Source organism: Scyliorhinus canicula, chromosome 4 (genome assembly GCF_902713615.1).
Source record: "Scyliorhinus canicula chromosome 4, sScyCan1.1, whole genome shotgun sequence".
Lineage (NCBI taxonomy): Eukaryota > Metazoa > Chordata > Chondrichthyes > Carcharhiniformes > Scyliorhinidae > Scyliorhinus > Scyliorhinus canicula.
Window position 1 is genome coordinate 194,550,763 of NC_052149.1, and position 144,179 is coordinate 194,694,941.

General features: G+C 45.4%; 2 protein-coding genes across 2 annotated transcripts in view; one reads left to right on the forward strand and one right to left on the reverse strand.

Annotated features, from left to right (window-relative positions):
• Positions 1-32,807, forward strand: part of LOC119965276 (short transient receptor potential channel 7-like) — a 236,265-nt gene extending 203,458 nt beyond the window's left edge. The window contains exons 6-12 of the mRNA XM_038795795.1: positions 2,723-2,956; positions 7,851-8,115; positions 11,867-12,062; positions 18,217-18,432; positions 18,758-18,841; positions 29,949-30,024; positions 31,537-32,807. Coding sequence (XP_038651723.1) covers positions 2,723-2,956; positions 7,851-8,115; positions 11,867-12,062; positions 18,217-18,432; positions 18,758-18,841; positions 29,949-30,024; positions 31,537-31,673 — 1,208 coding nt within the window. The 3' untranslated portion in view covers positions 31,674-32,807. The remainder of the gene's footprint in view (positions 1-2,722; positions 2,957-7,850; positions 8,116-11,866; positions 12,063-18,216; positions 18,433-18,757; positions 18,842-29,948; positions 30,025-31,536) is intronic.
• A 31,705-nt stretch (positions 32,808-64,512) lies between these two features.
• On the reverse strand, positions 64,513-120,485 carry smad5 (SMAD family member 5). The gene is made up of 7 exons (XM_038795796.1): positions 120,435-120,485; positions 94,744-95,372; positions 80,744-80,995; positions 75,383-75,511; positions 71,427-71,648; positions 69,076-69,332; positions 64,513-67,062 (listed from the first exon to the last, which is right to left on the reverse strand). The coding sequence occupies exons 2-7, from the start codon at positions 95,141-95,143 to the stop codon at positions 66,919-66,921; spliced, it is 1,404 nt and encodes a 467-aa protein (XP_038651724.1). The 5' UTR covers positions 95,144-95,372; positions 120,435-120,485; the 3' UTR covers positions 64,513-66,918.
• Positions 120,486-144,179: the final 23,694 nt, after the last annotated feature.

The window sequence follows — 144,179 nt, forward strand, 5'->3', positions numbered from 1 at the left end:
GACCCAGTGTCGAGATCGAACCCGGGTCCTCGGTGCCATGAGGTTGCAGCACTAACCATTACACCACCGCGCCGCCCCTGGTCAGACCCCCAAAGGTGTCACTTTTTAAAAAATAAATTTAGAGTACCCAATTCATTTTTTTTCCAATTAAGGAGCAATTTAGCATGTTCAATCCACCTACCTTGCACATCTTTGGGTTGTGGGGGCAAAACCCACGCAAACATGGGGAGATTGTGCAAACTCCACACGGACAGTGACCCAGAGCCAGGATCGAACCTGGGACCTCGGCGCCGTGAGACTGCAGTGCTACCACTGCGCCACCGTGCTGCCAAGATGTCACTTTTGTCATAAAAACAAAACTTCCATCAAATCTAAAATATTAAATGATCCTCCTAAAGTAGAGATTAGAATGGAAATTTCACAGCACATCCTCAAGCCGGAGGTCCAAGGCCACCTGCGATTAAAGGCCGAATTTTCGTCAAGGAGACGGTGTCAGGAATCGGGAGATTACATTACTCCTCCATCCTGGAGGGGCCTAACTGCCTCATTTCCATGTCAGGGAGGTGGGCATGGGCTGAATACAGACCAGCTGTCTCCAGATAAAGGCATAAGGCAGCAATGGAGGCAGCCAGATGGTGAAGCTGGCAAGTTAAAAGGCACACTTCCATTTATAGACATCGACCCTCTTCTATCCCTCACTCCTTGCCCCCCATCACCACCATCAAGCACTTTCATATCTCCTATACCTCTCATATCCCCCATGGCCCTTCCATATTCACTCACCCAGTATGCACTAGGTACTCACCCAGTGATCTATATAATAACACTGAAAGGTTTTGGAGACACTTTGGGGGTACAAAATGTCTGTTCAACACTCTCTTTTCAAAGCATTGCCCCTCTTACGTACTCAGAAAGCTGTCAATCAATCACAGACAGTGAAAGTCCAATTAAGGAAACCTTCTGAGAGCCTAGCCATCCATCTGACTGTTGAAATAGTTGCACCACAGAAAGAACATCTCTCAGTTGACAGCTGTTGCTCCCTGATCTATTCTGTCAATCGCACAATTTATTTACACAATAGAGAGGTTTCTTGTGCTTGTAGTTTTAGCTTGATACTTCAAAGTATCTGATGAATGACACTTTTATTGGGTTATAGTGAAAGCAGTTTTTTTAGTAAAGTGAATGACTGGGCAACACGGTAACGCAGCGGTTAGCACTGCTGCCTACAGCGCTGAGGACTCGGTTTCAATCCCAGCCCCGGGTCACTATCTGGGTGGAGTTTGCACATTCTCCACGTGTCTGCGTAGGTTTCACCCCCGCAACACAAAGATTTGCAGGTTAGATGGATTGGCCACGCTAAATTGCCCCTTAATTGGTAAAAAAAAAAATAATTGGGTACTCTAAATTTAGTTTATTTTTTTTATTTAAAAAATGAATTATATTTTAAATGCATAAACATACCCTATTCCAACTGTAGGGTTCATTGGTTTTATGCAGAGTGTGTACTGGGTGAATGGCAATTGAAGTGACATGGGGGTCATGGGGGAAGCGGGTGGCTGTGGGGAGACTGCTGGCATGTGGACCGGGGGTGTAATATGAGTGAGATCCTTCGAACTAGTCTTTCAAAAGGTTCCTTCATTCCAGATCATGACCCATCACACCTCTTAAGGTGCCTTGAACCACATGTCTTTTAAAAGCTCTGTTGACTCTATGAAAATTGCAGAGGGCTAGGAAATGCCTATCCCTGCAATAGAGCCAGCCAGGTCGGCAGTGCCGAGTGCAGACTCACAACCTGCACCAGCCCGCACCCTTAGCTGGTGAAATTGGGGGCAACAGGAATGGGATCAGGAATCCCAGAATTGGAAGTCCTGTTGGATGATTGTAACAATTTTCAAGGACCCATTGCTATACATGCTACTCAAGATCAGGCCACCGACTGGTCTCTGTTCTCATGGCACCTTTGGCCTTGAGTGCCTTCTTCATTTTTGTTTTCTTTTATAAATTTAGAGTTTTTTTCCAATTAAGGGGCAATTTAGTGTGGCCAACTCACCTACCCTGCACATCTTTGGGTTTTGTGGGTGAGACCCACGCAAACACAGGGAGAATGTGCAAATTCCACATGGACAGTGGCCCGGGGCAGGGATCGAACCCGGGTCCTCGGCGCCGTGAAGCAGCAGTGCTAACCACTGCCCAACTGTGCCACCCCGCGCACCTTCTTCATGACAGATTCCTTTTTCTTCCATTCTTGCACCAGTTTTTCATTAATACAGAATCCTCTCATTGCAGCAGGTCAGTTTTCACCGAGTTAGCAAATGTTGCAACTATTTGTTTGAAACCAGCTTCATACTTCATTTGTTTTGTTGGAAGAGTTATTTCTCTCTGCCTTTCACCACATAGTCTGCTCTGTATGAACGTGTTTAAACTCCCACTCACCTTCGCAACACCACCCCTATCATCTGCTTGATCCCTTGTGCCAAGTTAGCAGGTACCAGTAATTAACACATGCATTTGTGGGGTGAAAAATGAGGCCTACTACCAATGTGAACATAGCATGTCGTGACTGAAAATGGGAGTCGTCTTACATGCTGAGTAAATGCAAAGGCTCAATTTTGCTGTTGGGAAAATGGAGTCGTGTTATATGCCTGGTGGACTTGCGTGTTGCAACCTACGGTACTTAGCTTTTGTCGGGGTCTCCTAATAAAGAGAAATTTCTTGCTCTCAGGTATGATATGGACAGAATGCAAAGAAATGTGGGCAGAAGGACCCAAAGAATATGTCATGCATCTGTGGAACATTCTAGATTTCGGGATGTTGTCGATCTTTGTTGCCTCATTCACTGCAAGGTTTATGGCATTTCTAAAGGCTTCGGAAGCACAGCTGTATGTTGATATGTATGTAAAGGCCAACGATCTCTCCAAGGCATCACTGCCTCCAGAGGTTGAATACTTCACTTATGGTAAGTTGAATTACTGGCTTATTTTACTTGCTGCAGTCCATTGGCATGGAGTCTAATAAAATGCTCCACCCCAGACTCTTTGATGTTCCTGAAAACTGCAAATTTTATAAGGTATATGATTCCTATGATTTCAATTATAATTCATTTCCATATGAAACAGCCAATGTCACTTATCTGCCAACTCCAACTATCCACAGACCATAAGTGCTTATAGGGTGCCCCCATGTGGTACAATCCTTGTGATGACATTAAATTTAGCCTCTGTTCCGTGAACATTAAAGATTTCATAACACTTGCTCATTGAAGAACAGGTAATTCATCCGGTGTCCTGACCAACATTCCCTGTAAACCATTGCCATTGCAAACACACTGTCTAACCGTCCCACAAGAGCAACGAACAGCAGGTGTGAGCAATCTGAAATAAAACCTGAAAATCTTGTAAATACTCAGCACCTTGAAGAGAGAAACAAGAGTTAACGTTTCTCATTGTGTGAGAAAGGGCCATTGACCTGAAATGCTAACTCTGTCTAATCGGTTGTTCATTTGTTGGGCTTCAGTGTGCACAAATTGACTGCTGCATTTACCCACTGGACTAACAGCAGATTGAAAATAAACAACACATGCACTCGGTGAACCCTGTAGAAATAGCAATGGATGAAATAGGAAAAAAAATAGGAGTGTCTCAGCAAGCTTTATGCTTGTTTCAACAAATACAAAGCGGCAATCAACCATGTCAATAGAATGCATAGCTATCTCGGATGTGTCTGAGAAAGTCATGGTCATACTATACTGTCCAATTGTCAGACTACAGTCGGAATACTGTGTCTCATTCTGCCGGACGAGAAACAAGAGGGCACTCAGGCATTGGAGGCATTGCACAGAAAAGTCATGACGCTGATCCCAAATGTCAGGGTTTGAATTATGAGGAAAGATTTACTAGACTCAGGTTCCTCAAGCTTGAAGGAGGCATCCAAGAGGTTATTTTGGGCCTGATCTTCAAAGTAGGTCAGGTACCTTACACCCAGATTAATTCTAGGTCCCAGCCCCGCACCTCAACAATGTCACTCTTGAAGCACTATTTTGACATTCAAATGCTGTAATTGGGCAGATGGCGATCTCAGCGCCAAGCCAATGGCGCTGAGCACCTCCAGGAAGCAGGAGCTGCCTGCCCGATACCACCAGCAAAGGCAAGCAGCAAGCATATTGGCATGTTGAGGGCTAGCGCTGCCTTGCAAAACACAGCAGGCAGTTCATCAGAAGACCATGAGTAGGAACACAGAGGAAAGTGTCCATGTAAACGAAGGAAAGGTACAGCGCTGGACCCGGCAGCACTAGTTGGCCCATTAAGGTATTAAGGGCGGAATCAATGGAAAATTTTCAAAGTTCATTTTTTGGTAGGTTTTGCTGAGAGTTTCCCAGTTCCCCACGACTATCCAATGACATTGAGTCACATTTTTGGGCCTTGGGGAGTTTCTCACCGGTTTAGCCCACACGTAGAATTTATTCCGCACTGGGGAGCTGAACTGCAAGATTGGGCCACCATTTTAAAAGGGTGTCCCGATCTCTAAGTGAGCTTGTGGACCCCCCCCCACACACACCCACCCATGGGCAATGTCACTCCCCACACACATGAGCACTACGCCACACCCCCAAGTGAGGACGCCCCACTTCGGGGTCCCTTGGGCCCCTCCCTCATCAGACCCCGAAGAGCCATGAAAGCCCCCTCTTCCAGGACTTCGACCCCCCCCCCCCCAACCTTCCAGAGGCCCCTACGTACCTGCCCTGTGCAGCCCCACCTTCAAACCCCCCCTTCACCCTCTTTTCATGGGCATGACCCCCTAGGGCCCTGACCTTGGCAGTGCCATCCTAATAACTGGGCAGTACTCCTGCCAGCTTGACAGTGCCACCCAGCACCATGGCAGTGCCAAGGTGCCAGTTGAACTGTGACAAGGTGCTGCGTTACAGGGGAAGGTGTAGGGGGGCATTCTGCACTATCCCTGACCACCCACAGGTCTCCATAGGCCTGGGGTCTGGCCTGGGAGACCCCCTGCATGCCGTTGTGCCTGGTCCACATTCTTCTGGACTAGTACTGATTGGCGCCCGGTTGCAGCCTCCTTGGGGAGATCAGTGAATCAAGGGAGGCTGGTAGATCCCAGGTAGGTAGGCCCTACTTCGAGTGCCATTTGGTCTTGCCACTTTTGGGCAGAGTTTCAATTCCAACGCCTCGCGGGACTTGGGTGTATCCCGTGAGGCATGGAGGCTGGCAGGAGGCCTCTCCTGGGATTTACCAGCCACATTGTGCCCTCCCTCGAGCGCAACCCAGCCACAGGATTGCGCCCTTAAGTTAAATGAACTTTCCCATGTCCCCACAATGAGCCCGACATCTGGGCACAGATGTGCACCAAACCTTCTCGGTTCACTGAAATAAAGATTAGCAATCATATTCTGCACCAGACAGACCCTTTAACAAGCTCCTTAAGTTGCTAAGAAGCCTGTATTTAGCGACAAGCAGATTTCCCATTCCCAAACCCCATGAGCCCTTCGAAAATCCCAAAATGTCCTAGAGGTGTCGGGATCCTCAACCTCAGGGACCGCAATTTTGAAATAGCATCTGCACCAGGTCCCAAACCTGCAGCATTTAAAAATCCAGGGTTTTATATCAGTATGCAAAATAGTAAATGGTATATCGGGAATATTACTTTCAATAAAATAATGGGAATAGGACAAGGGAGCACAGATTCAAACTATTAAAAGGTAACCTGAGTGTTATATTCCAGGAATCCAATTGGTGAATGAGAGAATTGGAGCCAATATTTACACACTTTTATAAGTTTTATTTATCATATTACATATTATAAGCATGTACCTAAAAACAACCACAGTTCAGTTTTAATGTTATTCCATCATGTTAGAATGTTTGAGAATCCCTGGGATGGCCTATTTCAACACAAGGTGGGCAATTTTCCGTCCCTGTTTTGTACAGACGCATTCTTGCGAGAGGGACATAACAGGATTTGCAACAGGGAGATCTCAGATTAAGATCGTTTCCACCCGCCGCCAGCAACGTAACCAAGTTCAAGCCCAGTGAGGGGGTGCACCTGATGACCATCAATTTAAATTCATTTTTATATTCAATATTGGCTGAACAATGAATTTTCCAGCAAAGCCATGCCACACGCCGGCATGTTGTAATGCTGACGGGAATCACTACTGTTCTCCAAAAACAGAGACCAGACATGATTACCACACCAGGAGCTTGGAGACCAGTGTAGCCCCCTGGGTGGTCAGGGACAAGGCAGGGCACAGCCACTGGCAGTGCCAACCTGTGGCACTGCTGGGCTGGCACTACCGGGACAGGGACCTGAAGGGAACAGGGGGCATGTGGACAACCCCATAGCAAGAGTTTGCTTCACATGGGGGGGGGGGGGGGGGGGGGGGGATACGAGGGCACTGATGCCCCAAAGACCAGGGGCGGGATTCTCCCAACGGGAGACTAAGTGCCAACGGCGGAGTGAAAACCGGAGTGTTTCACTCCGGCATCGGAGGCCACTCCTCACCCCCTATTCTCCCACCCCCGAGGGGCTCGGAGTGGTGCCGTGTCATTTACGCGCGCCAGGCCTTGGCGCTGTGTAAAAGTGGCGCCGCGTAAATGACATCACCGCGCATGCGCAGGTTGGCCGGCGCCAACCCGCGCATGCGCGGTTGCCGTCCTCCCCTTGGGCGGCCCGCAATAAATGTCTGAGTGATCTTGCGGGGCGGCGGAGGAAAGGAGAGCGTCCTTTAGAGACGCCAGCCCGCCGATCGGTGGGCACCGATCGCGGGCCAGACCCCTTTTGAGCGCCCCCCCCGGTGCTCGACCCACCCCCCCCCCCCCGTGCTCGACCTCCCCCCCCCCCCCCCCACAGGCCGCTCCAGCAGCATTCCCAAGCCGTTCACGCTGGCAGCGACCATGTATGGTCGCCACCAGCGTGAACCCGTCGTGTTGGGCAGGCCGCTCGGCCCATCCTGGTCGGTGAACCGCCGCTCGCCCGTTACAAATGGCGAGCGGCGATTCTCCAAGCGGCCAGCCAGTTTGGGGGAGGGGGTGGGAATCGCTTGCGGGTGCCGGGGCGTCGTGGCAGGACTCGCGATTCTCCCACCCGGCGTGGGGGGGGGGGGGGGGGGGGGGGAGAATTGCACCCCAGAGATTAGGAGTGAGTGGGGTGGGAGGCTGAAGACCCGATGACGATGATGAGGGGCGTTTGGGGGCAATGCCAGCGATGATTGTCGCAGAGGGGTCTTTAACCAGGATTTGTGATCAGGGCGCCCGTGGAGTCGGGCTTGCTGGCGTCTTTGGGCCCCACCCCTCACAATGACGGCGCACACACGGCCCCCTTTCTAAAGAATGGCAAAGTGCGGGAAGATCGCAACAGAAAATCTGTCTGTTTTTCTGTGGAGAAACACACCCTGTTTTCAGTCAGAACCTGGCCCGTTGCCATTCGATCGAAGCCACTGAGCCATTATTGCTGCTCTTGCTCGCGTGACATTTCATAAAATACTATTCCCGAAATGTTCTCAAATGTATTTGAATTATGGTCAATAGCATAACAGTACATTCCATAGCTCAAAAAATAAAAAACTAGCCCCATATAAGATAACTTTGATTTTGCAGCGTGTGGGATATATTTCATAAACCAAGAAAATCTCTTTCATGACTAAATATACAGATGCTAATATTAATTCAACGTAAATTTACTAAAAAGAAATGGATTCTGCAAAAGTTTTACCACATTAATAATGAAAATAGAAGACGCTGATATCAATGGCATAACTTTATCTAATCTGCACATTTGTTGATTTGTCAGCTCCGGGATTTATTTCTCAGATGTGTGTTTTCTCCCTCACTTTCTCCCAGCTAGGAACAAGTGGCTTCCATCTGATCCACAAATCATATCAGAAGGGCTTTATGCAATCGCAATTGTGTTAAGTTTCTCCCGAATTGCTTACATTCTACCAGCAAATGAAAGCTTTGGCCCTCTGCAGATCTCCCTTGGAAGGACGGTGAAAGACATTTTCAAGTTCATGGTCATATTCATTATGGTATTTGTTGCGTTCATGTTTGGAATGTTCAACCTTTATTCCTACTATCTGGGAGCAAAGTATAATCCAGCCTTTACAACGTAAGTAAATGCATAGTTCCCACTTCATAATATAGATATTAATATTTTATACAGTAGAACAGATTTTATGCAATGATTTAATAAACACTGGCATTTTAGCTATTTCCTATGCAAATTTATTCCATTAAAAAAAGTGGCAATATTTCAATAATAGAAATGAAATTCTAGTTTACCTCTTTTGGTTTTTTTAAATTCTGGGATTGTTGCTTATTACTTAATGGTATTCGTTAAACCACATATTTGTGTATGACCTATATAGCAACAACTATTTTGTGGGCACCAGCATGTGTAAAGAAAAAAAAAAATCTATCCACTGTTAACTAGGGAAGATTGTGTCCCTCTTCTCTCATTCTAAGAAGAATTACTATGTTAGTAAAATACTAACAATACCTTGAATAAAAATGTTTATTAAAGTCTCGCTGGACATATTATCAATCAATTTACTGTTGCAAAGAAACATTCAATGACTGCAATATCTATTAGGATAGGAAAATAAGGAACAAGAAAAAGCCATTCAGCTCCTTAAACACATTCACTATTGACTATGAACACCTAATTCCGACATCTCCTGAGAAAGCATTCCACAAAGCATTCCAATTTTTTTTTTTTTATTTAAATTTAGATTACCCAATTATTTTTTCCAATTAAGGGGCAATTTAGCGTGGCCAATCCACCTACTCTGCACATTTTTGGGTTGTGGGGGCGAAACCCACGCAGACACGGGGAGAATGTGCAAACTTCACACAGACAGTGACCCAGAGCCGGGATCGAACCTGGGACCTCAGCGCCGTGAGGCGGTTGTGCTAACCACTAGGCCACCGTCCTGCCCCAAAGCATTCCAATTTAGTTCAATGTAACAAAAACATTTGCTTAACAATATCTTGCCCCATGCCCCACAAGCTACATTAAGGAAAGCTCTGGAATACTGATCTAACCTGGCATCATCATTATTATTCTTTATTAGGTCTTTTCCATGATTATAGTAGCTGAGCGACACCAGGATCAATACAAGACTTAACCATCTCCATTTATAAACAATTTTTTAACCCTCAGTCACTCTTATAACTAGATATTCATTGATCTATTTTTTTTTTTGCTGGGAGTCTATTCCATATAATCATTACTGTTACAAATTTCTTTCAATTTGAAATTATTCTTGAGCTCTCTTAATTTGATACACTCACATTCCCTAATGTTATGCTCACAGTCAATGTTACATAATCTACATTTAGCATCTTATAATTCCGAACAACATTTACAAAATTTGACTTATTGCCCTTAATCTTTGTTTACTCATTGAAAATAAATTAATTTATGTGTAACTTTCTTCAGTACTTAGTGACAATGTCCTGAAATCATATTTTCACTCTTTGTTGAAATATCTTCCATTGATCATTGTTATAATATTCCAGATGTCGATTTGTCAATATTCTATACTAAATCAGATTATTAATAATTAAGCCTTGAAGAATTATTGGGCTACCTTATCAAACATCACATTGTTGAAAATGAGATGTGTGCTTGAACAAAAATACAAATTGTGTTTCCACTCTTTCCGAGTTTCAGAACGGTTAAAAGATCTGTCTGACATTAAAGATATTGGGCAGAATTCTCCGCTCCCCACGCCGGGTGGGAGAATCGCAGGAGGGCCGGGCGACTCACACCACCCCGCCCTGGCATCCCCCGCGATTCTCCCATCCCCCCCGCTCACAGAATCGCCGCTCGCCTTTTTTCACGCCGACTGCCGATTCTCCGGCCCGGAAGGGCCGAACGGCCTGACGTTCCCGACCGGTTCACGACGGCGGCAACCACACCTGGTCGCTGCCGTCGTGAACATGGCGTCAAATGCTCGTTTGTGGCTTGTGGGGGGCGGAGAGGGGAGTGAGCACCACTGCCGTGCTCGGAAGGGGATTGGCCCGCGATCAGTGCCCACCGATCGTCAGGCCGGCGTCTCCAAGAGACGCACTCTTCCCCCTCCGCCGCCCCGCAAGATCAAGCCGCCGTGTCTTGCGGGGCAGCGGAGGGGAAGACGGCAACCGCGCATGCGCGGGATGGAGCCGGCAGCTGTCGTGACGTCAGCCACTCATACTTGGGTTGGAGCCGGCCAACCTGCGCATGCGCGGCTGACGTCACTTAGGCGCCGCCGTCGCGTCATTCTCGACGCGCCGCCTTGACGCAAGCATCAAGGCCCGGCGGCTGAGATTTACGGAGCGCTGCTCGTAGCCCCCTGGGGGGGGGGGGGTGAATAGGGTGCAAGGAGCGGCCTCCGAGGCCATCGTGAAACTCGGCCGAGTTCACGACGGCCTTCCCGATGCCGCGCAGGAGCGGAGAATTCCGCCCATTGTTAAGCAAATGTTTTTGTTACATTGAACTAAATTGGACCATTCAACCCGTCATCATCTCGAAAGCATGCAAAATATCTCATTCGGATTTCTGTGCTCATCCAAACACTGAATTGAATTACCTGCTGTGTGTGTTCTGGTTCCATTGACAGCACGTGCTATGGTGTATATCATTTGATGAATAGAAACTTTTAAGGTATATATAAATGCTCAAACACTAAAAGGAATATAAACAGTTCCTCAATGATTTTTTTAAAAACATAACTTTCTAACAAATATTAAATTAATTTTATTAATTTTAACAGTGCAAAATTCCAATAGTTCATTTCTTTGCTACAAGTTAGTGTACTTCTTCCCTAACGAAGAAAAATAATACCTATATAAGATTGATTAAATGCAGATGTTTGGAGGCAGAAAAGCTTCCGGTTTGGGGGTGGAGGGATGCATGCTTTAGTGGATCAATGAGTTTAAAAAGCAGTCCAAGGGTTGGAAACAATCACAACAATTATGATGGCTAATGTCTAAAACGAAATTATCATGTTTAGTTTCCTCCTTTCTGAAACACTGCACATGCCACGAGGAATAACCATTAGATTGGAAAGCTTCTGAGTGTTCATATATGGATTGTAAACACACTGGGACTGAAAACCCACAACCCTTCTGTAACTTCAGTAGGTCTGTGTTTATGAATGGTCTTCTAAGGTTCACGGCCTCTCTCCAAACATACATAGGAGGGCATGGGGATCCTACCTTCGTCGTTCCTGTTCCCCCCAAAATGGTGTTGAGATGGTTGGCCAGTGGACTGAGTGAAACCAGGCATTCTGGCCTGCCAAATGATCGACATGGGGCCCACCCGAGAATCCAGGATGACTCACTCCTCTGGGACCCGTGGTCTCCTTCAGCTGGTTTATGAACATGTACCCATAGTTTATATGGACATCCACCCATGGTGTCAAGAGCAAATTAAAATCCCAACCTTCAACATTTTGCGGAGACAGCACCAGAAGCCGTGGGTGGCAATATCCACGTACTGGAGTGTCAACCCTGTAGATTTTCAGCTTCATTTAACACATAAGCTTAAAGTAATTAAAATGCCCATGTAACAGTCTAATGATGTTACTGACTGCTCTATTTCAATAACTGCACAAGTTTGCACACATTGCCAGTTGGTTAAAACAATACATTTATACTTTATTGCTTAACGGTTCACTTACCAAAATAGCTGTGCTCTGATGTCTACAAAATGCTTCCGTTCAAATTTGTGGTCAGATTCTTTTGTAAAAAAAAATGTAATGTAGCAATCATGCTTTCAAAGACAGAATATATATTGCCCTGAAAGCTATGCAGTCTTTAAAATGATTTAAATTAATATTGAATCATCTGTTCAATGTTCTCTTCCATCCTTTTAGTGTTGAAGAGAGTTTCAAAACCTTATTCTGGTCGATATTTGGCTTGTCAGAAGTGATATCTGTTGTTCTCAAGTATGATCACAAGTTCATTGAGAACATAGGGTACATTTTGTATGGAGTTTACAATGTTACGATGGTGGTGGTGCTGCTTAATATGCTAATAGCCATGATCAACAGCTCATATCAAGAAATCGAGGTACGGTTTTAGAGCCTTTTCTTCAGAAAATAAAACTTCAAAGTTACGGGATGTTTAAAAATGTAATTCAGATATCAGTGTGCATGTGCTCAAATTCAGTAACAAGTGTACAGTGCAGCAAATGGATGGCCCTACTTCATCTAAAGTGTAACTGAAACAAATAGTTGTTTGAATATTGCTGAAAAACAGTATTGTTGAAGCTTTTTGTCTTGTACTCATCAGGACAATGTACAAGATTCCCAAAAGTAACGGGAACAACAATTTATACTTCATGAGAAGAGAGTGCTGATTGGTTGGCTGCCCCTCTTCCGTGGCTATGTTCACTGCCAGGTGTCTCTGGAAATGGAGCTCGCAGTGTCTACCGGCACCATTGAGACCTTCCTCGTGGGCACTATGCAGGATAGGTGCTTTGTAAACCCCTTGAATCACATTTTGTTCTGAGGTTTTAAGTTTCCTCCGAGATTTTGTTTACTTTAATGCAGTATTCTGTTTAATTTGATGCCGGAGCGGCACGGTGGCACAGCGGTTAGCACTGCTGCCCGACAGCTCCAGGGACCCAGGTTCAATTCCGGACTCGGGTGACTGACTGTGTTGAGTTTGCACTTCCTCCTCGTGTCTGCGTGTGTTTCCTCCGGGTGCTTTGATTTCCTCCCACAGTCCAAAGATGTGCAGGTTAGGTGGATTGGCCATGCTAAATTGCCCCTTAGTGTCCAAAAGGTTAGGTGGGGTTACTGGGTTACGGGGATAGGGTGGAGATATGGGCTTAAGTAGGGTGCTCTCTCCAAGGTCTGGTGCAGACTCGATGGGCTGAATGGCCTCCTTCTGCACTGCAAATTCTATGATTCTATGATCCCTTTAATGAGCTACATTTTAACGCATCCTTCAAATTGTTCTCCACTTGTTGATTTATTGAAAATGGGACTAGGAGCGACACAGTGGCACAGTGGTTAGCACCACTGCCTATGGTGCTGAGGACCTGGGTTAGATCCAGGCCCAGGTGACTGTCCTTGTGGAGTTTGCATATTCTCGCCATGTCTGCGTGAGGTTCGCCCCCACAACCCGAAGATGTGCAGGTCAGGTGGATTGGATACACTAAATTGCTCCTTAATTGGAAAAAAAATAATTGGGTACTCTAAATTTATATTAATAAAAAGAAAATGGGATTAGAATAGATAGATGCTTGAAGGCCAGTGCAGATACGATGGGCCAAAGGGCCTCTTTTTGTGCCAAAATCTTCGCCAACATGGCCTAAATTTTGGGCTTGTTAGGCGAGTGCAATCGATAGGGGCAGAAACTGATGTGAAACCCAACCCAGCCCGCAATTGGCTTCCAACAGACGCTGGATAGCCAATTAATGTGCCCCAAGAGAGGCTCAGCATTGCCAATGGACATGGGGCAAGAAGAGGACTGAGTGTAGATGTGGTTGGGGAGTTTAAAAGGAGCTCCTTGAAGACAGATAAACGCTGAGGATTAGCTTCAGAGAGGAGTTGATATTTTCAAACGGGCAGGTAGCAGTGTTGATATCCTGTGCAAGAAAATGTGCCTTCAAACCTTCTGGACCTGGAGCCCATGCCAGGTGGGATGGAAATGTATGGAACCAATCTGTCCCGTTTTTGGGATGAGTGCCTGTGAGTTCTCCTGGACGATGCAAAAGGAGGCCTCCATACTTAACTATCAAGGCATGGACAAAGGTGTCATGATGTAGCCTGAAGTTCTGGATGCAGTGCAGCAAGAGGTTCAGTGACCTCCTGCACTCTGCCAAGATGTATATTGAGTCCCCATATAACCGTGGAGAGATGTGTTTGTGTGTGACTGCACTCTTGGAGGTCTAAGGTGTGAAGCCCCGAGCTTAATGTTCACATCTTCAAGACTGCACGTGAGTGGACGGGATGGCTGTCATGTACATACACAATGTGAGGAGCACCTAAACCCACATCCTTTGGGGTGGAGGATGGTATGTTCTGGCAGAGGGGGGACTAATGAAAGCACTATTATTGTTGCAGGAAAAAATAAGTCAAATGCGTCAAATGCACAGGAGTGAGGACAAATGGGTGGTAGTATCCCAAATCTGTGGATACTAAGTCAGACTGAGGAACATATCCTTGAGATGACTTGTGAACTTGAAGCCAGGTCCATTGGTCCATAGTGCCCAGTCTACCTCATATTATCCTGGAAGAGCAAGATTTCTCAGATCTTTGAGCCACAAATGAAGCTAGATGTTTCACGCTGCGACTATGCAGTAGCAACACCAGTGGTATTCATCACTAACAGGATGCTACCATCAAGTCAAAAAGATGTTCTGTCTATCACACTAATGAGTAATGTGGTATTTGAATTTCAGTGCCAGTGTGATGCGAGGTATGTAGGCCGTACATCCCAAAGACTGGAGGACCATATCAAACAGCATGTCCCAGCGGTTCACAATGAACACATTTCAGACTGTACCCAACCAGCCCCTGGTACAAAACTGAAAACAGTGTCCAGCATTACATGTGACTCTGCGATTGGACAACATTTGTTAAATAATCCTCAGTGTGCTATGAATTATGCTGACAACCAATTTAAGAGAATCAGTCAGGTTCATAGTGCGGCACATTTGCGTGTACTAGACGGTACATATATTATTACACAGGGCCCTATTCTTTGCAGACAGAAAGAACATGTACACACATTGCACCTGTTTTGGCTAAACAAAATAAGTGACCACCAATTAATGACTCATTCCTCAGGGCAATGTCTTGACCAATCAGGTTCAAACTACCTGGTTTCAATTTCAAACATGCTTGGCGGTTAACTATCAGTCACCTGGTGTATTCTCCATAGTAATGCCTCTACCACAGATTACTTGCTAACTAACCAGCACTTTCTTCTCATACAGGATAAATTGTTTTCCCTTATATCAGGATCTTGCAAAATGTCCTGATGAGCACAAGATGAAAAGCTTTGACATGTCTCCTTTTTTCAGCAATACTCAAGTTCTGTACTACCAAACAAATATTTATAGGATTAAATGTGACTCAACTATTTCAGACACAGAATGGTAGAATACACACACAGATCTCCCATAATCCATATTGAACAAATACCAGTATAAAAGATTAACATCTCCTAATATTTCTTCCTCTGATGATTAACCAGCAATGCAGATTGGAATCAATCGATGTGTGAATGTTGGGGGAATTGTGGATCAGTCTTGTCAATGCTAGTTTAATAGTGGAATAACCTGCAAGACTCATTGTTGAGCTCATATATGAAGAATAGAACTTGAATGAAGCAACTTCATTGCAGTGCTAATGTAAGCCTACTTGTGTCACTAATAAGGATGGTCAGTAGTCATGGAAGTGTGGTCCACTCTATCAAGGGAGGAGGAGTGAAAATGGATAAAGAAAATGTGACAAATGGAGAAGTGTTAAGCTCGGCAAACCTGTGTTACAATTCCCATTGAGAACTTTTTAAAAATTTCAACTTCAAAATTCAAATAGCTAAAAAAGAAATGTCGCAACAGGATTTCCCATTTTAAAACCTTTTCTCTAGAAAATGACGAGGAAAAAATGGCTAAACCCTATTTTCATTTTCTTGGCAACGTAACCTTTAGAACAGTACAGCACAGAACAGGCCCTTCGGCCCTCGATGTTGTGCCGAGCAATGATCACCCTACTCAAACCAACGTGTCCACCCTATACCAGTAACCCCACCCCATTAACCTTATTTTTTAGGACACTAAGGGCAATTTAGCATGGCCAATCCACCTAACCCGCACATCTTTGGACTGTGGGAGGAAACCGGAGTACCCGGAGGAAACCCACGCACACACGGGGAGGACGTGCAGACTCCGCACAGACAGTGACCTTGCCGGGAACTGAACCAGGGACCCTGGAGCTGTGAAGCATTTATGCTAACCACCATGCTACCGTGCTGCCCTTTAAACTACAGAAAAGAACATTCCCCATTTATATTTATCACCCATTGCACTCTCCATGGCATTACAGTCTTTATCGCAAACAGTCCACAGTCACTACCAGCTTTCCAATGGGTTCATGTTGCCTTGAGTAGTAACTGCAGTCTCCAGGCACTGCAATCAATTTTTGAAGAGTTTCTTAAATCCACTACCAGCAGTAAAGCTGTGTCCCAATAATCCGTACTCTCTAGCCATGCCTGGACCAATCTCCCAGAAACTTTTGAGATGCATCCTGCATCTGCTTATGGTAAGTTTGCAAGACTAAGCGGTCTTTTCTCGCTGCTGGCCACACAAAATTGCTGTCTGTCTTTGATAGTCACTGATTTGTAAGGAAACCTGTGACCTGATCTCAAAAATAGCTACCTCTGCACACTGCCCCATGGCTATGTGAAATGCATGGCATCTATGTCCAAAGATGTGCGGGTTAGGTGGATTGGCCATGCTAAATTGCCCGTGGTGTAAGGTTAATGGGGGGATTGTTGGGTTACGGGTATACGTGTTACGTGGGTTAAGTAGGGTGAGCATTGCTCGGCACAACATCGAGGGCTGAAGGGCCTGTTCTGTGCTGTACTGTTCTATGTTCTATGTTCTATGTCGAAATGTTGATTAACTATTCTTGGCCCAACTCTCTTTTATCTTAGAATTAAATTGACAGTTTACAGCATAACTGTTTACAGCCCGCTTATTTTCAACACCTTTCTGGGACTTTGGGAGACTCAGAGTCTACCCATTGTGAACTCAGTGACTGCCTCCATTTTCTCCAACCGTGAACACTTCACATCATCACCGCAGCAGCACAAATGCTCCTTGTGACCTTTAACTGCTGCAGGCCCGTCGTCAAGCATACATCTGAACAGTTCATGACCCCCCCCCATCCATTTTACCCTAAATTAAAAACAGGGTCCCAGAACATATAAACCTCATAATTGTAAAACCTGGCTATTTCTGATAGATATCTCCCCCCACCTACTTCCTCCCAACAACTCCTATCAATATCCTGTTCCTTTTCAGAAATACAATGCAAGAGAAATTTAATTGAACAGATAGCTCAGATTAATTAATATGTACATTTTGTCACAACTGTTAGACATGAACATTGAAAACTATTTACTCATCATACTGAGAGGCACCAGGGTTTTCACTCACAAGTTTGGCAGCCTTGATGGTGATGATACCTTTCCTGCCTTCATAGCCTTGACTTTTTCGAAACTGGTTGAGTACTTGGATTCAATGATGATAATCTATAAATGAAACTCCCTGCGTATAATGTACTCTTTGCTTTAGGATTACTATATTTACTTGGCATCCAAATTCAGTCTGCATTATCCACTGTTTCACTGCTTTAAAATAGTCACCAGTTACCCCAGCTAATTAACTGAAGGAATTCAAAAGAGCAGCTCACAAGTCACTGAGTCTGCAGTTCACAGGAGGTCCTATCGATCGATTTCAATGGATTAGTAATTGCTAGAATCTGTGCTTTTCAAACTTTGGAACACAAGATATCCAGGTGGAACATACTGAGGGGAACCACAAATAGTTCTAAAAAATTAAAATTCTGCACTCTAGTGATTCTATGCATTGCAAATCATCCTTTTCAATACTGTGAACCAGATCTTCAACGCTCCATTATTATAAATATTCATGGTACCCACAAGCTGGTTAATGTACTTGAAAATCTCACTTGAAGAACGGGAGAACTAGCCAAATTACAATAAAAATAGGGTGCACAAGCAAAGATTCAACCATTTTTCAGATGATAGGTGGAGAAATAAATTAGGTCATGACATCAAAACAACTTTCATACAGTGACTTGTGTCCTTTCATTATCCTATACCACTAGTAACACAGGTACAGTTTTTTAAAATTAGCTTCACATACCATGGTTCCCTCTATGACACATTATATTTGCTTAGGTTCCTAATAGGCTCTTCATAATTTGAAGTAGAATTATACATAGAATTATATGTGGTATATTGAAAGAAAAGTAAAGTAGGCTTCATAGCTTTAAGCAAGGTACTGCAATGGTACTAAATGAAAGAAGTGTGAAAAACAAAATGAATAGACACATCTGATTATCATCAAAACTGGAGCATGAGCTTATACCCAGTGATAGTAAAGTTGAGAAATAATTCACTGCATCATCTACGGTTGAACTGTCGAATATTTATGAACCTGCTATTTTTTTTATTCGATCAGGAGGATGCAGATGTTGAGTGGAAATTTGCTCGAGCTAAGCTCTGGTTGTCTTATTTCGATGAAGGAAGAACCTTACCTGCTCCGTTTAACCTGGTGCCAAGTCCAAAATCAGTTTACTACTTTATATTAAAAATAAAAACCTGCCTTATAAGTTTGTGCAAGTCCAAGGTGCAAAAATCTGAGGGTGACCTTGAAATGGGCATGCTGAATTCTAAGGTAATAGCTGCAATTCTTTTGTGCAGTTGAAAATATTTTTACATGAAAGAAAATTCTGTGCTTTTTAAATTGTCTCCTTTTCACAAGTTGAAATTATTGCTAATCAACCGATTTACAAAGTATTTTAATTCCAAGCCTATTTCCGGTTTTCTGTTCTAAGTAAATCATGGAGAACTTGTATTTTTTGGTGTCCTTATCATGCGATTAAGGACATCTCAAAGTTCTTGACCTCCAACTAATTGTTTTTTTTTGGAATGTAGACACTTTGGTTATATAAGCAAAATAACGCAATGACAAAACAAATTTACGTTCAATTCCATTCCAGCCAGGTCACCATTTTAAATCTAATGCTAGAGGTTCAGAAGGTTGTGGTCTGAAAAAGCCTATTAGCAATCCGACAAGATATCAGGTTAGTAACTGTTGTACTGTACTGTAGATTTACTCAGTTACATTGCTCACACTTCCCTATAGAGGGAGGTATTATACTGGATTTCACATTTCGTCCCATTGGTTACAAGAATGAAAACCAATTATTTTGAATTAATTAAAACCATCTAATGCACAAGCCCTTTCTATTAATGAAATAATAAAACACAATGACCTTGCGTGAATTGGCCATAACCTTTTCTTAAACATAAAAACTTGCATTTATTTAATGCGTTATTCCACCACACATTGTCTTGAAGTGCTTCAGCTACATATAATAGTGAAGTGGCAGGATTGTATAGGAAAATACAGCTACAAAGTGAGAGTCCAAAAAACAGAAATTACATGAGTGACTAGTTAATCTGGTTTTGTTGGCATTGAAGAATATTAGCTCAGACACTTGGGAGAACAAACCTCTTTAAATGGTGCCATTGGGTCTTTACCAATTATGTGAATCACAACTGGCAGACAGAGGCCTTAGTTTAATGCCTCATCCAAAGGGCGCTAGCTCTGATAGTGTATCACTTTTTCAGTACTGCACTGAATTGTCTGCTTAATTTTGCATGTTTAACTGTTTGAGTGTGGCTTCAATTCTCCACCATCTGACTGGTGAGAGAGCTTCCAACTGCGTTGTGTAATGCAACATCATTTGACTGTCCCACACAGACAGACCATAAGACCATAAAACATAGGAGCAGAGTTAGACCACTTGGCCCATCGAGTCTGCTCAGCCATTCAATCATGCCTGACATTTTTCTCATCCCCATTCTCCTGCCATCTCCCCAGAACCCCTGATCCCCTTATTAAGCAAGAACCTATCTACCTCTGTTTTAAAGGCACTCAGTGATTTGGTCTCCACAGCATTCTGCGGCAAAGAGTTTCATAAATTCACCACCCTCTGGCTGAAGAAGTTCCTCCTCATCTCTGTTTTAAAGGATCGTCCTTTTAGTCTGAGATTGTGCCCTCTGGTTCTAGTTTTTCCTACTAGTGAAAACATCCTCTTCACGTCCACTCTATCTGGGCCTCTCAGAGACCTTTAAGTTTCAATAAAATCCCCCCTCATCCTTCTGAACTCCAACAAGTACAGACCCAGAGTCCTCAACTTTTCCTCATACAACAAGCTCTTCATTCCGGGGATCATTCTTGTGAACCTCCTCTGGACCCTTTCCAAGGCCAGCACATTCTTCCTTCGATACGAGGCCAAAAACTGGTCACAATTCTCCAAATGGAGTCTGACCAGAGCCTTATACAGCCTCAGAAGTACATCCCTGGTCTTGTATTCTAGCCCTCTCGACATGAATGCTAACATCGCATTTGCCTTCTGATGTACTCTCATTCATGACGAGAGTAGAATGTAATCGAGACTTTATTATACAGAGATGTGTGGCCTCCTGCAGCAGCTGACGAAATGGCTGCTGTACGGAGAGCACACACATTTATACTCCGCCTACTGGGTGGGGCCAGCAGGCAGGGATCTACCCCCGTACCTGTAGTACCGGGGCCTTACCGTAAAACCCATATATACAATATTATACATTCACCCCCTGTTAAAAATGAGTCCAGTGGGGATGGCGGAAAACTATATACATACAGATTGCTTTTTAAAATTACAGAGAAGCTTACAAATTTAGACGAACGGGCACCTTGATCTGTCGGCGAGAACGCCGCAATGCTGGTGGTGACTCAGGCGTCAGCTTGGTCTTTGATGACTCCGGGAGCGTGTCGAAATCCTCTTCATCCACGGATGGGAGCAAGGGGAGGACGGATTGTCCTGGAGCAGGGGCTGCAGTGGGATGCGCCGGGGGAAGGGAGTGTGGCGCCAGGGCAGAGGGGGGTGTGTGTGTGGAACCAGCTGCTGCCAGGTCCCTGAGGGAGACTGAGTCTTGGCGGCCATCGGGGTACGCTACGTAAGCGTACTGTGGGTTGGCATGGAGCAGCTGTACCCTCTCACCCAACGGGTCCGCCTTGTGGAGTCATACGTGTTTACGGAGGAGAACGGGCCCTGGAGCTGCCAGCCACGTTGGGAGTGAAACCCCAGAGGTGGATTTCCTGGGGAAGGCAAAGAGACATTCATAGGGGGTTTCATTAGTCGCGATGCACAGGAGCGACCGAATGGAGTGAAGGGTGTCGGGGAGGACCTCCTGCCAGCGGGAGGCCATGAGATTTCTGGACCATAGGGCCAGCTGGACAGCCTTCCAGACCGTCCCATTCTCCCGCTCCACCTGCCCGTTTCCCCGGGGGTTGTAGCTGGTCGTCCTGCTCGAGGCAATGCCCCTGTTGAGCAGGTACTGGCGCAGCTCATCGCTCATGAATGAGGATCCCCGGTCGCTGTGGACTTAGGCGGAGAAACCGAACAGAGCGAAGATGGTGTTGAGGGCTTTGATGACGGTGGCAGACGTCATATCAGGGTATGGGACAGCAAAGTGGAATTGGCAATATTCGTCGACCACATTGAGAAAGTACGTGTTTTGGTCGGTGGAGGGGAGGGACCCTTTGAAGTCCACGCTGAGGCATTCAAAGGGGAGGGAGGCCTTCACCAGGCGCGCACGGTCTGGCCCGTAGAAGTGTGGTTTACACTCCGCGCAGACCTGGCAGTCTCTGGTGATCGTCCTGACTTCCTCGATGGAGTAGGGCAGATTGCGGGCCTTAATGAAGTGGTAAAAACGGGTGACTCCTGGGTGACAGAAATCGTCGTGCAAGGTCCGGAGTCGGTTCACTTGTGCGCGGCACATGTACGTCGGGACAGAGCATCGGGGGGTTCGTTGAGCTTACCAGGGCGATACAATATCTCGTAATTGTAGGTGGAGAGCTCGATCCTCCACCTCAAGGTTTTATCATTTTTGATCTTGCCCCGCTGTGTTGTTAAACATGAAGGCAACCGACCGTTGGTCAGTGAGGAGAGTGAATCTCCTGCCGGACAGGTAATGCCTCCAATGCCGCACAGCTTCAATGATCGCTTGGGCCTCCTTTTCAATGGAGGAGTGCCAAATTTCGGAGGCATGGAGAGTGCGGGAAAAGAATGCCACGGGCCTGCCTGCCTGGTTGAGGATGGCAGCCAGAGTGACGTCTGATGCATCGCTGTCGACTTGGATGGGGAGCGTCTCGTCGACCGCGTGCATCGCGGCCATGGCGATGTCGACCTTGAATACGGTTGAAGGCCTGATGAGCCTCGGCTGTCAGTGGGAACGCGGTGGATTGAATGAGTGGGCGGGCCTTGTCCGCATAGTTTGGGACCCATTGGGCGAATTGCGAAAAGAACTCTAGGCGTTGTTTGAGGGCCTTGGGGCAGTGGGGGAGGGAGAGTTCCATGAGGGGGCTCATGCGATCGGGGTCGGGCCCTAGAACTCTGTTCTGAACCACATAGCCGAGGATGGCTAATCGGCTAATCGGTCCGTGCTGAACACGCACTTCTTCTTGTTGTAAATTAGGTTGAGGAGAGTGGCGGTGTGGAGAAATTTGGAAAGGTTAGCGTCATGGTCCTGGTGGTCGTGGCCGCAGATGGTGACGTTGTCCAGGTACGGGAAAGTGGTCCGCAGCCCGTACCGGTCAACCATTTGGTCCATTTCCCGTTGGAAGACCGAGGCCCCGTTGGTGACGCCGAAGGGGACCCTAAGGAAATGGTAAAGGCGGCCGTCAGCTTCAAACGCAGTGTATGGGCGGTCCGCCTCACGGATGGGGAGCTGGTGGTAGGCAAATTTCAGGTCCACTGTCGAGAAGACCTGGTACTGTGCAATCTGATTGACCATATCAGATATGCGTGGGAGGGGGTACGCGTTGAGCTGCGTGTACCGGTTGATGGTCTGACTGGAGTTAACGACCATCCTGTTTTTCTCCCCGGTTTTTACCACTACCACTTGGGCTCTCCAGGGGCTGTTGCTGGCCTCGCTAATACCTTCCCGCAGCAGCCGCTGGACCTCAGACCTTACATAGATTACACAGAACATACAGTGCAGTAGGTGGCCATTCGGCCCATCGAGTCTGCACCGACCCACTTAAGCCCTCACTTCCACCCTACTCCCGTAACCCAATAACCCTTCTAAACATTTTTGGATACTAAGGGCAATTTAGCATGGCCAAATCACCTAACCTGCACATCTTTGGACTGTGGGAGGAAACCGGAGCACCCGGAGGAAACGCACGCAGACACGGGGAGAATGTGCAGACTCCACAAAGACAGTGACCCAGCGGGGAATCAAACCTAGGACCCTGGCGCTGTGAAGCCACAATGCTATCCACTGTGCTACCGTGCTGCCCTGATGAAGGTCCTGTCCTGGGCGCTGTACCATCTGCTCCTGGTGGCGACGGGTTTGCAATCCGGGGTTAGGTTTGCAAAAAGGGAAGGCGGGTCAACCTAAAGGGTCGCGAGGCTGCAAACAGTAAGGGCTGGTAAGGGCATGCCAAATTTCAGTGTTAGGCTATGGAGGTTGCACTGGAAGCCCAGGCCGAGTAGCAAGGCAGCGCAGAGGTTGGGGAGGATGTAGAGCCGGAAGCCGCTGAACTCTATGCCCTGGATGGTGAGGGTGGCGATGCAGTACCCCCGGATCGCCACGTGGTGGAATCCAGAGGCCTGGGAGATTCTTTGGTTAGCGGTGCCGGGGGTGTTTTGTCTGTCCGCAGAAGTAGCATTTGGGTCCCCCGGGGTTGGTTGGCTGCCACGTGGCACAGGCGTGGGGTTGGCTGGGGGCTGTCGCTGATGGGGTCCACGATGGGGTGGCTGCCGGCAGGGACCACGATGCACGGGGGGGTGGGCCGTGCGGTCGGGGGCATAAACCTGTACGTTGCGTGAGGCGACCGTAAGCGAGAGCGCTAGTTTCTTGGTCGCCGCGAGGTCAAGCGTGGCCCCTTCTCAGAGGCGCTGGCGAATGTAGTCAGACCCTATGCCCATAACGAATGCGTCTCTCATCAGCAGGTTCGAATGTTCAGTGGCCGAAACGGCCTGGCAGTCACAGTCTCTCACTAGGGCGAGCAAGGCACGCCAGAAATCTTCCACAGACTCACCGGGAAGTTGTGCCGCGTGGACAGGAGGTGCCTGGCGTAGATCTTGTTGGTCCGCTGAGCGTAATTCTCCTTCAGTAGCGCAATGGCTTCTGCGTAGGTCGGCGCATCCTGGACGAGGGGAAAAACGTTGGAGCTCAGCCACGTGTACAGAATCTGGAGCTTCTGGGATTGGGTCTGGCCCAGACCCAATGTACGCTTCAAAGCAGGCTAGCCAATGTTCGAAGTCTTTTTTGGCGTTGTCTGCTTGAGGATGCAGCTGCAGGCGATCCGGCTTGATGCGGAGGTCCATCTCTGAAAAATCTGTGCAATAAATTGATGCACTATGAATTACGATGAGATGAGAGAAGAATGTAATCGAGGCTTTATTACAGAGATGTGTGGCCTCCTACAGCAGCTGACGAAATGGCTGCTGTATGGAGAGCACACACATTTATACTCCGCCTACTAGGCGGAGCCAGCAGGCAGGGATCTGCCCCCGTACCTGCAGTACAGGGGCCTTACCGTAAAACCCATATATACAATATACATCAGTGGTGACTACCACACCTTCCTAACTGCCGACTGAACCTGCACATTAACCTTAAGAGAATCTTGAACAAGGACCCCAAGTCCCTTTGTGCTTCTGATTTCCTAAGCATGTCCCCATTTAGAAAATAGTCTATGCCTACATTCCTCCTTCCAAAGTGCATAACCTCACACTTTTCCACATTGTATTCCATTTGCCACTTCTTTGCCCACTCTCCTAGCCTGTCCAAATCCTTCTGCAGCCCCCCTGCTTCCTCAATACTACCCTCTACATATCTTTGTATCATATGCAAACTTAGCAACAGTGCCTTCAGTTCCTTCCTCCAAATCATTAATGTATATTGTGAAAGGTTGTGGTCCCAGCACCGACCCCTGAGATACCACTAGTCATCGGCTGCCATCCTGAAAAATACCTCTTTATCCCCACCCTCTGCCTTCTGCCAGTCAGCCAATTCTCTATCCATATCAGGATCCTACCCTCAACATCATGGGCTCTTAACATATTCAACATTCCTATGTGGCACCTTGCCAAAAGCCTTCTGGAAATCTAAATATGCCACGCCAACTGGTTCTCCTTTGTCTAACTTCCTTGTTACCTCCTCAAAGTACTCGAACAGATTTGTCAGACGTGACCTCCCCTTGACGAAGCCGTGCTGACTCAGTCCTCTTTTATCATACACTTCCAAGTACTCCACAATTTCACCTTTTTTTTAGAAAATATTTTCTTGAAGCATTTGTAATTTTCACAATTTAACATGTTGACATTTCTAAAACAACTGATCGACGCACAAAATACCCCCTAAAAGAAAAACAAACAATAAACCAAGTCCCCCACTTCTCCCACCCTGTCCCCAGTTACCCGTATACTAAGCTCCCTGTCCTTATTTAACATTACCATACCTCCTGTTTTCCTCCCCCCTACCTTTTCCCTTTCACCCCTTACTGCTGACGTTCAATTTTTGTTAAAGAAATCGATGAACGGCTGCCAACTCTGGGTGAATCCCTGTATTGATCCTCTCAGAGCGAACTTGATTTTCTCCAGACTGAAAAATCCTACCATATCGCTGACCCACACTCCTGATTTTGGGGGCTCCGTGTCCCTCCATCTCAGCAAGATCCGACTCCGGGCCACCAGGGAGGAGAAGGCCAGGATATCGGCCTTCCTCCCCCACTTTGCTCCCGGATCCTCCGACACCCCAAATATTGCCAATTCTGGACTCGGAGTTACCCTACCTTCCAGGACTTCGGACATAACATCCGCAAATCCCTGCCAGAATACCCTCAGTTTCGGACATACCCAAAACATATTAACATGATTGGCCGGGATACCCCCACACCGTCCACTTCTGTCCTCCACCTCCTCGAAGAATGTATTCATCCGGGCCACCGTTATGTGGGCCCTGTGGACTATCTTGAACTGAATCAAGCTGAGTCTAGCACAGGACGAGGATGCATTTACCCTTTTCAAACCTTTTTCCCACAGTTCAATTTCCAGCTCCCCTCCTAGTTCCTCTTCCCACTATCTCTTCACCTCTCTGATATGGGCCCCTTCCCACTCTAACAATTCCCTGTATATCTCCAAAACCTTCCCACTTCTAACCCCTGTTTTTGACAGCACTTTATCCTGTAATCCCCTCAGGGGGAGGCGAGGAAAGCTTGGGACCTGCCTCCGTACAAAGTCCCGCACTTGAAGGTACTGAAACCTGTTCCCACCCGGCAAATCAAACTCCTCCTCTAATGTCCCCAAGGTTGGAAAGCCCTCCTGGATGAATAGATCCCCAAACCTCTCAATCCCTGCCTGCTGCCATACCTTAAAGCCCCCATCCAGCCCCCCCCCAGGACAAACCGGTGATTGTCACAGATCGGTGACCACGCTGACGCCCCCTCCAATCCCATTTGCTGCCTCCATTGCCCCCGCACCCTTAGGGCTGCCACCAACACCGGACATGTAGAGTACCGAGCCAGCGAGAACAGCAGGGGTGCCATCAGCAAAGCCTCCAAACTCGTACCTTTGCAGGATGCTGCCTCCATCTGCTCCCAGACCGACCCCTCCCCCACTACCCACTTCCTGACCATCGATATGTTGGCCCAGTAATAGTTAATAAAACTCGGGAGAGCCAAGCCCCCTTCTCCACGGGTCCGTTCCAGGAGTGCCCTCCTTACCCTCAGGGTTTTACCCGCTCATATAAACCTCGATATCGCCACATTCATACTTCTGAAAAAAACCTTTGGGACAAAAATCGGGAGCCATTGAAAAAATAAAAGCAGTCTCGGAAGCACCGCCATCTTCACTGTCTGAACTCTCCCTGCCTGTGTCAGTGAGAGCATGTCCCTTCTACGGAAATCCCTTCTCATTTGATCCACTGCTTTGCCCAAATTTAACTTGTGAAGCTGTCCCCAATCCTTGGCCACTTGAATCCACAGATACCTAAACCTCCTCCCAACCACTTTAAATGGTTGCAATTTCACCTTTAACAATGGGCTCTAAAACCTTGCCAATGACCAAAGTCAGGCTAACCAGCCTATAATTTCCTGGTCTCTGCCTCCCTCCCTTCATAAACATTGGAGTTACATCAACTACTTTCCAATCCTCTGGGACCTTTCCTGCCTCCAGTGGTTCCTGAACGATCACCAGTAATGCCTCCATAATCTCCTCAGCTATCTCCTTCAGAATCCTGGGTTGTAGTCCATCCTGTCCAGGTGATTTATCCACCTTCAGACCTTTCAGTTTCCCCAGCACCTTCTTGTTAGTGATGGCCCCTGCACTCATCTGTGCCCCTCATTCTCCTGGAGCTCTGGCATCCCACTGGTGTCTTCTACCATGAAGACTGATGCAAAGTAACTATTCATTTCCTCTGCCATTTTTTTGTTTCCTCTTATTACTTCTCCAACCTCAATTTGCAGTGGTCCAATGTCTATTTTTGCCACTCTCTTACTTTTTATGTATTGAAAAAATCTCTTCCTATCTTCTTTTATATTACTAGCTGTCATTGACTTCCCTCGTCAGCCGTGGATGCCTTGTCCTCCCCTTAGCATGTTTTCTCCTCCTTGGGATGAATTTCTGTTGTGCCTCCCAAATAACCCCCAAAAACTCCTGCCATTGCTGTTCCACCATATGTTCTGGGCATGCCCAGCGCTGAGGGAATTTTGGAAGGGGGTAGCGAGCACGGAGTCGAGGGTGGTAGGATCCAGGGTCAAGCCAGGATGGGGGCTCGCAATATTCGGCGTTGCAGGGGACGAAAGAGGTCGGTGTTCTGGCCTTTGCGTCCCTAGTAGCCCGGCGGAGGATTCTTCTTCAGTGGAAGGATGCGGGGCCCCCAAGCGTGGAGGCCTGGATCAATGATATAGCGGGGTTTGTCAAATTGGAAAGGATGAAATTTTCCCTAAGGGGATCAGTTTGGGGGGGGGGGGGGGGGGGGGGTCTCGGTGGTTAGGGTTGAAGGGACGCGTACATATGTTCTTTGTTTACAATGGGCGTTAATCTATTTTTTCTGTTTTGTATTTGTGGGGGGGAGGGGGGGTTTGTTCTCTTTGGTTTTTCTCAGTTGTTAATATATAATTTGTTGTTATTAATATTTTGTAAAAATTTGAATAAAAATTATTTCAAAAAAAAAGAAAGTCCTCATCATTAACCTGCACTTCGACCCTCTCCTTTAACTTTGATTTTCTAATTCTCCATACAACTGAACCCTCTCCTTACTATTTAGATTAAAGCCCTATCTACAGCCCTAGTTATATGATTCAGATGAAGACCGTCCCATTGGAACAGGTCACTTCTTCCCCAGTACTGGTGCCAAGATCCCATGAATTCAAACCCATTTCTCCCACACCAATCTTTGAGCCACACATTTACCTCTTTAATCTTATTAACCCTGTGCCAATTAGCTTGTGGCTCAAGTAGTAATCCAGAGATTATTTCCTTTTTGGTTCTGCTTTTTAATTTGACTCCTAGCTGTTCGTACTGCCTTAGCAGAATCTCTGTTCCTGTTCTACCTATGTTGTTGGTACCTATGTGGACCATGAGAACTGGATCTTTACCCTCCGATTACAAGTTCCTCTGCAGCCCAGATGAGATATCCCGAACCCGAGCACCAGGCAGGCAACACAACCTTCGGGATTCTCGATCCTGGTCGCAGAGGGCAGTGTCAATGCCCCTAACTATACTATCCCCAATTCCGATGACATTTCTTTTTTCTCTCCTCACTTGAACGACTCCCTGTACCACGGTGTCATGGTCAGTTTGCTCATCCTCCCTGCAGTCCCCGTTCTCATCCACACCTCCAATTCTGCAGAGTCCCTCCATAAATCTGGCCAAAGACTTGTGGAACTTCCACAGAATTTCAGGGCCAAAACGCATGCCTGAAAAGATGACCAGTTTCTCAATCTGGTTGTTTGGGTTGTTGCCAAGAAGTTGAAAAATAAATCTCAGAATCACAATTCAGTGAGGTTTCAGGATTGTTGCCCTTTCTTAACATGAGACAGACATAAATATTTCACCATGTATCTGCTGCAGCATCTGTGATAATAATACGGTGACTAATTATATGACTGAGTGCACCCATGGATGGGAAGGCCGGAGGCCTCTTTCTTGCCCAAAATCAGTCATCACTTCAGAGCCCTTTCTTTCATTTTAAAAAGTAGTTTTGAACTTTTGTGCTCATCAAGCTATCAGTGCCAGGAAAAGCAAATTTCTTTCCCCATTTTGACTGTCCATACAAGAAAAATGCACTCAACAAACCAGGTGCAACATGGCCCGAACCAAAGTAAGCTTTTAGCCCCTCTCCAAAAATTCAGCAGACCATTCCTTGTTACAGCGAGAAAGCTTTCCATTTTTCACACCATTGTTTGACCCAACGTGAAATTGTCAATCTTGACCCAGTAATGGTCAGTTTCATGTGGCAGGCCTAAGTCCAGGAGATACCTCATTTGGCATAGAAAGAGAAAATACTGGTCTGGCAGCATTAGTGGGAAGAATCGGTTAATACTTCAGGTTGTGACCTTTCGTCAGAACTAAGCGAAAGTCACACCCTGAAACATTAACTTGGCTTCTCGCTCCATAGATGCTGCCAATTCTGCTGAATATTTCAAGTACTTTCTGTTTTGATTTCAGGTTTCCAGCATCCAGCAGCATTTTGCTTCTCGTTTGGCATACAATTCTTTAGATCCCCTTGTAGGAGACATCTTCATCCTTGTGTCTGGTTAAATCCAAGTTGGGTTGCTAAGGCAAAAAACTTGCTCTTGCCTACTGCATCATTCAACTTTAAAAAACATTATTTTAATCTCCATTATATGTAGGGTCTTACTGTTTAATAAAGATATTAATAAAACACCTCAGCTGAGATATTTCACGAGTGTCAGGGCAAGCATATAATTCAACTTTGAATTGTAGATAAAGCAGGTAGATCAGTGTCGTCAAAAGTTATAATCAAGGATTTATCAATAATAATTTGATAAGAATATGTCAAAATGTCAAGCATTCAGAGGTCTGTAGCTGTACATTCCTAGAAAGTTAGAAGTGACATTGTAGTATGCTGCACATCAAAAATAATTTCTTTAACATCTTGCAGAGAATTATGAAACGATTGATAAAGCGATATGTGCTCAAAGCACAAGTTGATAGAGGAAATGATGAAGTCAATGAAGGCAAGTAGTTATAAATGCTTCACAGTAAAAGCAGAACTGAGCGCTTGCTTTTTTATCATTCATTTACGGGATGTGGGTGTCATTGGTTGGGCCAGCATTTATTGTCCATCCCTAACTGCCCTCCATTTCAGAGGGCATTTGAGGGTCAAATGCTGTGATCTAAAGTCACATGTAAGCAAGACCAGGTAAAGACTTTCTTCCCTAAAGGACATTAGTGAACCAGATGGGTTTTTGTTAAATGGTTCATGGTCATCATTAGACTTTAATTCCAGATATTCATCAAATTCGAATTTCAGTATCTGCTGTGGTGGGCTAAATCGCTGGCTTTTAAAGCAGACCAAGCAGGCCAGCAGCACGGTTCGATTCCCGTACCAGCCTTCCCGGGCAGGCGCCGGAATGTGGCGACTAGGGGCTTTTCACAGTAACTTCATTGAAGCCTACTCGTGGCAATAAGCGATTTTCATTTCATTTCATTTCATTTCATTTGAAACCGGGACCCTGAATCTTGATTTAGGTCTCTGGATTACTAGTCTATTGACAGTACCACTACGCCACTGCCTCTCCTTTACCTCCCTTCCACCTTCCACTAATAACGCAACATCAAATAATAGGGACAATGTATAGTAGATGTACACAGCCATGCAGTTGAGCATGCAAATGCTTGTTTATTCTGGGAAAGATGTACGAGTACCAATCACACTTATCATCTGCAGGAAAGTAGGCAATACATGCAAGAGTGATATACAAGAGTGAAGCCAACAAGGAATGACTGTATAGAACCTGAAAGTCATTAAAATGGAAAAAGGTTTCTTCATTGTTTTTGGTTGAGGTGGTTTTAAATAATTTTATAAAGAGCGTGTGTTGTTTGGGGTAAATCCAAATGCATTATTGGGAGCTGCTGGAGGGGAGCATTGCCCATTGGTATGCAAACCAGACATCCAAGTACACAGTCATAAAACAATCTCCCTTTATCTTGCACTTCAAAGTTAAAACAATAGATTGCATCTCTTGGTTTGATTTGATTTGATTTATGATTGTCACATGTATTAGTATACAGTTAAAGTATTGTTTCTTGCATGCTGTACAAAAAATGCATACCGTACATAGGGAAGGGAGGCGAGACTGCAGAATATAATGTTACAGTTATAGCAAGGTCAAGAGAAAAGATCACCTTAATACGAGGTAGGTCCAATCAAAAGTCTGATGGCAGTAGGGAAGAAGCTGTTCTTCAGTCGGTTGGTACGTGACCTCAAACTTGGTATCTTTTTCCTGACGGAAGAAGGTGGAAGAGAGTATGTCCGGGGTGCGTGGGGTCCTTAATTATGCTGGCTGACTTTCTGAGGCAGCGGGAATTATAGTTAGAGTCAATGGATGGGATGATAGAAATTTCAGATAGCAGAATTGCATTGTATCCTTTTTCAAGGAGGTGCATTTTCTATACTTCGGTGCACATGCTGATACAACTGATTTTTTTTCAGAAACCGCTTTCCTAACATTTTATTTGTATTTCAGGGGAACTTAAGGAAATCAAGCAGGACATTTCCAGTCTTCGTTATGAACTCCTGGAAGAAAAGTCACAAGCAACAGGAGAGCTAGCACAACTCATTCAGCAACTCAGCGACAAATTTGGCAAAAACTTGAAAAAATAATTGAAATAAGTAAAACAGAAGTGTCAATCTCTGCAAATCTTAAAGAAATGGGATGTTTGAGGAAAGGCAAGAAATGGATTATTTTCTGCAATGAGATCTCACATGGGCAGTTTATTTCTTTGTTCATAAATGAGATGATCATGAAAGATCAACGAGGGAGAGAATGAAAATGGACGGAGGTTCAACATGGGAGGAGAAGATAGTGTGAAGACTGAAGCAAGTAGAATGTGCAACACTGGTATCACACAATCAGGATCTGGTGCATGCATCCAATGCAAAGTCTGAAATAGCTATTAACACCCACGCATTGGAGGTCTGTCTCAACAACTGCTACTGGTCTCATGCTCATTACCCTAAAACGTGAGACTATTAGCATGGGTTGGCAACAAAGCCTGATCCACTGTATTTTATTTAAAACTGTAAAAGAAATGTGCTCCTAACATGCTAGAGTTAACTGGAAACTGGTAGCAAGCCAACAAATGTCACTGATGCCTAGGATTTCCATCCATTCCATTTTGGACTGTAATGCTGAAAACAATTCAAAGAGATACAAAAGTCCGCATTTTTTTAAAACTACTTCCATCTGTGAATTGTGACAGGAAGCAGAAGTTACTAAAACTTTAAATAAACTCTCATCAGCAAAGCAAACATTAGAACTCAAACCATGGTGCCAGCTTTGCCCTGTTTCCAACCCACCCCTTGTTCAACTTTGGATTTGGCAAAACTTGACCGATAATGCACCCATTGTTCCCTCTGTTTAAACGCGGATTTACCAAATTCATGGCTAGATCAATAATGTTGAAATAGCTCCACAATCACACAGGGCTTCCTTTTTTTTCATTTGATGCTGTTCAAAGCTCATGATAACAATTTATAAATTCTATAAGGGTGTCATTATCAGAAATAATAAATGGAACCCAAGAGTTGTTTGAAGAGAAAGAGCATTAAAGTCTAGGTTGATTTTTTTCAACTTTATAGCTGTTTCAATTGTAGTCATAAATGCAAAAGTTGTACAAGTAGCTAGCAGAGTTTAACAAAAACATTGTTTGAGTACACCAATAGTTAACTGGTTGATGTCAAAAGTCTCTTGTACACTGTATTATTTTTAACCCAAATAAAAGTAGCCTTTGGAGTGATTTTACCACTGTTACTGAACATATCAATATGTACAATTCCGCAAATAAAAACATCTTGTACTTATATTTAAAAACACTTGCATCTATATAGCACCTTTCACAACTTTAAGTCATTGTAAAGCCCTTTTTGGGTATGAAGGCAATCAAGAGATATGGGATAGTGCAGAAAGGTGAAGTGGAGGGAAATGAGCCATGAGCTTCTTCAACAACAGAGTGAATTCAAAGAGCCAAATGGCCCACTCCTGCTCATATTTCTTATGTTCTGAACCAAAATATGAGTTTGTAGAAATAACAGTGGGCTCAGTGCTTGCAGAACTATTTACATCAGGAGGAAAACTCTCCACTGGTTGGAGTCATACCTGGCACAAAGGAAGATGGTTGTGGTTGTTGGAGGTCAATCATCTCAGTTCCAGGACATCACTGCAGGAGTTACTCAGGGTAGTGTCCTCGGTCCAACAATCTTCAGCTGCTTCAATAATGACCTCCCTTCCATCATACGTTTAGAATTGGCAATGTTTGCTGATGATTTCATAATGTTCAGCACCATTCCGAGCTCCACGGCTGATGAGGCAGTTCATCCAAAATTCAGCAAGATCTGGACAATATTCAGGTTTGGGCTGACAAGTGACAATTAACATTCATGTCACACAAGTGCCAGGCAATGACCATCTCCAACAAGAAAAAATCTACGCGTCTCCTTTTGATATTAAATTGCATTTCCATCGCTGAATCCCCCAACATCAACATTCTGAGGTTACCATTGACCAGAAACTGAACTGACCAGTTGTGGCTCCAAGAACAGAACATAGGCTAGCAATCCTACAGTGAGTAACTCACCTCCTGACTCAGCAAAGCCTCTACACCATCTACAAGGAATACTCTCCACTTGCCTGGATAAGTACAGTTCCAACAACACAAGCAGTTTGACACCATCCAGGACAAAGCAGCATGCTTGATTAGCACCCCATCCCCTTTTTAAAAATAAATTAAGAGTACCCAATTATTGCTTTTTCCAATTAATATGCAAATTTAGCGTCGACAATCCCCCTAACCTGCACATCTTTGTGTTGTGAGGCGAAACCCATGCAGATACGGGGAGAACGTGCAAACTCCACACAGAGAGTGACCCAGGGCCGGCATCAAACATGGGTCCTCAGCATCATAGGCAGAATTCTTAATCACTGCACCACCGTGCCGCCCATAGCACCGGATCCACAAGCATCCACTGCCTCCACCATTAATCCACAGTGGCAGCAGTGTGTCTCGCTAGGTGCACTACAGGAATTAGGCAACATGGTGGCACAGTGGCAAGTACTGCCACCTCACAGCGTCAGCAACCCAGGCATGATTCCGGCCTTGGGTGACTGTGAGAAGTTTACATGTTCTCCCCGTGTCTGCATGGGTTTCCTCCAGGTGCTCCAGTTTCCTCACACAAAGATATGCAGGTTAGGTGGATTAGCCATGAAAAATGTACAGGGTTAAGGGGAATTGGCAAGGGAGTGGGCCTAGGCAGAGGGCTCTTTGGGAGGGTCGGTGCAGACTCAATGGGCCGAATGGCCTCCTTCTGAACTGCAGGGATTTAATGAATTCAGCACAACTCCTCAGACAGCACCTTCCAGACATATGACTACTACCATCTAGAAGGACATAGGCAACAGATACATGGGAACATCACCACCTGCAAGTTCCCCTCCAAGCCACTCACCATTCTAACTTGGAATTACATTGCCGTTCCTACACTGTCACTGGGTCAAAATCCTGGAACTTCCTGCCGAACAGCATTGTGGGTGTACCTACACCACATGACTACAACAGTTCAAGAGTGCAGCTTACCACCACCTTCTCAAGAACAATTAGGGAGGGGCGATAAACGCTGGCCTAGCCTGCGACGCCAACACTCTTAAATGAATAAACAAAAAAACATAAACTAACCTTTTTAGTTCACGTTATCGCGAGTTTGCTGTGAGGTTATTAATACGGAATTGAATCGCACCAAACCCAAGGGGTGGGGAAACATGGCACCATATTCGGTTGGGTGGTGATAGGCAAAATCAGTGCAGTTAAAATTCAATCCCCTCCTTTCCATAACAATAAAGTTGTCTTTACCCAATTATGGAAATTACAGTTCGGAGCTGGCACTATCTCCTGTAAGCCCAGCTGTCCCCACATTCTTTTAGTTCTTTCCTTATGAAATATCCATCTCATTCCCTTCGCAATTATTTTCTAGTCTGCACCCCTGTAGCCACATGTGGTGGTCTAATATCTTACAGTTCAGGAACTCTCCATCTCAGTTCCACCAGTGAGAAACTTCAGTCTCATTAATCAGTCAATGTTTACTCACGGTAAAGTCCCAGGGTTTCCCTCTCCTATTGCAGTTCCTTCTCACTCGGCGTTACTCCCACTCATTACTTCACTACTGCTCCCAGTTCTTCAGAAATGGTGCCTGGTTTCCACCCCAGTCTACTTCACTCCTTCCACTCAGGCCTCAATCCCCCAACCTCCACTCTCTAATCTGCTTCTCCCCCAAACACACATTCCCCAACTCCCTCTCTCCTCTGAACATCCATTCCCCAGTCGCACTCTGCCCCTCCCCACCAGGCAACCATTCCCCATCTCCCTCTCTCCCCTGAACATCCATTCCCCAGTCCCACTCTGCCCCTCCCCACCAGGCAATCATTCCCCATCTCCCTCTCTCCTCTGAACATCCACTCTCCTATCTCCTTCGCCCCCGAGCACGCATTCCCCACTGTTCCTCCATCACCTGAACATCAATTCCTCAGTCCCCCTCTGCCCTTCCCCACCATGCACCCATTCCCCATCACCATTTCTCCCCCGAGCACCCATTCCTCAGTCCCCCTCTTTGTCCTCCAAGCACCTGTACATCAATTCCCATTGTAGAATCTCCCATCTCCCTGTACTCATTCCTAATTTCAAGTCTCCCTCAATCCTACCTTTGATCTCAAATCCCTTGCTGCATTTATCCTCTCCTCAAGCCCCATCACCTGCTCCACCAAACCTCAACCCCAGTATCTGATCAACCAGCCTACCAACCTCAGTCATCCATTCAACTGACACACACAGCCTGTGGTCACCTACTACAGACTCCCTCCCCAGCCCCGGATCACCCACTCCACCGACCACTCTCTAAGATCCTGGTGACCAATTCTATCGAACGCTCACTCGGTTCCTCACTACTAATTCCACCACCTACGTTACTGATACCAGTCACCCACCTGACCAAATTCCAGACCTCAGTTCCTTCACCACCTGTTGCAGACCTAGTCCAGCAGCTATGCCCTTTAGGACTCGGCCAGCTCGGTCAGTAGTGGAGCTACCGTGCCATTCTTGGTGATGGAGATTGAAGTGCCCTACCAAGAGTACATTTTGTGCCCTTGCCACTCTCCAAGTGCTGTTCAACATGGAGAAGTACTGATTCATCAGCTGAGGGTGGATGGTATGTGGTAATCGGCAGAAGGTAACCTTGTCCATGTTTGACCTGAAATCATGAGACTTTATGGAGTCAGGCCAACTCCCTCCCAACTGCATCACTGTGCCGCCAACTCTGCTGGTGGTGAGAGTGGTGTCTGGGACATTATCTGTCAGGTAAGATTCCATGAGTATGACTATGTCAAGCTATTGCTTGACTACTCTTGTGAGACAGCTCACACAAGCCTCCAAATGTTAGTAAGAAGAACTTTGTAGGGTCGACAGGGCTGGGTTTGCTGTTGTTGTTTCCGGTGCCTGGGTTGGTGCCGCATGGTCCGTTGTTTTTTTCCTTTCTTTGACTTTGTAGCGGTTTGACACAACTGAGTGGCTTGCTATGTCAGTGTTTTTCAAACTTTTTCTCCCGCGACCCACTTTTCACAGCCGGTGGGCCTTCGAGACCCACATTGGCCAACGTTGGCCAACGTTGGCAACCCACGTCGGCTGACCTTAACGACATACCATTATTGCTTACTTTTAGTGTGGCAGTTGAGCCTGCTTGGTCCCCACCATCTCACTTGCTTCTTCATTCAATGTTACATTTCTGCCCCTTGTTTGCATGGGTTTCACCCCCACAACCCCCACAAAGGGCAGCACGGTAGCATGGTGGTTAGCATAAATGCTCCAGGGTCCCAGGTTCGGTTCCCGGCTGGGTCACTGTCTGTGCGGAGTCTGCACGTCCTCCCCGTGTGTGCGTGAGTTTCCTCCGGGTGCTCCGGTTTCCTCCCACAGTCCAAAGATGTGCGGGTTAGGTGGATTGGCCATGCTAAATTGCCCGTAGCGTCCTAAAAAGTAAGGTTAAGGGGGTGGGGTTGTTGGGTTACGGGTATAGGGTGGATATTTGGGTTTGAGTAGGGTGATCATTGCTCGGCACAACATCGAGGGCCGAAGGGCCTGTTCTGTGCTGTACTGTTCTATGTTCTATAACCCAAAGATGTGCAGGGTAGTTGGATTGGCCACGCTAAATTGCCCCTTAATTGGAAAAAATGAATTGGGTACGCCAAATTTATTTTTTAACATGTTACATTTTGCGAAGGACTTCTATTGATGATCTTAGTTTTCGCTGCATCCTTCAAACAAAATCACGAGGTTTGTCCTGGAACTCACCACGCTTAGTTTTCAAATGCCTTTGAAGATTTTTGGGTTTTAAACTTTCATTTGCCAGTACTTCCCTGCGTATAACACATAGGTTTTGCATCCCGATTTGCATTGGCATAATTAAAGCCATACCTCAAGAAATCATCTTCTGGTTCGATTCCCGGCTGGGTCACAGTCTGTGTGGAGTCTGCACGTCCTCCCCCTGTGTGCGTGGGTTTCCTCCGGGTGCTCCGGTTTCCTCCCACAGTCCAAAGATGTGCGGGTTAGGTGGATTGGCCATGCTAAATTGCCCGTAGTGTCCTAAAAAGTAAGGTTAAAAGGTTAAGGGGGGGTTGTTGGGTTACCGGTATAGGGTGGATACGTGGGTTTGAGTAGGGTGATCGTTGCTCGGCACAACATCGAGGGCCGAAGGGCCTGTTCTGTGCTGTACTGTTCTATGTTCTATGTACTGCTTCCGATTTCAGTTTCTTCTTAATTGTTTGTTCACCAGAGGCTCTGGAGCTCGGGATACAGCTCACACCAGCACTAATTTGTCCTGCCGTGGACTCTCCTGTGAAGTTCTCTCCAGCAGATTCAGTTGTGAGATCCTGGCCTGTTTGTGTCTCTGGTCCTCTCTTCCTTATAACAAAATAATCCATCTTCAGTTCTTCACACAATCCATTGCTTGCTGGCAGCTCCAAATGGAGGAATCTCTTCTCTATGATTTCACACCCAAATCACGGATGTACAGGGTGCCTGGTGTCAGTGTATGTGATGGGTGCGTGACCTTCTCTCTGCCTCTGGCAGAAAGACTCCAGTATTCATATTTAAAGGCCGGCCTTTTTTTACTTTGAAACTTTATTTTCAAGCTTACATTTACACACAAACTTTGTTTCAAATATATTCCCATGTCTTAGAAATGTAAACAAGAAGATGAAAAAAGTACAATCTTGTTCTAACTTTAGAAACTATGGCTTTGATAATATGAAGTAATGTCTCAAACACATACAATGTCACAATATTTCTACCCGGTTCCACTGCATTGTTTTATCCAAACATCCAAGTAATCTCTTCCTCCATTCTCAGCAAAAGTACTTATTCCTGGTTTTCCAGAGAGTGGGAACACAAAGTGATGGCTGTGTAGGTTTCTTCCAGTGTTGACATGTGTCAGCCGCATTGACTGGCCTCATTTCATCGGTATTCCTTGCCGACAAACCTGGCCTGGCAGTGACCAGTACACAGCCCAGCCTCGTGCTGCCCGCCCACTCAAACGCCGCAACCAATCTGGGACTGCTGGTGGCTGGCATTCTTAAAAGCCGGTCGCGGAAACTGGGGACTTCTTCTCAAGATTGGGAACGCCTCTGCGACCCTCCCTAAACCCATCGGCAACCCACCCACAGGTCGCGACCCTGAGTTTAAAAATTCAGAGGGCATTTAAGAGTCGACCACATTGCTATGAATTTGGAGTTACATGTAGGCCAGACCAAGTAAGGATGGCAGATTTCCTTCCCTCAGCTAATGATATTAGTGAACCAGTTGGGTTTTTTACAACAATCCACAATGGTTTCAAGATCATCTTATAGGCTGGTTAGCCTGACTTTGGTCATTGGCAAGGTTTTAGAGCCCATTGTTAAAGGTGAAATTGCGACCTTTTAAAGTGGTTGGGAGGAGTTTTAGGTATCTGTGGATTCAAGTGGCCAAGGATTCCAGATATTTATTGGATTCAATTTCCACACTGTGGTGGGTTTCGAACCTGGGTAACCAGAATATTACCCTGTGTCTCTGGACCACCAGTCTAGTGACAATAGCACTACACCATTGCCTCCTCTAAGTCTACCACCACGGACAATGTTTATAAATTTAAAGAACTGAATTCAATGAGATGAGAAAATATTGATTAGAAGAAGATACTTAACACTTGCTTAGAAAACAAGTGGAACATCTTGAAGAGTACAATGATCTGCATAGTGATAAGTAGGAAAATCACCCTGTGAAGTACGTTGGGGTGATATACGACATTAAGGCACCATATAAATGCAGGTTGTTGTTATTAGTATACCCAGGATTAGCACTTTCTCTTTTTTAAATTTAAAGTGCCCAATTATTATTATTTTTTTCCAATTAAGGGGCAATTTAGCATGGCCAATCCACCTAACCTGCACATCTTTGGACTGTGGGAGGAAACCGGACTGTGGGTTGTGGGGGTGAAACATACGTAGACATGGGGAGAATGTGCGGACTCCACATGACAGTGACCCAGGGCTGGGATTCGAACCCCCGTGCTCAGCGCGCAGTCCCACTGCTAACCACACGCCTCCCCCAGCATGTCCTGTCTAAACCAGGCATTGTTAGGGGCTGGTTTAGCTCACTGGGCTAAATCGCTGGCTTTTAAAGCAGACCAAGCAGGCCAGCAGCACGGTTCGATTCCTGTACCAGCCTCCCCGGACAGGCGCCGGAATGTGGTGACTAGGGGCTTTTCACAGTAACTTCATTGAAGCCTGCTTGTGACAATAAGCGATTTTCATTTTTTTCATTTCATTGTCAAACTCAGGGGCGTGACCCGCGGGTGGATCGCGGGCGGATGTGGGGAGGGTCGCGGAGCCATCTGTCGCGGCGCTCCCGATCGCACAAATCCGCGCGCAACAGCCGCAGCAGCCGACTTTTAATAATGCCGGCTGCGAGCTGCCTTCAAAATGGGCAGGAACAGATTTTTAAAATTGCGGCCACATGCGCACCGATGATCGGGCAGTGCGGCCGCATTTTTTTTATATGGTCGCAGCTTTTTTTTTTCCCAAATTCAGGTGGCCAAAGGGCCAAAGGGACCATTGGAGCCAAAGGGACCCAAAACCATTTACTCAATTTTTGTCAGCAACAAACAAGGTAAGAGAAAATGGTGGGTCACGCAGGTCAGCCGGCGTGGGTCGTAAAGGTCGGCCGGTGTGGGTCGCGAAGGTCGGCCGGGTTGGGTCCTGAAGGTTGGCCAGTTCGTAAAAATGGGTCCCCGGAAAAAAGTTTGAAGAATACTGGTCTAAACAATTGTGAGCCTAAATTAATTAACAAATTGAAAGTGAACTGAAGATGAAAGTAACCAACCTCAAAACAGCAAGAGTGAAGGGGCTTACTGGGCTAAGTACAAGAATATGCAAAAATAAGTTTAAAGGAGGTCAGAGAAAGAAGGATAAATCTAAATAAAACATAGATGTGGAGGTAAAACACAGCAGTAAATAACTTTCAATATACAAGTCAACTGTCAAAAAAGCTGTGAGAACATTAAAAAGTTAATGAGTGCAAGGTAATAAAGAACGATTGTCAATAAGGGAGGGCATGAAGGATATATCCTCTCTGCAAAGAGAACCAAATCTAAATTAAGGGATTTGACATAAATGAGATGGAAGTCACACAGAAACTGAAAGGGCTTAAAACAAATAAATCCCAAGGAATATGTGGCATTTATTCCAGAATGTTGAGCGATTTGGGAGAGAAGATTAGTGAGGGGTGAATAATCACTGCGAGGAAGTTAACAGATACTGGAGAGTTAAATATAATTTGAAAAAACAACTAATAAAGTTTGCATATTCAAAAATGATCAGTGGTAATGGCAGACCTATTTGAATTATTTAAATTCTATGTAAACCGATGCAATCAACTATCAGGCACTAACTTGAAGACATTCTAAGCCGTGCATTTGGTAACTTGCAAATAGCAATCTAATTCACCTGGCAAATCAAATGGAAATGAAGAGTTTTATTTGGGCGACTGAGCAGGTGCTGTGATGCTATATATTGTGACAAATACAATATTCTCTGCCACTCAAACTCCTAAAGAACATTGCTATGGTTTTCCAGTCTTCTCGGAAAGATACTCATGGATATTTCAAGACTATCAAAGCCAATTACAACCACAGTTCTCAAATCATGCGAGTCCCTCAAGACCATTCCACAAATCGATCAAAACTAGTAGGCATCGCATCTGTAGGTCCATTAGCAACTAAAAATCCTGCATGTAATTTGCTGAAGCACCTCTAGTCAGAAAGCTGAATAAATATTTTCAGTTAATGGGCTTTATCAATAAACATATTAGAAATATTATTTTGTGCAGATTAAAAGGCAGTTTAATTCATTAACTTGATAAACAGCAGTTGGGCGAACAGTTCTATTGTAATAAATAATTATTCAATAAAAAATTTAATGTTAACCTGCGTGTGATAAAAACGTAGTTTTAAAAATACATTATTTTATACGTGCAAGCTGAAAACCAGGCCGCCAAATTCTACAATCATTTAAAGTCAGAATTGGTGTATTCCCCATGTATGAGGCCAGAGAATTTGAGCACGAGTCAGAGTTACAGATGCGATGGACCGAATGGCCTCATTCTGCACTGTAAGTTCTATGAAAATTCTATACGTGAATCATAGAATCCCTACAGTGCAGAAGGCCAGCGAGTCTGCACCGACCCTCTGGAGGGGCATTCCACCCATGTCCCCCCTGGCAAATCAAATGGAAATGAAGAGTTTTATTTGGGCAACTGAGCAGGTGCTGTGATGCTATATATTGTGACAAATACCAATATTCTCTGCCACTCAAACCCCCAAAAAATATTGCTATGGTATTCCAGTCCTCTAACCCCATGGCCTAATCTGGACGGCACATCTGTTCTAAAATGCAGTGCAAATTCCAGCCAGAATAGTCTGCCAGCAGAAGGTGTACCTGCCCCAAAGCGACTCACTCAGACAAGGAAAGGATTTTCTTCCCAACTTTCTGTCATGGAATCTTTGACTATGGGGCTTCCCAGGTATGTCATTATGATCTAGACAGAACTGGAGCAGGAAGAAAAGGATAAAGTTAACCAAAGGTGAAGATTGACAGGGGGTTATCTGTCCCCCCAGTCGATAGACCACAGCAATAACCTCACTAACGATTTAGGAAGGAGAAGGCAGCTATGTTCGATTCCATAAGGAGGCATAGAAGGAGCTGTAAACGGACCTTCAAACACAATCACCAATACGCAAACAATACACATACTTCAGAACACTGAACTTCATGTCATAAAGAGGTTTACTGAGAAATTAACATTTACAATAGGTACTTTGCATCACAGAATCTACCTAAGTGCCTTTCAGTGTTTTCCTTGCGCCCATGCTGGTGATGTGCTGAGATGCAACTGAAGGCCAGGGGATAACAGTAGCGTTTGGCTGCACTGTGGTACACAAGCTGTTTGGGACAGAGATGGTCCTCATCTCAGGATTTATGAACTCCAGAAGGAATCTTCAACAGGCTATATCCCCACGGAATGGCTGAGCAGGCTGGTTCTATATCCAGATATTTACAAGATCAGGGGTTATGGGGAGAAGGCAGGAGAATAGGGATGAGACACATATCAGCCATGATTGAATGGTGGAGCAGACTCAATGGGCCAAATGGCCTAATTCTGTTCCCATACTGATATACTGTATAAGAGGGGGTGGAGTGGGTGGAGCAAAGTGGAAAGTCAGTGATAGATGGGAGCGAGTAGAGATCGCAACAAAGATGGGCAGGGCACAAGGCAGAAGAAGTTTTAATGGCAGTCTGAAGGATTATAGAAGGTGCTGATAGTGGGGGCGTAATGATAAAATGGCAGAATATAATAATAGGAGCTCAGTGAATGACTGGGTCAGGGCAAGTGACAGATGACCCAAAGGGGGAGGGGATTGGTGGTTTGCATTGGGACAAAAACATTTTGGATTTTTAAAAAATGGGGTCAAGGTGGAGGAGAAAGGACACAGTCCAATGTTGAGACCGGGGCTGTACCATGCTTCATTGGAAGATGAGGTGCTGCTCTGGCAGTTTACATTGGGTTTCAGTGGAACAGTTCAGCAGGCCAAGGACGGACATGCCGGCATGAGAGCAAAATGCTGATTTGAAATGGCAAGTGCAGGAAGTTGGGGGTCAGACCCAGTTGAGTACCCTGTCAACCCATTCCCCACATGTCTGCCCTCACCCCTTCCCCTCCTACCCGGGGCCATGACAAGGTCCCCCTTGTCCTCATTTTTTACCCCAACAACCTCCACATTCAAAGGATCATCGTCCACCATTTCTGCCAACTCCAGCATGATGCCACCACGAAACACATCTTCCACACCCCTCACCCCCGCAACTCATCAGCATTCCACTTGGTCTATTCCCTTCATGATACTCTGACCCACTCCTCCATCACCCCCAGCTTCTCACCCCCTTCCCACCGCACCATCCCTTGCGCTCACAGAAGGTGTAATATCTACCCTTTACCTCCTGTAGCCATCTAAAATGGCCACCTGCAAAGGACCATGGGAATTGTGGTCAACTTGGATATAGACAAGTATACAGCCTCTGTGTATTGTGCAAAGAAGCCAGACCTGACCGAAACTTGCACCCATTAAGACTCAATCACCATTTTCCCCAGGACAATAGAGTTTGAATCAAGGAGCTACGACAGTAGCAGACTAACCGGCACCACTTCCCCTTATTTGGAAATACTTACGTGCCTATGACAATGGTAGCTAGGACCCACCCAGCCACCGAGGTATCCGCCCCCTAATTGGCCAGGATCAATGAGGGTGATCAAAACCCTATCGATCCATTGGATCTGGAGTTAGGAACACCCCAAAGGGCACGAAAGCCCAGGGGAATAAGAATAACTTATAATAATAAGAGGATTGCTGTTATCGTGCTGGGCGCAGTGGCTGCTGAGTGAATGCTTGCTGAGAAGGGGAGTCAATTTTTAAAAAACTTACTGTTGGGGGTTTCCAGCTGAATCCGGTCAGAGTGAGGACAGAGTGACTGCTGGGTAAGTAGTAAAGATTTAAATTGTTTGCGCAGGCCTATAACAGCTGATTGCTGTTATCGTGCGGGGCGCAGTGGTTGCTGGTTAAGTGTTTATTTTTACCTGATTTTTAAGTTGGGCGGTTCCTAAACCCGAGACACTACACTTGTAGTGTCCCTCACCCTTCCACCTCCTCTAACCTAAGGGGTGAGCACAGTAAGAAGTCTTACAACACCAGGTTAAAGTCCAACAGGTTTGTTTCAAACACGAGCTTTCGGAGCACGGCTCCTTCTTCAGGTGAATGGAAAGGCTTGTTCCAGAAATGTTTATATAGACACAGTCAGAGATGCCCCGGAATGCGAGCACCTGCAGGCAATCAAATCATCAAAGATGCAGAGAGAGAGGTAACTCCAGGTTGAAGAGGTGTGAATTGTCCCAAGCCAGTTCAGTCGGTAGGCCTCTGCAAGTCCAGGCTTGTTGGTGGGGGCCGAATGTAATGCGACATGAATCCCAGATCCCGGTTGAGTCCGCATTCATGCGTGCGGAACTTAGCTATAAGTTTTTGCTCAGCAATTTTGCGTTGTCGCGTCTCCTGAAGGCCTCCTTGTAGAATGCTGACCCGGAGATCAGAGGCTGAATGTCCTTGACTGCTGAAGTGTTCCCCAACTGGAAGGGAACAGTCCTGCCTGTTGATAGTCGCACGATGCCCGTTTATTCGTTGTCGCAGTGTCTGCATGGTCTCGCCAATGTACCACGCTTCGGGACATCCTTTCCTGCAGCGTATGAGGTAGACTACATTGGTCGAGTCGCACGAGTATGCGTCGCGTACCTGGTGGGTGGTGTTTCCACGTGTAATGGTGGTGTCCATGTCGATGATCTGGCATGTCTTGCAGAGATTACCCTGGCAGGGTTTTGTGGTGTTGTGGTTGCTGTTCTGAAGGCTGGGTAATTTGCTGCAAACAATGGTTTGTTTGAGGTTGCGCGGTTGTTTGAAGGCCAGTAGTGGGGGTGTGGGGATGACCTTGGCAAGATGTCCATCCTCGCTGATGATGTGTTGGAGGCTGCGAAGAAGATGTCGTAGTTTCTCCGCCCCAGGAAAGTACTGGACGACGAAGGGTACTCTGTCAGTGGTGTCCCGTGTTTGTCTTCTGAGGAGGTCGGTGCGGTTTTTTGCTGTGGCGCGGTGGAACTGTCGATCAATGAGTCGAGCGCCATATCCCGTTCGTACGAGGGCATCTTTCAGCATCTGTAGGTGTCTGTTGCGCTCCTCCTTGTCTGAGCAGATCCTGTGTATACGGAGGGCTTGTCCATAGGGGATGGCTTCTTTAATGTGTTTCGGGTGAAAGCTGGAGAAGTGGAGCATCGTGAGATTATCTGTGGGCTTGCGGTAAAGCGAGGTGCTGAGGTGACCGTCCTTGATGGAGACGAGTGTGTCCAAGAATGGAATTGAATTTGGAGAATAGTCCATGGTGAGTTTGATGGTGGGATGGAACTTATTGATGTCATCGTGTAGTCGTTTCAGTGATGTCTCGCCGTGGGTCCAAAGGAAAAAAATGTCATCGATGTATCTGGTGTATAGCATCGGTTGAAAGTCCTGTGTGGTGAGGAAGTCCTGTTCAAACTTGTGCATGAAGATGTTGGCATATTGAGGTGCAAATTTGGTCCCCATGGCTGTTCCGTGCGTCTGGATGAAGAATTTGTTGTCGAAGGTGAAGACGTTGTGGTCTAGAATGAAACGGATGAGTTGCAGAATTGCGTCTGGAGATTGGCAGTTGTCGGTGTTGAGGACTGAGGCTGTTGCAGCAATGCCGTCGTCATGGGGGATGCTGGTGTAGAGTGCCGAGACATCCATTGTGACGAGGAATGTTCCTGGTTCAACTGGTCCATGGGTGCTGAGTTTCTGTAGGAAGTCCGTCGTGTCGCGACAGAAGCTGGGTGTACCTTGTACGATGGGTTTCAAGATGCCCTCGATGTGGCCAGAGAGGTTCTCACACAGGGTCCCATTGCCTGAAACGATAGGACGGCCTGGTGTGTTGGCCTTGTGTATTTTCGGGAGGCAGTAGAGATCTCCAATGCGGGGATTACGTGGGATGAGAGCACGTAGGGTGTTCTGAAGGTCTGGATCTAAGGTCTTGATCAGTCTGCTGAGTTGGCGGATGTGTTCCTTGGTTGGATCTGCGGGTAACTGCCTGTAGTGTTCCTGGTTGTCGAGTTGTCGGTATACTTCTTTGCAGTAGTCTGTTCTGTTCAGTATGACGGTGGCCCCTCCTTTGTCTGCTGGTTTGATGACGATGTTGCGGTTGGTCTTGAGAGTGCGGATGGCGTTGCGTTGTGCTTGGGTGACGTTTGAGGCTGCCTTGTGATTGCGAGTGATGAATCTGGCATTGACACGACTTCTGACGGCTTGAGCATACATGTCGAGTCTAGGGCAGCGGCCTTCCGGAGGGGTCCAATTTGACTCTTTCCTTTTTGGTTGCTGCACTGCAGATCTCGCGGTCTGCTGTTCCGGTTCATTGGTCGTGTCCCTGGGTTCGCTGTCGGCCTCTTGGGGTCTGTGGAAGAATTCCCGGAGCCTCATTCGCCTAAGGGGTTGAGTGAATATCAGGTAAGCTCTTTCTTTCTTTTTCTTGTTTTTATCTGCAAGTTATCTAGGGGGGGTGGCAGGGAAGGCAGTGCAATGATCCTCCTGCAGAATGTTTGAGGTGAGGGACGCGTCAGTGTCCCTGCTGATTTCACCTGTGCGAAGTGCATCCATCTCCAGCTCCTCAGAAACCGCATTAGGGAACTGGAGCTGGAGTTGGATAAACTTCGGATCATTCGGGAGGCAGAGGTGGTCATAGATAGTAGCTTCAGGGATGTAGTTACTCCGAAGAATCAAGATAGATGGGTGACGGTGAGAGGGGCTGGGAGGAAGCAGTCAGTGTAGGGATCCTCTCTGGTTGTTTCCCTCAGTAACAAGTATACCGTTTTGGATACTGTTGAGAGGGACGACCTACCAGGGATAAGCCACGGTGAACGGATCTCCAACACTGAGTCCGTCCCTGTGTCTCAGAAGGGAAGGAGGGAGAACAGGAGAGCAATAGTTATGGGGACTTGATAGTTAGAGGGACAGATAGACGGTTCTGTTGCAATAAAAGAGACTTACGGATGGTATGTTGCCTCCCAGGTGTCAGGGTCCGTGACGTCTCGGACCGTGTTTTCAGAATCCTTAAGGGGGAGAGGGAACGTTCACAAGTCGTGGTGCACATCGGTACCAACAACATGGGTATGAGAAGGGACAGGGATTTAAAACAGGAATTTAGGGAGCTAGGGTGGAAGCTGAGAGCCAGGACAAACCATGTTGTCATCTCTGGTTTGTTGCCGGTGCCATGGGCTAACGAGGTGAGGAACAGGGAGAGAGTGCAGATAAACACGTGGCTGCAGGGATGGTGTAGGATGGAGGGTTTCAGTTACATGGATAATTGGAGCACATTCTGGGGAAGGTGGGACCTGTACAGACAGGATGGTTTGCACCTGAACCAGAGGGGCACCAATATCCTGGGAGGGAAATTTGCTACGGCTCTTCGGGGGGTTTTAAACTCATTTCTCACGGGATGGGAAAACGAGCTGTAGTCCAGAAGCCAGTGTTGAGAGTAGTGAGGTACAGAGGAGGGTATCAAGGTCACAGGAGTGTACCGGCACTCAGGAAGGTGGGTTGAAGTGTGTCTACTTCAATGCAAAGAGCATCCGGAATAAGGTAGGTGAACTTGAAAATTGGGTTGGTACCTGGGACTACGATGTTGTGGGCATTACAAATTCATGGTTAAAACAGGGACAGGAATGGTTGTTGGAAGTTCCGGGGTATAGATGTTTCAATAAGAGTAGGGAAGGTGGTAAAAGAGGTGGGGGGAGTAGCATTGTTAATCAAGGATAGTTTAACGGCTGCAGAAAGGCAGTTGGAGGGGGATCTGCCTACTGAGGTAATATGGGCTGAAGTTAGAAATAGGAAAGGAGCGGTCACATTGTTAGGAGGTTTCTATAGGCCCCCAAATAGTAATAGAGATGTGGAAAAAGAAATTGCAAAACAGATTATGGATAGGTGTGGAGATCTCAGGTAGTTGTCATGGGTGACTTTAACTTTCCAAATACTGATTGGAACTTCTATAGGTCAAACAGTTCGGATGGGGCAGTTTTTGTACAGTGTGTGCAGGAGGGTTTCCTGACACAATATATGGATAGGCCGACAAGAGGTGGGGCCACATTGGACTTGGTACTGGGTAATGAACCGGGCCAAGTGATCGATTTGTTTGTAGGAGAGCACTTTGGAGATAGTGACCACAATTCAGTGTCTTTCACTATTGCAATGGAGAGGGATAGGGCCATATGGCAGGCCAAGGTTTATAATTGGGGGAGGGGTAATTATGATGCAATTAGGCAATAAATAGGGAGCAGAAGATGGGAACAGAAACTGTCAGGGAAAGGCATAAATGAAAAGTGGAGCTTGTTCAAGGAACAAATACTGCGTGTCCTTGATAGGTATGTCCCTGTCAGGCAGGGAGGAAATGGCCGTGTGAAGGAACCATGGTTCACAAAAGAGGTTGAATGTCTTGTCAAGAGGAAAAGGGAAGTGTATGTAAGGATGAGAAAACAAGGTTCAGTTGGGTCGCTTGAGGGTTACAAGATAGCAAGGAATGAGCTAAAAAAAAAGGGCTTAGGAGAGCTAGGAAAGGGCATGAGAAGTCCTTGGTGGGTCAGATCAGGGAAAACCCCAAGGCTCTTTACTGTTATGTGAGAAATAAAAGAATAGCCAGAGTGAGGTTAGGGCCGGTCAAGGACAGTAGTGGGAACTTGTGCATGGAGTCAGAAGAGATAGGAGAGACTTTTCTTCAGTGTTCACCAAGGAGAGGGGCCATGTTTTTGAGGATGAGAGTGTGATACAGGCAGGTAGGCTGGAGGAGGTAGATGTTCTGAAGAAGGATGCATCAGCAATTTTGAAAAACCTTAGGGTCGACAAGTCCCCTGGGCCAGATGGGATATATCCTAGGATTCTTTGGGAGGCAAAGGATGAGATTGCAGAGCCTTTGGCTTTGATCTTTGGGTCCTCACTGTCCACAGGGATAGTGCCAGAGGACTGGAGAGTAGTGAATGTTGTTCCTCTATTCAAGAAAGGGAATAGGAATGACCCTGGTAATTATAGGCCAGTTAGTCTTACTTCGGTGGTCGGTAAGTTAATGGAAAAGGTCCTGAAGGGTAGGATTTATGACCATTTGGAAAGATGCAGCTTAATCCGCGATAGTCAACACGGATTCGTGAAGGGTAAGTCTTGCCTTACAAATTTGATTCAATTCTTTGAGGAGGTAACTACGTGTGTAGATGAAGATCGAGCAGTTGATGTCGTATACTTGGATTTTAGTAAGGCGTTTTATAAGGTTCCCCATGGTAGGCTCATGAAGAAAGTAAGGAGGTGTGGGATAGAGGGAAATTTGGCCTATTTGATAAGTTACTGACTATCACATAGAAGACAGAGGGTGGTGGTGGATGGAAATTTTTCAGACTGGAGACCAGTTACCAGCGGTGTACCACAGGGATCAGTGCTGGGTCCTCTGTTATATGTGATTTTTATCAATGACTTGGAGGAGGGGGCTGAAGAGTGGGTCAGTAAATTTGATGATGACACCAAGATTGGTGAAGTAGTGGATGAGGTGGAGGGCTGTTGTAGGCTGCAAAGAGACATTGATAGGATGCAGAGCTGGGCCGAAAAATGGCAGATGGATTTTAACCCTGATAATTGCGAGGTGATTCATTTTGGTAGGAAAAATTTGAATGCAGATTACAGGGTCAACGGCAGGGTTCTGAGGAATGTTGAGGAACAGAGAGATCTTGGGGTTCATGTCCACAGATCTCTGAAGGTTGCCACTCAAGTGGATAGAGCCGTGAAGAAGGCCTATAATGTGCTAGCGTTTATTAACTAGGGGGCTTGAGTTTAAGAGTCCTGGGATTATGCTGCAACTATACATGACCCTGGTGAGAACACATTTGGAGTATTATGTGCAGTTCTGGTCACCTCACTATAGGGAGGATGTGGAAGCATTGGAAAGGGTGCAAAGGAGATTTACCAGGATGCTGCCTGGTTTGGAGGATAGGTCTTATGAGGAAAGGTTGAGGGAGCTAGGGCTTTTCTCTTTGGAGCGGAGGAGGATGAGAGGCGACTTAATAGAGGTTTATAAGATGATGAGGGGGATCGATAGAGTGGACGTTCAGAGACTATTTCCTCGGGTTGATGTAGCTGTTACAAGGGGACCTAACTATAACGTTCAGGGTGGGAGATACGAGGTAGGTTCTTTACTCAGAGAGTGGTTAGGGTGTGGAATGGACTGCCTGCTGTGATAGTGGAGTCAGACACATTAAGAACTTTCAAGCGGTTATTGAATAGACTGACAGCGAGTGGGATAGCTTGATCTTGGTTTCGGACAAGGCTCAGCACAACATCGAGGGCCGAACGGCCTGTTCTGTGCTGTACTGTTCTATGCTGTACTGTTCTATGTTCTAACTGCAAACCGAAGGATCAGCCTCTTTGGGACCGGCATGTATGCGACCAATTGCAGCACATCAACTGGCCAAGTTCAAGTACCCACGATCGTTACCTGAAGGACGAGCCCAGCTGTGACGAACCTGAAGACCGCCAACCGACCCACGTGGACACAGATAAGGACCTTATCTCTCAAACAGAGCCGGTCACCCCGAAGTTAAGTAAAGGTCATCTTAGTTATTAGGTCTAGTTTAGTGCGCTGCCGCGTGCATCATTGCATATAGAAATAAGTCTTGTGTTATTAATAAACTGTCTTTGAACTAATACACTAGTTGTGTGGTCATTCGGTCAATATAAGAAACAGCTTGTGGTTCACATAGAACTAAAGAAGTCAATACTCCTCACCGTTCAAAGCCCAAAACACTCCTTTCAGGTAAAGCAACATTCCTCTTGCACTCTTTCTGTGTTTTTATTATATTAATTATAGTGTTGGACATAGTATAAACCAAGAAATTAAAGCACGTAGCAAGGGTAATGCAAAAGTCTTGGGAGACTTTAACTTTCATATAAGCTCGGCAACCTTTACTGGCAAAGTCAATTTGGAGGATGACACCCTAGAAAGTATATTGTAGAAAACTGTGCCAAGGAATGAACAAGGGAACAGGTTATTTTAGATCTGGTATTTTATAATGACACAGTTAATTAGTAATCTTATATTAATGATTATCTGGCAAAGAATGATCATAATGTGATGAATTTTATATTAGGTTTACAAGCGACATGTTTAATTTTGAAATTATGGGCCTTAAATTTAAAGAAAGCCAACTATGGAGCAAAAGGGGAAGAAAGCTGAAGTAGATTGGAACATTAGATTGTGATAAGATGGTATATAAGTAATGGCAACCGTTTAAAGAAATAATTTATAGGCAGAATGGTGGTGCAGTGGGTTAGCCCTGCTGCTTCACGGCACAGAGGTCCCAGGTTCGATCCCGGCTCTGTCTGGAGTTTGCATATTTTCCCCGTGTCTGCGTGGGTTTCGCCCACACAACCCAAAGATGTGCAGGGTAAATGGATCGGCCACGCTAAATTGCCCCTTAATTGGAAAAAATTATTTGCGTACTCTAAATTTATATTTAAAAAAAAGAAAGAATTTATAATTCTCAATTAACATACATTTCCTTCAAGCATTAAAGTTCCACTGAAACAGCGATACGGCAATGGCTAACAAGAGAAGTTCAAGGGCTGGAATCTCTGCCACCCACCACCAACAGATAAGTTCCCAATGTGGCGGAGAATCCAGCATTGGGGGGGAAAATGAGATTGGCACCAATCCGTTTCCGATGCTCTGGCCCACACGAGCGTCGGGATAGAGTTCCGCACCACGCACCAGCAGGGTGCAAATGTATTATTAAGGCTCCTGTCAGGAATCGCCCAGAAGAGAGGCCCCTGTCTGAAAGCTAGAGAGCAGTCCAGACAGAGGCAGTGAAAAACAAATCACTGCTTTAAACCTCACCTGGGCAATACACCTGCTGGTTCAGGCCATGGAAGTTGCACCTGTCAATTCCTGAACAGAGAAAACTAGTCAGATGGGTTTAAATCCCTTCAGATCTTTGACCTGCAAGCCATTTATTTATTTCTCTCTGACTAACTTGGAACGGGAGGCATGGTGGTGCAGTGCTTGTTTTGTTATGCTCTTGACTTAGCATAAGCTGCTTCCTTGATGTGCACCCTGACAAAAGAAGGTTCAGACGTGGAGATAGCTTCAACACGAATTCTCCTACTTACTCTACTGTTAATCCTTCTATAGCTACTCAGACTGACAAACCAGTCTGCTACAATCCACGTGGTGGGTGTGATGTTCAATCAACCCTGTGTCTGTACTCACTGAGTGTCTCCACTGGAAAGAGGAAGATCATGTGTGCTGTGCTGTGTCCTTTTTATATGGGTTGGTGTAATGCCCTCCTGTGGTAGTGTCAGCTCTGTGTATCCTGAATGCCCATTGGTCGTGTCCTATTTTACTGACCTATTGGTTGAATGTCTGTGTGTCATGTCTCTGGTACGCCCTCTAGTGTCTAGCTAGGCTACGTGTACTTACATTAACCCCTTGTGTATTTACAGTGATGTATATCACCACAGTGGTTAGCACTGTTGCCTCACGGAGCCGAGGTCCCAGGTTTGATCTCGGCCTTGGGTCACTGTCTGTGTGGAGTTTGCACATTCTCCCTGTGTCTGTGTGGGTCTCATCCTCACAACCCAAAGATGTACAGGGGAGGTGGATTAGTCACGCTAAATTGCCCCTTAATTGGGGAAAAAATTGAATAAAAATTTAACAAAATAAAAACTAAAAAGATGAATAACTTAGAACATAACTGGAATATCATGTAAAATTACAAAATTTGACAATGATAACAGACTTGGAGGTGGGACAGACAGTGATGATACCAATCAAGTACAACAGGATGGAGAGGCTCACATAATAGGCAGACAAGTGGCAGATTACATTTCTGTGCTAGTAGGTGTATTTTGGCAGGATGGATAGGAATTATAGGGCGCGATCCAATGGCCACATTGAGCCAGAAAAACACTCGCCGCGGCACATCGTAGCCGATAAAAGCCGGGAGACCCCACTCCAGGGATACACCTGGCTCACAATGCCTTCAAAGATCCAAAGTGATCTTGCAAAACATTGCGCTGTAATTCCCGCCCATTGTGGACGGATCACCTTTTGGCAAATCTGCCTATTAGAGCGAGACAGTAAGTCTGACTAGAATGTGCAGATTCCCGAGGTACCTGAGGCTTTGGGATTCATCCCCTTCACAGAGACCTCGGGTGAGCACCGATTCCCACAAATGGTGGGAATGGCACCTGTTGGGGTCCCCCAGGGAATTGGAGGCCCCAGCTGCATGCCCTTTGGGCAGGATGGTGCCCTGGCACTGCTGGTGCCACCTGGACATCCCTTAATGCGTTTGGCTGGTGTTGGGTGGGCAGGTGGGGGGGGGGGGGGGGGGGTGGTATGAGGTCAGGGACTGCTTCAGGGGACTTGGCAATGAGGACGCCATTTAAAACTAGCGTCCCAATCTCTCGCTACACTGGGGAGTTTAGGTGGATCCCCACTGTGCAAAATGGGGGCTATGTGCAGCCTCAGCCGTGCATTCCCTGGTCAGGCCCCTTATTCAACACGAGTCGCACTGTTTCTCAGCACTGTCAGGCTGAACTTGCTCGCTGTGGGACTGTTCCCATTTGAGTGAATCACGCCCATAGAATTTCTAAAGTGCAGGAGGCCATTCGGCCCATCAAGTCTGCATCAACCCTTTGACAAACCACGCTACCTAGGCCCAATCTCCCGCCCTCTTCCTGCAAACCCACCCCAAGGGGCAATTTAGCATGACCAATCCACCTAACCGGCACATCTTTGGACTGTGGGAGGAAACCGGAGCACCCAATGGAAACCCACAAGACACTGGGAGAAGATGCAAGCTCTAGTCACCAGAGATTGGAATTGAGCCCGGGTCCCTGGCATTGTGAGGCTGCAGTGCAAACCACTGTGCCACTTTGCCACCCTGAGGAAATAAACATTAAATTGCACAGTTCTAAAAAACATGCAGGGTCAAAGGGATCCAGGGATCCTGGTACATAGATCTATGAAGGTGACAGGACATAGAGAGGTTAGCAAAGCACTATGAGATATTGGGTTTCACACAAAGAGATATTGAATAGAAAACCAAGGAGGTTATGCTAAAACTGCATATGGCTCTGGTTAGGCTCCAACTAGAATACTGGTCTAGTGCTGGCCACCACACTTTAGGAAGGATGCAGGATTCCGCAGGGAAGGAACAGGTCACTTTCAGGGTGGCGGGATGTAATTAGTGAAATGTTGCAAGGATCAGTGCTTGGACTTCAGCTAATTATAACTATCAATGACTAAGGAAAGGAGACCAAATGTATTGCATCCATGGTTTCTGATGATACAAAGTTAGGTGGGAAATCAAGCCCTCGGGAAGACACAGAGGCTGCAAAGGGATATATAGACTTATGTTAATTGATAAGGGTGGCAAATGGGAATACAATGTGAAGCGTGAAGTGATCCACTTTGGTTGGAAGAATTGAAAAGCAATTTATTTTCCTTCAAAAAAATCAGAAACTATGTAAATTTAGGTTGGCAGCGGGATTCATGAACTCTTGTACATGAAACACAAAAAAGTTAACATGCACGTTCATTGCAAGAGGCATGAAGGATAAAAGGAAGGAAACCTTGCTGCAATTGTATAGGGTTTTGGTCTCCTTACCTTGCCTTGGAAGGAGTGCAACAAAGGTCCATCAATTTCTGAAATGAGACGGCTGTCTTATGAAGAGAGGCTGAATAGGTTTATTCTTTAGAGTTTAGGAACCTGAGAGGTGGTCTCATTGAAACGCACGATTGATGCTGAGAAACTGTTCCCCATGGATGGAGAGTCTACACCTAGCAGTCATAATCTTAGGAGACGGGTTTAGTTATTTAGGACTAAGATGAGGAGAAATTTCTTCACTCATTGTGGATCTTTGAAATCATCTGCCTGCCTGGGAGGGCTGTGGATGAGCATAATTTAAAAAATAAATTCAGAGAAGCCAATTTTTTTTCCCCCAATGAAAGGGAAATTTAGCGTGGCCAATCCACCAACCCTCCACATCTTTTACATTGGGGTGAGACCCACATAGACACGGGGAGAATGTGCAAACTCCACAGGGACAATGACCTGGAGCCCGGATTGAACTCGGGTCCTCGGTGCCGTGAAGCAGCAGTGCTAACCACTGCGCCACCATGCTGTCTGTGGATGAGCATAGTCAAGAGTGAGATAGATAGTTTGCCATCTCCTTCTACAGAATGCAGACCACATGTTTGGCAGATTTGGCCCGATTCCAAACAACTAGTTCCTGCTGCTCAATTATCTCTACAGTATTAGGCGTGTATTTCGGTCATACCGTTGGAGATCTGGGGTGCTTCTTTTTAGAGTCTCACAACACCAGGTTAAAGTCCAACAGTTTTATTTGAAATCACAAGGAGCAGGACTCCGAAAGCTTGTGATTTCAAATAAACCTGTTGGACTTTAACCTTTTTTTAAAAAAATAATTTTTATTGAAAAATTTTGAATTTATACAACAATAACGCACCATAGTAAAATACCAAAAATAACAATAATATTAACAATTATAAACATTCGCCCCACCTCCATGAACAACACAGCATTTTAATAACAACGCAAATTAACACAATATAAAGTTACAGAATAGACACTACAATAAGGAATCCCCCCCGCCGGTTGCTGCTGCTATTGACCAAGTTACCTATCTTTGAGCCAGGAAGTCCAGAAAAGGCTGCCATCGTTTATAGAACCCTTGTATTGATCCTCTCAGGGCAAATTTGACCCTTTCCAATTTTATAAATCCCGCCATGTCACTGATCCAGGTCTCCACTCTTGGGGGCCTTGCATCCTTCCACTGTAGCAGAATCCTTCGTCGGGCTACTAGGGACGCAAAGGCCATAGCACCGGCCTCTTTCGCCTCCTGCACTCCTGGCTCTACCGCAACTCCAAAAATCGCGAGTCCCCACCCTGGTTTGACCCTGGATCCAACCACCCTCGACACCGTCCCCGCCACCCCCTTCCAGAATTCTTCCAGTGCTGGGCATGCCCAGAACATATGGGCGTGGTTCGCTGGACTCCCCGAACATCTGGTGCACCTGTCCTCACCCCCAAAGAACCTACTCATCCTAGTCCCGGACATGTGGGCCCGGTGCAGCACCTTAAATTGGATGAGACTAAGCCTCGCACATGAGGAGGAAGAATTGACTCTCTCCAAGGCATCCGCCCAAGTCCCGTCCTCTATCTGCTCCCCAAGTTCCTCCTCCCATTTAGCCTTCAGCTCCTCCACTGACGACTCCTCCACCTCCTGCATTACATAATAGATGTCAGACACCTTCCCCTCACCGACCCACACCCCCGAAAGCACTCTGTCCATCGTCCCCCACGACGGCAGCAGAGGGAATCCCTCTACCTGTCGCCTAGCAAACGCCTTTACCTGCAAGTATCTGAACACGTTCCCTTGGGGAAGGCCAAATTTATCTTCCAGTTCCCCAAGGCCCGCAAACCTCCCGCCAATAAACAGGTCCCTCAATTTGCTGATGCCCGCCCTTTGCCATCCCCTGAATCCCCCATCCGTGTTCCCCGGGATGAACCGATGGTTGCCACCCAGTGGAGCCTCCATCGAGCCCCCTGTTTCCCCCCGATGCCGTCTCCACTGTCCCCAGATTCTTAGGGTCGCCGCCACCACCGGGCTCGTGGTAAACCTTAGGGGAAAGCGGAAACGGTGCCGTTACCATGGCACCCAGGCTCATACCTCTACATGACGCCATCTCCATTCTTTTCCACGCCGCCCCTCCCCCCTCCATCACCCATTTACGCACCATTGACACATTGGCTGCCCAATAGTACCCCAGAAGGTTGGGCAGCGCCAGCCCGCCTCTATCCCTCCCTCGCTCCAGGAACACCCTCTTCACTCTCGGAGTCCCATGTGCCCACACAAAGCTCAAAATACTGCTAGTCACTCTCCTAAAGAAGGCCCTGGGGATAAAGATGGGCAGGCACTGAAAGAGGAACAAGAACCTCGGAAGCACCGTCATTTTGAAGGACTGTACCCTCCCCGCCAACGATAATGGCAGCATGTCCCACCTCTTGAACTCCTCCTCCATCTGATCTACAAGTCTGGTGAAGTTATGCTTGTGAAGAGTCCCCCAGTCCCTGACCACCTGCATCCCCAGGTACCTAAAGCTCTCCCCTGCCCGCCTAAGCGGGAGCCTACCAATTCCTTCCTCCTGGTCTCCAGGGTGCACCACAAACGCCTCGCTCTTGCCTAAATTTAATTTATAACCTGAAAAGGTCCCAAACTCAACTAGCAACTCCATCACTCCCGGCATCCCTCCCACCGGGTCCGCCACATACAGTAACAGGTCATCGGCATACGACACCCTATGTTCGTCTCCACCTCGCACCAAGCCTCTCCACCTCTCTGAATCCCTCAACGCCATCGCCAGCGGCTCGATTGCCAGTGCAAACAACAAGGGGGACGGGGGGCAACCCTGCCTGGTCCCTCGGTAAAGCCGGAAGTACTCCGACCTCCTCCTATTCGTGGCCACGCACGCCATTGGGGCCTCATATAGCAGCCTTACCCATCTAATGAACCCTTCACCAAATCCAAACCTCCCCAACACCTCCCATAGGTACCCCCACTCCACTCTATCGAAGGCCTTCTCCGCATCCAGTGCCACCACTATCTCTGCCTCCCCCTCAATCGCCGGCATCATGATGACATTCAACAATCTCCGCACATTCGTGTTCAGCTGCCTTCCCTTCACAAAACCTGTCTGGTCCTCGTGCACAACCCCTGGCACACAGTCCTCTATCCTGGTGGCCAGGAATTTTGCCAGGACCTTAGCATCCACATTGAGGAGAGTTATGGACCTGTATGAACCACACTGCTGGGGGTCCTTGTCCCTCTTTAAAATTAACGAGATCAGCGCCCGCGACATCCCACGCTTCATTGAGTGTCCGCACCAGCAAGGGGCCCATTAGGTCCACAAACTTTTTATAAAATTCCACCGGGAACCCATCCGGCCCCGGTGCCTTCCCTGACTGCATCTGCCCGATCCCCTTAACTAGCTCCTCCAGCTCAATCGGCGCACCCAACCCCTCCACCTTCTCCTCCTGCACCTTCGGGAAAGAAAGCCCGTCAAGGAACCTCTCCATTCCCCTCCTCTCCCCCGTTGGCTCCGACCGGTACAGTTCCCCATACAAGTCCTTGAAGACCTCATTCACCTCTACCCCCTTCCGCACCACATTCCCACTCTTGTCTCTCACTCCAGCAATTTCCTTAGCCGCATCCCGCTTGCGGAGCTGATGAGCCAGCATCCTACTCGCCTTTTCACCATGTTCGTACACTGCCCCTTGTGCCTTCCTCCACTGTGCCTCCGCCTTTCTAGTGGTCAGCAAATTAAATTCAGCCTGCAGGCTGCGCCGCTCCCCCAACAGTCCCTCCTCTGGTGCCTCTGCATACCTCCTGTCCACCTCCAGCATCTTTCCCACCAGTCTATCCCTCTCACTCCTCTCTCTCCTCTCCCTGTGTGCCCGGATGGATATCAGCTCCCCACGAATCACTGCCTTCAGGGCTTCCCAGGCCATCCCCACCTGAACCTCCCCCGTATCATTCACCTCGAGGTACTGTTGGACTTTAACCTGATGTTGTGAGACTTCTTACTGTGCCCACCCCAGTCATCTCCACATCTGAGCTTTTTTTTAAGTCTTTTCTGCTTTCTTTGTCTCTCCACAGATGATGTCAGACCTGCTGAGATTGTCAAGTATTTTGTGCTTTTGTTTTCAGATTCCAGCATCCGCAGTATCCCCTGCTTTTATCCCCTACCTTTCTTGTCTAGTAATCGCACCTCTTCACATTTTATTCTACCATGGCTCTCATTGGGTATCATTATTAAATATCTCTTCAGGACACTTCCAGCTTGGTTAGCAACGTTTGCACCAAACCCTCAGATAATGTGTTTATGGATGCGCTTACAAGAATATTGCACTATTCTATTGTATACTTTTTATACTTCCAATGTGTAGATCATAGGCCATTCAGCCCATCGAGTCTGCACCGGCCCTTGGACAGAGCACCCTCCTTAACCCCCACCTCCACCCTATCCCCGTAACCCAACCTAATCTTTTGGACACTATGGGGAAATTTAGCCTAGTCAATCCACCTAGCCTGCATATCTTTGGACTGTGGGAGGAAACCAAAGGAAACTCAGGCAGACACGGAGAGAAAGTGCAAACTCCACACAGTCACTAGAGGCCGGAATTGAACCCAGGTCCCTTGAGCTGTGAGGCAGCAATGCTAACCACAATGCCACATTCAAGAGGCAAAAAGCAGATTGGATGACCACTTTACAGAGCACCTTTGCTCAGTCCGGAAGCAGGATCATTCGCTTCTGATTGCTACCATTTTAATTCTCCTCCTTGTTCTCACGCAGATATCTCCATCCTGGCCTGCTGCAGTATCCCACTGAAGCTCAAGAAACAGCACCTCATCTTTCAAATAGGCACTTTGCAGCCTTTGGACTCATTCAGTTCAACAATTATAGATCATAAATTCTGCTTCATTCCCCCTCCGTATGTGTCAGTCCATTGTTTTTCATGTTCATTATTTGACAATTCACGCCCACTCTGGACAAATCTTTTGTTTCTTTAAATCAGCTATTATCACTCCCTTTACCTTTTGCAGCATGAAATCTTTTCTCAAACTCTCTTGCCATCCACCCTATTACAGATCGTCTCTTTTGTTCTTCCTGCCGCCTCATCTCTTTCACTTGCACAAAACCTATTACATTTCTATCTCCCTTCAGTTCTGAAGGTCCTTGACCTGAAATGGTTTGTTTCTCTCTCTGCAGATGCTGCCAGACATGCTGAGTATTAAGCATTTTCTGTTGTACTTAGTTTTGTTTATCATGATTTTGTTTCATCTGTTGTCTTGACATCTGCATAATTTTCAGGGATTGCTGACCTGACCAGGTCTTCAGAGAGCTAATTGTAGTATTTCAAACCATTCCACCGACTAAGATTGTTTAGCTGTTATTTTAGTGTTGGTTAAACATAGAATCCCTACAGTAAAAAAAGAAGCCATTTGGCCCATGGAGTCTGCACTGGCCCTCTGAAAGAGCAGCCTATCGAGGCTCACGTGGCCCCACTCCATCCCCGTAATCCCACCTAACCTTTTTAGAGGTGGCGATGCCGGTGTTGGACTGGGGTGGTCACAGTAAGAAGTCTGAAAACACCAGGTTAAAGTCCAACAACTTTGTTTGGAGTCGCTAGCTTTCGGAGCGCAACTCCTTCATCAGCTTCTGATTGAACCTTTTAGACACAAAGAGGCAATTTAGCATGGCCAATCCATGAACTTGCACATCTTTGAACTGTGGGAGAAAATCGGAGCACCCGGAGGAAACCCATGCAGAAGGCGGTGCAAATTCCACAGTCGCCCAAGGTCGGAATTGAGATAGGATACTTTCTATGGTGCATCTGTAAAAGTTGGTAAGAGTCAGTGTGGACATGCCAAATTTCCTTAGTTTCCTGAAGAAGTAAAGGCGCTGTTGTGCTTTCTTGGTGGTAGCGTCAACGTGGGTGGACCACGACAGATTTTTGGTGATGTGCACACCTCGGAATTTGAAGCTGTAAACCATCTCCACCCCGTTGAAGCAGACAGGGATGTGTACAGTGCTTTGCTTCCTGAAGTCAATGACCAGCTCTTTAGTTTTGCTGGCATTAAGGGATAGATTGTTGTCACTACACCACTCCACTAGGTTCTCTCTCCTGCATTCTAACGCGGCGTTTTTCGAGATCCAACCCACTATGGTCTTGTCGTCAGCAAACTTGTAAATGGAGATGGAACCAAATTTTGCCACGCAGTCGTGTGTGTAGGGAGTATAATAGGGGGCTAAGTACACAGCCTTGCGGTGCCCAGGTATTGAGGACGATCATGGAGGTGTTGTTGTTTATTCTTACTGATTGTGGTCTGTGGGTCAAAAAGTTGAGGATCCTGTTGCAGAATGAGGAGCCAAGTCCTAGGCTTTGGAGCTTTGATATGAGCTTGGCTGGGATTATGGTGTTGAAGGTGGAGCTGCAGTCAATAAATAGGAGTCTGATGTAGGAGTCCTTGTTGTCAAGATGCTCTAGGGATGAATGGAGGGCCAGGGAGATGGTGTCAGCTATGGACCGATTGCGGCGGTATGCTAATTTCAGTGGATCAAGGTGTTCTGGAAGTATGGAGTTGATGTACTTCATGACCAATCTCTCCAAGCACGTCATCACGATTGATGTCAGGGCTACTGGACAGTAGTCATTGAGGCACATTGCCTGGTTCTTCTTTGGCACTGGTATGAAGGTGGTCTTATTGAAGCTTAATTATTTTATTAAAATGATTTCAAGTAAAATATCCTGCATATCACCACAAAATCAGGAAATAATAAAACCTCTGGTGAACTGGTTCCTGAAAACAGCAGAGCAATTAACAATTTAAACTGATATCTTGAATGGGTATTCTTTTTGAGCTGCAGATGGATTCCATGAACATTTTTGGAATCAGCATTCCCAAATCACTTTTCCAAATTAATAAATTCTTGTATCAAATATCTTCTTTCCTTGCATTGGCTCCCACACTACTGAACTGAAGTGTCAGCTAATGGTCTTCCTAACATCCCGATCGTAGCAACAGTGGATGTTCTTGTTGTTAGCAATTCTAGTTAACCTAGCCTTTAATAGGGCGGCATGGTGGTGCAGTGGTTAGCACTGCTGCCTCACTATGCCGAGGACCCGGGTTCGATCCCGACCCCAGGTCACTGTCCGTGTGCACCGTTTTGGTCCCCTTATTTGAGGAACGATATAGTGGCATTGGAGGCAGTTCAGAGGAGGTTCACGAGATTGATTCCAGAGATGAGGGGTTTGTTGTATGAGGAGAGATTAAACAGTTTAGGCCTATGCTCTCTGGAATACAAAAGAATCTGGGGAGATCAAATTGAGGTTATACAAGATGCTAAAAGGTATGGATAAAGTAGACGTGGAGCGGATGCTTCCTCTTGTGGGGCATTCTAAAACGAGAGGTCATAATCTTAGAATAAGAGATAGCAAAAAACTACAAGGGTTGTGAGTCTGTGGAATTCACTATCCCAGAGTGCAGTGAGACTGTGAGTAAATTTAAGGAGTTAGACATATTTTTAATTGGTAATGGGTTGAAGGATTATGGAGAATGGGCAGGAAGGTGGAGTTGAGGCCAGGATGGGATCAGCCATAACCACACTGAGGGTGTTTAGGCTTGGGAGACTAAATTGCCTATTCCTGCCTCAAGGTCAGGTATTCTAGGGAGGAGGTGCTCTGGCTGATTTCGCAATCTTGCACTTGGTCTGTAGCATTCTAGGTAGCAGATAAGGAACATATCAGCCATGATAGAATGGCGGATCAGACTTGATGGGCCGTTTGGCCTAATTCTGCTCCTATATCTTATGAACTTACGATGGATACAAAGCAGAGCTCAAATTTTCAGAATATCTTGAATAGAGAAATAGCATACCCCGAAATAAGGACTTGGTTTGCTTGGATTATTAACTGTTACTACTCATCCCACTCAAATAAATAGAAACAATAAACAAAACAATTGATTGAATGGCTGTATGGAAGTCAAACTCGCTTTGTAAACTATTATTGGAAATCAGAAATCATTTATAATTATACTGCAGTAACCTCAATTCCAATTGGAGATTTAAGCTCACGACTTAACTACTTTGCGCATATTGACTTTGTAAACTAGACAATGTACATTGGTTACTTACAGATCACATACTGGCTGATAAGACTTTGTCCCCATCTCTCCCTTAATTGTCCCTCCTTTTTAAAAAAAATTATGGATTTGGAGAAGTTTTTCTCACATGGGTTAGATAGGATTACATAGGATACATGGCACAGATACAGGCCATTTGGCTCAACTCGCCTATGTTGCTGTTTATTCTCCACTCGAGCCTCTTCCCATCTTTCCTCATCTAAACCCAACACTGTAAACCTCAATGCCTTTCTCCCTAAATTAGACGCTTATCTAACTTTGCCTTAAATGCATCTACATTATTCGTTTCTCACCGTCTCTGGGATAGTGAGTTACAAATTTTCTTTAAAATTTAAAGTGCCCAATTCTTTTTTCCCAATTAAGGGGCAATTTAGCATGGCCAATCCACCTATCCTGCACATCTTTGGGTTGTGGGGGTGAGATCCACGCAGAAAATGTGCAAACACCATGGACAGTGACCGGGGGCCGGGATCGAGCCCAGTTCCTTGCTGCTGTGAGGCAGCAGAGCTAACCACTGTGCCACCCGAGTTCTACATTCTTACCACACTGAATAAAGTTTCTTCTGAGTTCTCTTCTACTTCAAGATTATATAACCTGTAATTACAATAAATGTACTGACGTTTTGCAGAGTAATTATTTACCTATTTAGTTCCCAACTGTGCAACTGTAACCAAATGATCTCAACCAATGGCTTATTTTTCCACCCTAATCTCTCCCAAGAATCCACAGTCTTCCTTGTCCACATATTGCCCCTTGGTATCACCAAGCGCTACTACTCCACTAGCCCGCTCATCTATGCTGTCATACTATTTGATTGCTGCAGTTTTGGATGAGCTACAATTTCTTTCGTCCATAATCTTTAGCCCCACAAGTTTTATTAACTACCTCAACTATCACCTCAGTCTGAACCTATGTTTACCGTCAAAACATGACTGCATTTTCTTTTCATTTTAATAGTGTTATCATATGATGTATATTATTCCCTAATCAAGCAGCATGATAGATTTGTCAGAGGACACAACAATTCAGTTATCTGAACATATTGTCCTGCAGTTAAAAAAATTCTGTTGTAAAATACTGAAGGAAAGACCAAGAGGGAAGTAAAGGAGGATGCATCTGAAGAATAATTGCACAGGGATTTGGAGAGATGGACAAGTTAGAGTTGTTTAGACAAGGAAGGCTGAGCAAAAACCCACAATAAGCAGACAGCAAATACACTGGTATTCTACATTGAGGTTTAACTATTACTATTTTCATTGTTTACTTTGCATTTCAACTGTTCTCTATCCATTTTCCTGTCTATTTTCATTTGTGATGTGAGCTGGACTATGTATGTAATAGTGCCATAAAATTGCAAATTCCTATAGCAATAAATTAATTTACTTAAAATATGTAGTTTGGCTAGGTTCTGAAATAAACTCCACCACTTCACAGAAAATAATAAAGATCACATTAATAGATATTGTCTTTATTTGAGAAATTTGGCAGTACACAGAAATATCCATGCTCTGTGGACTCAAACACATTTAAACGTTCCCACCGTGCGTGTGCGTAAAATAAAAGTAAGCAATGACAGATTCACAAATATAAAAATGCAGATGTTCTTGAACAGCAAAGCAATTAGCACTGCCAAACAAGTTCAGACATCAAAAATGAAAAGTTAGTAAAGAATGGCAAAATCCCATTTCAATTAGGAAATGGTCAATTTCACTTATTCCCCTACCTTCTAACAAATTGCAACTTATTAAGCGAGGGAGTGGGGGAAAACAAAAGGTGCATTTAAAGACTTTCAGCATTTACTTTGCAGCTATTAATGACCAATTCCTCCTCCCCCCCCCCCCCCCCCCCCATATTTCCATCTTTAAACAAAAAAAGCTAATTTTACAAGAACAGCTGGTTTGTGACGCGGCACATCCCCAACAGGATGGGTGCAATTCACGTACCAGCTGAGGTTATTCAGGAAGGCCCTGCCTTCTCAACATTGCCTCTCACCTGAGGTGTGGTGGCCCTCAGATTAAATCACCACCAGTCAGCTCTCAAAGTCTTCTAGGACAATGATGACTATGTTGGCTATGGCAACATTTACATTTTTATCTTAGTATTGTTATATCCTATTCAGCATTTGCTTAACAAATGTGGATAATGAAAAGAAATGGAGAACTCCTTAAGAATTACATGGACAATTCCCAATAGATTTTGCAAAGTTACCAAGTCCCTACTAAACTAAACCAATTTTGTCAAAGTGTTGATGGTTTAGAAAGTATTTTGCAATTCCTAGAAACAACCTAAACATTCACAGCAAATAAAAATACAACTGCTACTATTTGCATATAAATACACTGAATGCATAACCCCATTATGCAGGATTCACCAGTTTCTTATGCAGTTGGGAATTTACACTGCTATTAGTGCTGATAATTCAAGCACCACAAAAAGAAAAAGAAAACCTAGCAAAACATGATTCATACTGACTAAAAAGAGGTACTCTTGGTTCCACAAAGACTCAAGCACCCAACAAAAACAATCTTTATGCTGGAGTTCCTGCCTACAGCATTCAACTATATGAGAAATAGTACTTGTGAAAGGAATGCCATAGCTTGCAACAAGATAATTTCCATTTCTTTTTCTGCTGCTTTTTAGTGAAATATCTCTTCCAAATGTCAAAATGATGAGTATTTATAATTCAGTCTTACTCCAGATTATCTTGACACATTAATATATACATACCAGATTGCAATCCCACTTTCCTAAACTACAGTTCATGTAAATATCAGATACTCAAGCATTACAAAGAGAAGCAAATAATTTTGTCTTATTTGGTACAGAATGAACTCCAAATTAGGTTGTTGCTCATTAAGCTACTAATCTACACTTAAGTCAATTTTCTCTTATATTATCTATTATTAAAATAGACAGGTAAAGAAACATATTAAAAAACTTAAAAGCTTTTAATGCAAGCAAGTTTGAAAGCTGGCTGCATCTGCACCACAGCAGAACTGCATTTATAGATAGTCATAATGCAATGAACACAACTGCATGATAAATTGTATTCTTAGGTCCACGAGGACCTTTCTTGCTCGAAGGATAAGTAGCACACAGAGATTATCATTAGCCATTATGAAGCCTGTTGACCAATGACCTCTACTTATACAACTTGAAGAAACTCAAAAGGAATATATAATACAAAACTTAAGACTTGTTCCAATACTTGATGCAATTTACATCTATAAGATGACAAATAGCAATGCTTTTCTACAAACTCAAGACAGCATAATGTTTCATAAACAATGCTCAGAACAGATTCAGAATACTGCATATCTGAGAAAGTGGCCACGTTCACCATGATAAAAGTGAGAAATCGTGTTCTGAACTAATACACTTTCTGATCAGAAACCCCACTAATGGTTAGGTTTCCCTGGAATAGTAATGTCCATGACAGGAACAGTTTTTTAAAAAAGATTTTGCAAGGTGCTAGCATAACTGAAAAAAGAACATCTCATTAGCATCACCATGCTCCAATTTCAGATTCTAGTTTTACTGCCTGCAATTAGCCGCCTAAAACTGTTCATAACAGCTCATTCAACAGAGTTGAACTTCACACCAAAGCAAAATTTTGGAAGCATTCAAATCATATCACAAAGATTCTAAAGACATCAATCAATGGTTTTGTAATGTTAAGCAGATGACAAAAAAACTATAAATATCACTCAATATATAATTAGTGAGTATGGTAAAGCAACCAAAATTTTTTTTTTTTTTGTTAATTGTTCTTCGTCCAGTAGATCTTTCACAGTGTCCAGTTTAAATAAAGTTCCCCCCTCTGGTGTTTTCCACCCCTGTAGATCATATTTCACTGTTAAGATACAGAGGAAATAGGATTATGAGGAGAGCCCATCTGGGTAAGAACTTTGTCCAGCCACTGAAGTGGACCGTGAAGATGAATTTCTATCCAACATGGTGTGCTGGTTACATCTTGTCGGTGGTATTCTGCACCCCAACCCTGTGAAAATAAGGAACAAAACAGTAAGTTATAATTTAGATTGACAAGAGGAGCCATTGGTGCAAAGCTAATTATGAAGACTAAACTCTGTAAAGTGCTCCATTAATGTGTTACTCTTCAAACCATATTCTTCAATTTGAACAAGTCACAGAACAGGAAGGAAGAAATGTCTTGCATTAAGCCTCAAGGAACAGACCTGTATCTTTCAAACTGAGTTTTCGTGGATACGGTGAAGAATGGAACCTCACCTGTTTGTATGTCCTGTAAGTAGCACATGGTCCAGGGTCAGATGCAAAGCAAAGCTGCCTCTATCACAAAAGCAAACCCACTATACCAATTCTGGACTGTATGTAGTCTCAAGGCATCAGGTCAAACATATGCAAGGAAAGCTCCTGTTGATTAGCATGCATGTGCCCCTCAGCTGATGAATCAGTATGGTGTTGCACATCACTAGGAGGAATCACTTTTAAAAATTAATTTATGGGTTGTGGACATGGCTGACTAGGCCAGCATTTACTGCCCAGTCCAAATTACCCTGCAGAAAGTGGGTAAGCTGCCTTCTTGAACTGTTGCAGTCCACGTGGCATACATACACACATAGTGCTGTTAGGTAGGGAGTTCCAGGGACACTGAAGGAACCAATATATTTCCAAGTCAGGATGGTGACTGAGGGTAATTTCCAGTTGGTGGTGTTCCCATTTTTCTGCTGCCCTTGTCCTTCTAGATGGTAGTGGTCACAGGTTTGGAAGGTGCTGCTTAAGGAGCCTTGGAGAGATCCTATAGTCCATCTTGCAGATGGTATGTCACTGTGCGTCGGTGGTGGACGCAGCGACTTTGTTGATGGGATGCCAATCAAGTGGCTGCTTTGTCCTGGATGCTGCAAAGCTTCCTTAGTGTTGTTGAAGCTGCACTCATCCACGCAACTGGAGAGCATTCCATCACATTCCTGACTTATGCCTTGTAGATGATGGACAGACTTTGGGGAGTCAGGTGGTGAAGTCCTCACCACAGGATTTGTAGCCTCTTGACTGCTCAAAGTATTTATATAGCTAGCCCAATTCAGTATTTCAGCAGCCCTGACAATATTCCGGCAACAGTCCTGAAGACTTGTGCTCCAGAACCTGCCGTGCCCCAAGCCCACAGTTCTAGTACAGCCACAACACTGACATCCACTTGCCAATATAGAAAATTACCCAGGTATGCACCGTACACAAAAAGCAGGACAAATCCAACCCAGCCAATTACCACCCTATTAGTCTATTCTTGTCCATCAGTAAAGTGATGAAAGGGGTCATCAACAGCTTTATCAAGTGGTACTTGCTTAGCAATAACCTGTCAATGATGCACAGTTTGGGTTCTGCCAGGTTCACTCAGCTCCTGACATCATTACATCTTTGGTTCATACGAACATACGCATACAAACATATCAATTAGGAGCACGAGTCAGTCATTGAGCCCCTCGATCCTGCTCTGCCATTTATAAGATCATGGCTGATTGGATTGCAAATAGATGATAAGTGTCATAACCTCCTATCGGTAACTCCTTTTTTCTTTTAATGGAGTTGAAAAGCAAATGAATAACACAAATAATGTTTACTGACCGGCAATGGTCATTAATATATCCCTTGTGAGAATCCATGATTCGACAGACCACATGAATTGTTGAGCTGTTGTTCCTAATCTAGCTCATACAAGGTACAGAAGAGCAAAGTGATCTTAGCAGTCCTCCTATTTTTCTCCCTCTGACGGTGTCTCCCTTCAGGGTGACAATGACTGACAATTGATTTCAGGACTGCAAACTGTAGGGACATACATCTAAAAACTTTTTAGCAATGTGCTTTTGCATCACTTCCCCAAACTCAGTAGATGCAATGTACATTGTCAAAGAGAACATTTCTCAGCAGAATTAGACGATACGATTTTCACAATTTTTTAAAAAAGAAGACACCATATATGCAAGTTAATTTACAACTTTCTGAATTAATGGATTAGCCTTTTGGCCTCTTTCCTCACCTTAACAAAGCTCATGCGAATGGTACACATCTTGGTGAGTTCATAAACTGCTTCAAAGCCATGGTTTACAGATTGAGCTAGGAGCTGAGCAAACTCTTGGTTGTTAAATATCTTTAAACTGCAACCACTAGGTATCTTACAGACGGTGGTTGGATGAAAGCCATGGTGATAATTGCAATTTCTACTCTGGACAAAAATGCTGCTGTCACTAAGACATTCAGCATAGACTTCACCTCCCACATAGTATAGGTGGACACCTGCAAACATACAAGAAATATTTAAGTTATCATTACAATAATTATGATATGTATCACATTAAAAAGCCCAGCCTTTACATATAAACTGGAATTTCCATCATCCCTTACTAGGACCAAGCCGAAGACGCAGAGTGGGAGCAAGAGAGGGTAGGGGAGCAAGTGAGAGTGTGGAGAAACCCACTAAGAAGGTGGAAAAGAGGGTGGGAGACACTCTTCAACAAGGTGCTAGTTGGACAGAAATTTTAAATGCGAAAACTCAACGAGGAAGGACAAACTTTTGTCGGCAATTCAATATTTTCACCATTCATAGCCTTTTCAGACAGTTATAGTAAAGCAATGTAACTGAAATTAATAATGGAATCTCTTAACGCATATGCTGATCTGATAAAGTATTGAAGTGTGCTTAATACGACCACAGAATAGAACCTACAGTGCAAAAGGCCATTCGGCCCATGGAGTCTGCACCAACCCACGGAAAGAGCACCTCACCTAGGCACATTCCCCCGGCCTATCCCCATAACCCTACCTTTCGACACATCTTTGGACATATGGACTGTGGGAAGAAACCAGAGCACCCAGAGGAAGCCCAAGCAGACACGAGGACTCTACAAGGCCAGAATTGAACCCAGGTCCCTGGCATTGAGAGGTGGCAGTGCTAACCGCTGTGCCACCATGCCACCCATGAGAGCTTATAATTCTGGGGAGTTGCAATACAGACAGCATTGAAGGAAATATGTGACATGTTTCTCAAGCTGTTGCCTCAAAGTGGGGCTAGCTCCAATTTTTATGACGGATGTTGCTTTGCAAGTGAGCAACGTATGTCAACACATTCTCCAACTTAATTTTCTTAAATATTTTTGGACCTAAAAGAACCAAGCATTTTTGGGCCACAAATTATCTCTGATGATCTTTGATCAGTCACCCCCTTTCTCCCTCTGGGCAAACACTCTCAGGGAATCCCTGTCAATGCTTGCTTATGCAACGACTATTGTGATCAAGCAAGCACGTTATCATAAACCTTCCCCAGGCTTGACAGATGGCAGAGTACAGTTTTAAACCCCACAATTTACTATCATTCCTCGTTTCTCAGACAATTCTGCAATTATTCCTTGCAAAAAATCTCTTCATTAAGCTAACTAGCTATACGAATTCAGGTTACAAGCAGCTGTGATATATTCCAGCATCGAAAGGGAAAATGCTGGAAAATATCAGCAAGTCTGGCAGCATCTGTAGGGAGAGAAAAGATGACAAAGAGTCATCGGACTCGAAACGTTAGCTCTTTTCTCTCCCTACAGATGCTGCCAGACTTGCTGAGATTTTCCAGCATTTTCCCTTTCGTTTCAGATTCCAGCAGCCGCAGTAATTTGCTTTTATATATTCCAGCATGCTGGTATCAGTGATGGAGAGAGTCAGAGAATCTAAGAATTTACAGTGCAGAAGGAGGCCATTCGGCCCATCGAGTCTGCACCGGCTCTTGGAAAGAGCACCCTACCCAAGCCCACACCTCCACCCTATCCCCATAACCGAGTAACCCCACCCAACACTACGGGCAATTTTGGACACTAAAGGGCAATTTATCATGGCCAATCCACCTAACCTGCACATCTTTGGACTGGGAGGAAACCGGAGCACCCGGAGGAAACCCAAGCACACACGGGGAGAAAGTACAGACTCCGCACAGACAGTGACCCAAGCCGGGAATTGAACCTGGGACCCTGGAGCTGTGAAGCAATTGTGCTAACCACGATGCTACCGTGTTGCCCAGAATGCAGCGCTGAGCCTTAAATTTTTGCACTATAATTTAAGCGCCACACAATGCACGAGTACAAATTAATACAATTTCACATTTATTTCCAAGTGCCTGGTGATGATTTCAGCAGCATCATCATTGATCCTGGGCACTGTCTATTCGGACAGTCCAAAGGACATTGTGTTTGAACTGTGTACGTTTACAGCATGCATAGAGTTGGCAGGAAACGCAGCCCATGAACAAGAACTCAGGAGAACTATAAGTAATTCTGGTTAATGACAACACAGGTTGATTCTGTAATAGTATGGCATTGCTCGTTCTGTTACTTTGAAAATTAAACATACCTTTACCAATGTGCCGCCTGGTGTTCTCAATGGTGGAATTGCGGTTTACATTGGAAAGAAGGCCAAGACAGAAACGGTTTTTGTTGTTAGATGGATCAGTAAAGCCATCCACTAAAACACTGGTAGAGGAAGCATGGAAGGCTTCTCCAACTCTATTATTTAACTCGTAGTACACAATGGAACACCAGTGCTTAGGCTCCTCATAAGCAACAGGTTGAACATCTGAAATAAAGTTAGAGCGGATTAATTCAATTTAGTATATTTTGTATTGCAAGATATTTTCTCCTCTCCCATTTCTCAAAGAATAACTGCATGTGACCTTACATTTGAATTACAGTGGAAAGAGAAAAGGAATTTAAAAAAACTATAACTACAAAATATTTAGGTATCATTTTTGAAGCATCTTTGTAGAATATATTCAAAAAATATTATTTTGCTCAACAAAAACAAGAAATGATTGCATTAAAGTTCAACTGCTCAAGTTAAACAATTGGCCTTGTAGAAAAATTCTGCAACTGATAACTTGTAGTCTACAGAAGATTGCACGCCTATATTGTTAATTACTTTCATGACTTGTATGGTATACATCTGTAGTCTTCACCAGGTATTCCGGTAGCACCAATCTAACGACATCTACTCTTTTAAAAAAAAAAAAAATCTGAACTGCTTCCAATGCAATTATATCCTTAAGGAAAGAACAAAGAGCAATTCAACATAGGAACCGGTCTTTGGCCTTCCAAGTCTGTACTGGTCATGATACCATCCTTGGCCAAAACCCTCAGCACTTCCTAGTGCCCTATCCCTCTGTACCCATTCTATCCATGTATTCGTCGAGATGCCTTTTGAACATCGTTAATTTATCTGTTTCCACAACCTCCTCTGGCAACACGTTCCAGGCACTCACCACCCTCCGTGTAAAATAATCTGCCTCGCACATGTCCTCTAAACTTTGCCCGAAGGAACTTAAACATATGGCCCCTAGCGACTGATCCCTCCTTCCTGGGAAAGAGTGCGTGCCCATTCACTCTATTCATGCCTCTCATAATCTTGTAGACCTCTTATCAAGTTGCCTCTCAACCTCTGTCGTTCTAATGAAAACAGTGGTCAACTGTATTTGGTACTCCAGATGCAGATTCACTAAGGCCTTGTGTAGCTGCAGCAAGACTTCCCTACTTTACTATTTAATTTCCCTTGCAATAAAGGCCAACATTCCATTTGTTTCCCCAATCATTTTCTGACCTGCATGCTAGTTTGTTGTGATTCGTGTATCAGGATACCCAGATCCCTCTGTATCACAGATTTCAGCAGTCTTCCATTTAAAATATGTTCTGCTACTCTGTTCTCCCTGCCAAAGTGAACAAGTTCATGTTTTCCCATATTATACTCCATCTGCCAACTTTCTGCCTATTCATATAACCTTTTGCAGCTTCCTTATGTCCTCTTTACAACTTGCTTTTCTACCTATCTTTCTGTCAACAGCAAATTTGGCTACCTTACGCTCAGTGCCTTCATCCAAGTTATTAACATGGATTGTAAATAATTGAGGCCCCAGTACTAAGCCCTGTAGCACTCAACACTCAAGATGCTTGACAACATCCAGGACAAAGCAGCCCGCTTGCTTGGCATCACTTCCACAAATATTTTGGAAGATTACAACCAATGTATCCACAGTGTGTGCAGCTATTTCAAGACCCTAGGGTGCAAGTCATCAGGGCCGGGGAACTTGCCAGCAGTTAGTCCAATAGTGTTCCCCGCGTGCCTTTGCCCCTGTGACCAAATTGTTTTAAGTTCTTCCCCAATGATTTTCAATTATTCTTGAGTCATTCTTCAACAAAACTTGTTCAAGCTTCTGCCATTTATTTATTTCCCATTACTAATTCCCTGGATTCGCACTCGAAGGAACCAAAGCTCCCATTAGCTACTCATGTCTTTTTTAGAAACTCTTGCTTTCTATTTTTGTATTTCAGCTAGCTTTCTCTCGTTGTAATGTCTTCCTCATTTATTAAGCATTTCTTTGCTGATTTCTCAAATTTGCCTAATCTTCTGACCTATGTATTGTATGGGTTTAGGCCCTATGCAAATGAAGGTACCTCCACAAACAGTGGAGCAATTAAAATCAGGGATGTTCAAGAGGTCAGTATTAGATGAGCAGATACTTGTAGGTTGTAGGGGTCGCGATCACAGACAGAGAAGGGAGAGGCTACATAGGAACCTGAAAATCAAGGTATTGCTTGAGCAGGAACTAGGTTGGAGAACACAGGCGTGATTGAGCGTGAACAGAATTTGGTGTAAATAAGGACAGAAAGCAGAGTTTTGCATCATCCCAAGTTTACAGAGAGTAAAATGTGAAAGGTTAAAGTGCATGGAAATAGTCATGTTTAAATGTAACAAAGGCATGGATGAAGGCTTCAGTAGATATGTTGACGCATGCTGAAGTCGGGCGATGTTACAAAGGTGGCATGTAGAAGTGGATGGTAGCTCACCTCGGGGTTAAATATGGCACCAATGTTACAAACAGTCTTGTTCAGACTCATAGTTAAAAGGGAATGGGGCTGGAATTGGCAATTATGAAACTGAGTTTATAGCTGGGACCATAGAGTTTTGAAAGGTTCTGTATTCAAGTGGTAAGCTTTTATTTATAACATACATTATGTGGTGTTCACTTTCACACAAGCATATAGCATTTCTAAGGGATTCCGACAGGGTAGATACTGTCAGGATGTTCCCCCTACCTGGGAAGTCTAGAACTGGGGGCCACAGGATAAGGGGGTAGCCATTAGAATGGAGATGAGGAAAAATTACTCCACTCAAGAGTCGCAAATCTTTGAAATTCTCTGTCTCAAAGGCAGGGGATGCATAATTATTCAATATATTGAAAACAGAGGAAACTAGATTTTTTGATTACAATGGGAACTAAGGAATGTAGGGATAGTGTGGGAAGGTGGAAGGCAAGAGATTAGCCATGACCTTATTGAATGATGGAGCAAGTTTGAAGGGCCGTATGGTCTACTTCTGCACCGTCTTATGCTCTTACTATGTTCAAAGATTGGAGTGGGAACAGAGGAAAGTAGTCAGATCAGAATAATTTTTTTTGCATCACAGAATTGTGGTACAGGAAAATAGTGTTTGAATTTACTGTCTTGTAACCCTGGACATTCCTCCTTTTCAGATAACAGTCTAATTCCTTTTTGAATGCTTCTATTGAACCTGCCTCCACCACAATCTCAGGTAGTGTATTCTAAACCCCGCCTTCTCAGCCTTGCCCCTCGCCTGAGATGCGGTGATCCTCAGGTCAAATCATCACCAGTCAACTTTCCCCCTCAAAGAGAAAAGCAACCAATGGTCATCTGGGACTAAGGCAACTTTACCGTACCACCCATTTACTATTTGCATGCTTATAGAGGATTGCCTTTTCTATAGGCTCACAGTCCTTTTTCATAATCCCTCTTTGCTTCTTCACTTCTCCTCTGTATTTTTAATATTGGATCTCAGTTGTAATTTCTACCTGACATCTGTCATAAGCACACTTTTCCTTATTTTAATTTTTGTCTCCATTGTCACCCAGGGAGGTCTGGATTTGTTTGCCCTCCCTTTCAAGGGACTGTACATTGACTGTGCCTAAATCACCTTTTCTTTGAAAGTAGCCCATTGATCAGTTACCATTTTCCTGCCAACCTTTGACTCCAGTTTATTCAGCCCATATCTGTTGTCTGGGACATCCGCTTTCTCCAGCATTGTAAAGCCCTCCTTCATCAATACTACCACCCCACCCCTTTTCTTCCTTCCTATCTTTCCTGAACATCTTGTATCCAGGGATATTTAACACTAGTCCTGTCTTTCTTTCAGTCAGGTCACTGTTAATGCCACAATAACATATTTCTAAAATACATCAGAAATAGACCGATAACTCAGCAGCACTAATTGAAGTTGATTGTATATTAGTTCTGGGATCTTACCTCTCGCGGAGATAATAGGCAGATTGAGTATGCTGGAGGTCATCATGACATTCCCAGTATCCATAGGTTGTGCACTCTCCTGATTTATCTGCTCTTCTGGTGGCATGTAAGCAGGTGGAGGAGTATCAGCTGCATGGAAGAGAGCATTTATAACTTCATCACATACCAGGACTCAAAATAAGCTCAAGATCCACCAAGTCAGCACCAGCTCATAACATTTACTCTCATATTAAAACACATGTCTTGTGCATGTCTGTCACACCCCAAACAACACCACCACGAGTGCAAAGTAATCCTCAAAAAAAAAAGCTCTGCAATTCATCCTATTCATTTCTGCAATTCATTTTTGTGGGTTGGAGTTGGAATTAAAGGAGCCAAACATCACACAATTCCATGGCCAAAAATGATCCACTCAGTTTATTGGCCACTAGCCAACCAATCAAACCGAGTCCCACCTATCTCTTGGATGCCCAAAAGTCAGAGTTCTGCTGTTCGAAAACTAGCACAGTGTACTCTTTTGGATCTTTTGAGTTCCTCACAGCCTCTGCTCGACTTAAAGATATATGTCCATTAAGCATCCAAGGATCAAAAATGATAACAGCAAAATAAAAGAAATGGGAAATAAGGGAATGAACGGAAAGGACACAGACAAAACTCTCTAAGAAACAAAGGAATTCCAGTTTGGGAGTCCTGTGAAAGTCACAAATGACAACCAATGTGATTTAAGATGCATATAAAAGTAACATTAACTAAGCAACAAAAACAAAAAGAGGCTGAAGAATACCAATTATCATCCAGAAATGCCCAGTGGATGACTCTTTGCAGTGGGTAGCATGATCAATCAGCGGATAGCACTGTTCACAGCACCGGGTTTGATTCCCGGCTTGGGTCACTGTCTGTGCGGAGTCTGCACATTCTCCCCGTGTCTGGGTGGGTTTCCTCCGGGTGCTCCGTTGTTCTCCCACAGTCCAAAGATGTGCAGGTTAGGTGGATTGGCCATGCTAAATTGCCCCACAGTGTCCGAAGGTTAGGTGGGGTTACTGGGTTACAGGGATAGGGTGGAGGTGTCGGCTTAAGTAGGGTGCTCTTTCAAGGGTCGGTGTGGACTCAATGGGCCGAATGGCCTCCTTCTCCACTGTAAATTCTATGATTGTCTATCTCCGGAGATCCTCACCATTACAAACTGTTCATCCAATTATATTCATTCACATGCCATCAAGAAGCATTTCAGTTGGAAACTTGCTTCAACTCAAGTTGTTCTCGTATAACTATGGCACATGCATCTACTCAACTGAGAGAAAAATTACCCAGGACAGGTTTAACTTGACCAATTACCATCCTATCAGCCTACTCGCAATCATCAGCCAAGTAACTGAAGATGTCCACTGTTCTATCAAAAGCACTTATTGATCACCAACTAGCCCAAACATACACAAAACACTCTAGAGGTGAGAAGGGGGTGATTGCCTTTAACATCAAGGCAGCATTTGACAGTGTGACAACAAAGAAACCCTATTAATTGTAATGACAATGGATATCAGGGGAGTATGGCTGGAGTCAACCCTGGCACAAAGGAAAATAGTTGTGATTTTCTTGCAGTCATCTCAGCCTCATCAGATCCTCGCAGCAGTTCCTCAGGGAAGCATTTTTGGTCAACTGTTCAGTTGTTTTGTTCTTTCCTCAATCATGAATTCAAACAGGGTGTTTGCTGATCACTGGTAAGTGTTCAGCCCTATTCATGATACCCCAGAAAATGAAGCAGTTCCATCTCCACCTGCACGAGACCTGGAAAACACCCAGGTTTAGGCTGACACCCATTGTCAGACGACGATGGCCTCCAGCAAGAGAAAGCTTAATCACCTAGCCAACATTCAATGGCATTACCTGCCTCAAATCCTCAATCACCGACATCCAGGGGATGGTGCACTATTGAATAGAAACTCAACAGGATCAGCCACATAAACAACGTGGTTTCTAGCTCAAGTCAAAACCTATGCAATCTCCAGTGAGTAGCTCATCTTCCAATACCCCATAGCCTCTCCACTATTTAACACAACAAGATAAAGATGCATGGCATTAAGGGTAAAGTAGTAGCATGGATAGAGAATTGGTTAACTAATCGAAAGCAAGGAGTGGGGATTAATGGGTGTTTCTCTGGCTGACAATCAATAGCTAATGGTGTCCCTCAGGGATCAGTGTTGGGCTCACAATTGTTCACAATTTACATAAATGCTTTGGAGTTGGGGACCAAGTGCAATGTGTGCAAGTTTGCATACGACACTATGATGAGTGGTAAAGCAAAAAGTGTAGAAGATACTGGAAGTCTGCAGAGGGATTTGGATAGTTTGAGCGAATGGGCCAGGATCTGGTAGATGGAATACAATGTTGACAAATGTGAGGTTATCCATTTTGGAAGGAATAACAGCAAAAGGGATTATTATTTAAATGATAAAATATTAAAACATGCTGCTGTGCAGAGGGATCTGCGTGTCCAAGTGCATGAGTCGCAAAAAGTTGGTTTACAGGTGGTTAAGAAGGTGAATGGAGTTTTGTCCTTCATTGCGAGAAGGATGGAGTTTAAGATTAGGGAGGTTATGCTGCAACTGTATACGGTGTTAGTGAAACCACACCTGGAGTATTGTGTTCAGTTTGGGCCTCCTTATCTGAGAAAGGACGTACTGGTGCTGGAGGGTGTGCAGAGGAGATTCACTAGGTTAATCCCAGAGTTGAGGGGATTGGATTAGGAGGAGAGGTTGAGTAGACTGGGAATGTACTCGTTGGAATTTAGACGGATGCGGGGGTATTTTTTGGAAACATATAAAATTATGAAAGGAATAGATACGACAGATGCAGGGAGGTTGTTTCCACTGGTGGGTGAAAGCAGAACTAGGGGGCACAGCCTCAAAATAAAGGGAAGCAGATTTAGGACTGAATTTAGGAGGAATTTCTTCACCCAAAGGGTTGTGAATCCATGGAACTCCCTGCCCAGTGAAGCAGTTGAGGCTCCTTCATTAAATGCTTTCAAGTAAAGATAGATAATTTTTTGAAAAATAAAGGAATAAAGGGTTATGGTGTTCGGGCCGGAAAGTGGAGCTGAGTCCACAAAAGATCAGCCATGATCTCATTGAATGGCTCAGCAGGCTCGAGGGGCCAGATGGCCTACTCCTGCTCCTAGTTCTTATTTATGAAAGTAATAAAATTCTCATGGCTGCTGCTCAGCTGACAAAACCGGTTTTGCAGCATTTCTTTTTAAATACAGTGTCACAAGAAAGATAGTAATTAGCTTTCATTGAAAAAACAAAGTCAGCGAGTAAAAAAATAACACTGATGTTTCAAGCTCCGGCACGGAAATCTTAAACAGTGAACCAGAATTGGATGAACAAAAAATAAAACTTTCACACAGGGTGTGAAAACTGAGGGATCAGTTCAGTTAATTTATGAACTGTGGTAAAATTGAAGTTAAAGGATTGATTTGATTTAACAGCGAAAAACATGCTGCAGGGAGTGCAGAACACAATCACAGAACACAAGCTGAGAAAAGGTAAACGACAAGCCATTACAAGCCCCCTGACTCCCATACCTATCTGGACTACAGCTCACTGCACCCTGGATCCTGCAAGAACTCCATCCCTTTCTCTCAGCTCCTTCGCCTCCGTCGCATTTGTTCTGATGATGCCACTTTCCAAGTGGTGCTTCGAAAATATGCTCCTTCTTCCCCAACCATGATTTCTCACCTACATTTGTTGACAGGGTCCTCAACAGCGTGCGGGCATTCTCCCGTGCCACTACCCTTGCACCTACCCTCCCCCCAGAACAAAGATAGAGTCCCCCTCGTTGTCACATTTCACCCCATCAGCCTCTGTATGCAATCCTCCGCCATTTTCGCCAACTCCAGCGTGATGCCATCACCAAACCCATCTTCCCTTCACTCCCTCTGTCAGCAACCCCTAGATACCGTTTCCTGAGATAATCATGTCCACTCCTGCACCATACACCTCTCTCATCACCCATGGCACCTTCCCATGCAATTGCAGATGGTGTAATACCTGCCTCTTTACCTCTTCCATGTTCAACACCCTAGGCCCAAAACACTCATTCCAAGTTAAACAGTATTTCACTTGCACCTCTTTCAATTTGGCCTACTGCATTCGCTGCTCCCAATGTGGTCTCCTCTATATCGGAGAGACCAAACGCAGACTGGGTGATCGCTTTGTTGAATGTATGCATTCAGGGTCCTGACCTTCCTGTTGCTTGCCATTTTAACACAAGACCCTGCTCCCATGTCCACACGTCTGTCCTTGGCTTGCTGTAATGTTCCAGTGAAGCTCAATGCAAACCGGAGGAATAGCATTTCATCTTCCGTTTAGGCATGCTACAGCCTTCAATTCGAATTCAACAACTTCAGATGATTAGCTTTACCCCACCTCGACCCCATTGATTTTATTCCATTTCATTTTAACTGTATTTTACCTTTTATTTCTTTATATATCCCCTCATATCTTACTCCCCCCTCTCCTTACCTTTTCTTCCCATTGCTTTCCCCTTCCCCCTAAATCTGTCACAGTTTATACTCTGATTTTATTTCTCTGCTGTTTGGCCTTTGGCACCTTTTATTCTGTATGGAGACTGCCATTAACACTCTTTTCCCTTGGTTTCTGTGGCTATGACTCATCTTTAATCCCCCCACCATACAGTACAAATATCTCCCACTTTCTATGCATTTTAGTTTTGAAAAAGGGTCACCTGGACTCGAAACTTTAACTCTTCTCTCTCCCTACCGATGCTGCCAGACCCGCTGAGATTTTCCAGCATTTCCTCTTTTAGTTTCAGATTCCAGCATCCACAGTAATTTGCTTTTATTAAAAGGTAAACTAATGTTGTTTCAACGGTACTGGGACTTTACAGATGTTGGCAGCAGCATGCACCACAGCCCATCGCGTACATTATATCAACCAAATGCATGATAAAAACTTACATTTATACAGCATTTTTAACACGGAGAAATTAGCAGATATAAAAATACATTTTCCTTCGAACCAAATCGAGCTAATTCCTATGGTGCCTGAATGAAGGAATTATTTTCAGGAAATTTGGTCAAGCTTCAACACAAGCATTCAAAACTCAACCGAAATCCTAATAACAGTTGCATTTATGAAATGAGCTTACTTGATATTGTTGTTTTTTTAAGTCAAATTTAACCCACAATTTTAAAGCAAACTAATGTTTAGTTCTCTCACCACCTATTCCTTGCAGGTTTCTTCTATTATTTTAATTTGCAAAATTGGTCTGCATTACTTTATAATGAAATAAAGCATTTCTCCGTTTTAACATTTTTAAAGAAGAAATTAATTTGGTCCTTACCTGGCATCTGGAAAGGACTGCTTGGCCCAGAACTGGCTGGAGAGCTGGGGTAGGTGGTGCTGGCAGGAGATGGAGGGTATGGGCTATTTGGTGAAATAGGAAAAGGATTGCTATTTGGTTGTTGGAAGGAATCTGGAAACGTGGCATTGTGTGGCATATGGGGTTCATTATGACTCAAATTCCTGAACTGGACGAGAAGGCTGTGCTGTGGGTTAAATTCACTGTGTCTTGGAACCAAAACTGGTGGCAGAACTAGAATTTTAAAAAAGACAGACATAATACGTGATAAGTGTTGACTATACATTTACCACGGTCGAGAAACATGCACATCTGATCATTTAGTTGACCAAAATAAAAAATATATTAACATTTACATAAATGCAAAATACTTGAGACATTTGCTTCTTTTGTGTAACTGACACGTTGAAATGTGATAAATTAGTAACGCTTCAATCAAAATAATATGGTGGAGTGCACATCGATTCCAATTTATGCCTCAGATGCAGATTCATTGTGCTCATCAAGACAAATATCTGCACACTTTTTTTAAATTTCTTCCTTTTTGCAGTTTCTTCACTGCCTTTCCTTTTCAGCAACATCGCTGGTCCAATTTTATACATTATACATAATCCTGGTCATGATTCACATATTTCCAGGAACTTGCTTTGATAAAACTTCATTTAACTAACTGTGGATAACCTTTGACCGTAAGCATACATGAAAAGAGTGTCAATACTGCCCGAGTTTAAATTCCCTTCAATTGTACCAGGCTTTAAGAACACTACCTTCCCTCCATCCTCAATCAAACCTTCAAAAAAGCAGTATCCATTTAGACAGTATGTGTTCTTTCCTTCCAAAGTTAAACTTGACTCAATGAGAATTTGAAATAATTCCTTGCAAGGATTGAAATTGATTTTTAAAATAGTTGTTATATTTGTTCATAAAATATAGATCAGTTTGTTTCAATATTGCATATTGATGCATTGCAATCCATATTTCACTACAGGGTGCTCTACGGCGACAGAGTTGGCAAAATCAAAAATACAATGAAACCACTACTTAGAATACAACCAGAAAAAAAATGCACACTTCAACAGATTGTGACAGAAAATCTTGTTGATTGTACTATTGGGAATCTTTGTATAATTAGATAAAATTAATCTGAAATTCTAGTCATGTTAATAACCTTTGATGAAGAAGCAACAAGTTTAAAATTATTTTTTAAAAATAGATCTCAAGTTTCAGGAGTGGCAATGTGTTTATTCAGAACAGACCAATAGTGTAAATTTTTACAAGTCTCTTCAGGCAATGAGCTGATTTCCATCTAAATGACAACACAAATATTTGCTGATACCAGCAATAACGCCATCTTAATTAAACCATAAATTTTACGTGTTTTTTAAAGAAATTGAAGTATTTATCGGTTAACATCTGATGGGCATTTATTACCATCGGTTGGATTTCCTTCAAGCAGCCATTTGACATGAGGAGAGAAAAATTAAAGTTCAAACTGAGAAATAAATAGATTCCCTCGGTTTCAAGAATGCTCAATTTTATAGCCAGAGTCTGCAGAGACAACATTAAAGCCCAAGGTTACCAAGTCACCTGATATCTTACCACAAGAACAAGTTTGTAACACACCCCTCCAACAACTCACTATCATGACAGGATTACTAATGACTTTTGCTGTATTCTAGTTGCTCCTCAAAGAATGCCCAACTGTGTAGTAAGGGCTTAAGGGCACATGTGTAATTCTGAATGGGTGAAGTTTGAATATTAGCACATCAGCTGCTTGTCTGGAAATGCATGTGAACATGACCAGAAACAGCGTGACTTCGATATTCAAGAAGTCAACAACTTTGTCCAAAGATGAACCACAGAACACATTAAAACACATAATTCTAGAAATACTATGGGCCCAGATCTTCAAAGCAACTGTAATGATGATCAGATTGCCACTTCACTCATCTCATTGTCCCCCAACTTGACATTGCTGCGCATTTCTTCCGGGATCTTCCAACACAAGCCGTCAAAAAAATATGTGGCACAGCCTCCATCAGGGAACTCCATCACAACAGTGTAGAATCGGGAAACGACAGGACACAACGTTTTCTCCACTCGAATGGCGAGTTCAGCCTAATGACAAGTTCAGCCGAATGACAAATTCAAAGTCCAATTTTTATGGCAGTGAACTGAGCAGATGAATGGATAAGTCAGCGAACAAGTATGTGGGTGAAGTCGGTAAATAGTTCAGTTGCTGGGAAGGGGGGGGGGGGGGGGGGGGGGGGGGGGGGTGATATAGGCAGGCGCAATGGGGTGGGGGGGGGGGGGGGGGGGGAGAACAGGCTGACAACAAAGATTTTGTTTCCACTGTCCTTTGAGGAAGACAGCTCCACTCATGGACCTCAGAAAAAAATTCTCCTCATCTTCATCTTAAATTAGTGCCTTTTAGTTTTAAACCGTGACTCCTCGTTCTAGATTCTCCCACACGAGGAAACAGCGGTTAGCACTGCTGCCTACGGCACCGAGGACCCGGGTTCGATCCTGGCCCCGGGTCACTGTCCATGTGGAGTTTGCACATTCTCCCCATGACTGCGTAGGTTTCAACCTCACAACCCAAAGATATACATGTCAGGTGGATTGCCCAGGCTAAATTTCCCCTTAATTGGAAAAAAAAATAATTGGGCACTCGAAATTTATTTTAAAAAAGGTTTCATATATTCACTGACACCATCCAGTTGTACATCACCAATATCTCTCTTGACGCTCCACTATTGGTAATATTACTAGACTGCTGACCCAACATCCAGTACTGGATAAGCAGAAATTTCCCCCAGTTAAATACTGGGAAAACAGAAGTCATTGTTTTTGGTCCCCATCCCAAGCTCCTTCCCCCAACTACCAATACCATCCCTCTCCCTGCAAACAGTCTAAGATTAAGCCTGTCTGTTCACAACTTGGGTGTCACATTTGATCCCAAGATGAACATCCAAGCTCATATTTGTGCCACCTCGAAGATCACCTATTTAATTCCGTAACATAGTTCGACTTCACCCGTTTCCGCTCATCTCTTGCTGAATTCCTCATCTTCGTCACCTCTAGACTTGACGATTCCAAAGCACTCTTGGCTGGTCTCCCCCATTCTACCCTTTGTAAACATGAACTCATCCAAAACTATGCCGCCTGTATCTTAACTTGCAGGAAGTCCCATTCTCTTAGTGTGCTTGCTGATCTACAATGGCTCCCAGTCAAGAATTCTTTTTTTAATCTATTTTATTACAAACGTATATTAAAAAAGTTACAACATATAAAACAATCCGGGAAACAGGCTTCCCAATAATTAACTATCCAGTTTGCACAATTTTTTCCCCCTTTTTCACACCCCCACCCACGACAAACAACTCTTCAAACACAGTCACGACTACCCCATCTTGCCTCAACCCCTCTGCTGAACCCCATAGCTTGGATTGGATTGGATTTGTTTATTGTCACGTGTACCGAGGTACAGTGAAAAGTATTTTTCTGCGAGCAGCTCAACAGATCATTCAGTACATGGGAAGAAAAGGGAATTAAACAGAATTCAAGAAAATACATGAGAATACATAATAGGGCAACACAATATATACAATGTACTACATAAGCATTGGCATCGGATGAAGCAGACATGGGTGTAGTGTTAATGAGGTCAGTCCATAAGAGGGTCATTTAGGAGTCTGGTGACAGTGGGGAAGAAGCTGTTTTTGAGTCTGTTCGTGCGTGTTCTCAGACTTCTGAATCTCCTGCCCGATGGAAGAAGTTGGAAAAGTGAGTAAGCCGTGTGGGAGGGATCCTTGATTATGCTGCCTGCTTTCCCCCCGCAGCGGGAGGTGTAGATCGAATCAATGGATGGGAGGCAGGTTCGTTAGGTGAACTTGTTAGGTGAATTGGACATTCTGAATTCTCCCTCAGTGTACCCGAACAGGCGCCGGAAATCAAATGTGACACCCAAGTTGCGAACAGACAGGCTTAATCTTAGACTGTTTGCAGGGAGAGGGATGGTATTGGTAGTTGGGGAAAGGAGCTTGGGATGGGGACCAAACACAATGACTTCAGTTTTCCCAGGAGTGTGGCAAAGGCGGGGATTTTCACAATTACTTCAATACAGTGATAACGTAAGCCTACTTGTGACAATAATAAAGATTATTATTACTTTATTTTTTCCAGCCGCAGGTAGTCATACAAGTCACCCAACCATGCCACTACCCCCAGAGGCGCTGCTGACCGCCACTCCAGTAAGATTCGTCACCAAGCAATCAGAGAGGAGATGGCCACAACATCAGCCTCCTCCTCTCCACGATCCCCCACTTCTCCGAGACCCCAAATATCACCATCAAAGGATCCGGCTCCACCTCCTTCCCCACTATCCTTGATAGGGCCGCAAACACGCCTGCCCAGAATCTCTCCAACTTTTCGCACCCCCAGAACATGAGTGCGTCATTCGCTGACCCCCCGCCCACACCTCTCACACTTGTCTGCCACCCCTGGAAGAACCCACTCATTCTTGCCCGAGTCATACGTACCCGGTGAACAACCCTAAACTGTATCAGGCTCGGGGCAGCACGGTGGCCTAGTGGTTAGCACAACCGCCTCATGGCGCTGAGGTCCCAGGTTCGATCCCGGCTCTGGGTCACTGTCAGTGTGGAGTTTGCACATTCTCCCCGTGTCTGCGTGGGTCTCACCCCCACAACCCAAAAATGTGCAGAGTAGGTGGATTGGCCTCACTAAAATTGCCCCTTAATTGGAAAAAATAATTGGGTAATCTAAATTTATATAAAAAAAACATTAAAAAAAAAAAAAACTGTATCACGCTCATCCTTCGCACAAGGTCGTGTTTACTCTGCGCAGTGCCTCACTCCACAGTCCCCAATTGATCTCCCCTCCAAACTCCACTTTCCATTTTTCCTTAATCTCACCACCCGCTCACCTCCCTGCTCTCCCAACCACCTGTACATAGCCGCATTTCTCCTTCTTCCCCTTCCCCTTCCACATCCGGAAGCAGCAGTCGCTCCAGCCTCGGCAACCGAGGGAACTCCTTCCAAACCTTCCACACAAGGTCCCTTATCTGCAGGAGCTCTACCCTCTCCCTCAACTCCTCCAAACTAGCAAACCCTTCCTCCAGGTACAAATCCACCACCTTGACCAACCCCACTTCCCTCCAACTCCTATACATGCCACCCATCCCGACCGGCTCAAACCCATGATTATAACGCAACGGCGTTAACACCAACATCCCTTCCATCCTGAAATACCTCCTTAACCGGTTCCAAATCTTCACCGTGGACTGCACCATCGGGCACCCTGAATACCTACTCTGTGCCATTGGCAACGCTTCAGTCACCATAGCCCTCAACCTGGGCCCCTTACAAGATTCCTCTTCCATCCTAACCCAATCTACCCCCTCTCCTTCCCACCATCGCCGCACATTTTCCGCATTTGCCGTCCAATAACAATGAAGCAGGTTCGGCAAAGCCAATCCACCCCCTCGCTGCCTCTGCAGCTGGGTTCTCCTAACCCTTTTCACCTTCCCCGCCCATATAAAGTCCGAAATAATCGTGTGCAGTTTCCGAAAAAATGGCCTTCGGTATAAAGATCAGGAGTGTCTGGAAAATGAACAAGAACCTCGACAGAATATTCATCTTTACCACTTGGACCCTCCCCGCCAAAGTCAAGTGCAGTGTATCCCGCCTCTTAAGATCCTCCATGGCCTCCTCCACCAGCTTCGTTAAATTCCACTTGAATCCCCAGGTACCTGAACCTACCCCTAGCCACTTTAAGTGGCATCCCCCCCAAATTGGCTCGCTGTCCCAACTCATTCACGGGGAACACTTCGCTTTTCCCTACATTCAACTTATACCCAGAGAATGCCGCAAACCTCCCCAACAGGCCCATGATCCTCTCCATGCTCCCCTGCGGGTCCGAAACAGACAACAGCAGATCGTCAACGTAGACTGACAACCCATGTTCCCTCTGTCCCCTCATAATCCCCTGTCACTCTGCCGACCCCCTAAGAACCATTGCCAACGGTTCTGTAGCCAGTGCAAACAACAGCGGCGACAGCCGGCACAAATGCACCCATGCCACAAATCTCAGCCCAAACCCAAACCTTCCCAGAATCTCAAATAAGTACCGCCACTCCACCCGGTCGAATGCTTTCTCCGCGTCCATAGATACCACTACCTCCTGTAATCAACTAGTGCAGGGGTGGGCAAACTACGGCCCGCGGGCCGCATGCGGCCCGACAAAGGTTATTACGCGGCCCGCCAATGAGGTGCCCGGAATCATAACCGGCATTTTTGAAAAGCCGCTGGGGAAAAGCCGCTTTTCCCCAGCGGCTTTTCAAAAATGCCGGTTATGATTCCGGGCACCTCATTGGCGGGCCGCATAAAAACGCGCGTAGTGGGGTGGATGAGTGGGGCTGTCTCATTGGTCGGTTTAGTTGGGTGTGCGACCAATAGGAGTCCAGCTTACAAACAATAAGCCTTATTATTGTTTGTAACCTGGACTCCTATTGGTCGCACACCCAACCTAAACCGACCAATAAGGCAGCCCCACTCATCCACCCCACTACGCGCGTTTTTATCGTTGACTCGGCCAGGCTGTGCTTCTGTCAGTGTTAAGGATCAGCACAAGCAACTTGGCACCTGATTTCAACAAACTGGTAAATGACTGCAGTCAGATGCATCATTCACATTGACATTGTTCTGTTACTTACTGAGGTACTTTGTTTTTCAAATAAATGTGTTTTTTTTTTCTTTAAAGACCTTTTATTTTGGCTATTTTAAATATTAATTATTTTACTTAATACACTATGCGGCCCTTTGAAATTGTGAATTTCTGAATGTGGCCCTTGCACGGAAAAGTTTGCCCACCCCTGAACTAGTGCATAGTCAAGTCCGGGATTGCTGCCAGCAACTCCCTCATAAAACCTATATCGTCCCAATTTGGGGCATACACGTTTACCAATACCATCAGCGCCCATTCCAATACCCCACTCACAATCACGTATCTCCCACCCGGGTCTCACACTTCCTTCGCTCTCACAAACCCAGAGTTCTTGCTCATTAAAATTGCCAATCCCCGCAACTTTGAATCAAATTCCGAGTTGAAAACCTGTCCGACGCACCCCTTCCTTAACCTAACCTGGTCCTTCACGCAGAGGTGTCTCTCCTGCAGAAAGACCACCTCCACATTCAAGCCCTGAGGTGCGCAAACACCTGTGATTTTTTAACTGGTCCACTGAGCCCACGCACATTCCACATTGCCAGCCTTACCGGAGACTTGCGCCTCCATTCCCCGCTACCACCCGTCATCCTCCCCGTTTAACTCCAGTCCCGTTAATTCCACCCTGTACCTAGCCCATCCAAGATGGCCCCCTAATCTGTCCCAACCATGTCTCTTCTCCCCCCTTGACACTTCGCGTCAACCCCCCACTACCCCCTTATCACGGCCACCCCACATCACTTCCGCTCACCAGCTGACTTGCTAGCATGGCAGCCCCTTCCAATGACCGACCCCCCCCCATAAAAATCACAGGTGGGTTTGTCCCTGGCCCAACGCAAGATCTTCTCTTTCTCCACAAACCTGTGTAGTCTCACGATGACCGCCTGCGGCGGCTCCCCAGCTCTCGGCTTCTGCCTCAGAGACCTGTGCGCTCTGTCCCCTTCAGGGGGCCTTGTCCAGTACCCATTCAGTGCCACCACCCAATCACTGTGATCCGCCCTGCACCTCCAAATATTTCTCCACCCACTCCATCGATCCAGGGGTGCCACAACCCCTTCGATGGCCTTCGAGCGGTCCTCCCACATCTCCATCTTCTGCTGGCAGAACGCATCCATGATGAAAGCCATCAACTGCTCCATCTGGGGTTTTCTGACTTGCACAGACCCTTCCCTTTTCCCCCCATCCTTCCACTGGCTGCTGCGCCAGAGGTTTCCTCCAACTCCTTGGGCAGGTCTCTCACCGTCTTCTGCTGGGTTTGGTAACTAGAGGACGTACCACTCCCTGGGGAAACTACTCCTCCGACTTTCAACTACACCTTTCCTGCATATCCACCCAACCTGCATAACTTTGTACTGTGGGAGGAAACTGGAGCACCCAGAAGAAACCCACAAAAACACAGAGAACGTGCAGACTCTGCACAGAAGTGACCCAAGCCGGGAATCAAACCTAGGACCCTGGAGCTGTGAAGGCACAGTGCTACCCACTGTGCTACCGTGCCGCCCACACGTGCAGTAAACACCATTGGCATATTAACAGGCCTGACCAGTTATTCTCTGGGAATCCACCTCGCCCCCCCCCCCAAAGGGCAATGCCCATAGTAAAATAATAATCTTTATTGTCACAAGTAGGCTTACATTTACACTGCAATGAAGTTACTGTGAAAATCCCCTCGTCACCACATTACGGCGTCTCGTCGGGTACACAGATGGAGAATTCAGAATGTCCAAATTACCTAACAGTACGTCTTTTGGGACTTATGGGAGGAAACCAGAGCACTCGGAGGAAACCCACGCATCACAGGGAGAATGTGCAGACTCCACACAGACAGTGACCCAAGCCGGGTATCGAACCTGGGACACTGGAGGTGTGAAAGAACAGTGCTACCGTGCTGCCCATTACCTCTACAGGAGGACACGGGATAGGGGGCCACAGGGCATATCACTGGCACGAGCAGCGCCAGCCAGCCATACCCCTGCCAGCAGGGACAGGTGCAAGGCACCGATGGAGCCAGGGATGCGGAGGCAGAGTGCCAGGGGAACGGCTGTGGATGGGTGTGGGGCATGCGAGGGGCTGCGGCTGCAGTGCAGGCCGAGGCCACTGTGGAGCCCATTGGACCTGGCTGTGCACAGGGGTATGCACCAGCTAACATGCATGCCTTTCATCCCCCTGCAATGGACTTTGGAATTCAACCAGGAATGGTGACCTTCATCCTGGTCGCCGCAGCCCTGGGGATATACTGAGGCTGTACAAACAGGAGCTGCTCGGTAAGGTCCCTGCAGTGACGGAGCCTGCCCAGGGGAACAGGAAGCAGTCAGTGAAGATGAAGAGCCGGCCGCCCAACAGGCCAAGGAGGAGGTGGGAAGTGCCATATCAGGCCTCGTGTGTACCGGCAGCGCCTGTCATTCGAGAACCTGCCAGACTGGCCATGCCATCGATGACGCCAGCTGACCAGGGGGACTGTACAACATATCTGCCGGATCACAGCACACCTGGAACTGCAGGTTTATGGGGGAGGACATCCACTCCTGGTGGCTGTCACGGTGGCGGTCGCCCTGAATCTTTACGCCACAGGGTTCTTCCAGGCACCAAGTAGGAACCTGACTGGGATCTCGCAGACCTTGATGCAGAAGTGCATCCACGCCGTCACAGAGGTCCTAAATGCCTGGTTGGCACAAATTAGCACCCACCAGGATGTCCAGGCAGCAGGGTTCGCCGTCTTTACCGGGATTCGCTAGGCCCAGAGGATTATTGATGGGATGCATGTCCCCCTACAATGACTGGTCCATGATGGGCCAGTCTTCACGAACCGAAAGGGGTTCCACTCGATGAACGTGCAGCTAGTGGGTGACAATGAATTGCACATCATGCACGTCTGTGCCCAATACCCGGACAGTGTGCATGATGCCTCAATGATTCTCAACATCTTCATGGCACACCCCCTGGGTGTGGGGCTGGCCCTCGGGTGACAGGAGTTATCCACTGTGGTTGTGGCTGATGACATCTATCCAGAAGCCACAGACCAACAAGAAGACCCGCTACAATGACAACCATGCAGCGACCAGGTGCATGATCGAGTGGTGCACCGGCATCCTGAAGATGCGGTTCAAGTACCTGGGCACTCTGGAGGCACGATCCAGTATAATGCTCGGAGAGTATCCCACATCGTGGTGCCCTGCTGCGTCTTCCGCAACATGTAGCCATGCTGGCCACGCAAAATGGACACTGAGCCAAACTAAAATGGAAGACAGCAGGGAAAGCCTGTTTAGTGAGAACAGACAGCCTGCTCTCAACTAATTAGCATTTTGCAAGCAGCAAACCAGTTTTCTGGCCAGGTGCAGATCTCCAAGCCAAAGGTGTTAATGGCAAAGCGCTTAACATTCTGATGAGGCGGCCCAGATCCAGGCACACACAATGGCAACATTTCCATCTCAATGTAGCACTTAATTGGTGGAGCAGACAGGATGGCACCAGAGTAAAGAATATCGAAACCACCCCCCAACATCGAGGGAAGCCCCGCATTGGAGGATTTCGAAGGTAGCCGTTTGGAAACGTTCCAATCGGTACCGAAAGGTAGAGCCCGCCTAGAAGGGGGCAAGGACATTAGAGAGGGGTATAAAAGCAAATTCCCCACAGAGCCCGGTCTGTTAAACTCGTGCTCCGGCTCTGACTGACATCTTGCATCCTGACTCCAGCCGTTGAGCACCAGCCGCCGAAACCGTAAGTTCAACGCTCGCTACGCGATCCAAGCCCACTAGACTCCCAAGTACCAGAACGCTTGCTGAAGGCTGCAGTACAAAACCAGGACGAAGGCCTCGTTCTCTGACCTTGCCTGTTCCTGTTAGATAAGTATTCTGTTCACTTAAGTTTAGTTATAGCTTAGTCTCTTAGTGTGTGCATGAGTATTTATTATAACTGTATAATAAATATTGATCGTTTGAACTTTACTAATCGGTGTATCGTCTTTATTACTTTGAACTTGACCTTGGAATACTTGTGACGTTGCCTATACGGCAACTGGCGACTCCAGAGCTAAATAATTACATAGAACAGAGCCTAGTAGTGTTAAGCACACGTCGAACTCGGAGGCGTGTTAATACACTCCAATAAACGCGTTTTACGCCCACAGTAAAACGTGCAACAAACATCACGCAGCAAAGAGGGTGATGCGCTGGCGGAGGATCAATGCAGGGCCTCGTCCGACAGGGAGGATGCGGGGGATGGCCAGGATGGGCAGGGACAGGAAGCCTGGGCAGGCACAATATGCAGCAGGAGAAGCTCTAACCATCTCCAGGTTCACTGTCTAGGCGGCCTGCCCGACGGCACGAAAATCCCATTTCATCACACACCTCCCATGACTACCCTCTCGTGCACCACCATCACCACCCCAACTCCTCCGAGATTCCTACCTGCCTCATTAACGTGTGGGCTCTGGGTTGACAGTAACAGCAGGTTTGGTCCAAGGGATGGAGGATGATGATGACCCCCACCCTCTCTGCAACCAACCCAGCCCATCCCTCGCACCCTTCTGAAACAAATGAGGCAGTTTGGAACTTTTGGGCACAGGTATTTATTGTGAACATGACAGGTGAATATCTCTATCACAGTTTGTATCCTAGCCCCGAACACTATCGTGAGTCCTGCACCCATGCCAACTTAACTGGTGTCTACCTTTCTGGCCTATGGACCCCAATGCTACACCTAAGTAGATCCCCAGGCGGTACATCAAGAGTGGAAACAGCCTGCTGAGATTTACGCCCCGTGACCTGGACGTTTGGCAGCCGTCCTCTGGAGCATCCGGGCCTGAATGGGCCCAGCATTCACTCGGGTGTTCAAGGTGGCATGGTGCAACCCTGTTCTGCCCGTCGGATGCACCAGGGACAGGAAAGAAGGGGAAAGAGCGAGAGGAAGAGTCCAAGGCTCTGTGGTGTTTCCAGCATCTCACCTGCAGGAGTCACCAGCATGGGCCCCATCACCTCCTCCTCCCTCGGGGTGCCCGGTGACCTTGGGCTACTCCTGAAGGACATGGGTGCAACCAGAGCGAACTCCTGAGGCTCCCCGCCACCTGACGCTGACAGTCCTGGAGGCCTGCTCTCATCTTGACCAGTGTCTCCATGCTTGCAGCTATGGAGCACAGGGACTGTGCCACATCCCTCTGGGACCGGCTCTTGTCAGCTATCGCACAGGCAATGCCATTGACGCCCAAAGCCATAACGGTTGTGACTGGGCCAAGCTCTGGAGTATCGCTGCCATGTCCTGGTACATACCTGCCTGTGACAGGACCACCCTGTCCTGGTGCCTCGGCCTCGGCCCACACATTGCCACAGGCTTTGAACATCCTGACCCATGGCCGATACCTTCACCTCCAAAACCTCCACCGCCACTGTGCGATGTTGGCATGGGTGGCACCTATGGCCGGCACCGCCTCCTGCCGCTGCACGCGGTTGGGCTCCTCCAACTGCACCTGCAGACGCTGGGTGGTTGCTGACAACCCCTCATGTAGTCCCTGGCTCTGTGTCTGCATCTCCATTATTGATCGGACAGCTTTTTGCAGAAGCCTGAGAAACGTCTGGATGGCAGCTAGTCCCTAGGGTCGGGCCTCCCTCCGACCGTCCGCCCCTCAGGGATTCCTACCTGCACCTGATGTACCACTGCACGTGTGTGGTGCACACCAGATAGTGCCCTAGGAGCCTTCCTGCATTGCTGTCCGGTCCTGGCGGTGGCACTCGGCCTCTACCGCCCAAGCCCAGGCCCAGTAAACGGCGACGGGTAGCAGATTCTTTCTTACCCTCTGGAATAGGGTGGCCCACCTCTCCTCCACAGCGTCCAGCAGGGTCTCCAGCTCTGTGTCCACAAACTGGGGTGCCGCTCTCAGTGTTGCCATCTTGCTGGTTTGGATGAATGCAGGTTGGGAGTGGAGTGCTAATACGCGGCTGCAACTTGTCAACCCTCGAGTTGCAATCCCGACCCCGGTGAATCGGACATTGTTTTTCATTGGAATCAATCGAGTTCCACGTGGCGCTGGTGCTAGCCCATTAACAGATCATGAATTGCTCCGGGACCAGCGCCAATTTAGCTGTCATGGAAGTCCAAAGTCAGCCCCAGCGTCTATAATTAGTTTCTGAAACGGAGAATCCCGTCCATTGTCCCTTCAGTTGGGCCTGGCTATGTTGCATCCAAAGTCTGCAAAGCAGATGAATCAACCATTTTTCACCCACATAAATAATTTTCCTGTGTATGTCATTAGATAATCCTCAAAGCAAGAACCATGGGCAAACTTACATTCCCCAATAACAGCAACAGCACCTGAGCTGAAATCAGATATTTTGCAAAGACCAGGACCAAACACAAGACTGTACTGATTTGTATGATCCAGAGCCACTTGTATTTTGCATTTTCCTGCTGGAGTTTCATGAAAGCCAAGAGTTTCTCAATTTACATGCAAAATGTCAACGATATTCATATATCGCAGCACAGTAGCACAAGTGGATAGCACTGTGGCTTCACAGCACCAGGGTCCAGGTTTGATTTCCCGCTGGGTCATTGTCTGTGCGGAGTCTGCACGTTCTCCCCGTGTCTGCGTGGGTTTCCTCCTGGTGCTCCGGTTTCCTCTCACAATCCAAAGATGTGCAAGTTAGGTGGATTGGCCATGATAAATTGCCCTTAGTGACGAAAATGGTTAGGAAGGGTTATTGGGTTACGGGGATAGGGTGGAAGTGAGGGCTTAAGTGGGTTGGTGCAGGTTCGGTGGGCCGAATGGCCTCCTTCTGCACTGTATGTTCTATGTTCTATATATATATGGAATTGGATTATTCTCACAAATTGATGCGCAATGGCAAGTTACCGAGTGCTTGTGTGATATTTGCACAAAGGAAAATATATGCGAATTTTAAACCAATTTTACAAACAATACAAAAATATGGACATGCATTTGCTTACTTTTCCAAGGATCTTTTAAAGTGAATCATACTTGGTCCTTATTCCTAAAATTGCTAAAATTCGAAAATGTGCTGTATGACGACATTTGATAAACAGATTGGAGGGGACAAAGCTTTTTTTTAAATAATCAAACTTGCACCATTAAACACGGGACCTTCCATTTTCTTCGAAAAAACCATGATCAAAATAAACAGTTATAAAATAGCCTTCTAAGCCATCTCATTCCAGATAATGCTGCAATGCTACAAATTTAATCTTAATTAACCAAAATGTATTAGAAATTGTAGTATATTTTAAATACATACCAGGACTTTCCACTCGCTTATAATGATACGGATTGATACAAACTTCCTTCTGCTTTGATCCAAATGGAAATTCACAAATGTCTAATGGCTTCAGCTCATGATGACTTTGAAGATCTGGCCAGCGCCACACACGGCAGTAAATAACATGAGGCAGGCCTTTCCTGTGCGATACCTGAAGTCGTCCATCTAAAGATCGTGGGATGGTAACACATTTGCTGGACTGACCTGGGCTGCTCAATGCCTTTTCCAAATCCTCCATGGCCCCTTTTTTCTTTTTCAACTTTTTTACTAGGGCGTCAACGGCTTTCTCTGCCCATTTCTCTTCTTCATCCCCTTGTTTCCAGCCCAACAGGCGTTTTACAGCTGGGCTGGTAAATGAGAACAAGCTTGCCATCGTCATGGTGAAAAAATTAATGGCACAAACACAAGCATGCAGGAGTTTGTTTCCAGAGCAAGGTCAGCAGCTGCAAAAAGCAATTAACTGATTCAAAAGGAAACCTCAAACCTATGAAGTTGCATGAGCAAGTATTCTTTCTTTCAGCAGTCACAATTGTCTTTGCATCAGCTTACAAATTAAAATCATGACATCCTAGTCTTGGCCTTCAGACCGCTTCCTCAGCCGACAGCACCTGTAAATAAAAAGTCCATCGGTAAGTAGGTCAAATGGCAAAAAAAATTGTTGAGTTAGACTGAAAAAATAAACAAAGATCAAATGCACTTAATAGATACTAAGCATTACTTTCAACAACCACCTGCAAGCAGCCAGATATTATAGAATTCCATAACACTTCCCAAAATAAGACTTCAGAGAAGCAGACGACTACATGGAAAGCCATCCACTTGAGTTTTGATTACCACATGCTCAAAGAGAAGACTGTCTTGCAAGTCTGGGATTTTGCTTCAATTTAGTGGTTGTAACACATTGTGTTTTAGATCAAAAGAAAATGGACACAAATCTAACCAATGCTTGATTTATTAAAACTTATAAGTTTTCCCCAAGTTTGGGTTCTTTCCTAAGTTACTTCACATTATTATCCCTTAGTAATTCAGTTATGTGTTGCAAATTATCCAAAAGATACCAAAAAGGGTATGACACTACATTAAAATGTCAGATTATATAGATGATATAAAGTCTACATGAACATTGCCAAGTAAAATGATACAGGGTCCACAAAGCAAAGACGGTTACCAGGTAGAATTCTATAAGAAATTTTCAGAGATATTGAGCCCACTCCTGACGAGGACCTTCAATGAGGCTAGAGAGAAAGGAACCCTCCCCCAACAATGTCACAGGCTTTGATCTCACTCATTCTTAAATGAGGGAAGGGCCCAGAACATTGCGGGTTATACAGGCCGATTTCGCTTTTAAACGTGGATGCCAAATTGCTAGCTAAGATTCTGGCTGGGTGAAATTGCTGTACCAGACGCCTGTAGCAAGTGCATGTACAAACCGGCTGAGGTCAGGGTACTTTGAGCTTCACCGGGGAACGAGGCAGGGGTGTCCCCTCTCCCCGTTACTATTTGCCCTAGCAAGAGAACCACTAGCTATGGCGCTGAGAGCCTCGAGGAACTGGTTCTGGGGAGAGGTGCAACATCGGGTCTCACTATACGCGGATGATTTGTTCCTGTACATTTCGGACCCTGTGGAGGGGATGGGGGAGGTTCTGCAGATCCTGGGGGATCTTGGTAGTTTTTCAGGGTACAAACTGAACATGGGAAAGAGCGAGTTATTTGTGATCCAGGCCAAGGGGCAGGAGGAGAGACTGAAAGAGCTGCCGCTCAGGATGGTAGAGAAAGGTTTTTGTTACCTGGTGGCCAGGAAATGGGATGCCCTGCACAGGCTCAACCTGACCCGGTTGGTGGAGCAAATGGAAGGGGACTTTAAAAGGTGGGACATGCTCCCGCTGTCACTGACAGGGAGGGTGCTGACAGTGAAAATATTTCTCCACCCACTCCATCGATCCAGGGGTGCCACAACCCCTTCGATGGCCTTCGAGCGGTCCTCCCACATCTCCATCTTCTGCTGGCAGAACGCATCCATGATGAAAGCCATCAACTGCTCCATCTGGGGTTTTCTGACTTGCACAGACCCTTCCCTTTTCCCCCCATCCTTCCACTGGCTGCTGCGCCAGAGGTTTCCTCCAACTCCTTGGGCAGGTCTCTCACCGTCTTCTGCTGGGTTCACGAGGGCAATGTCCAAGGTGCTTAACACACAGGTGGTGCCCAGTCCAAAGATAGCAATCTTCGGAGTGTCAGAAGACCCGGGGGTTCAGGGGGCAAAAGAGGCCGGCGTCTTGGCCTTTGCCTCCCTAGTAACCCGGAGACGGATTTTATTCATGTGGAGGGACTCGAAGGCCCCGAGTGTAGAGACTTGGATTACCGACATGGCTGGGTTTCTCAGCCTCGAGAAAATAAAGTTTGCATTAAGAGGGTCTACGGTAGGGTTCTCTCGGAGGTGGCAGCCGTTCGTTGACTTTCTCGGGGAAAGTTAAAATATCAGCAGCAGCAGCAATCCGTAGGGGGAGTGAGTGCTTCATTGGGAAGTGGGAAGACTGGGTCGCGTGGGGTAATGTCTATTTAATTGTTCTTGTATATTCTCTTTTTGCACTATGTTAATGTTCACTCTAGTTTGTTTTGTTATTATGGTTACTACTGTTTTATTATGAATATTTCTGCAAAACCTTAATAAAAATACTTTTTTTTTTAAATAGAAAAAAAAAAGAAAAGCCCTTCTTGGAGAAGGCCATTACTCAAAAACATAAAAAATAGGAGCGGGAGGAGGCCATTTGGCCCTTCGAGCCTGCTCTGCCTTTCATTGGTTGATCATTATTAACCTGTTCCTGCCCCCCCCCCCCTCCTCAATGTCCTTTGATCCCATTAGCCCCATGAGCTGTATCTAACTCCTTCTTGAAATATACAATCGTTTGGCCTCAACTGCTTTCTGTGGTAAAGAACTCCACTGGCTCACCATTCTCTGGGTGAAGAAATGTCTCCTTATTTCAGTCGGAAATTATTTACCCTATATCCTCAGTCTGTGATCCCCTGGTTCTTGAGCCCCCCACAAACAGGAACACCCTTCCTGCAGCTACCCTGTTTAGTCTGAATAGAATTACGTTGATTTAGGGTGGCACAGCGGTTAGCATTGCTGCCTTGTGGCGCCGAAGACTCGGGATCGATCCCAGCCCTGGGTCACTGTTCACGTGGAGTTTGCACAATCTCCTCATGTCTGCGTGTCTCACCCCCACAACCCAAAGATGTGCAGGGTAGATGGACTGGCCACGCTAAATTGCCCCTTAATTGGAGATCTTTTAAAAAATAATTATGTAGGTTTATATGAGACCCTCCCCACACCCCTCATCCTTCTGAACTCCAGCGAATATAATCCTAACTGACTCAATCTCTTCCATATGTCAGTCCCACCATCCCAGGAATCAGTCTGGCAAACCTTCATTGCACCCCCTTTATAACAAGAAAATCCTTCCTCAGGTGAGACCAAAACTGAACACAATATTCCAGGCCCTGTATAACTGCAGCAAGACATCCCTGGCTTGTGTACTTTAATCCTCACCCTTTGGAGGCCAACATACTATTTACCTTCTTCACCGCCCACTCAATAAACCAAACAGCTAGGGCAGCACGGTGGCCTAGTGGTTAGCACAACCGCCTCACGGCGCTGAGGTCCCAGGTTCGATCCCGGCTCTGGGTCACTGTCCGTGTGGAGTTTGCACATTCTCCCCGTGTCTGCGTGGGTTTCGCCCCCACAACCCAAAAATGTGCAGAGTAGGTGGATTGGCCACGCTAAATTGCCCCTTAATTGGAAAAAATAATTGGCTAATCTAAATTTATAAAAAATAAAAAAAAATTTTTTAAAAATAAACCAAACAGCTAGAAGACAAGAGAATATGTAATCATGCCCCGAATTAGTCCAATTGATCATTGGTGGAGAATTACATTAGACCCTACAGTACAAGGCTTTCAGATTCAACTGCCCATTCTCAGTGAACTACAATTGGCTATAAAGATCTTCCAACCGAGGAAGCCCCACATCCATTGAAACTTTTCTTCTGCACTTGAGGCAAACTACCTTCGCAGACATTGAGTCCAGCATAAACAACCTTAATACAAGAGAAAGGGAAGAACCCCACCCAGCTAATATCATATACCTCAAATCATTCAACTATGACTAAAATACAGGCCAAAATCCCACCTTCCAGTCTTAAAGCAGTCATCATCGCTGGGCTGATCCACACTGTACAAACAGGCATTAAGGCCAAGTCTAAAGGAAGAACATTAGTGGTTGCTCAATACGGCACACCACCAACACACCTGGCTTCGTATTCATTCATGACTAAACTGAGGGGAAATTCCTTCTTAAAAACCTTCAGAGAATGGGATTTGCAAGCACGTTAAAAAGGTGGGTGCAAAAACAGGCAAAAAAATAAACTTAGGAAAAATACACACTTAAAGATTTGCCCAAAAAGGAGCGTCACGGTGGAACAGTGGTTAGCACTGATGTTTCATGGCGCCGAGGACCCGGGTTCGATCCCGGCCCCGGGTCACTATCCGTGAGGAGTTTGCACATTCTCCCCATGTCTGCGTGGGTCTCATCCCCACAACCCAAAGATGTGCAGGGTAGATGGATTGTCCATGCTAAATTGCTCCTTAATTGGAAAAAATAATTGGGTACTCTAAATTTATATTGAAAAAAAACCCCCAAAATTATAGCTATTATAAAATGAACCAAAGTTTAAAAGGACATAAAATTGAATTTTTTATGATGGTGCTTATCATCATTCAAGGGGGAAAAGTAACCTCATTGCCATCTGTAACATATTTTATCATTTCATAATCCCACGATATGAGTAGCATCAATTCTGAAATATAATAACTATCAGCAATTTCTAATAGACTTCTCAGAATTGCTAGTTTTAAGAAAAGCTGATTTAGAATAGTGACAATACCCTGTTAGTCATTGCTCAGAATTAATTTTTCAATGCAAGATTCATGTGTTAAATACACTATTAACCATACTATCAATTTCAATACTAGATTTCTTTATAATGCCTGATAATTGGCCATGTATAGTGAATTTTGTCAAAGAAAGCAAGACAGCCAATAATTATATATCAAAAACTAATTAGGAGTAGAATACACCATTTCTAATAAAACTTTAGTTTCCAGTTCAAACCAATTTCAAAAATAACACTGGAAAATGGTGAAGCCAAATAATAATTTTAGGGAAAAATCTACACTATTGCAGGATTGTCACTACATGGAACAACATTACTTTTTAGAATATAAAAGCTACCTGCAGTTATCTATACTTCAAAATTCTGGCCTTGAAGCAAAGTTTGTTTACAAACAGAATACAGTAATACCTTCTATCATCATTCAATCAAACCAACTTAATGGAAAATTTACTGCAGAATTTATTGGGAGTTATACAGATTTACAATTATCTTAATCGTATTCTCTAAGTAACTTATGTTCCTATTGTGTCATTGCAATTCGTTACCAAACGCAACTATTTACAACAAATTAACTCTGAACTCGTAGGCCTTCATTTTTATTAGTTTGGATTCGAATGGTGATTAGTTTTAGAATCAATGCTTTGCACTCTGCGGAACACATTCTCCAGAAACAATAATGCAGTACATCTACAGGTCACTAATTTAAGGGAGGGTGTTATGGTGATAAGAAGGAAGCAATGTGCCGTGCCACTGTGTTGATAAGCAATGGTAAATTCTGATCCAGATTCCCTTGTGAATGGTTGCATAAGCAAGCATGAACAATTAAAAGCTGGCAGAAGGCACATGTGGAACTTGGCAAGAGGATGTCTGCTGTAAAGATGTTTCCTTTGTTGTTGCTCGAGCTGACAAACAACATTGTTCCCACAATTAACATCCTTGCCTTTTTTTCAGCTGTTCAGTAGTTTTGAATAAAAAGGGCTGATAATGTTCCCACATTCAGCTGTGACACGTGAATTGCAAAAAAGGCTATATCGCAAACTCTATTTTTGGAAAAAGATTTAATGCTGCCTTAATACCAAAAACCACACACAGCTATTTTACAATATATGGGTAAACCTGGACTTTAGACCATGCTGGAGTTCAGTTAATTATCACTTCCTTCCTAAACTCCCTCCACCTACAGAGTTCATCACACGGGGGAACAAGCCTTTCACAGCCTGGGATTGTTCCAAAGCTCTTCATAGTCAATGAACTATTCTGATTTGTGGTAACTGTTATATAGGCAAATAACAAAGATTTTACAAATAGCTTGAGGTAAATGACCAATGACAAGATGGATAATTGGAATTCTTACCCAAAATATAATAGAAAATATCTAGAAAAGAAAAATATAATTGCCTCCATAAATTTCCAAACAGAGGATTACAGAACCCCATGAAGCAACATCAAGGGCTGACAACGGTAATGTAGTTGATGAAATATATTGCATCACGTGGCAGATGCATGATTACGGTCAGAGCATGTGAAGACAGGAGGTATAACGGAGAACAAGCTTTAACATTACTGACAGGATTGTTCCAAAAAAAATGAGTACAGAGTTGGGGTTTTTATGCAGAGGGAGATGGTTTTGTTTTGGAGGCAAAGGTAGTTATTCCGCTTACAAAATAAGGTGGGAAGTGGTGTTTCACAAGAATTGATACATAAATGATGGGGTTCAGGAATCCTCTTAAATGCATCTGTGCTAGATCATCTCAATATTGAGTTCCACATTCTACCCACTCTTTGGGTGAAGAATTTAATTCAACAGGGGATATTGGTGACAATATTCTATTCATGGCTCCAAATTCTAGTCTCCCCTGAAAGTGGAAACATCTTCTCTGTGACTATCTTATAAACAAATCATGTTATAATCTTATATCAAGTCAGCGTCTCAATTTATTTCCTGGAGAAAAGAGCAATAGTCTGTTCCATTTTTCCGTACCAATATAATTTCTCAGTTCTGCTATTATGATGGTAAATCTTTTTGACATATTCTTCAGTGTTTCCATATCTTTACATATACAATTATACAAATCACAAAGTAACTACATGGGGTAATAAGCCCTGGAAACAAAAGCAAACAAGGAACCAGGGTTCATTTTCAGAAGAATATCATTGAAAAAGTTGTGTTAAGCTTGTCGTGCGGCATGGTGGCACAATGGTTAACACTGCTGCCTCACTGCACCTGGGAACCGGGTTCAATTCCAGCCTTGAGTGACTGTGTGGAGCTTACACATTCTCCCCAAGTCTGTGTGGGTTTCCTTCAGTGTTCCAGTTTCCTCCCACTGTCCAAAGATCTGCAGGTTAGGTGGCTTGGCCATGCTAAAATTTCCCCTTAATGTCCAAAGATGTGCAGGTAACGACAGGTTATGGGGATGGGACAGGGGAGTGGGACTAGGTAGGGTGCTCTTTCGGGGGTCAGTGCAGACGCAATGGGACAAATTGCCTCCTTCTGCACTGTAGAGATTCTATGGATTGTATAAATCCTTGGTTAGATCACATTTAGACTACTGTGTACAATTCTGATCTGAATATAACAAAAAGGATATAGAAGAACAGGGAAATATGCACAAAAAAAAAATTACTAGAACAATACCTGAACTGCAGTTACACTTTCAGGAAAGATTAAAGAGGTTTCTGCTCTTTTCTGTAGAAAAGAGAAGACTGAGGGGTGGTGAGCTGATACATAAACATGCGATGTTTCCACTTAAGTGACCAGAATTTGGGATTATAAATATATGAATTATTAATACATCTAATGGGGAATTTAGGAGAGAAGTCTTCACCCAGAGTGCTTAGAATGTGGGACACATAACAAGTAATTGAGGTAATTACCATACATTTGTTTTTAAGGGGAAGCTAATTAAACAAAAGGATGAAAGGAATTGAAAGATATGTAGATAGATAGGATTAGATGTAGCAAGGTGGAGGGTGGCTCATAAACAGCCTTTTGGACCAAATGACCTGTTTTTGGTACTGTAAAACCATGCAATCCCACCGAATAATCTGCTTTTGATGGTGTTGGGTGAGGGATATGTTGGCCTGGACACCAGAAAAATCTCTACTACAAATTGCACTGTGGGAATGTGTGTCTATGCAAGAAGACAAACGGGTCTCAGTTTAACATTACTGACAGGATTGTTCCAAAGTATCAAAATGTAGGTTATATGATCAACTTACAAACAGACTTTCTAGCTCAGAGATGGCTGCTACTGGAATCAAAGATGACACTTGTATTCAACTGACGTGTACCTGTCTGTACACTTAGCACTACAAGCAATTTGATTCTACATTGCTGCTGAACTTGGAAATGTAAACCACATACAATACGAACTCCAAAGCAGACAGAGAAAGGCCATCATCACTTCACGCCCCAATGTTGGATTCAGGTTGTATTCACAGTACTGCAGCTGTAGTATGAATGCATCCACACTCAGTCCTCTCCATCTTTATACTTCAAACTACTCATCAAAGACAGTTCAGGAATGTGAGAGCATTTACTCATTAGAAATATGAAAGAGTGAAACATTTCTACACATGATTTTCCTGGAGTAGACATACACGTATTAATTATATAACTTCAATTATACACAACATTTTTTCCCAGACTATGTGCATTGTGAATCACGGTGTCAGATCAGCAGACTGAGGAGGGGCAGCACGGTGGCAGCGTTTAGCACTGCTGCCTCACAGCGCTGAGGACCCGGTTTCGATCCCAGCCCCGGGTCACTGTCCATGTGGAGTTTGCACATTCCCCCTGTGTCTGTGAGGGTCTCACCCCACACCCAAAGATGTGCAAGGTAGGTGGATTGGCCACGCTAAATTGCCCCTTAATTGGAAAACAATTATTGGGTACTCTAAATTTATAGGTGAAAAAAAAATCAGCAGGCTGACAAATAAACTGACTTCTAATAATTAGAGCTATAAAGTAATCACAGCTGACTGGCAATTTTTAAGTCATCTAAAATAAGCTCCTAAACCTACCAAGTATCTGTTACTTTGATATTACCCCCTCTCCACACAGAAAATTCCAGTGGGTAAAGAGACTAAAAGACTATTTAAATACTTGAACATATGACAACAAATAAATTAATTGCCTAGATTTTGCAGACAGCAGCAAAGCTTCGAAAAAGCTGCCCACAAAAGATTCGGCAGCCACCACATAATTTATTCGCTTTATTCTGGTGTCAGTTTCAATATGGTGCCTTCTATAGGGGATCAGTAGCATCCAGAGACTGTGCAGATTGATCAATCGTATTGATTAATTTGCAGCCAGCAAAGTAGGAAATAAAAGGCATAAAGACTTGCACTAATACAGAATTTTTCACGACCACCAGGCATTGCAAAGCACTTTACAAAAATGTGGCAGCCATTTTGAGCACAACAATTTGCCAGAAATAGCAATGTGATAATGACCTGGTAATCCATTTTGTGATGCTGATTGAAGGATAGCTATTGGCCAGGACACCAGGAATAACTCTTCAGCTCTTCTTCAAAATAGAGCAATGAGACCTCAGTTCAACATCTCATTTGAATGAAAGCACCTGTGACAGTACAGCACTCCCTCAGTATTACACTGGAGCTTCCGCCCTGGAGTGGGACTTGGAAGCCAGAACCGGAGCACGGATTATAACTTGCATTTTAATTGTTGCACAGAAAGCAAAAATAAAGATTGGAACAGACTGCCCACATGGGAGAAATATCAAAAGGGGAAACATTAAAATCAACCAATTTTTAAATGTCCTTGAGGAAATGAGAATTTAAACTTGTAAAATTAGTTCTTCCAAGGTCATAGGTTGTTCAGTAGTATACAACTTAGTATGCCATTAAAAAAACTCAGCTGCTCTTGGCAGAGTAAGTCTTAATATTTTAACTGGCTTTTACTTCCAGGGGCGAAATTCTCCGAACCCCCGCAGGGTCGGAGAATCGCCTGGGGCCGCCGAAAATCCTGCCCCCACCGTGGCAGAGATTCTCCGCCACCCGGGAAGTGGCGGGGGAGGGAATCACGCCACTCCGATCGGCGAGGCCCCTGCGGCAATTCTCCGGCCCGCGATGGGCCGAAGTCCCGCCGCTGGGAGGCCTCTCCCGCCGCCGAGGTTTGAACCACATCTGGTGGCGGCGAGATCGGCGGCGCGACCGGGCCCCTGGGGTCCTGGGGGGAGCACGGGGCGATCGGACCCCGGGGAGGTGCCCCCACGGTGGCCAGGCCCGCGATCGGGGCCCCCCGATCAGGGAGCAGGCCAGTGCCCTGGGGGCAATCTTTCTCCTCCGCTGCCGCCACGGCCTCCGCCATGGCGGAAGCGGAAGAGAAACCCACAGCGCGCATGCGCCGGTGGTGACGTCAGCGGCCTGGCGCATGCGCGAACCGGTGAAAGCCAGTCGGCGTGGTGCCAACCGCTCCAGCACCTGAATACCGCATCTTTGGGGAGGCCCGACCCTGGAGTGATTGGCGCCACTCCCCTACGCCGGGACCCCCCGTCCCGCCGGGTAGGGGAGAATCCCACCCCAGATTTCCATATTTAACAGCACATCAAGATGCCAGTGGTTACTGTCAGTCTTATGGGGTAACAGCGGTGAGTGCTGATAGTTTACGGTGATTACAATGACAAATTAAGGTCAATTAAGACAGTTCTTTTTTGAGGTGTTAAATTATGCACCACTATGCTTTCTGATGACAAGTATATCAAAATAAACTCAAAAATTGACAATTAATCGCTCTTCTCACTTACAGTTGCTCTCACTAATTCTTCCCATCAGCTTTTGTCACTTCCATCACGCTCCTGTTATGCTTTTTATTTTCTACAGTCCAGCTCTTACCACTTAACTATCCTTCACATTCACTTTGTTCCTTCTTTTATTTCTTGTTTTCTTACCTCTCTATTCCACTTACTACCTGAAATTAGGTGGACAGCAGCTGTCTTGTCCCTGCAGAGGGAAGTGGCATTGTCACTGGACTAGTAATCCAGAAACCCGAAGCAAGATCTGGGGACGCAGGTTCAAATCCCACCACAGCAGATGGGGAAATTAAAAGTCTAATCATGATCATGAAACCATTATCGATTGAACCATTGTCCTGAAAACCCATCTGATTCACTAATCTCCTTTAGGGATCTGATGTACTTCCCTGGGATCTGGCCTACATGTGATTCCAGATTCATAGCATATCCTCCTCTGAAATGGAGGGCAATTAGTCCATAGCAAGCAACACTCACCTCCCATAAAATTAATTTTTTCTAAAAGAGGTTTAAGTTGGCAATACCTGCTGTCAGGTATCAATATCCAGGTTTGGGGATCTACAGCAAGAACATCCAACTTAAAATAAAATCACATTCAGGGGTGATGAATTTAGTCTCATTTATTAGGGCAGAGTCATTTTTTAAAAGCATGGTTTATGGAAGCATGCACAGTTCTTCCTGCATATTCACCTTTCCTCAAACAAGCAAAAGGTATTTGCACCACCCTAATCAATATACAAACAAGGAGTAGGCCATTCAACCCCTCGAACCTGTTCCTCCATTTAATAAGAATGTGACTGATCTGACAGCAACCTCAAATCTGCACTCCACCAACTCTCAATAACCCCCTTGCTTATCAAGAATCTATCTACCTATCTCTGCCGTAAAATATTCTAAAACTCTGCTTCCACAACATTTTGAGGAAAAAAGTTCAAAAGACTCATGACCCTTTGAGTGAACAAATTTCACCTACCTCCATCTTAAATGGGTGATCCCCTAGTTCCAGATTCTTCCACAAGAGGAACATCCACTCCACATCTATCATGTCAAGAACTCGAAGGATCTTATAGGTAAGTTTCAATCAAGTCGGCTCTTACTCTTTTGAACTACAGTGGATACAAGCCTAGCCTGTCTAATCTTTCATCAGAAGATTTCATTTCAGGTATAAAAGCAAATTATTGCGGCTGCTGAAATCTGAAACGAAAGAGATAATGCTGGAAAATCTCAGCAGGTCTGGCAGCATCTGTGGGGAGAGAAAAGAGCTAACGTTTCGAGTCCAATGATTCTTTGTCAAAGCTGGTATTTTCAAGTAATGGTCTGGTAAACCTTCTCTGAACTGCTACCAACTCATTAACATTTTTCCTTAAGGTGACCAATACTGTACACAGCACTCAAAATGTGATCTCACTGGTGCCTTGTACAGTTGAAGCATAACCTCCGCGCTTTGTATTCAATTCCCCTCGCAATAAATGATAACATTCTATTTGCTTCCCCAATTACTTGCTATATCTGCACACTAGCTTTTTGTGAATCATGCATTAGAACACCCACATCCCTCTGCTCCTCAGCGATCTGCAATCTCTCACAATTTAGATAAAATGCTTCCTTTTACTCTTCCTGCCAAAATGGACAATCTCACATTTTCCCACATTATACTCCATTTGCCAAATTTTTGCCCAAATTGAAATCAGCTAAATTAGGCTCAGCCAGAGATCAAATGGGACTGAGAAGCACTGGAAGATTGCACAATTTAGCCATTTCAATTCAGCTGAACAGGAGCTTTATTTTTATAAATAGCACTTCTGGTAACATGATTAAGCGAAATATGATTCTTGCCAGAGTTTGGTGCTGGAGGAAATTCAGGCTAGCTATGTTTATGTGAGACATAGAAGGATGGAAGGAGGGGGAATCCTCATGAAATACATGCAGTCTGATGTAGGCCATAATATATCCCCACAGGGAACACATTTCCAGTTAGTGTTGGAAAATTTAATTACAGGAGCCAAAGACCTCTGTTCAAGGGTATAAGACAGCATAGTAACAGAGAGACATGAGTAGACCATACTGCATCTTGAGCATGTTGCATCATTCAATTAGATCATGGTAGATCTATAGCTCAACTCCATCAAAAGAGGGTGAAGATTTTTTATGTCAACTCATATGGCACAGCAGCACAGTGATTGGCACTGTTGCTTCACAGCTCCAGCGTGCTAGGTTCGATTACCGGCTTGGGTCACTGTCTGTGCGGAGTCTGCATGTTCTTCCAGTGTCCGTGTGGGTTTCCTCCGGGTGCTCTGGTTTCCTCCCACGAGTCCCTAAAGACATGCTTGTTAGGCGAATTGGACATTCTGAATTTTCCCTCTGTGTACCCAAACAGGCACTAAGTGTTGCGACTAGGGGATTTTCACAGTAACTTCATTGCAGTATTAACATAAGCTTACTTGTGACAATAATAAAGATTATTATTACTGCAGGCGAATCTGGATAACATTCAAATTTATGCTGATAGATAACATTTGTATCATACCATTTTCCAGATAAAAGCAAAGAGAAAGTGTGGTCATTATCCCTAACCTTCAACAGCAATACCAACCAACTTAAGGATATACTGACCAGAAGCTTAACTATGCCCAGCCATTATGACTCTCAGTCTCATGGCTGTCTGAAATTAGACCCCTTCACAGTTTTAGACAACACTGACTTGGGTCAGCAAATATGATCAAAATTCAACTGTTTTTTCTTTGAAGATTGAACAACATTATATAAAAGCTTATACAAAGAAAATACTATAAATGCTGGAAATCTGAAATGAAAAACAAAATGCCAGAAATAGTCAGTAGGTCAGGAGTTAACATTTCAGGTCGATGATGACCCTTCAACAGATTGAGGAAAGATAGGTTTTCAGCAAGTGAAATGGAAGATGGCGAAGAAAGGGACGGTGTAGGGGCTTCCGGTGGTGGCATGTGAGGAAGAGGTCACGCTTGGCTAGCTCCGACAAGGATCGTGTTTTTAGGCCTTTTTGCCCGATTTTTGGGGAATTGCTTTCAGGAAAGCACTTTGGATCAGTACTACAGGGTTCGCAAAAGAAAAGGAAAGGAAGCAAGAAACCCACAGTGGACAAGGAGGCTTATCGCATTTCCTCAGCTGAAAAAATGGCGACGGCAACGAAGGTGAACCCCCCCCCCCCCCCCCCCAAGAGAACCCTACTCCAGAGTGGCTGATAACTAGGAATCAGCTGCAAATGCAGTTCGACTTGGGTGTCCACGGCAAAGGGGTGCGTCAGCTGTGGCGCTCGAGGGGGGATGCTTTAGGAGCATGGGGGGAAGGAAGGCCACCTTTTGGCACACCAGCTGAGCCAGCTTTCCAGATCGTACAGATCAGGGACTTGGATGGCAGCTTGGTTTCCGCTTCAAGGGAAGTTAACGTGGTGTTTGAAACTTTCTATAGGGATATTTATAGGTCAGAGCACATGGGGAGTAGGTCAGACATGGTGGAGTTCCCTGGGTGGGTTCCGCTTCCCGGTGGTAGAGAGAGACAGCAGGGAAGAGTTGGAGGCTCCATTAAGCTCTGCAGATGTACAGAGGAGCATTTGGCTGATGTAAACAGGTAAGGCTCTCAGCCCTGATGGGTTTCCTGTTTTATAAGAGGTTTGGGGGCGAGTTGGTGCCATTGATAGTAGATTTATTCAATGACTCTCTAGCTCGGGGATTGTTGCCTGATACACTTTCGCAGGCTTCTATCTTCCTCATTTTGGAAAAGCATAAGGACCCCACGGAATGAGGTTCATGCAGGCCCATCTCGCTTATGAATGTGGACGTCAAGCTATTGGCTAAAGTGCTGGTGCTGTGATTGGAGTGCTCTATTCCGAAGACAGGCTTTGTGAAGGGGCGGAAGCTATCAGCTAATATACGGAGGGTTCTGAACATTGTCCTTTCCCTTGCTCCAGCCCCCGAACCAGATGTGATTATATCTACGGGTGCTGGGAAAGGGAGGAATACCATGGAGGTATTCCTCGAACCTGGTGGTGATCTCCGCAAAGAAGTCGATGAATGGTTGCCACCTCCGGGCGAACCCTAACACTGACCCTCTCAAGGCGAACTTAATCTTATCCAGGCCGAGAAAGCTTGCCTTTTCAGTTAACCAGGCCTCGACTTTGGGGGCTTTGAGTCCCTCCAAGCTAATAATATCCGTCTCTGGGCTACCAGGGAGGCAAAGGCCAGAACATCTGCCTCTTTCTCCTCCTGGACTCCCGGATCTTCCGACACCCCAAAAATCACCACCTCTGGACTCATTGCCACCCTTGTTTTCAATACTCTGGACATGACGTCCGCAAACCCCTGCCAATATCCCCGCAGTTTTGAACACGCCCAGAACATGTGGACATGGTTCGCTGATCTTCCGGCACATTTTACACACCTGTCCTCCACCCCAAAGACCTACTCATCCGGGCCATTGTCATATTGAATTGGATCAAGTAGAGCCTTGCGCATGTAGCGGTCGCTTTGACTCTGCTCAACGTGTCCGCCCATAAGCCATCTTCCATCTCTCCCCCAAGCTCTTCCTCCCACTTACACTTCAGCTCCTCGGTCTGCATCTCCTCCGCCCCCATTAGTTCTTTGTAGATGTCCGAGACACTCCCCTCCCCCACCCATCCCCCAGACACTACCCTATCCTTAGTGGCAGGAGTGGGAAGGATGCTACCTGCCTGCGCAGAAAGTCCCACACCCGTAAATATCTGAAGTAATTCCCTCTTGCCAACCCAAACTTCTCCTCCAGCGCCCTCAAGCTAGGGAAGCTCCCTTCCAGGAACAGGTCCCCCATCCTCTCAATTCCCACCCTTCCCAATACTCGAAACCCCCCATCCAGGCTCCCTGGGGCAAACCGGTGGTTGTCACATATTGGGGAACCAAACCGATGCTCCCACTGCTCCAACATACCTCCTCCAATGACCCCAGATCCTCAAGGCCACCACCACCACGGGACTGGTGGAATATCTTGCCGGCGGGAACGGCAGAGGTGCTGTTATCAATGCCCGCAGGCTGGTGCCCCTACATGAAGCTGCCTCCATCCGCTCCCAAACCGACCCCGCCCCCACCACCCACTTCCTTATCATAGCAATATTGGTCGCCCAGTAGTAATTACTGATGTTTGGCAGGGCAAGCCCCCCCCCTTCCCCCGAACCCTTGCGAGCATTGCCTTCTTCACCCGCCCAAAGACCCCTACCAGACTTACTCGCCCAAAGCCCAAAATGGTTTTATTAATCCTCTTAAAAAAGGACCTCAGGGTGAAAATTGGGAGGCACCAGATTACAAATAAAAATATCGGTAGGACCGTCATCTTAACTGTCAGCACCCACCCAGCCAGCGACAGCGGTAGCGCATCCCATTTCCGAAACTCACCCCTCATCTGCTCGACCAACCGGGACAAGTTCAGCTTTTGTAACCGGCCCCAGTCGCGTGCCACTTGTACCCTAGGTGCCTAAAACTGTCCCCGACTAACCTAAACGGTAGCTCCCCCAGCCGCCCCTCCTGACCTCTTGCCTGGACTACAAACATCTCGCTCTTTGTCATGTTCAGTTTATATCTCGAGACCCTATATTCAGCGAGACCCTATGTTCCACCTCCCCACCGAACCAACCCCTTCAAACTCTCAGAGCAATTGTCAGCGGCTCTATAGCTAACACAAACATCAGTGGGAAGAGGGGACATCCCTGTCTTGTCCCCCAGTGCAGTCTAAAATAGTCCACGGTCGGCCTATTCATCCTTGCCCTAGCCTTCGGGGCCTGGTACAACAGCCTAACCCAGTCAATAAAGCCCCTACCGAACCAAATCATCCCAGCACCTCCCATCAATAGTCCCACTCCACCCGGTCGAATGCCTTTTCCGCATCCATTGCCACAACTACCTCAACCTCCCTACTCTCCGGGGACATCATAATCACATTGAGCAGCCTTCTTATATTGGCCACCAACTGCCTGCCCTTGACAAACCAGGTTTGATCCTCCATAATCACATCCGGCACACAATCTTCAATCCTGGAGGCCAAAACTTTGGCCAGCAACTTGGCATCCACATTAAGCAGGGAGATCAGCCTATATGACTATATGGTTCTTGTCCCGCTTCAATATCAATGAAATAGTGGCCTGTGACATCGTCGGAAGCAGCACCCCTCTGTCCCTCGCCTCATTGAAAACCTTGACCAACAACGGCCCTAATATCCCAGAGAATTTCTTGTAGAATTCCACCGGATACCCGTCCGGCCCTGGGGCCTTACCCGACTGCATTGCCTTCAAGCCCTCAGCTATTTCTTCGGCCCTGATCAGGGCCCCCAGCTCATACACCAGCTCCCTGCCAACCCTTGGGAAGGTCAGTCCATCCAAAAAGCGCCTTATCCCCATGGGCCCCGTGGGGGGCTCCGAGCTATAGAGTCTGCTGTAAAAGTCCCTGAACGCCCTGTTTAGCCCAGCTGAGACCCCTACCAGATTCCAATCCCCATTGACCACCCTTTCTATTTCCCTGGCCACCTCCCTCTTCCTAAGATGCTGTGCCAGCCTTCTCCCCATGTTCATAAAATGCCCCCTCGCCTTTCTAAGCTGCTCCACTGCCTTGCCTGTGGACAACACCACCAACTCAGCCTGCAGCCTCTGACATTCCCTTAACACCTCCACCCCCGGGTCGATGCACACCTCCTATCTATCTGTAAGATCTCCTTAACTAGTCGGTCCATTTCTGCCCTATCCATCCTGTCCCTATGAGCCCGGATCAAAATCAGCTCCCCTCTCACCACTGCCTTCAGCGCCTCCCAGACCACCACTGCTGAGACTTCTCCCCCCCCCCCCCCCCCCCCCGTGTCATTGACCTGCAGGTAGTTCTCCATGCACTTCCTCACCCTCTCACACACCGCCTCGTCCACCAACAAGCCCACGTCCAATCTCCATTGCGGGCGCTGCAAGCTCTCCTCACTAACCTGCAGTTTCACCCAATGTGGGACATGATCTGAAATAGTGATGGCCGAGTATCCGGTGTCCACAACCCCCGCCAGCAAATCCCTGCTCAGAATGAAAAAAATCAATCCGGGAGTAAACCTTATGCACATGCAAATAAAAAGAAAACTCCCTTCCCGTCGGCTGCCTAAACCTCCATGGGTCAACCCCCCCCCCCCCCAATCTGCTCCATGAACCCTATCAGTTCCTTTGCCATTGCTGGCACCCTCTCCGTTCTCGAACACGACCGGTCCAGGCCGGGGTCGATGACCGTATTAAAATCCCCTCCCATCACCAACTTGTGCGAATCCAGGTCAGGTATCTTCCCCAGTGCCTTCTTTATGAATTCTACGTCGTCCCAGTTTGGCCCCTACACGTTAACCAAGACTACCTTCCTCCCCTCCAGTTTACCACTCACCATGACCCCCCCCCGGTCTGAGACTATACTGCCCACCTGGAATTGCACCCACTTATTGATTAAAATCGCCACCCCTCTAATCTTGGTGTCCAGCCCTGAATGAAAGACCTGACTGACCCAACCCTTCCTTAGCTTGGCTTGATCCGCCACTCTCAGGTGTGTCCCCTGCAACATTACCTTCTGCCTTCAGAGCCCTCAGATGCGCGAACACACGTGCCCTCTTGACCGGCCCATTCGGCCCTCTAACATTCCAGGTGATCAGCCTGGTTGGGGGGCACCACGCCCCCCCCCCCCCTCCGCCGATCAGCCATCCCCTTTCCTGGGCCCACCCCCAGCCCATGTGTCACGCCTCCTTCGGCCTGCCTCTGGCAGCCCCCACCCCCAACCTCCTCTCTGTCCCAAAACCTAAGTCCCTCCCACATCAGCAGAGTAACTCCCCCCCCCCCCCCCCCCCCCAGCAACACCACTTTGTAATCTAACACCTGCCATACCTTGAATATATACAACTCCCCACTGTGCTTCCGTAGACTAGCTCACCCAGCTAGCCTGATGACCCTCGCCTCCGGTGCCAAGAAATCTCCCACCTCTTGTTCCCTACTTCCCTCCCCCCTGCCCATCGAAACCACTTCCGTCCTCAGATCGAGACCAAACAATCACCCAATTACCATAGGAGACAACAAAAACCCCACAAAGAACCCCCCCAATAGTGCAAATTAAAGTAATAAAAAAGTCAAAGTAAAAAGCCCCCACCAGCCATCCCCACCAAAACACCGTAAACCCATAGAAACCGAGTAACTTTTACTTCCCCATCTTCACCCAAACTTAAAAGCAGAAGAAAAACGACAATCAAAACGTATAAACATCACTCGGAAAAGTTACAACTTAAAAGAAAAAGTTCTCAGTTCAGCACCAGCCCTTTCTTCTTGGCAAAGTCCATCTCGTCTTGGGGCGACTCAAAAAATGGTGCTGGTCCTCGTGCGTAACCCAAAGACGCACCAGGTATAGCAGCCCGAATTTCACCTTCTTCTTAAACAGGATCTCCTTCACTTGCTTGAAGGAAGTACCTTTTTGAAGTACTGGAGGGATTTTGACTTGGGCAGCATTTTATACAACGGCCGCACCAATGTGATAAAGCCCCTGCGGCCGGTGTACACACTAATGCCTTGAGTTTGGGATGTTTTCCACTGGGTAGGGGTACAAGGCAGGGGTGCCCATTGTCGCCGCTCATTCGTGCTAGCAGTAGAACCTTTAGCTGTCGCGCTGAGGTCTTCAGGTGAATGCAAGGGGAAATAAGGCAGGAAGAGGGGGCGCATAGGGTGTCTCTATATACAGATAACCTGCTCTTGTATGTTACAGACCCAGTCTCCTCCATTGACAAAATGATGAAACTATTGAGGAGCTTTGACTCCTTTTCAGGCTATAAGTTGAACTTGGAGAAGAGCGAATATTTTCCGGTTAACCCCCCCTGGGAGGGGCGCCAATCTAGGAGTACTGCCTTTGTCTTGCCGGGGTAGCTTCCAGTATCAGACTATCCGGGTGGCCCATAATTGGTCCATGCTTCATAGATTAATACAACTCTGGTGAGTTGGGGAGGCCCAATTTACAGAGGTGGGATAACCTTCGACTGTCCCTGGATGGCAGGGTCCAGACGATTAAGATGCCAATTCTGCTAGGGTTCCTACCTCTGTTCCAATGCCTCCCCGTTTTCCTTACCAAGTCCTTTTTTGCTATGGTAAACAAGTTGGTGACTGCTTTTATTTGGGCGGGTAAGTCACCAAGAATTTGCACGGTGTACCTTCAGAGGGACCTGATGTCTGGGGCCTGGCATTACCCAATTCTTTCCTCTATTATTGGGTGGCCAATGTTGAGAAGGTGCTTGGGTGGCATCAGACTCCATATGGGGGGCATGGAGGTAAGTTTGTGTAAGGGTTCGAGTATGCAAGCTTTTGTTATGGCTTTGTTCTCCTCATGCAGGTATTCCTCGAACCTGGCGGTGATCTTCACATTAAGGATATGGAGGTAGTTTAGGCAGCATTACAAGCTGAGTGCCATATCATTGCTGGCCCCCATATGCAGTACCCATTTGTTTGTGCCATCGGGTTTAGAGCCACGTTTAAGTTGTGGGAAGGTACGGGCTAGGGAGTGCTTTAAGGATCTGTTCATGGGGGGGGACTGTTCGCCAGTTGGGAGGAGTTCTCGGCAAAAGTACAACTATCAGGGGCACGTCTGTTTCGATATTATCAATTACATGGTTTTATTCACAAGGCTTGTCCTACATTTCCCTTAGCGCTGCAACATTCCATGTTGGGGAAAATCCTATTGTCGACGTGCTCGGGGGGGGTGGGGGGGCCATTTCAAATAGTTATGGGCAGATCATGTCAATGAAAGTTGCTACATTGGAGGGGGTGAGGGAGACTTGGGAAGTGAAGCTGGGACACATTCTGAATGAGAAAGTGTGGAATGAGACTCTTTGTAGGGTGAATTCCACCTCATCCTGCACGTGGCTCAGCCTGATTCAGCTTAAGGCAGTACATGGTGCTCATCTGACTAAGGCTAGGATGAGTGGGTTCTTTGATGAAGTGTAGTGGTAACAAGTGTGAGCGTTGCTCTCTTGGGCCTGCTAATCACATCTCAATGTTCTGGTCATGTTGAAGGATGGTAAGCTTTTGTGTCTCCTTCTTTAGCACAATGTCAACGATTCTTAACATTGATCTGGAGCCTTGTCCATTGGTGGCCATTTTCCAGGTGTTGGACTTGCCGGGGTTGCAGACCGGGGTGAAGGCAGATGTTCTTGCTTTCGCCTCGCTGATAGCCCGGAGGAGAGTTCTGGTGGGATAGAGATCTTCCACTCTGCCTAGCGCCTCGGCCTGGTTAGGTGACCTCATGGAATTTCTATATTTGAAACGGGTCAAGTACGCCGTTAGAGGATCGATGGAGGGATTCTACCCAAGGTGGCGGACATTCATTCATACTTTAACGAATTAGTCACCATCAGCTGTTAGAAGATTGGGGGCGGTGTAATATTATTGCTGGGGGTAGAGTTGGGCTGTTGTTATAAAGTCTGTTCTGGGTTTCTTTTGTTTTTTTATATATATTGTTATTGTGAGTAGCCAATTATTTTTCTTTTCCAATTAAGGGGCAATTTAGCATGGCCAATCCACCTTACCAGCACATCTTTGGGTTGTGAGGGTGAAACCCACGCAGACATGGGGAGAACATGCAAATTCCACACGGACAGTGACCCAGGACCGGGATCGAACCTGTGACCTCAGTGCCATGAGGCAGCAGTGCTAACCACTGTGCCTCCATGCTGCCCTATCCACATGAACTCTTACCAAATTTTACACATGTACCATAGAAAGCATCCCTATCTGGCTGCATCACAGGTTGGTATGGCAACTGCTCAGCCCAAGACCAGAAGAAACTACAGAGTTGTGAATACACCCCAGTCCATCACGCGAACCTGCTTCCCATTCATTGACTCTGTCTACACCTCCCGCTGCCTTGGGAAAGCGGACAGCATAATCAAAGACCCGTCTCACCCGGGTTATTCTCTCTTCCATCGCAAGTCTGAGAACCCTCATCAACAGATTCAAACACAGCTTATTCCCCACTGTTACAAGACTCCTGAATGGCCCTCTTATGGACTGAACTGATATCTCTATGCATCTTCTCTACTTAGAACATAGAACAGTACAGCACGGACCAGGCCCTTCGGCCCTCGATGTTGTGCCGAGCAATGATCACCCTACTCAAACCCACGAATCCACCCTATACCTGTAACCCAACAACCCCCCCCACCTTACTTTTTAGGACACTACGGGCAATTTAGCATGGCCAATCCACCTAACCCACACATCTTTGGACTGTGGGAGGAAACAGGAGCACCCGGAGGAAACCCACGCACACACGGGGAGGATGTGCAGACTCCGCACAGACAGTGATCCAAGCCGGGAATCGAACCTGGGACCCTGGAGCTGTGAAGCATTTATGCTAACCACCATGCTACCGTGCTGCCCCTACTGTTGTAGAACTATACTCCGTGTGCATCACCCAATGTCTATGTATTTACACTGTGTATTTATCCTTTGTCCTATGTTTCATGTATGGAACGATCTTCCTGGACTGTACATAGAATACTTTTCAATGTACCTCAGTACATGCAATAATAAATCTAACTCTAAAATTGTTGAACTCAACATTGAGCCCAGAAGACCTGAGTACTGAGTAAAAAGATGAGGTGCTGTTCACTGAACTTGCGTCAAGCTTCACTGGAGCATAGCAGCAGTCCACGGGCAAAAAGGTCAGAGTGGGAACAGATGCGGTCTGACCCGAGTATATCCAGCATTTTCTGTTTTTCTTATACAAAGACTGTCTGACTCTCATCCTGGCCTAGGTTCCACCCACCCCACCATTTAAGTACACTTTTAAATTTCACAGAATGAAAAACATGACCACAACACTATTTCTTTCTTTCCCACAGTCCTTAAAAATAGATACATAAATTTTACCCATTAAAGATTTGAAATTTGTTCTCTTACAAAAGAATTTGAGAAAGACAACATGGTTAAAAAATACTTGGAACTGCGAAAGTATTCCAGAGCTGATAGAACAGCAAGTGATGCATGCCGAGAAATTAGTTTCATTCATCTGCTCAGATCACAATCCAAATTCAGCTCAGAGTTGCACTTCAAAGCAAAAATACTCCAAGCCCAGATTCTGAGACTGAGGCCTTCAAAATAAAACTTAGCGGCCATGGACAGGGTAATGCTGGTGGTGCATTCTAGAAAGCAGTTACTCGATTAAGACTCTTCTCTCAGGGGAGACCCGAAAACACACAAGTCTCAGATATTCAGAAATCAAATCCAGTTTCAGAAAATGTAACAAGCTCACATGAGTGAAAAAAAGCAAATTACTGTGGATGCTGGAATCTGAAACTAAGAGAAAATGCTGGAAAATCTCAGCAGGTCTGACAGCATCAGTAAGGAGAGAAAAGGTGACCCTTTGTCAAAGCTTTTCCAGCATTTTCTTCTTATAAGTGAATCCTGTTGCAAGCATTGCTAACCTGTAATAATAGGTAAACCTAGTGTACATCCCACAGGACTTTTCCCCCAAAACAGGCTTTTTACAATTAATATGTATCTCATTTATAGTAAATATCCCAGGGTGCTTCACAGCAGCACCAAGTCACACAAAGCAATGTTAAAGCTAATGGCTAACTGCTCAGTGAAAGAGGTAGGTTTAAGGGGCGGGATTCTCCCAAATTCCTCGATGGCCCGACGGCGACATAAAAAAATGGTGCGAACCACTCCAGCGTCGGGCCAACCGGAAGTTGCGGAATCCTCCGTACAGGGGGCTAGGCTGGCGGCGGAGGGATTGGCGGCGCACCAACCGGCGGCGAAGGGCAGGCGCAAGTTAGTGCATGCGCAGAACTGCCGGTGTGGTTCTGCACATGTGCAGACCGGCCCGTGTATTCTTGTGCATGCACATGGGGTGTCTTCTCCACGCCGTCCATGGTGGAGCCCTATAGAAGTCGGCGCGGAACAAAGAAGTGCCCCCACGGCACAGGCCCGCCCCGCAGATCGGTGGGCCCCGATCGCGGGCCAGGCCACTATGGGGCCTCCCCCCGGGGCCAGATCCACCTGCGCCCTCCCCCAAGGACCGCATCAGCCGGCCTACCAGCCAGGTCCCACCGTGTGGAGAATCCTGCAGATGGAGTTTCTAAAAGGAGGAAAGTGAGTGTTAGAAAGGGAAGGCGACCAGCACTGATCTCGGACTGGTCCGAGCGGACCCTCCTGACTAGATCGGGGATGACCAGTCTCGGCCGGGTGTGGAGGCGACGGCCCATCAAGAGCTCCATTGGAGCAATGTCAGTCACGGCATGCAGTGTGGTGCTATAGAAGAAAACGTGCCAGGCAAGTGTCCCAGGATCCAGCTGTCAGCTCCTTCATGCCCAGCTTAAATATTTGGACTACTCTTTCGGCCAGTACATTCGAAGCCAGGTGGTAGGGAGCAGTCCTCACATGTCGAATCCCATTGGTGGAGGCGGATGCCATGACGTTATCAGACACCAGTACTTCATGGATTCCGTGCATACTGGAAATCTGTGTTTTATAAATTTGGAATATCCAATTTTTTTTCCAAATTAAGGGGCAGTTTAACATGGCCAATCTACCTAACCTGCACATCTTTGGTTTGTGGTAGTGAAACCCATGCAGACACGGGCAGAATGTGCAAACACCATACGGACAGTGACCTAGGGTCCTTTTAACCATTGTGCCACCGGGCTTAGTTTTTCCATGGTGGCCCGGGCGGTTGTCGTCTGCATCCGCACACTTCCAGCCACTTAGACTGAGCATCTACCAGGAGGAGGAACATTACACCCTGGAAAGGGCTCACAAAGTCGATATGAACCTGGGACCAAGGCCTTCCAGGCCATTCCAGAGGGTGGAGTGGGGCTGCCCATGGTAATCCTTTATGAGCCTGATATTGGGAGCATCACTGGGCTACTCGTTCAATTTCCACGTCGATGTCAGGCCACCAGACGTAGTGGCTATGCAGCACTCTTATTCAACCTCCCTAATGGACACGGGTAGGGCAGCAGGGTGGCGCAGTATTCCCGGGAGGCAAACGAGTGGGAGCCTGATGGGTCCAGGAAGGTTAGGCTTATTATAATGCTGTATGTGGGCCCCCCACAAGCTGTCAGGAAGGCCACAGTTTTGCACTCCTCGCCAATAATCACGTTTGTGTGGAAGAATTGTATCCCCTCTATGTACTGTCCCCAGTCACCTGCACCTGCATTGAATGGCTCCATCTTCCCAATATGCAAAATGGTGATGGCTTTTAGTGGGGCCCCTGGTGACCTAGACAAGGTAGACCGGGCACATAGCAACTGGGGTCAGCGACAGCTCCACTGAATCCTCATCGCCAGTGATAGATCAGAGGAAAGCAGCCACACATAAGCCTTAGGTTAGAGCACAAAGAGCTTTATTATTCCTTACAATCAAATCACCACCTCTTCCTGGAGGGTCTCCTTCCCCAACCTGCACCCAGGTCGAGGTATTTTTTTTTTCTTTTTAAACAGGGCTACACCCGTTATGGGGAATCCCTGCCCCTTTACTGGGCTAGTTCATATTTCCCGGAGAGCACAGGAAACCTGATGGTCCCTATCCCGTGACCTCTGTTGGGGTTATAACAGCGAGGTAAGTGCGTTGAAGATGGTTAGGGCGGGAACTGAACATTGTAATCATTATTTATATAGTTGTATATCTACTTGTGAAAGAAAAATGGTGGCAGCAAAAATATATAAACAGCAGCCTGATAGGATGCAGCCCCGAGTGGCACCACTCAAGTGGTTATCTTTTGTAGAATCTGTATTGATCTACATTTTAGCAAATCAATATGTCCAAATTACTTATTTTATAAGAGTAAAGCGTTGCCATGTATGCAATAGGTAGGTTTAATGCATTGCCCACAGATTTAATGCTTCAAACTATATATGCATGACTTCAAATTATGCATAGATTCAAATTAAAGAGCAAACTTACTATAAGTTCTTTCTCCAATTTTATGGTGATCACAAGGCCAGTGGTTCTTACTGGGGTGCTAAAACAGCAAAAGTGAGAATCTACTTAGTCTGCAGAAATAACAGGCTTAGCTTTGGCAAAATGATCAGTTGCTCACCCTTCTATATTGCAGTTTGAGACCAAATTTAATTTCATTATTATGTTAGGTCTCTAAACATTGTACAAGATTTGTAAATAAAATGGATGTTAAGAGTTCAATGTTAATCATCACAAAAGACAGCATAGGAGGCAGGGAAAGAGGGCATTTGTGTATTATTGAAGTATAATTACCACAAACTAAGTCAGCCACATAGTTCAAGGACAAGCAAAAGCTGTATTAATCTTCAAAGTTTTATACTTCAAAATACTCCCACAGCAACCAAAAAAATGTTATACATAAATGAATAAAGTATGAATACAAGTTTAGTATACAATTTCATATTTTGCATAACAGCATAGCAATTTATCCCCAATTTAATGAGTATTATTCAGATTCATGGTTTAGAAGTATGGCCACACCTGTAAATGACAAGATAAACTACTCAATAAAATGAATACACATGACAAAACAAATAATGCTGTTCATACGGTTTGCATAAGTAAGACTTTGCATTGTAAAAGTCAACAACCTTAAATCAAATATCTAGACATTCTACCACTCATACCAGCTGCCATCAGAAGAAATACATTCAAGGCATGACACTGCCATTACTATTAAACTGTCAAGATTGTCTGGGCCAGCTCTGTTAAACGTGACATTTGAAGTCGAGGCAGATGTTCTTGGTCCATGATAATCTACTTGCGAATGTATTCAAGTACAAGAACTATCTGAAAAGACAAATCAAGCAACAATGCAATAAAAGGCACTTTAACCAAAACTGGCAGTGAAAAATCCCCTTGCAAAAAAGAACAAAGATTTTCTTCATGCAAGAAAGCATTTTTTAAAACTTGTCTTAGTTACTTCATAATCCTCTCTTCATAATCCTCTCTTTTTATAAGTTAGGGCAGCTCAGCTCCTTTGCCATGCCTTTCAAGCACATGAATTATTCAGCCATCTTACAACAATATGATCAGACTTCCTGAATCGCACTAATGGGAAACAACGTTTCATTTCCCAACAGCCAAATCCTTTGCTACAAAATCAATACAAGATTTTCACAGGTCAAAAAAACAGAATTTTTGCTTTTACTATGACTTCTCCAGGGAGATCATATTTAGAGAACGAGTGCATTATTTATAAAGGTTAAAAATTACATCTCCATTTGGGCTTTTAGCACTTGCTACATGTAGATCTCAACATCTTTGGATTTTAAAAAAGTGTTTTGGTTCAAATATTACAGTTTACTATTTCTATGCCCATACTTAAATATCAGTCAACACAAAACATTCAATAAACATTAATAAAGACCATATTTAGATATTCTGCTCAATTGTACATTTGCAGCTTGAATTATTTAATTCTTGCTCACAGGCCTCCTGTCGTGAGAAAAGTTGTACTTTGCCCTTCAGGCATTCTGCCATTGATTTATGCAACAAATCTGCCTCTGTGCATTAGCAAGTTTCGAGTTGCCTCCCCCCCAAATAAAAAGATACAGATTAAAGATCAACATGAAAACCCTGCACAGGAATTAATAGTTAAATTTAAATTACATATGGAAAAGCTTGATGATCTGCACATCTAGGCCAAGTAATGGTTAGCATGAGGAAATTTGAAGATGGAGGGAAAACTGCTCAGTTAACCTATTTCTTTTCAAAAAATTGTTGGGGGGGGCGCGTTCTGGTTGAAAAGACCGAGTTATAGTGAAACGGTATAGGTCAATGCAACCTTGAACTGACAACTATAAAACACAGAACTCAAATCTAAAACCGTTTAGTCGAATATTAATTACAACATGAAATGCACACTGAAATTTGCCACAGGATATCAGCATATCTTTGGCTATCATGGACTGTGGATAAGAAATTATTCAAGTGGCTATCTTGAGAGGGCAGCACGGTGGCTCAGTGGTTAGCATTGCTGCCTCACGGCGCCGAGGTCCCAGGTTCAATTCCAGCTCTGGGTCACTGCCCGTGTGGAGTTTCACATTCTCCGCGTGTGTGTGGGTTTTTCCCCCCACATCCCAAAAGATGCGCAGGGTAGGTGGATTGGTCACGCTAAAATTGCCCCTTAATTGGAAAAAATGAATTGGGTACTGTAAATTGTTTTTTAAAATGCACTCCCGTGATCTAACCACTATGCTTTGGAGATCTCAGGCAAGTGACATTCGGTGCTGGTCCCCACAAACGGGGACCAGATGGAATGGCATTTGTGTAGATCTCCCAAGGGACTCGAGTCCCCAGGTACTTGCCCTCTGAGCATGGTGGCACCCTGGCTCTGCTGGTGCCACTGGGGCATCTTAGCACTGCCAGCCTGGCAAACTAGCAGTACTCCTGCCAGCTGGCAGTGCCATCTGGGTGCCAGCCTGGCACTTCCAAGGTGCCCAGGTAGCACTGCCAGCTGGCAGGGTATTGGCAATTCAAGGTGCCAGGCTGGCATATTCCTCGCGATGGTGATCCGGCCCGGGAGGTGCCCTGAGTAAGTTGGGGCTTTTGGGGGGGGGGGGGGGGGGGGGGGGGGGGGGTCACGTTGGGCAATTGAGAGATCGGGACGCCATTTAAAAATGGCAATCAGCTCTTCTTCTGCACTGAGAAGTTCCGGTGAGTGGAGCTTCTCAGTGCAGAAAACAGGACTAAGTGCAGCCTTGTTAGGGACTTACCCGCTGAGGCTCCGAATCTATCCAAATGGGAATAAAGTGCCATTCAATAGCATGGAGTTTCAACACCCAGCTAAAAGGTGCTTGTTATGGGACTCTGTTCCCATTTGGGTGGATTGTGCCCATAGTTTGTTTACAATCCAATCGTTTGTTCCCATTTGGGTAAATTGCGCCCATAGATTATTAAAGATCCAATCGTTTGCAATTTTTCATTACTCAAAAAATGCAGTGTTGAGGTGAAAAGGTTTGGAGGTGTTTTACGGCAGCTATGACAAGGTAGCACAAGAAAAGACTTCCAACATGACTATGGCTGAATGTAGCAGCAGATTCTGCTGAAGGTGACAACATCTGTACGTTTTATAACCCATTTTTTCATCGAGACAGCAGGGTGCCTTTAAATTTATAGCCATGACCAAAATCCTGTTCACGGCTTAACCCTTCTGCCACATGACATTCCAGCCTAGGCTCCTCCATCCCCTCTCACTGCTAATTGGCTGTCTTCCCGTCTGACAGCCAATGCTGATTTGATAAGCTGAGACAGCAGGAGTGAGAGGGAGTGGATCACTAACTTTCAGTTCTGCTTCCCTCACCCCACTGAAAAATGTAAAATCCAGTCCACAATGTCAATAGTTTTACGAGGCATGTTGATTGCGCCGTCTTCCACAAACATTCAAACCCTCCACCACTGGCAAACGATGGCAGCAATTTATAACATCTACAGGATGTGCTGTAGGAACTCACTAAGATTCCTTGGGCAGCACCTTTCAACACACAACCAGTGCCACCTAGAAGGACAAGGGCAACAGATATCTGTGAATACCACCACCAGTCGGTTCCCTTCCAAGTGATTCACCATTCTGGTTTGGAAATATATCGCCGTTGTTTCACTGTTGTTGGATCCAAACCCCCTCTAATAATACACCTCAGGGACTGCAGCGGTTTAAGAAGGCAGCTGACCAATACCTTGCAAAGGGCAACTAGGGATGGGCAATAAATACCGGCCTAGCCAGCAACGCCCCAATCATAGAATCCCTATAGTGCAAAAGGGATTCATATATTATTCATATATACCGAATACGAATAAAAAAAGAAAACCAAGTTGCAAACCAGCAGACCCGAGAACTCAAAGAAACCTTTGCTATCTTTGAAACTGTTTGAAGGACTCAAGAAGATGATTTATTTTATTTTGATACTAATGCTCTATTCATTTTAACCATAGAAACAATGCACAATGGTGATATAAGATAAACCGGAGAATGAGATTCAGCTGCTGGATATGGAAATAACGCTTCCTCAATGCATAGGAAAATAAAAGGGTGACACGTGGCACAGTGGTTAGCACTGGGACTGCAGCGCTGAGGACCCGGGTTCGAATCTCAGCCGTGGGTCAAATCCCAGCCCTGGGTCACTGTCCGTGTGGAGTTTACACATTCTCCCAGTGTCTGCATGGGTTTCACCCCCACAACCCAAAGATGTGCAGGTTAGGTGGATTGGCCACGCTAAATTGCCCCTTAATTGGGAAAAAAAATTATTGGGTACTCTAGGAAAATAAAAGCTTGACTGAAATAATACAAATGAGCATCTCTGCAAGGCATCCAATACCTTCAATCTGAGTCCACACTTATTGCTCTTTTACTTGGCTCCCCACTTCCTTAAAATTGCATTGGAGGTTGATGGGAACAATAGCAGGGACAACGGAATAGTCTTAGATTTTCATACACTAAACTGGAGAAAGATACCGCTCGTTCAGGACTTGATGTCAATAGACAGTTGAATTATATAGCAGTGACTCTAGATTGACCAATGGTGGTGGATAAATACAAGTTGGACGTCATTAAAAAAAATATAACGAATTTGCATTTCTGCAGCATCTGATCAAAAGCAATCCATACTCTAGCCATGAGATTTGAAATGTAGTCACTTGTTAGCCAAGTAAACTCCCTACTCCCTTTGACAAGTACCTTGAAATATTTCACAATCATCTGAGCTTGCAAACATTCCCTCAGTCGATTTATCGAAGAAATGGAAATTCTGACAATTTCTCAGAATTCCACAAGTGTCAGCCCTGATCATGTGCCCAAGTACTGAGTAGGATTTGAATTCACAGTGTAACACAAGGTAAGAATATTATGCACCGAGGCAACTTGTCACATGAAGTTAGCATCATGGTTGCAGATAATACTGGTGAGGGTCTGCGTGTACAAGGGACCACAGATGAAGTTTTTAAAAATAAATTTAGTGTACCCTATTCTTCTTTTTTCCTAATGAAGGGGCAATTTAGCATGGCCAATTCACCTATCCTGCACATCTTTGGGTTGTGGGGTTGAGACACATGCAGACATGGGGAGAATGAGCAAACTGCACACGGAGAGTGGCCCGGGGCCAGGAACGAACCAGGGGCCTCAGCGCCGTGAAGCAGCAGTGCTAATCACTGCACCACCACGCCGCCTCTTTGGACCACGGGTGAAGTTTAACGTGGAGGCCCTAAGAAAGGAACGTTGGATGATTGGGAAAGTTAAAGATTGCGAACTGAGTTGAAAGAGTTAAAGGTCGCGATTCTCCGCTGCCCACGACGGGTCGGAGAATAGCGGGAGGGCCTTCCCGATATTTTTCCTGACATCCCGCTATTCTCCTCCCCACGACACGAATCGCTGCTTGCCGTTTTTTATAGCGAACAGCGATTCTCCCCAGGCCGATGGGCCGAGTTCCCAGGCCTTTACGGCCGTTTGCACGAACGCAAACACACCTGCTCTCACCGTTCGTGAAAACGGCCGCAAAGTGCTGTCCCGGACAACCATGGCCGCACCACGGCCGTGCCAAGGGTGGCATGGGCCTGCGATCGGTGGGCACCAATCGCGGGCAGTGGGTCCGATACCCGCGCACTATTTGTTCCTCCGCCGCCCCGCAGGGCGGCTGAGGGGCATGACGGCCCGCGCATGCGTGGGTTTGACGCATATGTGTGATGACGTCATCCGCGCATGCGCGGCTGACGTCATCGTGCGCGTCAGCCGCCGTGACGCTTGGCGCACGGGCTTAGCGACGGTCGCTAAGCCCGCGATGCCGTGCTTCACGGGGCCGCGCTGCTAGCCCCGCCCGGGGGGGAGAATCGGGAGGGGGCGCGGAGGCTGCCGTGAAACACGGCCAGTTTCACCTCAGCCTTTACGACTCGTCGCATTTGCGGAGAATCGCGCCCAAAAGATCAGGTAATGAATTTCTTCAAATTAGATTGGATTTGGTGCAGATTGGGAAAAAATTTTGAAGCTTCGGATAATGGGACCATGGAACTGGAAACAGTGGATTAGATAGCAAACAAAAAAGGGAAATTAAAATGTCAAATAAAAATACCAAGCAAAGAAATAGGGATCATGAAATGAAAAGAACTATAGATTTAGGGCAGCATGGTGGCACAGTGGTTAGCACTGCTGCCTCACGGCACCAAGGATTCGGGTTCGATCCCAGCCCCGTGTCACTGTCCGTGTGGAATTTGCACATTCTCCTCGTGTCTGCGTGCGTCTCACTCCCACAACCCAAAGATGTGCAGGGTAGGTAGGTGGATTGGCCACGTTAAATTGCCCCTTAATTGGAAAAAAATTATAGACTTTTGCCACATGTGGGGCAGGTGGTGTTCTAAGGGTTGGGTTGTTTGGAGGTTTATGCGCTGCCCCTGATGCTTTAACTTTGCTTCTGCGCGTTCTTGAAGTCTCTGAATGTGTTCAGGGCCTTCCTGAATAAAAGCCTTTACTAGTTTGGTCAGTCACAAACCCAGGTTGCCCATGAGCCAGCATGTATGACTTCTGGATTGCTTTGAGGCCATCCCTAAAGCATTTCTGCTGCTCGCCTGGGAGTTTCCTTCGGCAACCATGTTCAAGTAGAGAAACGGCTTCTGGAGTCTGGTGTCAGGCTGTCCTGCCTGGCAGAAATAGTTTTGTAAGATTAGCATCTTGATGTTGGGCAAGTTAGTTTGGGAGAGAACTCTGCTGTTGGACAACTTTTCTTGCTGATGGGATTTGGAAGATCTTGCAAACGTACTGATTATGTACTACAGTAGTGCTTTGAGGTGCCTAATGTAGGTTGTGTAAGTCTCTGAAATATAAAACCGCACAGGGATCACTGTTGCCCAGTAAACCATAACCTTAATCTCAATTTTGAGATCCTGGTCTTCAAATTTCTTTCCAGTCACCAAGGAATTCCTTTCAAACTCAAATAATCATTGTAATGTTGTTTATTTTATCGTGAAAGCTGAATACTTCCAAAACTATTTGGTCCCAAAGATCACAATTTCTTGGCAGTTTTAGACAACATATGTAACAATTAAATGTCACTGAATGGCTGAGGCACTGAAGCTTAAGAATTCAAAGAGAAGTGATCCAAACAAGTTCTTCAACCCGAGATGACTGAAATATTCAACTAGGTATCAGAAGTAATTAATTAAGGAAGACAAAGATTTGTCACCAAATTCTGACTGCACTCCACCTACTATAGCTGTCAATGACACAACCTTGTAGGTTGTAGATAACTTTACATATCTCAGAAATACAATCTCCTGAAATGTTTGCATTGTCAGCAAGGTGGCAAATGGATTTTCCAGAGCACGTTCAGCACTTGCACATTTACGCAAGAAGCTGTGGAGAAAACAAGGTATGAAACTTACAACAAAACTTGCTGTGTACAAAACTGCAGTAATAACTGCCCTCCCCATATGCCTGAAAGAAACAGCCTGCCTCCTCCAGACATATGAAGCAGTTGTACCAGCTCCACATGAGATGCATTCAGAACATCATGGGCATCAAATGAAAGGAAAAAATGCCCAGTCGAAAAAATTTACAATGCAGAAGGAGTCCATTCAGCCCATCGAGTCTGCACGGCCCTTACTAAGAGCACCCTACTCAAGCCCACGTACCTACCCTATCCCCGTAACCCAGTAACCCCCACTTAACCTTTTTGGACACTGAGGGCAATTTAACATGGCCAATCCACCTAACCCGCACATCTTTGGACTGTGGGAGGAAACCGGAGCACCCGGAGGAAGCCCACGCGGACACGGGGAGGACGTGCAGACTCCACACAAGACAGCGATCCAGCCGGGAATCAAACCCGGGACCCGGGAGCTGTGAAGCAACTGTGCTAACCACTACAGCCTGAGGACCCGGGTTCGATCCCGGGTCACTATATGTGTGGAGTTTGCACATTCTCCCATTGTCTGCGTGGGTCTCGACTCCACAACCCAATGATGTGAAGGTTAGGTGGATTGGCCATGCTAAACTGCCCCTTAATTGGGAAAAGAAAAATTGGGTATAAAGAACAAAGAAAAGTACAGCACAGGAACAGGCCCTTCGGCCCTCCAAGCCCGTGCCGACCATGCTGCCCGACTAAACTACAATATTCTACACTTCCTGGGTCCGTATCCCCCTATTCCCATCCTATTCATGTATTTATCAAGATGCCCCTTAAATGTCACTATCGTCCCTGCTTCCACCACCTCCTCCAACAGCGAGTTCCAGGCACCCACTACCCTCTGTGTAAAAAAACTTGCCTCGTACATCTACTCTAAACCTTGCCCCTTGCACCTTAAACATATGTCCCCTAGTAATTGACCCCTCTACCCTGGGGAAAAGCCTCTGACGATCCACTCTGTCTATGCCCCTCATAATTTTGTAGACCTCTATCAGGTCACCCCTCAACCTCCGTCGTTCCAATGAGAACAAACCGAGTTTATTCAGCCGCTCCTCATAGCTAATGCCCTCCATACCAGGCAACATCTTGGTAAATCTCTTCTGCACACTCTCTAAATCCTCCACATCCTTCTGGTAGTGTGGCGACCAGAGTTGAACACTACACTCAAAGTGTGACCTCACTACGGTTCTACACAGCTGCAACATGACTTGCCAATTCTGATACTCAATGCCCCAGCCAATGAAGGCAAGCATGCCGTATGCCTTATTGAATACCTTCTCTACCTGTGTTGCCCCTTTCAGTGACCTGTGGACCTGTACACCTAGATCTCTCTGACTTTCAATACTCTTTATAGAGTTCTACCATTCACTGTATATTCCCTACCTGCATTAGACCTTCCAAAATGCATTACCACATTTGTCCGGATTAAACTCCATCTGCCATCTCTCCGCCCAAGTCTCCAAACAATCTAAATCCTGCTGTATCTTCAGACAGTCCTCATCGCTATCCGCAATTCTACCAACCTTTGTGTCGTCTGCAAACTTACTAATCAGACCAGTTACATTTTCCTCCAAATCATTTATATATACTACGAACAGCAACGGTCCCAGCACTGATCCCTGCAGAACCACTAGTCACAGCCCTCCAATCAGAAAAGCACCCATTCATTGCTACTCTCTGCCTTCTATGGCCTAGCCAGTTCTGTATCCACCTTGCCAGCTCACCCCTGATCCCGTGTGACTTCACCTTTTGTACCAGTCTACCATGAGGGACCTCGTCAAAGGCCTTACTGAAGTCCATATAGACAACATCCACTGCCCTACCTGCATTAATCATCTTTGTGACCCGTTCGAAAAACTCTATCAAGTTAGTGAGACACGACCTCCCCTTCACAAAACCATGCTGCCTCTCACTAATACATCCATTTGCTTCCAAATGGGAGTAGATCCTGTCTCGAAGAATTCTCTCCAGTAATTTCCCTACCACTGACGTAAGGGTCACCAGCCTGTAGTTCCCTGGATTATCCTTGCTACCCTTCTTAAACAAAGGAACAACATTGGCTATTCTCCAGTCCTCTGGGATATCACCCGAAGACAGTGAGGATCCAAAGATTTCTGTCAAGGCCTCAGTAATTTCCTCTCTAGCCTCCTTCAGTATTCTGGGGTAGATACCATCAGGTCCTGGGGACGTATCTACCGTAATATTTTTCAAGACGCCCAACACCTCGTCTTTTTAGATCTCAATGTGACCCAGGCTATCTACACACCCTTCTCCAGACTCAACATCCACCAATTCCGTCTCTTTGGTGAATACTGATGAAAAGTATTCATTTATTACCTTGCCCATTTCCTCTGGCTCCACACATAAGTTCCCTCGCCTATCCTTCAGTGGGCCAAACCTTTCCCTGGCTACCCTCTTGCTTTTTATGTACATGTAAAAAGCCTTGGGATTTTCCTTAAACCTATTTGCCAATGACTTTTCATGACCCCTTCTAGCCCTCCTGACTCCTTGCTCAAGTTCCTTCCTACTTTCCTTATATTCCACACAGGCTTCGTCTGTTCCCAGCCTTCTAGCCCTGACAAATGCCACCTTTTTCTTTTTGACGAGGCCTACAATATCTCTCGTTATCCAATGTTCCTTAAATTTGCCGTATTTATCCTTCTTCCTCACAGGAACATGCCGGTCCTGAATTCCTTTCAACTGACACTTGAAAGCCTCCCACATGTCAGATGTTGATTTACCCTCAAACATCCACCCACAATCTAGGTTCTTCAGTTCCCACCTAATATTGTTATAATTAGCCTTCCCCCAATTTAGCACATTCACCCTAGGACCACTCTTATCCTTGTCCACCAACACTTTAAAACTTACTGAATTGTGGTCACTGTTCCCGAAATGCTCCCCTACTGAAACGTCTACCACCTGGCCGGGCTCATTCCCCAATACCAGGTCCAGTACAGCCCCTTCCCTAGTTGGACCGTCTACATATTGTTTTAAGAAGCCCTCCTGGATGTTCCTTACAAACTCTGCCCCATCTAAGCCCTTAGCACTAATTGAGTCCCAGTCAATATTGGGGAAGTTGAAGTCTCCCATCATAACAACCCTGTTGTTTTTACTCTTTTCCAAAATCTGTCTACCTATCTGCTCCTCTATCTCTCACTGGCTGTTGGGAGGCCTGTAATAAACCCCCAACATTGTGACTGCACTCTTCTTATTGCTGATCTCTACCCATATAGTCTGCTGCCCTCTGAAGTGTCCTCCTGTAGTAGAGCTGTGATATTCTTCCTAACCAGTAGCGCAATTCCTCCATCCCTTTTACATCCCCCTCTATCCTGCCTGAAACATCTAAATCCTGGAACGTTTAGCTGCCAATCCTGTCCTTCCCTTAACCAGGTCTCTGTAATGGCAACATCACCATAGTTCCAAGTACTAATCCAAGCTCTTAAATTCATCTGCCTGACCCGTAATACTTCTAGCATTAAAACATATGCACTTCAGGCCACCAGCGTTTTCAGCAACATCTACCTGTCTGCTCTTCCTCAGAGCCATACTGGCTCTATTCCCTAGTTCTCCCTCAATGCTTTCACCTTCTGACCTATTGCTCCGGTGCCCACCCCCCTGCCATGCTAGTACTCTAAATTTACTTTTTCAACATTTTTTAAATAAAAAAATATTAGGAGGAAGGCAGAGGTTAAGATTAAGGTTCAAATTCTCTTTGAAAGTCAACCTCCAGGAAATTTAGCACATCCACCAAAGACTGAAAAAAATGCCCAAACAAGAACTACCTGGGCAGCAACTTCAAGTAATAGTGGTGTTTCATTTGAACAGCAAATAATACAGGCAGCTGAGAACAAGAGGAACTAGAAAGACCAGGCCATCCCAACAAAAAACAGATACTTCATCCTTGTCCACACTCTGGAAACTCATGCAGGTATGCAAATAGGTTGCACATTCATGTGAGAATGCACAACAAATGGCCCACTGCACAATTAGAAACTGCCATCTTCAATAATAAGAGAAACCCAAGAGGTGATCCAAAAAGAATCTCTTTGGGGCGGAGAAGCAGTAGGGATCAGGGACAAATATCGCTGAGAACAATACCATAGGCCAAAGAGCAGAAAGCCAAATGCGAAATCTAAAAATAAATTAAAAGGGGTTTGATTTAACAGTAGAGTTATATAGAGGGTATTTGGATTATCTAAAAATAGACTCGAATAGCGAAAATTATTTTGGCTCCTCTGACGTTTTTTTTCGCTGCGTGTCCAGGAATGTCTCCCAGCCAACATGTTGCTACGCAAGGAAGGAAGCACTCATTGAATCGGTACGCAAACTAAAAATAGGGAAACAGCAACCAAAATATAATTATAATAGAAAGGAAAAAAAGACAAAAGAAAAGCAAATTATTGAGAGATATTGCCCAAAGTTATATGGCAGGAAAAAAAAACAGTAAATAGAAAGCCGAATAAAAAAGTGACAATATTCAAACAGGAGGTTGAAGGATACAAACAAAATAAACAAAAATAAACTAAATTATTGGCTGGAATCCATGGAAGAATGGATCAAATTTTGGACAAAATGTACTCAATGTTTAGATACTGTAAAGTGCAGGAAGTACATAAGAAAACTATATAAATGGAAGATGGAAAAGCAACAAGAGCAGAGTAATGGATTCTGCAGAACCTTTCACAACCTCAGGACAGGTTTCACAGCCAATAAAGTGCTTTTGAAGTGTAGTAGCTGCTGTAATGTGGACAAATGCAATGAGGGAAAATGTAGAAAATGCGTTCTAAGTGTTGGTTGATGGATAATTAAGACCACACAGAAGCAGAAGCCTAGATTATGGGAATTGTAGCTTGAACTTGCACCCTCTTGCCTCTCGGATGGGAGTTCTACCATTGAGCTCTGGCTGACACTTAAAAAGACCAGAGGGAACTAGAAAGAAAATTTTCAACCAAAAAAAGGATAATAAAAAGCAATGATTTGAAATTAGGAGTAAGAATCGTCAAGTAGCATTAAAGGTAACAAAATAAAGTTTTTAGCCAAATGGCAGAAATACTGAATTTGTGCTTTGCTGCCATTCAGAGAGGGTGAACATTCAGATTGCGGCACCAACACCAATGACTGCAGGTTAATTAAAGAATAATTTTGAATTTAAAGAATAAACCCCAACTGAAGATAGATATTCAGAGATCCCGGGGGCAGCTAAGGAACAAATAACTACTCTTAATTGCTATTAGGATGGGAGGATGGCGTCAAAGGTGACTATCCCCTATTCTAAAAGAATACAGCAACAAAACCATTGACCGGGCTTAAATTATTTTTAAATTACTACAGCCTGTACCAACAAATGAAAACATTTATATAAACAGCAGCTAATTAAAACAGGTCAGCATACCTAAAAAGGCAGGTGTTTGGCCAACCCAAGAATTATTTAAAAAAACAAAGAATGTTATTTTTAAAAATACAGTGAATGCGATTTATACCAATTTGAAAACACATTCGAAAAGGTGTGGCACAGTAGCTCAAGAAGCATGTAACCAGCTGGAGGATGAGATTGTTGAAGGGGTCAGGAAAATAAAAGTAGTTTTAAGGGATTTATATCGGTAAACATTAGAAATAAGGTATACTCTTATGTGGGTTTAATTTAATTTAATTTCTGTGCGTAGAAGGGCAAAACCTACAGTTAGTTTCATGCTGGACAACGGTGTTTGTATGTGTGGGGATTGGTCAAGTTCCAACTTGACCAGGTTGACTAGGTTTTTCTTATGCTTAGAGGGCTGCAGCATGAAAAATAAATAAAAAGCTCAAGCGCATGGTCGTTGCTCAGAAACTGCAGGCCCTTGTACGGTAGGCAATTTGAGAGCAGTTAGAGACAAATCTCAGGGAGTGAACATCTCACAATTCTGTCAGAAGAAAGATGAGACAGGACGGGAGGCAGGCTTCCTTGAGTACAAGTTACAATCCAGATAGCCAGGGAATTGGGACAGAAAAAGTGTCTAAGAAGTCTTGAGTTGGGGCAGCACGGTGGCCTAGTGGTTAGCACAACCGCCTCACGGCGCTGAGGTCCCAGGTTCGATCCCGGCTCTGGGTCACTGTCCGTGTGGAGTTTGCACATTCTCCCCGTGTCTGCATGGGTTTCGCCCCCACAACCCAAAAATGTGCAGAGTAGGTGGATTGGCCACGCTAAATTGCCCCTTAATTGGAAAAAATAATTGGGTAATCTAAATTTATATAAAAAAAAAGAAGTCTTGAGTTAAGTGAACAGTCCAAGTTATTGGCCGGAATTCTCTGATCGCTGCAATTCATTTTCCCACCGGCAGCACGCCCCCCCCCCCCCCCCCCCCAATAGGTTCCCCCGTAGCATTGAGGTGGTTATGGAGAGCAAGATAGAATCCAATTCTGCCATCATCAAATGACTCGTGGCCGAGAAACAGGTGGCTGAGGGACCGGAGAACCCAGCCCATTGTTAAGAAGAATTCAAGGAAGAGTCAGAAGAATTAAAAAGTAAACAAGGTGTTCAGACTTAAAGAGACAATCGCAGTCAATAGATTTCAAGTGGGACACCAGACTTCAAATGGTAGATAAAATGTTTGATGTCAGGTTAATACAGCTTGGGAATTAAGAGTTAAAACAATTGTGAGAACTTTGCAAAGCAGTCAAGACAAAGAAATCCTAAAAGGGTTGGTGGACAGGACAGGATTCGCTGTTAAAAATGGAGTGGAAGCTTTGATAAAGTGGGGCTAAAGGTAGACAAGTCTCCTGGCCTTGATGGAATGCATCCCTGGGTACTAGAACAGATGGCTAGGGAAATTGCAAATGCACTCGTGAAAATTTACCAAAATTCACTAGAATCTGGGGTGGTCCCAGCGGATTGGTAATTAGCAAACGTGACACCACTGTTTAAAAAAAGGAGGTAGGCAGAAAGTGGGTAATTATAGGCCAGTTAGCTTAACTTCGGTTGTAGGGAAGATGATGGGATCTATCACCGAAGAAGAAATAGTGAGGCATCTGGATGGAAATTGTCCCATTTTTTGAGGACGTTACCAGTGTAGTAGACAACGGGGAGCCAATGGATGTGGTACATCTGGATTTCCAGAAAGCTTTTGACAAGGTGCCACACAAAAGGTTGTTGCATAACATAAAGATGCATGGTGTTAAGGGTAAAGTAGTAGCATGGATAGAGGATTGGTTAATTCATAGAATGCAAAGAGTGGGGATTAATGGGTGTTTCTCTGGTTGGCAATCAGTGGCTAGTGGTGTCCCTCAGGGATCGGTGTTGGGCCCACAATTGTCCACAATTTACATAGATGATTTGGAGTTGGGGACCAAGTGCAATGTGTCCAAGTTTGCAGACGACACTAAGATGAATGGTAAAGCAAAAAGTGCAGAGGACACTGGAAGTCTGCAGAGGGATTTGGATAGTTTAAGTGAATGGGCTAGGGTCTGGCAGATGGAATACAATGTTGACAAATTTGAGGTTATCCATTTGGTAGGAGTAACAGCAAAAGGGATTATTATTTAAATGATAAAATATAAAACATGCTGCTGTACAGAGGGAGTTGGGTGTCCAAGTGCATAAGTCGCAAAAAGGTGGTTTACAGGTGCAACAGGTGATTTAAAAGGCGAATGGAGTTTTGTCCTTCATTGCTAGGGGGGTGGAGTTTAAGACTAGGGAGGTTATGCTACAACTGCATACGGCGTTAGCGAGGCCACACCTGGAGTATTGTGTTCAGTTTTGGTCTCCTTACCTGTGAAAGGGCGTACTGGCTGGAGGGTGTCACAGAGGAGATTCACTAGGTTAATCCCAGAGTTGAGGGGGTTGGATTACGAGGAGAGGTTGAGTAGACTGGGACTGTACTCGCTGGAATTTAGAAGGATGCGGGGAATCGTATAGAAACATATAAAATTATGAAGGGAATAGATAAGATAGATGCGGGCAGGTTGTTTCCACTGGCGGTGAAAAAAGAATTAGGTTACACAGCCTCAAAAGAAGGGGAAGTAGATTTAGGGCTGAGTTTAGGAGGAACTTCTTCACCCAAAGGGTTGTGAATCTATAGAATTCCCTGCCCAGTGAATCATTTGAGATTCCTTCATTAAATGTTTTCGAGATAAAGATAGATAGGTTTTTAAAGAATAAAGGGTTATGGTGTTTGGGCGGGAAAGTGGAGCCGAGTCCACAAAAGATCAGTCATGATCTTACTGAATGGCAGAGCAGGCTCGAAGGGCCAGATGGCATACACCTGCTCCTAGTTCTTATGTTCTTATATCATTTTGAAAACCTGGGCTAGATTTCAGAATGCAAGCCGCTAAGGGGAAGCATTAGTTCGAGAGAAGATTTTAAAGTGGATTTTGGGAGTGGAGTTTGGAAACTCTCATGTTATCAACAGCTGGGGGCATTCAGAGGAGAAATCCGCAGTCTCTAACTTGGACTCAGAGCGGAGTGCGTGTATTTGACTGGATCAATGAGCTTTGTGCACAAGCAGTGGGAGAGACCAAGTTTTGAGTGAGTCACGGACAGAGTTAGAGTAGCTGTCGGGAACTTGGGTGGGAGTTCGGTGCAGAGGGGCAAGTGGTGCTTTGTGCTTTTTTCCATCGCTTTCTATTTTTTAAAATCTTCACAGTGGTCTTGCCCTGCTGCAGCAGGAGAGACTACGAGGGAGAGAGCTGATTGTTAATTAGTGGGTACATTCAGGTACGGATTTACTACTTTAATCGCTTATAGTTTGTATGGTCTTTTTGTGGTTTAAGTTTGCAAGGGCTATATCCTGTAGAAATAAGGACCAGGAAAGAAGTGCCCCAGAGTGATTGATAATAATAATCTTTTATTGTCACAAGTAGGCTCAAATTAACACTGCAATGAAGCCATTGTGAAAAGCCCCTAGTCGCCACACTCCAGCGCCCGCTTGGATAGACAGAGGGAGAATTCAGAATGTCCAAATTACCTAATAGCACATTTATCGGGACTTACGGGAGGAAACTGGAGCACCCGGAGGAAACCCACGCAGACGCGGGGAGACCGTGCAGACTCCGCACAGACAGTGACTCAAGCCGGGAATCGAACCTGGGACTCTGAAGCTGTGAAGCCATAATGCTAACCACTATGCTACTAAACGAACATCCCGTTTGTCCTTTCAGATGGATGTAAAAGATCCCATGGCGTTATAGATCTGATATTAAGCATCTTCCAAAGGTGCTGCCTCACAGCGCCAAGGACCTGGGTTCGATCCCGGCCCCGGGTCACTGCCATGTGGAGTTTGCACATTCTCCCCAGTCTGCGTGGGTCTCATTCCCAAAACCCAAAAATATGGAGGGTAGGTGAATCGGCCACGCTAAATTGCCCCTTCATTGGAAAAAAAGAATTGGGTACTCTAAAAAAAATGTTTTTAAAGCATCTTCCAAAGGTTTCATTCAAAGAGGCCAGTCATGGCAGGAGAGCTCAATGCTGTGGCGTGCTCCTTAGGGGGAAGCCAGGAACATTTCCGATGCCCATAGCCAGCATGAGCGCAGGAAGTGTCTCCAGCTTCAGCTCCTGGAAGCCTGGGTTTGGAGCGCAAGTAGCGGTAGCCACCACCGTGGAGCATCCATGAGGCCAAGAACATTGTGGATAACACATATAAAGGTTGTCACACTGCAAGCTAAGTGCCCACAGGCAGGAAGGGAATGGGTGACCACCAGACAAAGCAAGAGGACTAGGCAGGCAGAGCAGAAATCTGCTGTGGCCATTCCCCTGAAAAACAGGTATATTGTTTTTGATACTGTTGTGGAGAATGGCCTTGCAGGGAAAGCAGCAACAGCCAAATGCATTGCACCACATTTGGCTATGCTGCACAGGGGAGGAATAAAATGTGTGGGAATTCAATTGTAAGGGGAACAGATAGGTGTTTCTGTGGCCGCAAACAAGACTCCAAGATGGCATGTTGCCTCTCTGGTGCTTGGGACAAGGATGTCTCTAAGTGGTTACAGGAGATTCTGGAGGGTGCGGCTGAACAGCCAGTGTTCGTGGTACACATTGGTACAAATGACATGGGTAAGAAAAATGGTTGAGGTACTAAAAGCAGACTATAGGGAGTTGGGAAGTAAATTCAAAAGTAGAACTTCAAAGGTAATCTCAGGATTACCGCCAGTGCCACATGCTAGCCAGACTAGAAATAGCAAAATATATTGGATGAATGTGTGGCTGAAGAGATGGTGTGAGGGGGAGGCTTTCAGATTCCTGGGATATTGGGGCTGGTTCTGTGGGAGGTGTACAAGCTGGTTGGGCTACACCTGGGCAGGACTGAGACTTATCTCCTTGGGGGAGTATTTGCTAAAGTGGTTGGGGAGGGTTTAAACTAAAATAACAAGGGGTGCAAACGTATACAAGAAGTCAGAGGAGGGGGCATTTTAATTAGCTGCTGTTTATACAAATGCTTTCATTTGTATAAACTTTGGCGCCAGAGGTGGCCAAAAGGACAAGAACAGAAGACAGAAAAGGGGAATAAGAAAAATGATAAGCATAGAAATCAAGGGGCAGGTTCAAACAGAGCCACAGTGAAAAATATTGGGAACGGGACGAGCAATGTTAAAAAGTCAGGCTTTTAAGGCTTGGTGCTTTAGCGTGCAGAGCACTCACAAAAAAGTGCATGAATTAATTGCGCAAGTAGATGTAAACGGGTATGATATAATAGGGATTGCGGAGACATGGCTGCAGGGTGACCAAGGGTGGGAATTGGAATATCCAGGTATTCAGTATTTAGGAAGGACAGATAAAAAGGAAACGGTGGTGGAGTTGTGCTGTTGTTTAAAAAGGAAATCAATGCAATAGTGATGAAAGATATTAGATCCGACAAGGTGAAATCTCTATGGATCAAACTGAGAAACACTAAAGGGGCAAAAAACATTAGCGGGGGGCGTATATAGACCTCCAAACTTTAGTGGTGATGTTGCAAATGCCATTAAACAGGAAATTAGAGACCCATGTTATAAAATAATACCTGGGGCAGCACGGTGGCACAGTGGTTAGTATTGCTGCCTACGGCGCTGAGGACCTGGGTTCGAATCCCGACCCTGGGTCACTGTCCGTGAGGAGTTTGCACATTCTCCCCGTGTCTGCGTGGGTTTCGCCCCCACAACCCAAAGATGTGCAGGTTAGGTGGATTGGCCACGTTAAATTGCCCCTTAATTGGAAAAAATAATTGGGTACTCTAAATTTATAAAAAAAAAAAAAAAATAATACCTGTAAATATGAGTGACTTAATCTGTACATAGATTGGGCAAATAAAATTAGTCATACTTGTATAGAGTAGAAATTCCTAGAGTGTATACGGGATGGTTTCCTGGGTCAATATATTGAGGAACCAACTAGAAAACAGGCCATCCTACATTGGGTTCGGTGTAATGTTAAAGGAATAATTGGCAATCTAGTTGTGCGAGACCCTTTTGTGATGCGTGACCATAATATGATAGAATTCTAATTTTTCATCAACATGGAGAGTGAAGTAGTTGATTCTGAGACTAGGGTCCTGAATCGTAAAAGAACTAGGAACGTTATGAGGTGCAAGTTGGGTATGATGGATTGGGAAACGTTACTTAAAGGGGTAACAGTGGATAGGCATGGCAAACATTCAAAGAATACATGTGTGAACTGCAACAGTTGTTCATTTCTGTCTGGCACCAAAGTAAAACGGGAAAAGTTTTATAAGGGAAATTATTATTTTTTTTTAATTATTTAGAGTACTCAATTCTTTTTTTACCAATTAAGGGGCAATTTAACGTGGCCAATTCACCTTTCTGCACATCTTTTTGGGTTTGGGGATGAGCTCACGCAGACATGGGAGAATGTGCAAACTCCACACAAACAGTGACCCGGGGCCGGGATCAAAGCCGTGCTAAGCTCTGCGCCACCGAGCTGCCTACCTTACAAGGGAAATTGGAGCTAGTATTAGATCCTGAGGATTGGGAGAGGCTTAGAATTCAACAAAGGGGGACAAAGGGATTGATTAAGAAGGGGAAAATAAGGGCAGCACGGTGGCGCAGTGGGTTAGCCCTGCAGCCTCACGCCGCTGAGGTCCCAGGTTCGATCCCGGCTCTGGGTCACTGTCCGTGTGGAGTTTGCACATTCTCCCCGTGTCTGCGTGGGTTTCGCCCCCACAACCCAAAGATGTGCAGGTTAGGTGGATTGGCCACACTAAATTGCCCCTTAATTGGAAAAACGAATTGGATACTCTAAATTTATATTTTTTTTAAAAAGGGGAAAATAGAGTCCGAGTGTAATCTTTTGGGGAATATAGAAACTGACAGTAAAAGTTTCTATAGGTACGTGAAGAGAAAAAAAATTGAAGACAATGCAAGGCCCTTACAATAAGAAACAGGGGAATTTATCATGTGGAAAAAGAAATGGCTGACCAACTAAATACATACTTTGGTTGTCTTCACAAAGCAGGACACAAATAATATACCAGAAACATTGGGGAACACATGGTTTAGTGACAGGGAGAAACTGAAGCAAATCAATATTAGTAGAGTAATGGTGCTAGGGAAATTGATGGGATTGAAGGCTGATAAATTCCCATGGCTTGATAATCTACATCCCATAATACTTAGAGAAGCGGTCCTAGAAATAGTTAATGTATTGGTGGTCATCTTCCAAGATCCTATAGACTCTGAAACAGGTTCTACAGATTGGAGGGTAGCTAATGTAACCCCACTCTTTAAAAAGGAAGGCAGAGAGAAAACAAGGAATTATAGACCAGTCAGCCTGAGTCGGTAGTGAGGAAAATTCTAGAGTCCATTATCAAAGATTTTATCACAGAGCACTTAGAAAACAGTGGTAGAATCAGACAATCAGCATGGATTTACGAAAGGAAAATCATGTGATATGGGTCCAGACCAGAACCCCATCTTTTGTTAACATCCTGGGCTAGAACCCATAATTTGCATTTGGTAAATTGTGAAGAAATGTCACTGCATCACAGGAGTGGTAACACTGACCAAGAGAAAGCTTTTACGGTAAAACAAATTTAAACAGAGAATTAAACACAAGAGCAACAAAGGATTAGCTTAAATGTTATCGTTGAAACATTTTACCCTACCCTGCCTCTATATAGATATGATATAGGAGTAGAAATCGGACATTTTGCCCATCGAGTCTGCTCCACCATTCGATCATGGCTGATATGTTTCTCATCCCCCATTCTCCTGCCTTCTCCCTGTAGCCCAATCTTCATATTAATCAAGAAATCCCCTTATTGATCCTGAACACCGTATTTGTGCTTGGGTACTGTTACCTACAGTGCTACAGACCAAGAGCGGGATGCTGAAATCAGCCATAGTAGTTGTTTCTTAGGAGCAGTAACGATTTAGCCTCTCAAGCTCACTCCACTGATCTCATCCAGACCTTAAATCCACCGTCCTGCCCATTCTCCATAACCCTTCAACCCATTACCAATTAAAAATTTGTCTAACTCCTCCTTAAATTTACTCAGTGTTGCAACATCCACTGCCCTCTGGGATAGCGAATTCCAGATTCACAAACCTTTGGGAGAAGTAGTTTCTCCTCAACTCTTCCCATCCTTCCCAGAATTCCTATGTTTGAATCTCTCCAATTAAATGTCTGCCCCTCCACCGCAGTAACATAAGAGCCCTCCCACCTGGCTTACTTACTCTTCCAACTTTTTCCATCGGGCAGGAGATACAAAAGTCTGATAACACGTACAAACAGATTCAAAAACAGCTTCTTCCCCGCTGTTGCCAGACTCCTAAATGACCCTCTTATGGACTGACCCGATTAATGCTACACTCCTGTATGCTTCACCCGATGCCGGTCAATGTATAACATTGTGTTGCCCTATTATGTATTTTCTTTTCATGTAATAACGATCTGTTTGAGCTCCTTGCAGAAAATTACTTTTCACTGTACCTCAGTACACATGACAATAAACAAACCCAAATCCAAACTCTATTCCCTAGATACTGGCCACATCCCTCTCAACAGTCTGAAATTAAGCCAGTCTGTTCACAACATTCGTCTCATATTTGATACCGAGAAGAGTGCAGGTCGCACAATGAAATTCTGAACCACAAATGACTGTTTAGCTCACATGAAGGAAAATGCGAACTTGACGGCCTGAATCACCTGTTTCTGCACTGTGACATTCATTAATTCTCAAATACAGTAAACATGAAGCATTATGCATGTATAGACGTATTAGCTCAATTTAACAGATCACTAAAAATCAGGTTAATTCATTGGCCAACAGAATTAAAAGGCTGTGAAATGTACTTCCAGGCCCATAGGTTGAAGCAGAAACTATGGCAACATTCAAATTTAGATTGAATCACTTATTGTCACAAGTAGGCTTCAATGAAGTTACTGTGAAAAGCCCCTAGTCGCCACATTCCGGCACCTGTTCGGGGAGGCCGGTACGGTATGGATTGAATAGACAGATGAAGTAAAAGTTTTTCAAAGTATTTGAGAACAAAGTTGGTAAGTGTAATTAAAACTAACTGCTTGCGCAGAAATATTACACAAAATAGTGTAGATTTAGCTAAAATTTAAAACTGTGTTGAGCAGTTTCTGACAAGTCACAATCTGAATAAAAGTATAAAGTAAAAATACTTTCTACAGATACAGAATTTAAACAGTTTGGGTGGAGATATTTAGACTATATAAAAGATCATTTTAAAACTTATATGATCATACACTGCTGCTCGTCATAAACACGGACATGCATTTTCATCTTTCATAGAAAGCAGATGTTTGTTGAAAATTACTTATTGAAATTCATCCGAAAGTCTTTTCGACTTTTTTAAACTTTACAAAATTCAGATATCCAAATGATTCATTTCACACGAAAGGATCAACTTTTTTTTCCTTCATAATTTCAGCTCTACTTCATGCTTATGTAACTTAATTTTACATTGTTATGCATACCAACAGAATAAAAATTTAAATATTTCAGAAGTGCTTTAAGTATTGCTAATTACAAGTCACATACAATACAAGTTACATTCATAAAAGCAGCTTTGGTTTTATTACAACACTAAATCATGTAGTCCAACCTGGCTATTATGAAGTCATCTGGACCGAGCTAAAGAAAAACATGGCAACTTTGCATCAGCTGGGAATTTGTATTTTAAAGATTACCCTGACATCCTGATAAACAACCTGAGTTCTTAGGCTTCATTCTAATCCATTTCATTTAAAATAGAAAATGATCTCATTGGCACTTTAAAATTAAGCAGAATTTAAATGCCAGTAGATCGTCTGCACATGCTTCATTGTAAGCACAGAACTCAGTTTCCAATGCAATGACAACAGGATGAATGCACCTAACTGCCATTTGTCAGTCTATGCAAGTAACCGTAGTATAAAAGTACCCATTAACGAAAGCACAAATAAACTAAAGTGATGGAAGTTATTGCCGACAGTGCTATCAAGTGATACTTGCACAGCAATTAAGTGCTCAGGTCAGACGCTGGGATTCGGAGGTGAACAACTCACTTACTGATACCCTGAAGCCTCTCCACCATCTCCACGCACAAGTCATGAGTGTGACGGAACAATCTCCACTTCTCTGGATGAATGTGGCTCAACAACATTCAAGAAGCTCAACACCACCCAAGACGAAGCAGTCCACATGATTGCTGTCCCATCCACCATTGACACAGTGTGTACCATTTGCAAGATGCATTGCAGCAACTCACCAAGGCACCTTCAAACATTTTCCAAACCTGCAAAATCTATCACAGGGGTGGGCAAACTACGGCCCGACAAAGGTTTTTATGCGGCCCGCCAACGAGGTGCCCGGAATCATAACCGGCATTTTTGAAAAGCCGCCGGGGAAAAGCCGCTGAAGTAAATGCGCTTATTCAATAAGCGCATTTACTTCAGCGGCTTTTCCCCGGCGGCTTTTCAAAAATGCCGGTTATGATTCCGGGCACCTCATTGGCGGGCTGCATAAAAATGCACGTAGTGGGGTGGATGAGTGGGGCTGTCTCATTGGTCGGTTTAGTTGGGTGTGCGACCAATAGGAGTCCAGGTTACAAACAATAATAAGGCTTATTGTTTGTAACCTGGACTCCTATTGGTCGCACACCCAACTAAACCGACCAATAAGGCAGCCCCACTCATCCACCCCACTATGCGCGTTTTTATCGTTAACTCGGCTAGGCTGTGCTTCTGTCAGTGTTAAGGATCAGCACAAGCAACTTGACACCTGATTTCAACAAACTGGTAAATGACTGCAGTCAGATGCATCATTCTCATTGACATTGTTCTGTTACTTACTGAGTTACTTTGTTTTCGAAATAAATGTGCTTT

What these genes read in the sequence shown, in the direction of transcription:
- smad5 (XM_038795796.1), bottom strand. Translation starts at nt 95,143, where the DNA reads ATGACGATGGCAAGCTTGTTCTCATTTACCAGCCCAGCTGTAAAACGC. An exon ending in CAGTCCTTTCCAGATGCCAG is followed by an intron (nt 75,512 to 80,743) that starts GTAAGGACCAAA and finishes TCTTCCATGCAG; the next exon opens with CTGATACTCCTCCACCTGCT. An exon ending in GCCTATTATCTCCGCGAGAG is followed by an intron (nt 71,649 to 75,382) that starts GTAAGATCCCAG and finishes ACTTTATTTCAG; the next exon opens with ATGTTCAACCTGTTGCTTAT.